General features: G+C 37.7%; 3 protein-coding genes across 4 annotated transcripts; 1 reads left to right on the top strand and 2 right to left on the bottom strand.

The window, feature by feature from the left end:
• Positions 1-23,052: 23,052 nt before the first annotated feature.
• Positions 23,053-44,064, top strand: ptgs1 (prostaglandin-endoperoxide synthase 1). 2 transcript variants are annotated; one of them, XM_053654110.1, is made up of 11 exons: positions 23,053-23,396; positions 23,474-23,566; positions 25,460-25,576; positions 32,475-32,615; positions 34,381-34,524; positions 34,668-34,849; positions 35,022-35,105; positions 37,204-37,450; positions 38,447-38,733; positions 42,031-42,178; positions 42,904-44,064. In XM_053654110.1, the coding sequence occupies exons 1-11, from the start codon at positions 23,390-23,392 to the stop codon at positions 43,254-43,256; spliced, it is 1,803 nt and encodes a 600-aa protein (XP_053510085.1). In that variant the 5' UTR covers positions 23,053-23,389; the 3' UTR covers positions 43,257-44,064. The 2 variants fall into 2 exon arrangements, with proteins under 2 accessions (XP_053510085.1, XP_053510084.1); XM_053654109.1 differs by having other exon boundaries at positions 23,471-23,566.
• A 3,454-nt stretch (positions 44,065-47,518) lies between these two features.
• Positions 47,519-49,310, bottom strand: LOC128599298 (uncharacterized). Its single transcript, XM_053610811.1, has 5 exons — positions 48,805-49,310; positions 48,543-48,703; positions 48,336-48,405; positions 48,037-48,235; positions 47,519-47,923 (listed from the first exon to the last, which is right to left on the bottom strand). Exons 1-5 carry the CDS (start codon positions 49,308-49,310, stop codon positions 47,519-47,521), a joined length of 1,341 nt encoding a protein of 446 aa, XP_053466786.1.
• An 8-nt stretch (positions 49,311-49,318) lies between these two features.
• LOC128625625 (hemicentin-1-like) lies at positions 49,319-79,417 on the bottom strand. Its single transcript, XM_053654107.1, has 15 exons — positions 79,047-79,417; positions 74,508-74,689; positions 61,167-61,430; positions 60,714-60,865; positions 60,170-60,323; positions 59,835-60,024; positions 59,516-59,610; positions 53,358-53,544; positions 53,173-53,270; positions 51,187-51,340; positions 50,956-51,074; positions 50,687-50,848; positions 49,900-50,016; positions 49,509-49,575; positions 49,319-49,396 (listed from the first exon to the last, which is right to left on the bottom strand). Exons 2-14 carry the CDS (start codon positions 74,605-74,607, stop codon positions 49,529-49,531), a joined length of 1,839 nt encoding a protein of 612 aa, XP_053510082.1. The 5' UTR covers positions 74,608-74,689; positions 79,047-79,417; the 3' UTR covers positions 49,319-49,396; positions 49,509-49,528.
• Positions 79,418-120,662: the final 41,245 nt, after the last annotated feature.

Genomic DNA, 120,662 nt, shown 5'->3' with positions numbered 1-120,662 from the left:
TTATCCCTTCTCAATTCCCCAATTGAGTCAAATGCAATGACAGAATTTCCAAGAACAAATAAGAAGTTTAATAACAAGAACTGCAAGCTTGTTTTATTTGAGGAAACTCACTAAATGAGTAGAACTCATGAATGCATGAATGAAAAAATGAATGAAATTAACTGCACTGGAAAGGAGCAACTGATGCAGAATCTTGAAAATACAGGAACATTTGTGTTCTACCACTAAGAACTAAGAAGGAATCACAAACAAAAACTGATCATTTAATTTTCTCTGAAATTTGAAAAGCCACAATGCTAAATAGTGAAAAAAAAACCCCACATATGTCATGGATATTCTTTCGTTGTGATGCTGAAAATTTTGCTCAAAGGCACCAAACATCTGAAACTAAAGATCTCTGCTCTGTCATCACTACAGAGTTTACATACACTAAATGTCTGGTCAGTATCGTATGTACTAAAATTACAGAAACTCCATTTATTTTGATTGCATAATCTGTTTAACACACTGTAAGTTTCGTCTTAGTTCTCCTAGGTGAAATACTCCAGTTATAGACAAAGTGACACCACTGTGAGAGGGTACTTGAACCTGAAACCACAGAACTATGTCCCATAATGGGTCTGGCCCCAACAAAGACAAAGCCTGAACAATAGGCATGCCCCGAGGGCAGAAAGGCAAAACTCCTGAGAAAATGGCCACCTAACATATTGATATCTGGATAACTGAATCCATCCTCTATTATACTGCATATGGCTCTGTAACACTCCTCTTTAGACACAGACAGGAGAGTACATATAAGTAGGCTAAAGCTGAATGAATGATATCAAATAGAGATATTAAATATCAAATAGAGCGAAACACCTGAAACTGATTTTATTTTGTAAATATTTTTGTATTGTGTATTGTGAACTAAAGAAGAAGAAGATAGAAGCTCCTGAGAATAGCTTGTTTTCCTTTCTTGTATTCCGCAGTGTAATCAGCAGATTTGCAGCACATTGTGTTAGTACCATCATGTGGGTGAGAAGAAGAATTGCACAGTCAATACTGCTAACATTCATTAGTAATGATTACATAAATTTAATGCCAGAATTATTGGTACATATCAAGAGAATGGAGCAAACTAATTGTATAAAATAAACATTACACACAATGATTGTTTTCCTTGATAGAATGCTCTCTGAAATTTGTCCAGGTTATTGACACCCCTAAAAATAAAATTAAATAAAAATTGCTCATTATTGTGTTCCTTCATTCTCAGATATTCTCAGAGGGCCAGAGCTGTTCTGGCAGCGCAAGGAGGACCTACACAAGATTAGGCAGGTGGTTTTAATGTTATGGCTGATGTGTGTATATACACTAACCATCGACTTTAATAGGAACACCTGTACACCTGATCATTTATGCCTGCTGTGGTCTTCTGCTTTTGTAGCCCATCCACTTCAAGATTTGATGTGTTGTACATTCTGAGCTGCTTTTCTGTTCACCATGGTTGTAAAGAGTGATTATTTGAGTTACAATAGACTTTCTGTCACCTCAGACCAGTCTGGTCATTCTCCTCTGATCTCTCTTATCAGCAAGGTGCTTCAGCCTGCAGACTCTCAACATACAGGATGTGTTTTTGTTTTTTGCACCATTCTGTGTAAACTTTAGAGACTGTTGTGCGTGAAAATCCCAAGAGATCAACAGTTTCTGAAATACTCAAACAAGCCCAACTGACACCAATATCCATGCCACGGCTAAAGTCACGGAGATCACATTTTCCCCATTCTGATGTTTGATGTGAACATTAACTGAAGCTCTTGCCTATACCTGCATGATTTTATGCATTGTGCTGCTGCCAAATGATGGACTGATTGGATAACTGCATAAATGAGAAGGTGTACAAGTGTTCCTATTAAAGTGGATGGTGAGTATGCCATCCCTACTGGGAAAAAAAAACCCAATAGATACTATCACAGAAATTCTAATAGTTTCCACTACAAATACCATTACAAACCATCAGCTAACCATTAAAACCGTTACCATTACCATTGGTTCTTAATGGTATCCAGTAGACATAACATGCCACCAATAGAAGGCAACAAATTACCAGTGGAGACTCAGAAGTCCATTACAGTTTCCAATAAAACCAATACAATTCTCATTATAACCATTAAACCCATTACAAATTTTCTGAGGGTTTCTATTGTTTTTTTCACCGGGAATGGGGGAAAAAAAAATCAAAAGAATTTGCCTGGAGAAGGTCTCATGAGAATACAATTGGAATTGTGCCAGATAACAAATTTTAACAAACTCAGACTTTTTGGCAGTGTACACTGTTTGCTCTGCATACATGGAAAAGCACATGATACCCACTGTGAAAATATATCAGTAGATTAATAATGCTTCACAACCAGCTTAAAGCCCGGTTGCCTCTACTCAGAGGTTAAGAGTAATAGATTAGGAAATTGATCTTTCAAGAAGATTATTCCAACAGACATGATTCCAAAACCAAGATACATTAGTCACCTTTACAGATTTTAACCCTACCGAAAACCTGTGGTTTGAATTGAAGAGGCAAGTCAACTTGTACAAACCTTAGTCAATAAAGGGGCTTGAAATATAGTGCACAGTGATGGAGGTTCATGTAATGTGTTGGGAACAAACATTGCAAATAGATAAACAGATAAGTAAAAGAGAGTAATCTATTTTACTTATTGGGGCAGCTGGTATACATGTGATAGCAGGGCTTTCAAATTTAAAATGACATCAATATAAGGTTTCCACATCAGATTATTGGCTGTTGTCAAATATTTTAAGGTGGATTGTTTTGGACTTTTGTGGAACCAAGTGCAAAAGCACCCCCAATGGTTATAGGAAAATTACACAGAATGGAATGAAGAAATGACACTAGGGTTGTTTCTTTCTCCAGAGAGTAGATTTACTCAGACTGTAGCCTATCAATGACAGTCATGTAAGGCAATGGAACATCCCCTGGATTTCATGTGCATTGGGGGTTTTTTTTTTCTTTTTTTTTTTTTTAGCTTGCTTCCCTGACATATCCATAAAACATCATAAACAGTGATTGAGATGGTGCATGTGAAATGCACTGCATGCACAATTATTAGGCAGTATTATGATCTGATTTTTATTTCTATGCATATTATCCACCTCTTAACCATATAAACCTGAATGCTAACAGGGTATAATTATTTTCAGGTGAAGTTTAATTGTTTAATGAGGGACGGTGGCTTAAAGTGATTAACACCCTATATAATGTGTGCACAATGATTGGGCAGCTTCTCTACCTCAGGAAAATGAGCAAAAAATAAACTGAAATTAACCGAGACTGGAAAGTAAAAAAAATTCAAATTGTAAAAAAAAACAAAACAAACAACAACAAAAAAAAAAACAACCAAACAAACAACAACAACAAAAAAACCCCGACAAAACAACAACCTAGAATTTACAAATACAGCTGCATATCGGCCTTTGATGTTGCCCAAGTCATTCTTATTATGCCATCCATGAGATCTCATGATACAATGCATTGCTCAACCCTACAGGTTTTATTGTTGAGCTGTTGATAGATTTTAAGCCTCACACCTGAAAATGATGCACCCCAAAAAAAGCTGAGCAAGTTAGGGTGAGAATTATGCCCCATGGTTTATGGTATTATGATACTGTATCTAAAGCAAAAATAATGAGGAATTAAATGCTGGTTGAAAGTGAGGAAAAATCCAATATTTGTGCTTTGGCATCTTTAAATAGGGGAACAACAGTCCAAATGATTTGAGAGATTTGATATAACATACCATTCTAATAATATAAATAATATGACACACCATACATTTAAAAATCTACAAACTATAACATTAAATCATAAATTTGTTCCTCAAAAAGTTACAATGCATACATTTCACTGCAGGTTCAATTGGTAATTGTCTGAGTCTGAGTATATAGAGATAGGTAGATAGAGAGCACTTTATTGATCCCAAAGGGGAGATTTGGTGTCACAACAGCCACAACACAAGAGCGACTGGGAAAACTAAGACTTAACAGTTCACAAGACTTTAACAATGCACAATAATCTCACAATATACACCACAAATAAGAGGGAATAAAAATATAAATAGATCTAAATCGATATAAAATACATATAAATAGTTCTCCAAGTTATTTACAGACTAAATTCCTGTACAGATTAAGTGAAGGAAATAAATTTCAGGTTGGGATGTTTAAAAGTGTACATTATACATTTGTGATGAGCAGTTTTGTTAATGTATGTATAAAAATGTACAGTAGGAATAAGTAAAGTCATGGGTAACACACAGTGTGTGTGTGTGTGTGTGTGTGTGTGTGTGTGTGTGTGTGTGTGTGTGTGTGTGTGTAAGAATGTGCAGTGACAATGTTACAAAATGAGACTAGAAGCAGAAGCAAACGCAGATCAAAGTCTTTATTCTTAAACTGAAGTCACTAAACATGAAACGCGGTCTAGATTGGAATAGATAATCGAGGTTTAAACATGAAACTGGATGCGAGGCAGGGAACAGAAACTGGACACGAAAACACGACCGCTTAGTATACTTAAATGTCTTCACCTTTACATTCACTTATTCAGTTAATACTGCGCAAAGTGCACAGCAACACAAGGGCTTTAAATAACAAACATAATTACGCTTGAACATAGACAGCTGGGACCAATAATGACACACCCTCAAACATCAACCAATGCCTGAACATGAAGAGAACAGAATCAAAACAAAGGCACGTGTCCATAGTAAATATTTCTCATTCCGTGATCTCGTGCACACGTGCACTCTGCAGCCATCCGTGCACGTCAATGCCGCAGCGCCATCTGCCGGCGAGATCGTGACAGACAATATGTAAAAATTGTTGTGCAATATGCAGTGTAGTAGCTGGGTATGCAAACTCAGTAGACATGTACATCGTCTCCAATGTCCACATAGCTCCCCAGACTTGTTGTTGACTCATTGTATAGTCAGATATCAATGAATGACTTTTGTACCTTTCTTTATTTCTGTTTGGTCTTAAGAACACAGTGAGGTTCAATTAGACATGCTGAATGCTTGTTATTGTCTCCATTAACCTTGTGTATAAATCAGCCAAAGGATGAGCTGTGAGACAAAGAGAATAAATACAACAATTTAAAATATAACGCTTAGGGATAGTGTGGCACGTTTTTGCATTGCATCTTTTTAAAATAATATTAAACTTTCTGGGCGCATGGTGGCTTAGTGGTTAGCATGTTTGCCTCACACCTACAGGGTCCGGGGTTCGAGTATATAATATTATATTTATTACAACTCTTTAAAACTACAATTTAATCTATTTTATGTATATTTTAAATAAACTTTTATATTTAAATTGTATTATGTTTAAATATTTTTATTCTTTAAATTATTATAATGAACAAATTGTATAGCACTTTGAATTTCCTTCTGTATTAAATGTGTTATATAAATGTATAAAGCCAATTACAGTATGAGAAAATGAGAAAACTCAGTATTTTGTACCAGATAGCAAGTATTGATTGAAGGGTGATTAGAACATATTTCTACTCATGCAGCATATGGAAGATTTACTCTGCACCAGGAGTGAATGAATAAATCAGTCTGAAAGAATAAATGTAATTAGTTGTGTGTTTCCATGTTACTTTGCTGTCTTGGACACACAGTGTTTCACTTACTTACATCATTAACTAAAGACTGATAGTATAATACCAATTATATTATTTGATGGATAAATAAAAACCTTTCAGTCAGCCAGAAGCACCTAGATACCACAAGGAGTAAACACACTCATTTTCATTTATATATAACTAATTGGAACAAGTAACTGTTTTACAAATGTTTACAACACAATGATTCATTGGTTTTACAGGCATGTAGAATTGTTTACAACATTGTAACACATTGACCATAGAGACAACACAGATAACACTGTGTAGATGTGCTGAGACCTGCCTCATGGTCCAATAAGGGGTTATGAATTACTTATGCATCCTAACATAAGTTTGTCTAAAACAGTGTATTTTTTAAAATTCAGATTAATTAAATGTAAAATAAAATAAAATAAAATAAAATAAAAAAGCCTGTAGGCTGCAAAGACTTTAAGAGGTAAGAAGCACAATGCTTTTATGTGTAATAATTGTATTTATACCACAGCTCTGTTGAATTCTCGATTCTGATTGGCTGACAAACGTTCTGAGGTGTGCAATTATTTTTCAGTAAATGCACAGCTAAAGTAGTTCCAGTCAGTCTTGACCGCATTACAGTTCCATATCACTTTGCCGAGTCAACTGAACTAACGGAAGAGGTAGCCTACTCTCCATCACAGCACACACATTTAACAACAAACATGACAGAAAATTAAAATTTTCCAAAAATAGTAAGTAATAACTGACAATGGGATGTTGAATTTTTAGAAATAAATAATGCATACCTGAGGTGGTAATGCGGTCACGAGGCGAAGCAGAGGCTTGAGCCATTGATATGCAGTTACTGGAGAGAAAGACAGAGAGAGCAAGAAAAAAAGAGAGAGAAAGCGCAAGAGCATGTGTGATAGGTGAACAAGTATCAATATTTATTTATTTATTACTTGTATTTTCTGTCACTAATAAAAAATGAAAAATCCTATGTTCAAGTAGGCTTCTTGATATTTATTTATTTGTTCTATTTTTATATTAACAGCATGAAAAAAAATCTGTGATCTCTCTCTCTCTCTCTCTCTCTCTCTCTCTCTGTCTCTCTCCAATAACTGCATATCAATGGCTCAAGCCTTCGTTACTAGCTCTAAAATGACATTTTGGAATTGGCAACAGAGGCTTGAGATGGGATGCGTAATAAATTAGTTCCACACACAAGAGCGTTTTAAGGACAAAAACCTGACAAATGTTTTGAAATAAAACATCTGAGCAATATCTTGAGGTGTGGTAACTGTAGTATAAGTGGAATAATCGACTCTGGTCTGTTGAATTATTAGAAAATAATGCACACCCGAGGTATAATGGCCGCATTACCACCTCCGGGTGTGCATTATTTTCTAATAATTCAATGGAGCGGAGTCAATTGTTCCTTATGTAATTTCAAGAATCTAATGGTAACAGAAGTCAGTATATAAAAAAAAATATTTAATGTCTTGTTTATTTTGATCTTTAAAAGAGGAATATATATATAACCTCATTATATAAAACAATCTAATTCATAAATGGTCACATGGTGGCGCAGTGTGGTGCAGCATTATGCCCGACAACTCCTGAGTCCCTGGTTTGATCCTGGGCTAGGTGTATTGTCTCTGGGGAGTTTCACATTCTTTCCATGTCTGTGTTGACATACCAGAAGATGGATTGGCTACTCTAAATTACACATAGGTGTGATTGTGTGTGCATGGTGCCCTGCAGTGAACTGGCATCCCAAATTAGATGTATTCCCACTTTGCACCCAGTGTTCCTAAGATATGCTCCAGATTCACCACAACCATAAGCAGAATAAGTGGTTATTGAAGCTGAATGAATAATAATGCAAAATTAGTACTTTTATTTCTCCTTAGTAATCAGAAAGAAAAATACAGGCAACATGACTACATGAGAAATTTAAAAGAAAATTGTGTTTGAGATAAATTGTATTATAACAACATAATTGTGCAATGTATTTCATTATTATAATTGTGTAATTATCACCACTTAACTCTTACATTAGTGATAATAATTGTTGAATGATATACGAATGATGCTATGTTCACACATACAGCGATTTTACAGAGTCTCCAGCTGCTGTATTATACTACTGGTTGCCATAGTAACATGGGTGGGGCAACTAGCATTCCACTTTTGACAACAAATCAGTTTTTTTGCTGCTAATATTAAACATTCTGGAGGGAGAGCATTTGTATATAAAATTCACGAGTGTATACAGTATATATATATATCGCTATATAGCTATATAGGTTGCTGTTGCTCATGTCACTAGCAGTTGCCAGCTCTCATTGAAAATGAATGGTCTCCCGTTGCTGTATGTGGGAACATAGTTGTCATATGAAATGTCATTTTTTTTGTATTGGTCTTAAACTGCCTTCTAAGATAACTACTGTTTTGTCTACTTTTGTGTCTCTTGTTTCACTGTAGCAGGCCAGGCATGGTTTAGCATGGGTCGACACTGGTGTTATGCAAAGAACTAGAGGGTAATGACTGACATGGCATACCTGAGACTTGTTTTCTCGTGTATATTTATGTAATTCCTTTTTCTCTCTTCCTGAGCATTGAGCAGAGCATATGTGAGTGTGGCCATGAGCAGAGCAAAACCAATGCGAAGCAAAAAGTAGAAAGCTTACTAGAAAGCTGCAATGTCATTTGTTTGGTAAAAATTTTGCGCTATAGTCTGACTACCACAGGGCAATGCAAGCAATTTACCTATTGGTTTTGAAGATAATGTCATTCAAATTGACCCAATGGCTCCTTGATTTCCGCTTGCCCTGGCTGACGGCAATATATAAATATATAAATATATGTATAAATATATAAATATATGATTTTTATGTTTGTATATAATGATAGTCAGAGTTAGGTTAAATGGTTAGAAACCCTATTATGGCTGTAATTAAAGAACTGCTTTTATTTCTTCTTATATTTCTTTTACTTCTTTAATTTTCTTACTTCTTTTTTTAAATTTATTTAAATTACACTGGGTCACATCTTGGGAGAATTTGCTCCAGGCCCAGGAAAAGCAATAGCAACTCTATAATAAGTGCCCCAACTGAGACAATTTACACTGGGAAATAAAGTCCTTTCAATAGTCCCTAACTCTAGCTCAAAATAATTTGCCAACTGACAAAGACCCTTTCAGGTCACACAGCAGGTTGGGGAGGTTGATTATAAGGTAATGTGAGCAGCCAGGGGAATTTGCACAAACAGCACAAAATCATATGGATGGTACAATGTTGCATGAAGACTGAGAATGGACCTAAGTTTTATAGGGTCTTTAACTGGCTGAAAAGGAGGCACGTCTTTGTATTAGCTTGGTGATTACTGCTGAGGGATGAGCTGTTGGCGTGGCATGCTGGGATATGGAGTTTGTTACAATTTATAACAGTTTACCTATTGTCATGATAGCGCCAAAGAGACACTGAACTACATTTCCCATCAGCTCCAGCATGTCACATGTCCTAACCCTCAAACTTTTTCAGTGTGAGGCCCCCCTTGTGTAGGGTGCATCCCTTTGTGTCCCCCTAGAATAGTCAAATTTACGCATTTTTCGTTTTTTTCATGCTAGGCTTTACTGTATTAACTTTCTCAGCTAAAAGACTACATCCTCTATCTAAAAACTTATCCATTGTGAATAGTCCTAGGTTTTATCAGCATGTGGCTAACATTACACTAGTATATCAGTGGATGCCTCTGTTTGGTGTGTCTTAGTGTGCTGTGAATAATTTATTTAATTTATTTAATTTATTAATATTTCTTATTTTTATGAACTTCATAGTCAAAGGTTGACAATGCTGACTTAAATACAGCCCCCAGTTTGAGAACCACTGTCCTAACCACTATCACTTGTGCCTTTTTTTCACCCTGATTAGCACCTCTATATAAGTTCTAGTTTGTCAAGCTTTCATTGTGGTCATGTTCATTTGTTCCTGTTTGTACCATAGTCTCACTCATAGTCTGCATGTTTTGCCTTGTATCTCTTGTTCAGGTTTTCGGTTCTTGTCTTCACTGTTTTTGTTGTTTGTTTGCACTTTATACAATAAAAATCTACACTTGCATCTGCCGCTTCTACAAATCCCTGACAGAAAGCTTGACAGAACATGGATGCAGCAGATTTTTTCACAGTCCAGGAAGCCGTCTTGGAGCAGAACCACCTGCTGTGGGAACAACAGGGGAAGGGAAGATGGGTCAGATCCACTCTGCAGTGGCTCGATGCCAAGTGCCCCCTCAAAAAAGTTTTGAGGAGGGGGCTACTGACCTAACTAAAACCATCTCCCACCCTTCCTGCCCCACTCCAGACACTTCTGTCTGCCTTGTTGCTTCGCTGAGGATGTTGCTCTAAAAATCCGCATTTGCATATGCCAGTCAATCCCTGACACCTATTATATGCAGCAATCAAGTTTTACCTTCCGGATACAGTAAGGTATCAAGGCATTTGTGGAAGTCATCTGTGAATTAGATAATAATGGGTACTATAGGCTTTTTTATGCTAACATACATTATTCACTACAAAATTCACACACAAAAAAACCCTCTTCATACATCTCTCTGCACATTCATTTACATATGCATATAAAATACAAAACCAGAAAGGTCAGACAAATATTTATATATATATATATATATATATATATATATATATATATATATATATATATATATATACAGACAAATATATCTATCTATCTATCTATCTATCTATCTATCTATCTATATATATATATATATATATATATATATATATATATATATATATATATAGTATTAAAAGCTGCACTAAGGTCAAGAAACACCCCCACCTGATCAATGGACAGTGGTAGATCATTTACCACTTTGATCAGTGCTGTGTGCTGTGAATAGACCTAAAACCTGACTGAAAGATTTCAACCATGTGATTCCATTGCAAGTAGGAACTGCTGTGTTACAACCTTTTCTATGATAATTGATATAATTTTAATAATTAAACTGTGTTTTAATAAACTCTACACATGGATCCTGTTCTACCAAGTCTGGTCTGTTACAGCATGCTTGCTTAATAGGTTTGGCCTATTAAAGTGTTATACATTAACCAGATTTTTTTTTGGCATTCATAATGGCTAAAGACAAAATTGAAGAACAGCAATTTAACATTACTTCATCAGACATTTGAAGTCTTACCTTAATTGGCCCATTTACATGTGCATACATGTTATGATTAAGATGGTGTTAATTTATCTCTATGTATATAGGCCAGTGCAGTCATATCTGCCAGTTTCTGCAGAGCCTGGGCATCAGGGATGTAGTCTTAGGTGGACTGTATCTGTATCAGTATAAAATAAGATAGTATTTAATTAGGGGAAAATGACCCAATAGAGCCAATATCAGCAACTTCATATTTTTAATATTCCTGCAAAACATCTGATTATGAGCAAAGGAGGTGTGTGCTTTTGGGATGGTTTCAGTAATCTTACAAAAGAAACAATTCAATGTACAATGTAGCAGTAAGGGATGTAACCAAATATGAACAGTCAGATTAAACAGATATAAATGAATTATAAATGTGTTATAAATAAATACAATGAATACAGATATGAAAAGCTGCAGTTTTTTTTTTTTTTAAAGCTGCAGTATGGAACCTTTTTTCTTAAAAATTAACAAAAATCAATTATTCAGCAAGTACATTTAAAAAATCTGTGTTCAAAATGGTCTCATTATCTTACTCCAATTCACAACGTTAAGCTTATATTAATGATTTCTAATTTGAGCTGTCAGGTCGGATTTTGTGGGAAATGGCAATTGACGTAATTCCTGACATCATTCATCTTTATCTGGTTAGGTCACATCCGTAAACAGAAAGAAGAAGAGCCGGCTACTGTATTGCATGTGTTGGAGCTGCGGATGGTGGTGTGTTTGTAGCTTGCTTTTACAACAGTTGCTTACAATTTAAACTTGTCATCTAGATGGCTGCTTTAATCTGGATCATTCTAAACTGCAATCATCACTGACATCTGGGGAATCCAAGAAGCCTTGAACTGCAGAGAGCCTGCAGTCAAAAATGGAAAATAACAGAGCCCATGCTAAAACGAGAATAAATATGGCTTTTGAGAGGTGGCAAAAACCTTGAGATCTGAAGGGATTGAAGACTGACGAAGAAATGTTTTTTTTTTCTGCTGAACATTAAAGACATTTCAGTGGCTCAGTAGGTAGCCAGCTAACATTAGCGCACTTGTTCACTTGATTCAGCTAGGTATCGAGTTTCCTATGTTGTTTTTTGTTTGTTTTGATGTAGTCAGTGTGGTTCCACTAGCTATGAGCGAGAGCACCTGACTTCTTCTCCAAGAAAACCCTATCCACCACCACCTCCGTTGTCAAATATTGGAGCTAATATACAATGCATATGAATACCTCAGTGTTGCCAAGGCTCGAGAGACAAATGAGCAACAGCAGCTTCAAATACAAGCACAATAGACTCTTACAGCCCTAATGTAAACAGACTCAATAAAACCAGAATTTTTCAAATAAAAAATTATCAAACAGCAACAAATCTGATAGGGAGGACATAAACTACCCACTCATCTCAGATCACCTGGGAGCAGAATATGATTGGAGAGATTGGAAAAGGAGATTACATAAGAACCATAACTACCATTAATACATATGAGTATGTTATGCTTGTTTTTTTGTTATAATCTGTAATAATTGTGGGAGGGCGAAATACACTACAGCACTGATATTATTGTGAGGCTGTGAGCACACAGTGTCAATGCATTGGGGAAAATAGCTACCATAAATGTAAAATAAACGAAGTCGCTTGTCAGATGTTTCTAACAAGCAACAATAACGCCCAAAAAATGCAACCCATGATTTTTTCAAGCGCAAAGTTACGTATTATAAGCGGACTTGTCAACTCTGATAAGTATACCTCAAAGCATAAGATTCACCTGCGCAGAGGTGACGAAGCACAACCCATGGAAAAAAAACACATTCTGCAAATAACTTGCAATTTTATGTTTCAGACAGAGATGGTGATAGAGAGGCAAAAGTTCAGTACTACTGCTTTAAAGTTTGCCACAAAGCTTCATGTTAAGATTAGCCCTGTGCATTGGGAATTGGATCCTGCAGGATGAAACAAAAAAAAAGCTTGAGCATGAGGTTTTTTACCTTAATACAGAGCTTTAAAGGCACTGAGTTTGAAGCTTAAGGGCCGGCTACATCTCAAAACCCACACAAAAAGATCTTGCGGTATCCCCAAAAGTTCAAGGGAGCCAAAGGAGAAGCATTTTTAAAAAATCTGCCTTTGCATAGGAGATACGTTCACCGATGATTTGAGAAATATGTTGTTTTGAAATATAGTTAGCTTGCTTACTATGTCACACGGGACAGAATATAGGAAGCTTACCAAAAAGGTCCACAGAGCATCAGGTTCATGAGTTGAATATTTTCTGCAAATTGCTGTTTGTTGTTATAATTTGAGAATGGAAAATGGCTTGTTTTTCTGAACAGCCTTGTGTTATTTTCAGTGTTTTCCATTGATTTCCAAGTCAGAGTGGCAGAGTCAGCATAGAAACAAACAAACAAGAAAAACCCACTTCCTGTTTGAATCCCCTACATGGATGCATTACACACCAAGTAGCAGTGTACAATACAAGAAACAGGTAAGGCATCACTTTTACTCGCTCACTCATTTTCAGTAACCACTTTATCTTGCGCAGGGTTGCGGTGTATCTGGAGCCTATTCCGGGAATACTGCAAACAACAGGGCACAGGTATACACATTCACACACACCTTGAAGCAATTCAACTTGGCCAATCCACCTACAGGCAGGTTTTTATGGAGGTGGAAGGTAACCGGAGAAGAAACCCAAGTGGACATGGTGCAAAGAAAATTCCATACAGACAGTAACCTGGCGCAAGTTATGGGTTAGGTAAGTGTTCACGGAAGAGATGGATATTTATCCATTTTTTGAAGATAGTGACAGATTCTGCCGTCTGGATTGAGGTTGGAAGTTCATTCCACCACTGAGGGACTGTCAGTTTGAAGGTTCTGGAAAGGCACCTTGTGCTCCGCTGAGTAGGCACTACCGGGCGTCAGTCGTTAACCAATCACAGATTGCGTGAGGGAACATAAACCTCAAGGAGAGTGTTGAGGTAGGGGGGTGCTGTTCCAAACAAGCTCTTGTATGTGAGCATCAAGGCCTTGAATTTGATGCGGGCAGCTACAGGAAGCCAGTGGAGGGAGATGCAGAGGGGTGTGACATGGGTTCCTTTGGGCTGGTTAAAAACAAGGTGGACTTCTGCATTCTGAATCATCTGAAAGGTTTTGATGGAGCAGGCTGGGAGGCCCGAGAGTAGTGCCTTGCAATAGTCCAGTTTTAATACAACAAGAGCCTGGACTAGTAGCTGCGTAGCCTGTTCAGTGATATAGGGTCCAATTTTCTTGATGTTGTACAGAATGAACCCACAGGATCGGGCAGTTGTTGAAATGTGGTCTGTTAAAGTGAAACTGTCACTGAAAGTCACCCCAAAGTTTTCTGTCTGTCCTGGTTGGCTTGAGTGTGGTTGACCGAGCTGCGGTTGCGGTTGATTGAGGGGCAGGCAGGGATGATGAGAGGCTCAGTTTTTGCCAAGTTGAGCTTAAGATGGTGTTCCCTCATACAGATTGAGATGTTAGACAGGCAGGCGAAGATGCATGCTGAGATGGATGGATCATCAGGCTGGGAGAACAAATAGAGCTGGGTTTTATCAGCATAGCAGTGATATGAGGAGCCATGAGACTCAATCACAGGCCCCAGGGATGTAATATAAATAGAAAACAGTGGACCAGTGGATCAGAGCTGACCCCTAGGGAACCCCAGTTGTGAGTTCAGAGCCGTTCGGTGATGCCTAGGCTGAAGAGAGCTTACAGGAGGATCTGATGATTGGCAGTGTCAAAGGCACTTGCTAGTCGTAAGGCTTCAGTGACGGAAAGCAGAGCAGTCTCCATGGAGTGACTGCTTTTGAAGCCAGACTGCTTGGTGTCCAGGAGGTTGTTCTGTGTGAGAAAAGCAGAGTTGTTTAAAACCAGCTCTTTCAAGGGTTTTGGTCAGAAAAGGGAGGATTGAGAGGTCTGTTTTTTGTCTACAGGTCTGTAGTTGTCAACTGCAGCAGGGTTAAGTGTTGTTTTTTTAAGCAGTGGGGTAACCCGGGCCTGCTTAAAAGAGGTAGGGAATGTGCTGGTGGAGAGGGATGTGTTAAAGATGTGAGTGCAGGTAGTAGCGTGGGAGAGATGGACTGAAGAATGTGAAAAGGGATAGGGTCTCGAGGACAAGTTGTTGGACAGTTAGGGAGGAGGAGTTTTGAGACATCAGTGTCTGAGAGAGGGGAGAAGGAGGTCAGTTGAGAGTTACATGCAGGAGGAGTTTGTCAATGGTGTCTGAGGTAGATAACTGGTTCCTGATTGATGTAACCATGTTGGAAAAGAAGGTGGCGAAGTCGTCTGTGGTGTGAGAGGTAGGGGAAGGGGGAGGAGGGTGACAGAGAAGAGAAGAAAATGTTGTGAAGAGAATACGGGTGTTGGGAGAACTGTCAATCTTCTCATGGCTTTGGCAGAAGAAATCCTATTATGAGCTACTTGCAGGAGAACATTTCATAATGTGGGCTGTGTGATATAAGCAAAGTACATTCAATATGAATTCAGGGCTGCTTACTGTGCTAAACTGAGTTATGTACAATAAATGGGACCAGCTGTATGTGGTTTGGGACGCACCCCAAACCAGAAGATACACTTGTATATCTATTTGTTGTACACATTAATGTAATTGTTACCAGGTGAAAGAGCTAAACCTCTCTCCTTTAACAAGAGCTTGTTACTCACAAATGTTAGCATGTTAACTAGCTATCGGTGCCCAACAGAGACTAATTCCACAGTCTATGTTTGTTTTGTGAAATCAGAATACAAAAGAAAGCCAATAGCAGCACAATAGCTAGATAATGCTTGCACACAAGTTAAACTGCTTATGCTGCTTAGTGCCGCTCTGCACATGCAGGTCTGCAGCTGTCCACAGACCTCTGTGTGTGTCTGAGTCCAATTAATGTGAGCTATATGGCAAATCAATTAAAACCATGTTATGATGCCTGCAGCTCTCTTTTAAGTTGTACTGGAAATTTGGGGACTGGCCTTTGGCTGAACCTCTTTCAGGAATAATGATGTAGAATGTACACTATGTGGGCAAAAGTTTGTGGACACCTGACCAGCACATTATCCAGTGCTTTAATCTAGCCAAATCTCATCCTAAAGGTGTTCAGTGTGGTTGAGGTCAGGGCTCTGTGCAGGACACTCAAGTTCTTCCACTGCAAGAATGAGTTCTTCCATTTCATGGAGCTCGCTTTGTATACAGCAGCATTGTCATGCTGGTATCCCTTAGTTTCAGTGGCAGGAAATTGTAATCCTAGAGAATGCAAATAAATTCTGTACAATTGTGTCCTTCCAACTTTGTGGCAACAGTTTGGGGAAAGCCAACATATGGATATGATGGTCAGTTGTCCACAAACTTTTGGCCATATAAAGTATATGAGCTGGAATATCATGTTTACATTCAAAATTCCTTGCCAATTCATACCCAACGGCTTTGTGAATTACTTTCACATAACAATATATCCTCAGATATACAGGGTGATGCACTGCAGATCAGGATCATCATGTTTTCAGCAATGGATCCAGCAATGAGTTTGCATAAATGTTTTGTTTGTATGTTTTCTTTGTTTGTCTGTTTTCTAAAAAAAATAAAATAAATAAAAATCCTGTTTACTGTATCTTTAAATGAAACGACTTCATTAATTTGATTAAAAAAAATAAATACAAAGTCTGTTTTTTTTAATCTTCTATATCTTTCCATGTTCTTGTTTTTAATCCTATAAAGAACAGTTTGAAACAATTTTCTTTACTGATTGTTAGGCTGTTCTTTATTTTCCAGCATTTTTTGTGCTTGTATTGGAAAATTTAAACAAATCCCATATGTGTACTCTCATTTTCTGATGTAGCAGATGTCGTTGTAATGCAAAGATGTTTCACAGACCAAAGATTTGGAGAAAGGTTTATAAATGAAAAAAGTAGTACTAGTTCTTGTACTCATTACAGCATAATATTGATGCAGCAGTATTACTAAAAGCACCACTGTTAAGTGACAAGTAATGCAAAAAGATTTTGTTTGTTTCTTTTTATGATAGTAATTATCTCACATTATCTTAGATTTATGTATTTTGTTTACTGTTATTAAGAGGCAAGAATACTAAGGTTTCCATTTGTTCATGTCATATTTACTTCATTCACTTCACATATTAGCCCAGCACATGCTATCGTCCTGTCAATCCTAGCGTTTGACTCTGTTCTGGGCCTTGTATTTTACAGCATGTCATTGCTATGTACAGACCTTTGCTGTACACTCCTTCAGCACATGGAGGCAAGCCTTTGTCCTGAAACTGTCAGGAGTGGATGGATTAGCCAGTGATGATCTTGCTGGACCTGAGTAAAGATTGTCTTTCAGTCCCTGGTCCCCTGAAAACAATTCTTTTTATACATAATAAACTAAATGCAAAAACAAGTAATGCTACTTTTTTTTGGATTGCTTTTACATGTTTAATGAAATGAGATCTTTAGAGATAAAACCCATTTAGTTGGTTGTTTTCAAATATGTTCTACAAATACAACGCTATTAAGGCTTTGAGCTGAGTTTTAATGAGCTGCACCCCAGAGAAATAATGCAATTGTAATTAGAATAGATCACTGTTCAGTCTAATTGTAGCAAAATTAAACCACTTTTTAACTTCTTTCTGACAGAACAAGATGAAATGTATCCAATATAAGCACAATATTTGCATGCAGAATAGACTTGGCCCCTACTGTGTCTCTGCTGTCTAGACCTCCTGCTATAATCACCAGGCCACTAATACTGAGATCTCAGCCATTCCTCATTAACAGCCCTAATTATGGCAGAACTGTAATCAACTGTCTCACGCTCTTAACCTGCAGACCTCAAAAGAAATTACTTTATACACCAGCCAAACCAAAGCACAACAAAATCCTATGTAATTAGCTGAGAATTTTAAAGTCAAAGTGGGTGCTGTCATATTGGCTGTCAGTCAAAGGTGTCAAAGGTTCCCTGATCATTTCCCAGGAAAACTGAGCACAAAGGCAAGAATACACCTTGGACAAGATGCCAGTCCATCACAGGGAACTGACACACTCATTTACACCTAGGACAATTAAGATGCATCTTTTTCTGAAGTAGAAGGGAAACAGAATTCCCAGAGGAAACCAACATAGACAAGGCAATAACATATAAAACTCCATGCAGACAGTAAACGGTGCTCAGGATAGAACCCTGGACCCTGGAGCAGTGACCCACCAACATTACCTACTGCACCACTAACTTGTCCTGATAGAAAACTACCTGGATTCAAATGAAAATTGTAAGAGTTTGTTCAGCACTGTGGGTATTATCAAGTAAGTCTTTATTGAGTAGAGAGTCAGCAATGGATATGGTTATTATCTCAGTGTCCCTAAAGACTGTACTGAATGCTGTTAATTTGACAAATTCTGAATTGAAGTATACAAAATGACTTCAATTAAGTGTTTATTTTTTGGTCTAAAGGTTTATTTTGCAATTTAGCTGTACGTTCAGGGTCCAGCCTGTAACATGAGCAGCTGCTGAAACTTCTGAATGTTAGTTGTTTTGTTAGGTGATGTTCAAAAAGAATTTTCCATAAAAGCACCTCATGAACCTGTCTTGTAATTCACTCGCTCACTCATTCAAACAGTATCTAATGTTGAACAGGCTGAAGATTATTTACAAGGGAGAAACTAATACACAAGTAGCTTCTGAGTGCATCATTGCTGAAAGGAAGCAAATCATCATGAAACAAACCATCTGTGCCAGCAGAATTTGGTGAATGCATGTATCTTACAAATTGCTTTTTAATTAAGTAAAAGGCTCAAAACAGCCTGCATGAACACAGGCACCATTTAATTTGGCAACCATTACAATGCAACATCAGTAAAAAAAATAATTTTGTACTGATAAGAGCAATACTCACTTGGTCAATGTTTTATACACTATATCTCCAAGATTTTGTGGACACCGGACCATAACACCCATATATTTGCTTTTTGGACATCCCATTTTAGATTTAGTCCACCTTTGCTGTCATAATAACCTCCACTCTTCTGGGAAGGCTTTTCACTAGATTTTGGAGCATGGCTGTGTGGATTTAGAGTCTGACACAAGAGCATTAGTCAGGCACTGATGTCCGGTGAGGAGGCCTAGGGTGCAGGTGGCATTCCAGTTCATCCCAAAGGTGTTCAGTGGGGTTGAGGTCAGGGGTCTGTGCAGGCCACGTGAGTTCTTCCACTCCAACCTTGGCAAACCATGTCTTCATTGACCTCACTTTGTGCACATTGCCATGCTGGAACAGGTTTGGGCCCCTTAGTTCCAGTGAAAAGAAATCTTAATGCTACAACATATAAAGGCATCCTGTATAATTGTGTACTTCAATCTTTGTGGCAACAATTTGGGGAAAGAACACATATGGATGGGTTGGTCAAGTGTCCACAATCTTTTGGCTATGCAGTGTACAACTGTTAGATACCACTTTCATAGCATCAAAATAAGGCCTTCCAGGGAAAAACAAAAATCTGCACCTGAACTTCAGTTTTACAACCACAATTGGAATCAGCTTTTGTGGTCAGATGAAACCAACATTGAACCTTTTACCCATAAACACCAGTGGTATGTCTGAAAAAATGACTAAGGAAAAGGACCTATACCTTATGAACAAAGCCTAATAATTATCAGTCCCTCCAGGATTCAGCCATTTTGTGCTCGCAGAAGTTAACGCAAAATCAAGCAAACTCTGCAATATTCTAAGGAGCTCATTCATTTTTCAAAATTATTGCAGATTTTCTGCAGATTTGGGCTATTTGGGTCATGTGATGTCATCACAATGCGCATTCAGCCAAAGCCCTCTTCGACTGACATGTGTCAAACATGAGTACAGCTAAAAGGTCTCATTTACCAACAAACATCACTGTGCAAGACAGTATAAAACAATTTTACGCAATTGACTTTGCCAATTCAAGTTCCACAAACTTGCATCACAATTTGCAATTTTGAAATAAGCCACAACAAAACCAAGCATTTTTGGCAGCAACAATCAGAAAAATAAGGGAAAAAATCCTGTACGGACTGGTTAATGAAGATAATATATATATAGTAGATCCTACTTCTTTATTTTCTAACACCTACTTTATCTGATTCTTTAGCACGTTAACTTTTAGTATGTGATGAAGATGTATAAAGCTTAAGATAACAAACTGAGAAACCAAGCATCAGAGTTTGGTTTACCCTTCCTGTTGTGTTAAGTCGACTAACTTGCTATCTTCCACTATCATAAATCTCTCTTTCTCTTTTGACAGGTATAAAGGAGTGTAAAAACCAGCAGAATGTGCAAGAAATGCAGCAAACACATTTGAAAGGCAGTTTAGGGTTTTTTTTTCTCTCGCTCTGTTCATTTTGCGTCATAAAGTGATTGAATCTGTGTAGTATGTAAAGTAAGAAAGGTTTTGTTTTTTAGGTCACTGTTTGGGACAGTCCACCAATAGAGTACCTTTTCTAACCCATCATAAATTTTCAAAGAATACACACACAGAATATATATATACAGTATCTCACAAAAGTGAGTACACCCCTCAGATTTTTGTAAATATTTGATTATATCTTTTCATGTGACAACACTGAAGAAATGACACTTTGCTACAATGTAAAGTAGTGAGTGTACAGCTTGTGTAACAGTGTAAATTTGCTGTCCCCTCAAAATAACTCAACACACAGCCATTAATGTCTAAACCGCTGGCAACAAAAGTAAGTACACCCCTAAGTGAAAATGTCCAAATTGGACCCAATTAGCCATTTTCCCTCCCCAGTGTCATGTGACTTGTTAGTGTTACAAGGTCTCAGGTGTGAATGGGGAGCAGGTGTGTTAAATTTGGTGTCATTGCTCTCACACTCCCTTATACTGGTCACTGGAAGTTCAACATGGCACCTCATGGCAAAGAACTCTCAGAGGATGTGAAAAAAAGAATTGTTGCTCTACATAAAGATGGCCTAGGCTATAAGAAGATTGCCAAGACCCTGACACTGAGCTGCAGCACGGTGGCCAAGCCCATACAGCGGTTTAACAGGACAGGTTCCACTCAGAACAGGCCTCGCCATGGTCGACCAAAGAAGTTGAGTGCACGTGCTCAGCGTCATATCCCGAGGTTGTGTTTGGGAAATAGACGTATGAGTGCTACCAGCATTGCTGCAGACGTTGAAGGGGTGGGGGGTCAGCCTGTCAGTGCTCAGACCATACGCCGCACACTGCATCAAATTGGTCTGCATGGCTGTCGTCCCAGAAGGAAGCCTCTTCTAAAGATGATGCACAAGAAAGCCCGCAAACAGTTTGCTGAAGACAAGCAGACTAAGGACATGGATTACTGGAACCATGTCCTGTGGTCTGATGAGACCAAGATAAACTTATTTGGTTCAGATGGTGTCAAACGTGTGTGGCGGCAACCACGTGAGGAGTACAAAGACAAGTGTGTCTTGCCTACAGTCAAGCATGGTGGTGGGAGTGTCATGGTCTGGGGCTGCATGAGTGCTGCCGGCACTGGGGAGGTACAGTTCATTGAGCGAACCATGAATGCCAACATGTACTGTGACATACTGAAGCAGAGCATGATCCCCTCCCTTCGGAGACTGGGCCGCAGGGCAGTATTCCAGCATGATAACGACCACTGCCTTGCTAAAGAAGCTGAGGGTGAAGGTGATGGACTGGCCAAGCATGTCTCCAGACCTAAACCCTATTGAGCATCTGTGGGGCATCCTCAAACGGAAGGTGGAGGAGCACAAGGTCTCTAGCATCCACCAGCTCTGTGATGTCATCATGGAGGAATGGAAGAGGACTCCAGTGGCAACCTGTGAAGCTCCGGTGAACTCCATGCCTAAGAGGGTTGAGGCAGTGCTGGAAAATAATAGTGGCCACACAAAATATTGACACTTTGGGCCCAATTTGTACATTTTCACTTAGGGGTGTACTCACCTTTGTTGCCAGCGGTTTAGACATTAATGGCTGTGTGTTGAGTTATTTTGAGGGGACAGCAAATTTACACTGTTACACAAGCTGTACACTCACTACTTTACATGAAAAGTTATAATCAAATATTTACAAAAATCTGAGGGGTGTACTCACTTTTGTGAGATACTGTATATATATATATATATATATATATATATATATATATATATATATATATATATATATATAAATCAGTGTTCTATTACAAAATCCAAAAAACTGGTTTTAATATTAAGCAATACCTGAAATAAAGCAATAACCTTACTGCTCAAACAGGCTGTTTTCTCTTGTCTCACCTTGTTGAACATCATTTTGCATGCCAAGTATAATATTAAAAGTGAAGTATTTTGTAAAAACAATTTGTATGGTCAAAGTGTTATATGTGTAATTTAATGTGTATTATTAACTCATATTAAATAATAATTATCCATTAAAGCTATTTCTCACAATGTATGTGTAACCCTGTTACTGAAACATTTACTCAGCTAAAGGATGAGTAAAACCAATAAGTCACACGACAAACAACAAATTTCATCATCAAGACCCTTTCTAACAGCATGGCCAAAAGAAAAGTATGTCTCTTCAACTATTTGCCATATTTTTCAAATATTGTCCGAATTCCTTGCCTTCGTCCAGCTCCAGAACTCAACTCTGTTACTACGATTACAGCAACAAAGAATATTAATTTAAAGACTTTGTTTATTTATCATAAAGATGTGTTTGCCATGATGCAGAAAGCAGCTGTACTAATCTACAATTTCCACCATAGATTTCTGTGCTGTTGTGTTCTTGCTACTGCTGTGTTCAGACGAAAATCATGTCTGGTTCTCTTAGACTCAAGATCAGTCATGGATGTAACTTACAGTAGCCTAGATAAATACAGTTTTCCAGTTAAAAACAGGTCAATTTTAAAATATGTTGTTTTTTTCTGACTTTATATGAATGGAAGGATGCAAATTGTCCAGTTTTCTCAGTAAAAATAGACACATTCCAAAATATGTCCTGGTCACACACACACACACACACACACACACACACACACAAGCTTGAGGGCATTAATATCCATTTTCTATACTTTTGAGGCATAACAATTAGACAATAACATCTACCCAGGAACAAAAATTGTGTTAGGCTACATAGTGCAACTACATAGGGCAAAACATGGGCAGGAAATGGCAAAGATCCGGCACGTGGTGGCGCTAAAAACGCCCTCCCCTGTAATCTGACACTCGTCTCTCGCGCTTTAATAGTAGGATCCCGTCTATGCGTGCAGTTGAAGTGTGAACGTGCTGTATGCGTACTGCGGTTCTCACCTTGGGGGGGAAGTTCCGTTTATCTTTGCCTTTGGCATTTGACAGCTGGTTTACAAATTGCTGAGCATCTCACTGTGAGCAAACGTGCAGTGAAAAGAAAGCGCACAGCTGAGAACAAACGCATGCATGTTTACGCACTAAGTACTGCGCTTGGATTTCAAAGTGGACTTGGACTGAGAGAAGTTTCGGGTGTCGGATATATATATATATATATATATTTAAATCCTCTTCGTCCTGTTACTCTACAATGAAAGGTAAGCGCTGAGAATCTGGCCCAGTTTTGAGTGTATTGTTTTTATATAATAACCCCCATGAGCTTCGTCCGCAGCAGTGAACAGTCTTCTCCTCCTGTGGTCGTGTACTCTGGTGCAGGAATGGACTTTATGCATCGGTGAGGAAGAAAACCCGTCACCGATGAAAAGTGGTAAGCATCGCAAGTGCAAGATACTTCCACATCTTCTGTATAGGCTGTAGAGAACAAGTTTGCATCAGTGGTCTAATCTTTCAAACAGCTGTTTCACGTTGGACACAATGAAGAAACAAATAAACAAACACATAATGTAAACAGAAAAATCCCCAGCAATGGGACAACTTTATTACTAGTTATTTATTAAAGCACTGCAGGCATTAATTCAATCAAGGAAATGTTATTGTGTGCGTATAAAAGCTGACTCTCACATGTGCAGTCGCACAGGAAAAGACAGCTAATTTATCTTGTGTCTTTAACCCTCTGTTGGTATGCATGACATAAACAGCATGTCTGGTCTTGAGTGAGCCGGTTCAGATGATAAGTATCTGTCTAGTATCCGTACTTTCTTACTGCTATATCAAATCACCCATCAAACCCCCTATAGAGTTGAATGAACGCCTATACACTTTAAAAAGGTTCTTGAAGGGGTTCTTTGTATAGTTAAGGGTTCTTCGCTTCCTACAAGTGTTCTAGTTTGGAAACTGTTCTGCTTGAATCTTTAAGTTCTAATAATGTAACGGTGGTTTTCAACCTTTCTATCAATTGGTGTGAGGCACCCATAAGTCTTGTGGCTCGGCAGGTCCAGTCTTACATTCCACACTTTCCTACTTGCAAGTAATTTGTAGTTATTAATGTGTAATATGCTTTAAAGCTGCAGGATGTAAGATTTGAGATTTTTTTAAAAAATTTGCCCACTCTGGTAGAAAAATGCTATAGCAAGCTACTTGTAGAAAAACATGTGGTAACGCTCTCTCTATCGCGCTCTGCATCTTACTCCTTTGTGCGCATCAATCACATGGCCAGAAACATTCCAGTAGGTGGACTTGCTATGCTAAAATGGCTCCTGGGTGTGAATGTGTATGTGAATGTGTGTGCATGGTACCTGGCATCCCATCCACTACTATTCCTTCATCATGCCCAGTGTTCCTTGGATAGGATCTAGATCCACAGCACCCATACAGGATGGAATATTTACTAATTTATGAATGAATGAAAAATGTTGGGATTCCTGAGAGGGAGAAACAAAAAAGTTCACTGAACACCTACTATAGCACTATAGTAGTCCCATCTTGATCACTGAACACCTACTGAACACTGTATAACTTTAGCATTGGAAATGACCCTCTTCTTTATTGCAGTGTTCTCTCAGACCCTCTAAGTTTGACCAGTAGATAACAATACACACAAGCTAAGACAGAATCAGTTTAAGGTTGGGAAGAGTCAACAAACGTGTTGTAGATTTGTTATAATGCATGCTTATTATGCATGCTTTATGCAGGCATATATTATGCATGCTTTTTTCCAATACATGTGAAATTTGCAACTGTGTCTTCTTAATTCATTCACAAGACTAGCTGCTAGACTTAGACTTAGAAGGGCAATAATTAGCAACACTTATCACCAAGAACATGTCTAGAGCAGAGTTCCTGTGAAAAGTTTCGCAAGAGGAGATCATGGGAATGGGTGAGAGGAACTACTTAGACAAACTGAAGGAGAGTCTGGTTATCTCCTATGTAACGCATATAACCACATTTCATTTAGGGGTTATGCTATTTTCGGGTTATGCCAATCATTACAGCAGAGAGAGGAAGTCATAAAACAGTGACGAGAGTGATCCATGTGAGGCATAAAACTTTATTAGGTTCAGTTAAGCCTATATTACCATTTTCTAGATGTTAAAGTGGTAATGCCGGGACAGTAGTTTATGTTTTTTATACACTGAATTAATGAAACTTGCCATTATATACATTTTTTATATTTTAAATCCTGATTTAAAATGTTACTCCTAGGACACTGGTTGTAGTTGGAAATTGCTTAAAAAAAAGTCATATTATCTTTTGTTCGCAGTGAATCCTTGTTGCTACTACCCTTGTCAGAACCGGGGCATTTGTATGAGATACGGACTAGACCGATACCAGTGTGACTGCACCAGAACTGGGTACTATGGAGAAAACTGCACTATCCGTAAGTAAACCTTTGATTTCCTGTGTGCTCTGTTCCTCTTTTGGCCTTTTTTAGATCCTGTTTTGGTGGATTAACTTATAGAATATCTATCTACATGTGTTCAGAAACAAAATATTCAACAAAAATGATGAAATTAACAGAACAGATATTAGGCCCAGAACATGTAGTGTCTGTAGCAAACTAAATCAGCATGTGAACATCTGCATGTAAAATCGCTATAAATTACACTTAGACGACCTCTCAGGGTAAAACATTGACTCGTTTCACAAAAGAATAGTTAATGGAGTTAATCATGAATGGTTACCTTGTTTTAGAATGCTAAACCTACCAGCAGTTATTGTCTAGCAGTTGATATGTCTGTAATGTTTTTTAAAAAAATGCAAAATATTTGCTCTGAAAGAGATTGCCAAGGCAGTGGTGTAAAGTATCTTCTAACTACGTAATGGGTTCTTAAGCATTTTTGGTATGAGTTGTAATTCCTGTGAGATCAAGTTGGAGAGTGTGCACAGAGATTTATAGTGAGATTTTCAGATTAGCTGTGTTAGAGATAGAATCTAGATAATAGCAGCTGTGCCTATGTAGGTCAATAAGTGAACTTGGTAATAGTATCTGTTTGGGCCCATAGAAATTCCTGAACATATTGGGAATATTCTGTTGTCCCAGAGGTATTCTAAGCACAGTAAAACCTGATAATGTTTTTTTAGGTTGTTCCCCTGGATTTTTATGTAACAGCTGGAACTGTTGGTTATCCATTATCAAAGGATGGGGATGACTTTCATTCTTGTATTTTATATTCTAAGAGTCTGCTCAGACAGTCATGATTTTACTTACACTGGAGGATGGTTGTGATTTTTTGGGTTGAGAGTAGAGATGCACCGATGTATCTCTATATCTGTATGTAAAGGCTATTTTTCCGACTATCGGTTTTCGCCAATAGTTTAAAAACATCTGAAGATCAGGGCCGATTATATCCTGTCAATCAAAAGTGGGCAGGAAAACACATAGATTTCGTGCTGTGTGCAAAGATGATGTCTCTTGTGTGGAATGATGACAAAACTGCAGTTTGTAATATCTGTAATCTCTGCACTGCTAAAATTTTACACCGGACGCTGCAGCAGTGAAGCCGCGTGGAGTCTAATTTCCCCCTAACTCGCCCTCGCCCCCACCCACCACCCTCCGCACTGTTCGCGCTACCCGCTCGCCCTCGCCGCTGAATTAAAGGGCCAGTGCACCGTTGAAAGATTTAAGAGAAGATGAGTTGACAAAAAAGTAGTATATATTGCACATATTTGTAGAGTAGTATGTTTCATATGCATTTAATGTTAATATGCGTTAATATCATCAAAAAAGGTTTATATTAGGCCTATATATTACCAGTTTGATGTCAGGGATGAAGTAGAAATGTTTTTGTTTGTGGTGAGTGAATGTGAGACTAACAGGAAGTTTTTTAGAATTCAGTCAATGTTAATATGAATTAATAACATTCAATAAGTTAATAATCTTACTTTAATCTTCAGAATTTAGTTCATATGTTAATGCTAATTAGAGTAATGTGTTTTCTGTTTATGAGACCAGTTACTGTGAAACAACTTGTTGAAATGGAGAGAAGAAAGTTTTTATTTGCATTTCTTTCAGAATTGTGGAATTAATTATTAGTAATTTAAAAGAAAGTATAAAAGTCAGAACTATCGGTATCGGTGGCCGATATCACTCTGAATAATTGCTTATCGGTATTGGCTGAGAAACTTAGTTTAGTTTAGTTAGCATCTCTAGTTGAGAGCAAATCATTTGGTTCAATTCAAAAATGAGTTTTTTAAATTACTAATAATTTGATTAAATTTAATATACAACCAGTGAATCGATTCAATGATTCAAGTTTCCTAAGAAATAGAATTCTATGACATTGGCTTTGCTACTTTGAAAATAATTTTCACCTTGTACCTTGCATTTGTTGAACTACGGTGCCAACGTGAGTGCACTGGCAATACACAGAAATGTTAAAACTTAGGAGGTTTTTCAATCAAAAATGTACATGTCCAATGCAGTATACCTAAAGCAGAGAGCCATTCTATGGCAGCAGCTTTTATTTTTTGTATAGAATTATCAAATACACAAAAATGTTGTTCGATAGCATCCATGATAATGGCATAAAGACATTAAGAACATTCTAAAGATTTACTCACAATTTAATTTTTAAATTAAATATGTACTTTTAATCTACAGTTTCTGTAAGAGCTCTCAAAGTGATCTCATCAGTCAACACTGCAATATTATTTAAAATATAGGGGTGAAAAAAGAATGAGAAAACTTACTTTCTTCTTCCTGTGATCTTCAGGAGGTTCAGATGATGCAAATTCCTGTTGAAGATTTCATATGGGTGAATGTGTTCATTCAGAATAAAGCATTTTAATGATTATCTTTCAAGGTAAAGTGTAGTTATAATGGGCTGGGACAAAATATATGTTTGCTAAAAGTTATTTGTCTTAAACATGCATTATTACATTATTATTACCTGAGGTATCATACCAGGCTTGGAGACTGGGACTTGGGTTAGTGTTAAGTCAGGACGTATTGCTTCCAAATATAAAATTCTATCAGATAACACTGGAAGCCAGTTCTTTTATATGTAGACTAATTTATATCACACACACACACACACACATTTCCAATGAGGCTATTCACATGAAATTTTCACCGAACATCAGTATTAACTCAAGAACGCCGGAAATATAAAGAATTCACAACAATAAAGTGGAATGACACAGGAAATTTATTTAATAGTTAGAGGAGAAGCCTTTGTTTGTGATGACAGCTTCAAGACGCTTCCTGTATGAAGAAATTAATTGGTATTCAGGTGTGATTTTGGCCCATTCTTCTAAACATATTGTCTTTAAATCTTGTTCAATTGGATTCAATTCAGGTGATTAACTGGGCCATTCTAACACCTTGATTTTTTTTCTCTGAAACCAATTGAGAGTTTCCTTTGCTGTATGTTTTGGATCGTTGTCCTGCTGGAAGGTCCACCACATCTCATCTTCATCATCCTGGTGGATGGCAGCAGATTCTTCTCAAGAATCTCCTGGTAAAGGGCTCCATTCATCATTCCTTCAATTATATGAAGTCTGCCAGTACCATGCGATGAAAAACAGTCCATGATGCTTCCACCTCCAAACTTCACTGTTGGTGTAGTGTTTTTAGGATGATGTGCAGTGCCATTTCTTCTCCAAACATGGTGTGTAATCTGACAGCCAAAAAGTTCAATTTTGTTCTCGTCTGACCAGACTACACTCTATTTCAGTATTTCATAGGCTTGTCCAAAGGAGTTCTAGCAAACTTTAAACGAGCTTCGACATGCCTTTTCTTTAGTAATTGAGTCTTGCAGGGTGAGCGTGAGCAGTGGAGTGCATTGCCTATTGTTTTCTCTGTGACGATGGTACCTGCTGCCTGCAGGTGTTCCTGGAGCTCTTTTTCCGAGTGGTCCTTGGCTCTTGGGCTACTCTTCTGACTATTCTTCTGACTACCTGGTCACAAATCTAGCGAGGAGCTCCTGTGCGTCGCCGGTTGATGACAGAGTGGTGTTGCTTCCACTTGTGGATAATGGCCCCAGTGGTGCTTACTGGAAGATTCAGAAGTTTTTAAATACGTCTGTATCTGATTCCATCAATATGTTTTGCAACAATAAGGTTGCGAAGGTCTTGGGCTCTTTTCTTTTACCCATCATGAGATGTTTCTTGTGTGACACCTTGGTAATGAAAAGCCTTTTTATAGACCATCAATTTACTAACCCAGCTGATATTAATTTGCACAGATAGGGGGTATAATTACTTACGGATTTCAGCTGGTTCCTTGCCTTACCTCTCCTTTGAAAACTGCTTTTCTTATCGTGTTCAGTACTTTTTTCCTCTGTGTCATTCCACTTTATTACACACAACTTTATTTATGGACTTTAATGTTGTGAATTCTTTATATTTCTAGATTTCTTCAGTTAATACTGATGTCTGGTGAAAATTTCATGTGAACAGCCTCATTGGAAATATATTTACAGAATTGAAAAAAAAAGTACTTTTATGTTAATACCAATGCTTATTTCCCCCACTGTATTACACCAATACACTCAGGGGCTGGGGCAAGGGTTAGGGTTATTGAAACCAAAGCAGGTGCAGATTGCAGACTCATAATTCTAGCATATATCAAACGCCAATATCTTTGTAAGCCAATCCTTTTTCATGTAGAGTACTATAATGATTCTTACTAATATTTGAATTGCAGTTCGACCGATCGGTTTTGCTGATTAATCAGCGAACTATCAGTTATCTGCAAAAATCCACACCGATAGTTTTTCCCGGTTGCGGAGCGGCTGATAAGGGCTCCACTGTCTTTATACAGAACGAGAGTGGCCTCTAGAGGTGAAATAAAAACTAATGCTGAAAATTTTGTTGTGTTATTTGAAGTGTTTTTTGATAGATTTAGGGTGTCTCTATTTTTATATTATTTGGAGTGTTACTTTTTGGTTCAGTGTGGATGTATATCTTGTCTTTACTTTAATATTTATTAATAATATAGATAAATATTTATATATTTATTTCATTTAGAAAAGTACAGTACATTTTCATGGTACAGTCAGTAGTGTTTATTTTTGTAATAAATTTCAGCAGTATTTTACTCTGAGTGTTATGTTTTCAATCAGTCTAAAATTTATTAGTTGATTAATCAGTTATTGGCAGGTACTGGCCAACTTAGTTATCCGTATCGGTAAAATCCACTATTGGTCTATCCTACACTTGTAGGCTTGCAGGGCTGGTATTTTAAACTTTATGTTTAAAATGTTTTTTTTTACCTTACTTTATATGAGAGCTGCACAATTAATCGAACATTGATCTCGATTACGCTTTTGACTGCCCGTGATTACATGAACATAATCGACTGCGATATTGGCGTTTAAAGTTCGTCCTCCTCTCATAGAAAACTCCGCTGAATATCAAAACAAGCGCTTCCAAACTTACAGCCAGTCACCATAGAGAGGTGCACGGATGACGTCATTTTGTAATGCCAAAACCCAGAAACTAGTTAGCATTTTCTCCCTTCGGTTCCATCGTCCCAAATCAATGGGTTTTTTTTAATGGTATTTTGGTTAAAAGCCTGGAATAATGTCTGTGGTGAACACAAGCTTGTTTATGACATAAAATACACCAGTAATACCCCACTCATGGTTTTTTAAAAAGCTTTTACGTGTATTGGAAAAGATGGTTGCTAACTGTCATGTAATGAGGGTTTAAGACGGATGCAAGTGCAGATAAGATCTTTATTGAAGAGAGGTAGACAAATCCAAAACGTGAGACAATAGCGTGGTCAAAAACAGGCAAAAGGTCAGGCGATTGGCAAACGGGTATAAACAAGGCTAAACAAGAATCAAACAATGAGGTCGAGAATAAGATCAAAACTATGAACAAAAGCTTGGTACACGGAAAACTCATACAGTACTTTGCGTCGAACAAAGAGACACGAGGGGTATAAATGACAAACGTAATTAAGTGTGAACACAAAACAGCTGAGAGTTATGATGACACTTAAGGGAACAACCAATGACAATACAGGGGCGGAGACAGGACAGAAATCATAACATATGCACATGTAGAAAGTCGCTAAAAAACCCGGAAGTGCGCTGTGAGCTCCAGCGCTTACATGAGGGTAAATCGTGACACTAACATGTTGCTAAATGGGACTACAGACGTTGTCGGAGACGTTAAACGTCATCATGCTGAACAGGAAAAAACTTTGCAGATAAACTGTTTCAGGTATGCTGTGCACAATTCCCAAAATCCACAGAGTAAATCTGTATTATGGAAAATGTTTTTTAAATCAAGTTTGGAAATGTTGGAAGCTTGGTGATGGTGACGTTGAAGTCGCGCGACCGTGGTGTAGTTCGTTTATAGCATATGGTTAGCTGTTTATTTCTGCCGATTGTATTTAGTCTTTTATTAACATAAAAGCAGATGAAGCACTTGATTAGTTGCATCAGGTGAGCTTGAGACAACACCTGTTTTGCATATTTGTGCTGTTATTAGGGATTCTTTTCAGGGGGTTGAATAATTTTGAGACTGGAGAAGTCATTATAAGTTGCATTGTCAGTTGAATTTGGGGAAACCACTTGAAGCATTCGTTGTGTTGAACTATTTCACTTGCTTTTGTTTGATTTGTTCATTGCAAACAACTGAAAGTCTGTAAATTTTGACAATAAACCTGATTTGCAATGGGGGCTGAATCATTTTGAATGAAACTGTGTACATACTTAAGAAGTGATGCGACATCAATGTATAAATAATGTAAAATGCATCTTTTTATATTATATGAATGTGTGAGTAAACTTTATAGCCTAGCCATAACTAAATAATTTATTAAACATTAAGAAAAGTAACAAAACTTGTCAAAGTACTATAATTTTGAATTAAAACAAATTTGTAATTCTACCTCTAAATGGGCTGCCTAATATGAATAAAGACATTATTATTTTACAATAGTTATTAAGTGATTTAGTAAATAATTTGATTAAATTAAGAGCAACCAGCACAGACTGGGTGTATTTGTAATATAATTCTTCTGGTATTTAACTTTAAATTGCTGTTTTGTTTGTTATTATTACAGGATTATTATTAATACAGCATGCAGTAGTCTGTCTTTTCACCATAGACATGACTTGCAACACCAGCTTCTGTTTACATGTTCCTGTTGTTTAAGAGCTTGACTCAGACCTCAGGCCGTCACATGAAAGTTCAGTCAATTTGAAGCAAATTGCAGTAAATACAACTACTTATGTACAGTATTAGATTAATTACCACACTACAGGCCTGTGTATATCTTAACAGATATATATATATATTTTTTCTTGTCATCCTTATAGCTGAGTTCTGGTCCAGAGTCTATGAGCTCATGAAGCCAAGTCCTGATGTCGTCCACTACATCCTGACCCATTTTTACTGGTTATGGAGCCTTATAAACAATACCTTCCTGAGGGAGTGGATCATGTATAAGGTCCTTACAGGTCAGTTGTCCAAAACATAAAACTATTGACCTCCTTCTCTTTCCTTCTGTACGAAATAACCAGTATACCCTTTTAGATGGATTACACCTCCTGGTGTACAAGGATATTCTGATGTCATTAAAGGCAGAATATTTAAACACATTAAATGTTTAAAGTGTTTTTGATGAAGACTATTTAGCCATTTTCCAGTTGACTATATACAGTATAACCTATGAGAAAAATCTTCATTATAGGCTGTTTGAGTTACAGTGGACAGATGTTTCACAGATAATGGACACCAGTCCAGCTTTCAGTGAAGTGCCTAAGATAAATATTTGCAAACGTCAGAGCTTAGTCATGTCCTTCGTCAGTGATCATTTGTGTAGCCCAGAATCTGGTTTACCCCATTTATTTATGTGGTTAAATCAAGATCAGGGCCACATACATAGAAACATATCAGTAATTCTGCAACTGTTTTATATTATGAATTTGCAAGTTCTTCTGATATCAAGGATGTGCAGTTCATCCTATTTAAGGGTGATTTAGCTTCTAATAACAAAGCAGCGTACCATGAGAAGAGGAGGAGCTGAGATAACTGAAGTGTAAAAGAGCTGAGAACTGAAGGGTGTTGGCTTCCCATGTGTGCAGCTGCTTACAGTTGTGTTCAAAATCTAACACAATCTAAACATGAAACATAACACTAATACCGAGAAATGCAGATTCAGCTTTTTCTGATAATCTGTTTGTGCATTATGCAGCATTTATTGCTCCTGTGTGCTCTGACACTGTAAGTTAAAATTTTGGGGGCTTAAAAAGGGAGAACTGGCCAGATGTTAGAAGTACCACGTTAGAAGTTAGTAGAAGTAGAAGACCACACAACTGCACTTAGGACATCAACAATGAAGGGGCCTATGTATACACAGGAAGCAAATATGCATGAAATGAATTTAGGTAGTAGACTAATCATTTTTTGTTCTGTGCTACACATCTGTTGAGAAAATCTCAACACACAGAACATCCTGCTAATATTTACTCAGCCTCTGTCTGAGAATAAATCTTGCTTTATCACGTCCTGTAAAAATTCCCTCCAATAGTTGCCCCATTCCTCTGTTCACATGCACTTTAGTGTGAGAATTATTATTTTCAAAGACTCTCATACTAATACATGGCAATTTGTATTGGAATTAACCTTAAGATATGCAATATTTCACTTGATGTTTTAATGCTCTAATGTAGTTCAGTGTTTTTCAAGCCCCTGCTGCTATGATAACTCATGTTGTCCGTAGAAAGTCTTCAAATTCCTCAATCTCTCTGCTGCTGCCAAGGGTTTTTGGCACGTAAGCCTTTATGCATTCACCCTCCACTACCCTTTCAGAACTGTATACATATATTATGTCAAGTCAGCCCAGTGAAAAAGGCATTACAGTGAGTGAGTGAAATTTTCATTAGTTCACTTGCACATCTGTATACATCTGTCATGAGTCTGGTCACAAAATCACACACACACACACACATACACACATCCACACACACAAAAGAAAAATTGAAAACTTACACCATTTACAATGTCTGACCTTATTGCATGACAATAGCAAGATCCAAAATACGCTGCAAACACAGTCTTCAACCCTCCAATGTCTATTGAAACAAGAGAACAATGGCAGCATACAGCAGAAACAAAGAGGGAGGTTTGCAAAGAAAATTCAGAGAAATCAGAGAATTGTTAGACATGTGTGATTTTTTTTAGACAGTATTCTCATTGTTATAACCCTGTCTCCTTTCACAGTGCGATCAGACCTTATTCCCAGCCCTCCTACCTATAACTCCAAGTATGGCTACCTGAACTGGGAATCATATTCCAATATCACTTATTACACCCGACTTCTGCCTCCAGTGCCACTGGACTGCCCAACACCGATGGGTGCCAAAGGTTACATCAATTTAAATACTTTAAAATAAAAAAAAAAGTAACTTTAAAACTGAGGGTTTTTTTTTTTTTTTTTTTTTATATCTTTGCTGTCCCAGCTTAATTCTTTCCCCAGCTGTTATGGCTAATGTTTCATCCCTCTGCAGGAAAAATTGAGCTTCCAGATCCCAAACTGTTGGTGGAAAAGTTTTTATTGAGGCGGGAATTCAGGCCAGACCCCCAGGGTACAAATTTAATGTTTGGCTTTTTCGCTCAGCACTTCACTCACCAGTTCTTCAAAACACACAACCGGATGGGGCTTGGCTTTACCAAAGGTCTAGGCCACGGGGTGAGTTCTTACAGAAGATCTGGGGAGAATATTAGATTGGCTAAGAAAACATTCACAATTAGTTATTTGGAAACCATTTTGGGAAAACACTGTCTTCTAGTCTAAAATCTGCCCACATAATTATACTGAAAATGAGTATAAAACTGACTCTGACGTTTGGTTTTATACATAGGTGGATGCTGGACATATTTATGGAGATAACCTTGAACGCCAGCTGAGTCTTAGACTTCTCAAAGATGGGAAGCTGAAGTACCAGGTACCGCTATTGTTGTGAAATGTCTGACAGGTTCTTAAATCTGCTTAATATTTATTTTGTTGTTGCTGTTAAATCTCCTTATTAGCTTATCATCTAAACTTAGTTGATATAGGCACATCTTGCAGAGATTATCATCAAGAGAGTGTTTTTTTTTTCTAATAGCCATGCCCCACTTTCTGTGAAATGTGAGGGCATGGTTACACTTCCTTCTGAGGTCTAGAGATTAAAAGTGCATAACCTCACAGATATAAATCAAAAGTTAAGAAGGCTGAAAGAAGGTTTCTACACAAGTCTAATGCTTTCCGTTTCCCTCCTCTAGTTAGAAATGGCTCATTTACAGGTTTAGTAGGTTGGTAGAGTACCGTGTAGACGTTTTAGGCACATGCAAAGAAATGCTGTAGAGCAAAGATGCCTTCAAAATAATGAAATTAAATGTTTCTACATAAAAAAATACCATAAAGAGTAGTAAATGAAACAAAGTATATATTTGGTGTGACAAAAAAATATATATATAGTAGTCTCGGGTACAATTTGTTCAAGTGGCTTTATTGTCATTTCAACCATATACGGCTGGTACAGTACACCATAAAACGAAACAGCATTCCTCCAGGACCATGGTGCTACATAAAACAAGACACTAACCACATGAGATGACACAGAACTAAATAAGAACTAAACATTTTTTAATAAAATGCACGTGCAAACGTGTGCTAACAACACAAGACAGTACAGTACTACTAAAACAGGACAATAGGCACAGTAAGTGACAGTGTTGCACCGAACAGTACACAGTTCTAGTGTGGAAGTGTCCGATATAACCGGTAGTGCAAAAGATAGGTGCCAAAGAGTAACAATATAATTTAAAAATGGTATAAATGTAAACATGCTATGACATAGTATTCAGCAGATTAGCTTATACCAAATATGGACATAGCAGTTATTGCAGTAGCAGCCAGGTAAAGTGTATAAGGGGACAATAAATTAAATGCTATATTTTTATAAGTCCAGTAGCAACAAAAATGCAATAGAGTCAATGCAGGAATGTGCAAACATTGCAATGGAAGTGGGATGGTGTTCAGTTCAGAGAGTGTGTATGTGCGTGTGTGTGTGTGTGTCAGTCCAGTCTCTGAGTATTGAGGAGTCTGATGGTTTGGGGGAAGAAACAGTTACACAGTCTGGCCGTGAGGGCCCGAATGCTTCTTTACCTTTTTCCAGATGGCAGGAGAGTGAAGAGTATATGTGAGGGGTGTGTGGGGTCCTCCACAATGTTGGTGGCTTTGCGGATGCAGCGTGTGGTGTAAATGTCTATGATGGAGGGAAGAAAGACCCCAATGATCATCTCAGCTGTTCTCACTATCTGCTGAAGCGTCTTGCGATCTGATAAGGTGCAGTTTCCGAACCAGACAGTGACGCAGCTGCTCAGGATGCTCTCAATGGTTCCACTGTAGAACATGAGGAGGAGGGGTGGGAGATGGGCTTTCTTCATCCTTCACAAAAAGTAGAGACGTTGCTGGGCTTTTTTGGCTATGGAGCTGGTGTTGAGGGACCAGGTGAGGTTCTCCGCCAGGTGAACACCAAGGAATTTGGTACTCTTGACAATCTCCACGGAGGAGCCGTCAATGTTCAGAGTGGTCGCTCCGTAATCTCCTGAAGTCAACAACCATCTCTTTCGTTTTGTTCACATTAAGAGACAGATTGTTATCTCTGCACCAGTCCATTAGCTGCTGCACCTCCTCTTTCTGTATGCTGACTTGTTGTTTTTGCTGATGAGACCCACCACAGTCGTGTCATCAGCGAAAATGATGATGTGATTGGAGCTGTGCATTGCTGCACAGCCGTAATTTTTTTAAAAATTAAGAAAACTTAATTTTTGTACTGACTTGATAATGTAGGAGTCATAAAATAAAAAATCTATAATAAAGTTTGTACTAAAAAAATAGGGTGCTTAAAACTTCTGCACAGTACTGTATATATCTAGGAGAGGAACATGGATGTTACAGTCATTATGTGTAAGGGGAAGAAAAGGAAAATCGGCTGTTATAATTTCACTGGTGCATTTCCATGGCTGTTTCACTGTTGATGTCCTGTGTGTTTACAGATCGTCAATGGGGAGATGTACCCACCTACAGTGGCAGAGACCAACGTGAACATGAACTACCCTCCATCAGTTCCACCAGAAAAGCAAATGGCTATTGGGCAGGAGGTGTTTGGCCTGTTGCCAGGCTTAAGCATGTACGCCACCCTGTGGCTGCGTGAACACAACCGTGTGTGTGACATCCTAAAGAAAGAGCATCCCACCTGGGGAGATGAGCAACTCTTTCAGACCACCAGACTTATTATTATAGGTTAAGTTTCACCACATTTTTTCTGTTTTTCTGTTAATCTGGAAACAAACACGAACCAGAAATGGATTCTATGAAAAGTAAAAAAGTATAGTGCTTTCAAAGTATCGAATAGTAATATTTTGTGAAAATAGCAATCACAAAGTTAGCGCCATAGTCAGAGATGAGTTAAGCACATATAGTTCATTTAATAAAAATAAATGTATTTAAATTTCTATTTTATCTATAACTATATTTATAGTTATTTTTATATATTATTTTAACTATATTTTTTAACAGTATCCCATGATATACCATGTACTGTATATCAGCTGTTCAACAAATGTTAATCCTCATGAAGTCCACATTCACAGCTTGATAAATTTTAAATTCCATTAAATTATTAATACATTTTTTTGAGTGACAACCAATTTAAAAAATGTTGCTATGTGAGAGATATAAGCCACTGTTCATTTGATTTGCTTGCTTTTCTCGATTTTGCTCAGTAGAGGGTATGCATGTGACGTCACGTTAGCCGGAAGTCGCCTTGGTCACGCCCACTTAGTGGCAAAAAGACTGAGCGGCAGCATTAGTGCACAGCGTGACTTCTTTGAAAACACAGAAAAAATGCATCTAAAATGGGGAAAAGCTGTTGTCAGATGAACTGTGCTAACAGATTCAACAAGAATTCTGAGCTATAATTTTACATAGTGCCAAAAATCAACGATGAATAATTTGCTACAGATTTCTTTTTAAACGCTGTCTATTTCCACTGATGAATAATGGGGCTCATTCATTCTCCGACTGTTTTACCTTCACAAATATATAACGTTAGTAAGTGGAAGCAGTGTTAACTACAAACAAACTAGGGAGACATACAAAATGTGCAGTGCTGGTCAGGACAGGTTTGAGAACCCCTGGTCTAAACACTATTGAGAAACCTGATGCGAGAGCTACACAAGAACATACCAGATAACCTTTATTTGGTCCATTAAATTTGCTCAATTGCTTTCTTTCCAGGTGAGACTATCCGAATAGTGATTGAGGATTATGTACAGCACCTAAGTGGCTACCATCTAAAGCTGAAATTTGATCCATCCCTGCTCTTCAGCTCCAAATTCCAGTACCAGAACCGAATTTCCGTGGAGTTTAATCAGCTTTATCACTGGCATCCACTCATGCCCAACAGCTTCTTCATTGATGGAACTGAGATTTCCTATGATGGGTTCATGTTCAACACCTCCATTCTGACTCACTATGGAGTAGAGAAACTGGTGCAGGCTTTCTCAACTCAGCCAGCAGGACAGGTGATATTTGCATCTCTTTTGACCTTGAGGAAACAACTCTTTGATCAATATTTTTCATTTTAAGAAGGTTGACTGAGCTTTTTTGATTGAGTCAGGTTTTGTAGCGTTAGTTTAACCAACAAACAGCGCACTCTAAATTATGTTGAGCATTGTGCATGGTTTCAGTGTGACTGGTGTAATGTTGATTAGTCTAGAACAGGAAGGCTGTCTTTTGCTTATTTGAAAAGTGTTATTATTTATGAAATAGACCGTGTGAACCCAAAGTGCTACATGCTTAATATATTTCCCTGACCTGACCACAATGCCTTCCTGTTCAGTGATCATGGGCAATGGGGTGCTATAGTCAATTTCACATAGTGCTAGACACTATAGCAAACCTACTTATGGAAGTTTCAACTGCTCTTAACATTGTAGAATTATTGAATATTGAATTGTGCAGTAATGGAAAGTATTTCAGGGCATCTATATAGTAATAATATAAACTCATTTGTAAGTACAGTTGCAGACAAAATGATTCAACCCCCATTGCAAATCAGGTTTATTGTCAAAATGTACAGACTTTCAGCTGTTTGCAATGAACAGATCAAACAAACGCAATTGAAATACTTCAACACAATGAATGTTTCAAGTGGTTTCCCCAAATTCAGCTGAAAATGCAACTTATAACGATTTCTCCACTTTCAAAATTATTCAACCCCCTGAATAGAATCCCTCACAACAGCACAAATATGCAAACCAAGTGTTGTCTCAACACACCTGATGAAACTAATCAAGGGCTTCATTAGTTGCACCAGATGTGCTTGAGCTGGAACACATGAAATACCTGAACTGGCTAGGGGCAGAAAATTCATTAAATACCTGGACAGGGCAGAAAAAGGATGCTAAATTTACAGCTGAAATTCTGTAAATTTTGACAATAAACCTGATTTGCAGCGGGGCTTGAATAATTTTGAATGAAACCGTATATTAAATTCATTATTTATATTTCACATAGAAACAAATGTAAAGTGCATGGTTATATACAGTCCACTCCAAAAGTATTGGACGGCAAGGCCAACTCTTTTGTTTTTGCTATACATTGAAGTCATTTGGGGTTGAGATCAAAATATAAATATTAATGAAAAAAATATATAATATAATGAAAATTCTGATCTATCGTCTCATAGTCATCTTTTGACCTCAGCCCTATATGTCTTTAGTGTATAGCGAAAGACATACACTTTCCCACATCTATTACAGTAATAGCTATGAGAATGTACACACAGTTTTGTATAAGTATTCTTCAAAACTGGATTACAACACCTTTACTATAGGACTAACAGTGATAAGCAACTTAAAGTGGCCATGTAACATAATATATGATAATAATTCAAATCGTCAAATAAACAGGTAGAAGGTTTTTCAGCAAAACCGACTATGCAGTTAAAAGTAATCATAGTTCATTATGCTGTTACTAATTATCAAGAGAGAACACTGAGGATATACAACCTTATATATTCAGGGTTTTTTTTCTCCCCAGTTTAGTCACCTGCTAATTCTCATCCAACCAGCTCTCCCATATCATATAAAAACTACCAACTAGGGAGGGTGAAGACTAACACATCTACCCTCTTCTGCATACGTGGGCTCACAGATGCTCACAATTAGCTACTGTCACTGTGAATGACAGGAGAGAGAGGACATGCCATCCCTCCAACCCAGAAAGCATGGCCAATTTTGCTCCTTTGGCTTCCAGCCAAGGATGGCTATGGCATCTTCGGAATTCAAACGTACAATTTCCTGACAAGAGGGAGAACACAATATTGTCCCAAGAGAGTAGTGATATTAATGCCAGTACCAATATCTGACAATAATCACAATATTATATCTCCACTTTGGGGAGTAAAGAAATGTGGTACAGGTTTTCTCAATTCAGCAGTGAGCCTGACCTGGAGGCAACATAATTTTAATCATTATTGTTTATTTTAGTTGACTAAAATTTGAGTTTCAGTTATACAGTCATGTGAAAAAATAAGTACACCCCATGGAAATTGTTGGCTTTTTGGACATATTTGGACAAGCAAGTATTTGATCCTCTTTGAAACAGTGCCTGTTAATGACATTGATATACTTGAACAAAACCACAAGGAAAATTAGCTTTTTCAATCATTTATTCAACAGAAATATCAATAGTGATATTCTTCTGTGGAAAAAGAAGTACACCCTTGGCCTTCGAAGCTAGTATTGCCCCCTTTAACTTCTTATAGTCATTTTGCATAATTGTCCACCAGACTTGCTGGAGATTTTGACCACACTTCCATTCACTATTCTTTCAGTTGCAAGGGTTTGAGTTTTTTTTTTTATTTGTCATTTGATAGTGTAACACCTTCATTAATAGGCACTGTTTCAAAGAGGATCAAATGTTTGCTTGTCCAAACATGTCCAAAAAAAACCCCAAAAACAATTCCCATGGGACATATTTTATTTTTTTCACATGACTGTATCTACAACTTTGTACAAGTATGTCTGCAGTGGATGAGTTGGTCTGTAGTTCATACATCTTGACGCACTTTTTTACAAAGACAAACAGAGCATTTAACAATTTGACTTTTTCAAGGTAGATTCCCAAACCAAGACACTAAAGGAAAAAGATCAAATCGATTCAATAAAAGCACAAAAGAATAATGTCATCACAGGGACAGCAATGGGACAGTTTCCTTAAACAAAACAAACGCTGGTGCCACTTTTTACACACAGCTCCACAATTGATACAAAGTTTTGAGTCAATAATTGTCCCAAGATATTTATATGATTTCACACATTCTATTCTCTGACCCTTAATAAGTGTGACTTCATGTGTATAAACATGTTTTCTAAAATCAATTATCATGTCTTTTGTCTAAGATAAGTTTTTAGATTATCATCAGCATTGTGGTTGGATTCAGTATGCTAGTGTCTTTTGTCTTTTTGAAAGGTCTATTTGTATATGAAATAGACTGTGTGAACCCAAAATGCTTCTTGCTTGTCATCGTCCCCTTTAACTGTAGCTTCAACTAATGAAAGACTATTGAATCTTTTTTTAGCTAAACAGGTTGTGTAGTCAAAAGTAATTGTAGTTTAATGTTCTATTACTAATTTACAAGAGACAACATTGAGGAAATACAATCTTATATATTCAAAGCTTTGCCTGCTGAAGAGAGATTTGTTTACCAAAGTGAAAGAGTTGTTGACTTATCAGTTATTGACATGCAGTTTCTGACATTGCGATGGAGACACTCCTTACTGACAAGCGCTGTGTGTGTGTGTTTGTGTTTTCAGATTGGAGGTGGCCGTAATATTCCACATATAGTGGCCAGAGTAGCTGAAGGAGTCATTAAAGAATCTAGGCAACTTCGGCTACAGCCATTTAATGAGTACCGCAAAAGATTTAACCTGAAACCATACAAATCATTCTATGAATTTGCAGGTATTTGCATATATACCTATGTGCTTGTAATTTATATCAAAAGAGTAACATTTAACATGTAATATAACTCATATTATGACATGGTTTCACTTAATATGTATCTGCTGTGAAAAATATCATTTGTTCTATTCCCCTGTTATGGTGTCCCAGCTAGCACAACTCTAAATTTTAAAAACTCTTTAAATTTTAAAGGTGGATGATATGACTTCCCTTTAATACTTTTTAATCTATTAAATTAGAATTTTACCCTAATTTTTATCCAAAGTCTGTTGCATTTTTTTTTTTTTACAAGAAATTGTTTTGTTGCATGCTACATGAAAACATAAATTTCCATGGTAAAATTGAGTTATACTGTTTTTAGTCTCATAATACACAGCCAAATAGTAGTGACATAAATAACTACTGAACATGACATTTCAGGAAATGAGTGATCAAAGCCTTCAGCTTGCTACTCAGCAACTTCAGCATATTTTGGTCTTAAGGAGAATAATATTTACAATTAAAGCTTATGTATTAAAATTAAGCATTTGAGCAGCAGCAACTTTAAGCTCCAGCTTTTTATATGTTGTATCATTTGACCTCATAAGTATTACATCCCCCCCCCCTGTAAAAAAAAAAAAAAAACATTGAATTGCAGATAAATATCAAGTGCACATATTTTTACACTCTTACACTGCTTTTCTTACCTTGTGGTGGCAAGTCATTTTATCTTTTTTCTTTTTTAGCTGACAAGGAGATCGCCCGTGAGTTGGAAGAGCTCTATGGAGAGATCGACGCTATGGAATTTTATCCTGCTTTATTGCTAGAGAAGACACGACCTGATGCCATATTCGGACAGAGCATGGTAGAAATGGGGGCGCCATTTTCCCTAAAAGGTCTTATGGGAAACCCCATATGTTCACCTGAATACTGGAAGCCCAGCACTTTTGGAGGTCAGATTGGCTTTGATATTGTCAACTCTGCTACTCTGCAAAGACTGGTTTGTCTCAATACTAAGTGGTGTCCTTATGTATCCTTCCATGTTCCCCCGCCAGGTTATCAGCAGAAAAAATCAGGTGACACTCATGCTGAATTGTAGCCAAAAATAGAGATGAGAGAGAGTTTTTAGACGCTCCAACCAGGTTGTCTGGGATGCTGCAGCAGATATTTGTTTACACAGTTGGCTGACTTACGTTATTACATTAACAACATACAGTTGTGAAAATAAGTATTGAACATGGCAACATTTTTTTTTCAGGAAATATATTTCCAATGAGGCAATTCACATGAAATTTTCATCAGACATCACTATTAACTTAAGAAATCCAAACATTAAAGTCCATAAATGAAGTTATGTGTAATAAAGAGGAATAACACGAAAAAAAGCATTGAAAACGCTAACTGCAATTTATTTAATACTTAGTGGATAAGACTTTGTTTGTAATGACAGCTTTAGGACACTTCCTGTAGGAAGAAATTAATGGGCCTCAGTATTCAGGTGTGATTTTGGCCCATTCTTCTAAACATATTGTTTTTAAATCTTGTCTAATTGGATTCAAGTCAGGTCTAAGTCAGGTCATTCTAACACCTTGATTTTTTTCTCTGAAACCAAGTGAGAGTTTCCTTTGCTGTATGCTTTGGATCGTTGTCCTGCTGGAAGGTGAACGCATGTCTCATCTTCATCATCCTGGTGAACGGCAGATAAATCTCGAGAATCTCCTGGTTAAGGGCTCTGTTCATCGTTCCTTCAATTATATGAAATCTACCAGTACCATGTGATGAAAAACAGCCCCACACCATGATGCTTCCACCTCCAAACTTCACTGTTGGTATAGTGTTTTAAGGGTGATGTGCAGTGCCATTTCTTCTCCAAACATGGTGTGTAATCTGACAGCCAAAAAGTAAAATTTTGCTCTTGTCTGACCAGACTACACTCTCCCAGTATTTCATAGGCTTGTCCAAATGAGTTGTAGCAAACTTTAAACGAGCTTCGACATGCCTTTTCTTTAGTAATTGAGTCTTGCAGGGTGAGCGTGAGCAGTGGAGTGCATTGCCTATTGTTTTCTCTGTGACGATGTTACCTGCTGCCTCCAAGTGTTTCTGGAGCTCTTTCTAAGTGGTCCTTGGCTCTTGGGCTACTCTTCTGACTATTCTTCTGACTCCCTGGTCACAAATCTAGCGAGGAGCTCCTGTGCATGGCCGGTTGATGACGGAGTAATGTTGCTTCCACTTGCGGATAATGGCCCCAGTGGTGCTTACTGGAAGATTCAGAAGTTTTAAAATACGTCTGTATCCAATTCCATCAACATGTTTTGCAACAATAAGGTTGCAAAGGTCTTGGGAGATCTCTTTGCTTTTACCCATCTTGAGATGTTTCTTGTGTGACACTTGGTAACGAAAAGCCTTTTTATTGACCATCAATTTACTAACCCAGCTGATATTAATTTGCACAGATAGGGGGAATAATTACTTACGGATTTCAGCTGGTTCCTTGCCTCAACTCTCCTTGGAAAACTGCTTTTTCTTAGCGTGTTCAATACTTTTTTCCTCTGTGTCATTCCACTTTATTACACACAACTTTATTTATGGACTTTAATGTTGTGAATTCTTTATATTGCCAGATTTCTTCAGTTAATACTGATGTCTGGTGAAAATTTCATGTGAATAGCATAATTGGAAATATATTTACTGAAAAAAATGTTGACATGTTCAATACTTTTTCCCACACTATAATTATATTTAACTACTGTATTGATACCAGCTATAACTAGTACACTGGGCTGAATGTCATTATATAAATTAAGCGCATGTCTCTACTTGCAGCAGGCTCATTGAATAAGCCCCAGGGAACTTCAAAGTGCCTTTTAATTAGGTTAATGTTGGTAAAAAGGGCACAAATAAGTAAAATATTTGTAACATCTACATATGTGTAAAAATATGTAGTTTTATTTTCACCAATTACAAGGTCCTCTGACAAAACTACATATTTACAGAGTCTGAGCAACCTAGTGAGTGATAGACATCTTTTCAGCAAAAGGTAAAATGTTAAAATACCTTTCTCTGTACTCCCTGTGACATTAATGAATTTCTCACAGCAAAACTATGCAACGGAAAACAGAACAGTGATAAATGTTTACATATCAGACACTATGTAATGTATTGTAATGACACTTGGGCATAAAAGAACATGATCTTAGGACAAGCATCCCTAATGCTCTAGCACAGTACAATCTTTGTAAGGTGCTAATATCACCCTGAAGCAGCAGCGTAACATCTATATTCCTTTGTAGTGGTAGTCCATTGTGTCATACACTCACAGATCACTTTAACAGGTTTACCCCTGCACATACATGCAGTTATCCAATCGTGTAGCAGCAATGCATAAAATAGTATGGGCAGGTTACAACAGCAGAAAACCATACTGGGTTTCATGCCTGTCAGGCAAGAACAGGAACCTGAGCCTACAGTGTGCGCAACAAAACTAGACAGTAGTTTCAGTTGCTTCAGATTCCTATTTGTGGCTGAAGAGTGGAACTTAGTGTGGTCTTCTGCCTCAATGTTTGACTTGTGCGCATTGAGATGCTTTTCTATTCACCACAGTTGTAAAGAATAGTTATTTGAATTGCTACTCAAAACAAGTCTGACCATTCTCTACTGACCTGTCTGGTACCAACAACTACCCCAATGGTCAGAATGAAGCTCTTGACCTGTATCTATATGATTTTATGGATTGTAGTGCTGCCACATGATTGGCTGATTGGATAAATACATGAATAAGCAGGTGCATATTTATTAAATTGGCCAATGTGTGTATATGCCCTTTGAATAACAAGGCTTATGATGGTTTTTGTTTGTTTGTTTGTTTGTTTTTATTTTGTAAGTAAAATCCAGACTTTACTCGGTAAAAGGCTTGAGAGTGTTTGGGTTTGAGAAAAGTATATATAAAAAAAAACAAGCAGTGCTGTCTTGGACAGCTTTCAAAGAGACATTAATCAATGATGTTGACAAGGGGAATTTTCAATCCATGCGCAGTATTGGCAAATAACAAGTTAAATGTAATGTCATTAATATGAAATTTGTTTCAATGATTCCAGTAACCTGCAATCAGTGTTCTGCCCAGTCATGCACTAAAGCACCTTGTCAATGTGTAAAGGTGTTGGAAATTGAAAGGTGTTTTTTGATGTGTGATAACTGATACTGAGACTGAGGCTTGTTTGTTACAATAACTGTTGATTTTCTGAAGCACTGGTTTAAGATTAATTAATCAGAGGTAATAATTTGTGGAAACTCCTTGTTTTTAACTGCTGCAATTATGAATAAAGAATGAGAATCTACTTATGATTATTCTTCTGAAAAATAGAATATGATTTGAAAATTAACAATTTATGACATCATATGATTATTATTATGCCTTGTTTCTGGATTTGTTTGTTGTTTTCGTTTGCTACTCTAATTTTTCAATTACTCAGTTGTGAGTTTTTAGAACAAAAGGCTTTTCCTGAAATGGATAGACTGATGGGTAATTTCATTAATAAAAAATGGTCTTTCCTGAATAACTAACAGACTTCTTTGTGAAAATTATTTCTTTTGTGAAATTATCCCCCCCCCCCCTTTGAAATTTCATTCAGAAGCCTGTTTCTAATTGGTAAGCAAAAGATGAACAAATACACCATCAACGTAGAGTTTTATTAAATGTTATATTAACTATTCAAAATGAAAACACAATGTGTTTTGAATGTACATCATATTTTGATTGTTATACTGATATTAACATAAATCTGATTTGTTCAGTGGAAAGGTAGCACAACCTTTGGTTATGTAAATGTAACAGTCATGTTGATTTGCACTAGAAAAATCTCGATGCTAAATCATTCATTCATGCACCTTTCCTTTATAACAATATAACTGCAAACCAATGCAGCTAGTAAGAAATACAAGAAATATCTGTTACTATAATAATATGAAGTAAATGTGCTGCAATTAAATTTGATGAAACATTATTGTTAATTCACATAATTTGTTGTCATTTCTAAATTACGTATACATATACACAGCCTTTATTTTTATTTTTTTTATTTTTATTAAGTAATAACATAATTTTGGCATTTGATAGACATAATTTGTTTTATGTTTGATTTTTAAAAGAATTAATTATGTACTCGTACTGTAACCAGGAAAGTAGAATAGGAGAATTATAAAAGCAGAAACAATAAGCAAACCATCAGCACCTTATAAATCAGACAAAAAGAAAGCTTAATAACATCAATCCCTCTGACACTGTGTGGGACATGTCTTTGTTTATCTTCAATGAACATTCAAGTAAGCATAAGCCCAGGCAGAAGTCATTTTTCTTTCCATGATTCATTTGCCATGGTGGGTAGACAGAGCATTTTGATCATGCTCATGCCGGGAATTGCTTTGAGGTCTCAGAGGCCCATACTGCGTAGGGTTGGAGGGGTAGAAGTGCACATCAACAGCCACGGAGGTCATGCCCAAGGTGACACAATGGGACAGCATGAGAGGACAGGAGGCATGGGAGAAGCTGATGCTGTGGTGTACTGGAGTGGAGGAGGAATCGCTGGTCTGCAAGGTCAGAGAAGAGCGGAGAACCTCTTCCTGAGTGCCCAAAGGGTTGGAATGGGGTGGTGAAGGGGCATCCCTTTGGCACTGTCCCAAATCCTGGCTCCTCCAGTCCTCCATACACTGAAGCTGGATGTCAGGTGGGAGAGAGGGTGTGACTTTGCCTTCCTCAAACGATGTCTCTAACTGAAGTAAAGAAGTTATAACATTACTCATCTGATACACAACATTTGTTGAATGCTGACCATCATCTGTAATAAAAATCTATGCTGTGATTTTGGCTGAGAATGACCACTGGCCTGCTCCTCCTCAGAGGGCTCTGGGTGTGTTTCCACTATCACCGGCATGTCTTGGCTTGGCTGGACTTCCTCTTGTGCGTCATCATAACATGGTTCCATTAGCAATGTGGATGGACTGGAAGGCGGAGGATGGGCTCTCATCTCAGAAGTGTTTGGGCTTTGCTCAATAACAGCAACCATGTTGTCATCCTCAAAAGCTCTGCAGCAGACACCAGTGTAGAAAATACTATTTAAACATCATTTCAGATAAGTGGGTTGGGATGAATTGAGACTGGTGTTATAATATTAACCAAACTCACTTATTATCATATGTTCTTTCAATTGCAAGACGTTCACCGTGCCTGCAAGGCCCGCCAAGGCCTCTGAGAGCTTCAGTAAAAGAGTGTCATTATTTGGTTTGTACTATTTTAAAGGTTATTGGCATAACACTGATTTTAGATTAGAAAGAACATTTAGCATGCCTGTTCAAGTATTAAGAGTATTTTACAAATTTGAAGGTGTCTTACCTGCTCGCCCTTTAGTTATGGCTGCAGGGTCATTTTTCCGAAACAAAGAATAGAAAGCCATGGTGATGAAAATAAATGCCAAGGAAACTCCCACCCCTACCACAATTGGAATGTCATGTTTTTCAAGCATAGGCAGCCAACTCTGCAACTTCCTCTTCTCCCTGATAACAGATTGTGGAAAATCTTCAACACAGTGGAAAATTTTCAACACAGAGAGCACAAAAAAAACAAAAAAACCCTCAAATACCACATAATATGCTACCTGGCATTGTTGTCTATAGTCCTCATGGGGGCCTTTGAGGTGTTTTTATTAAACATTTCAACTAATTCAGTATTATTTGCCTGTGATGCCTTGGTGGCTGTAAGTTGCTCAGCAGGCTGACTCCAGTACTGGTGGACCTCTACAGGAGTTGTACTGCTAATACTGTTCATATTATACAATGTGAACCCAGAGGTCTGGGTTAGTTCAAGGGCCTGAACCACTGAGCTGGGAGAGGAGGGGTCTTGCTGTGAGCTTGTGTGCTGGTCAGAAAGTCCTTGAAGAGAAATTTGCTTGAAGGTTTGGTTGTGTGCAGACAAGGACTCAGGTTCTATGTGGCTTGGGTGCAACAGTGGCTGATCTGGATGCTGAGTGATTAGATTAGTTGGAGTAACATGTGCATGTCGTTTTTGTGTACGTGTTTCTACTGGTTTGGAGTAAGGGAAGATAGGCTGTGGCCCTTGGGTTCTTAGGAGGTCTTTGTAATTCTGTTTTTCTCCTGTGTTCATGCTGTCATGATCAGTGAAGGAAGTATAGGAGTCAAATGGGGTAGGAACACTGATAGAATGTGTTGGTGAGTTCTTCAGGTAAGTATCTATAGATGTGAGAGAGGAAGAAAAAAATAAACACACAACTCATGTTTTAAGAAAGTCATTGGACACATAGTACTTGTTGTGGTTATAGATTGCTGAATGGATTCATTTTACCTTTAGGAGATTTTAAATTCTTATAGCCGGTAGGATTTGTAGGTTCTTCTGGCTTGATTTCTTTGATCTAAAATATTTGTCAATAAAACAAACCTAGAGTATTCACTCAAAAGAAATACATTTCACCCTTCAGCATTGTAGAGTACATAGAACCAATGAAACATTCAAATGATGGTGTGGGATGCTTTTTACAGTATTTGAACAGGACAAACAAAGAGGTTACAATGGGATGGGATCACAACACTGACTTCCGTATGCTACTTACTATAGATAATAAATCATCTTCAGGATCAGCTTCAAGTTAGAAGATTAAATCAGTTAGAGCACGATAACAAAGTTATTTACCTATTTATGTGCAAAATTTTTTGTTTCAGTAACAGAATTCATTTACCAGAGAAAACCGTTATGGTGGTCTTTCTTCTATCCTGACCTATGTTGTTTTCAGCAGTGCAGTAATACTCTCCTGCATCTGACTGGTGGGCATTAGAGATGTGCAGTGTCTCATTATCTGCAGGGCAAAAAGCTCTTCAAAGTGCAAAGCATTCTTGATGTATGAAAACACATTCAATAGAAGATAGTTAACCCGCTACTGCATGAATTATTACATTTACATCAAACAAATGTTGTTTTTTAAAAGGATTTAATGGAATTAGTTCAAGTAATTTAAAAAAAAATATCGAAAAATAAAAAAATTAGGGCAGGGTAGTTGGTAAATTGTTGCAACAGTGTGGAAAGTATCATATAGTCAAAAATATAATTCCAATTAATGCATTTTCCAGACTATAAGTTGCAGCATGTTTTTTGCCACCTAGTAAGCATGTAAAAAAATAATAAAAATAAATAAATAAATAAAACGAAAAACATTATATCTTCTAGAAAGGAATAACAGTTGTAAAACGTATGTTTTAAGTAATGCTTTAAGTAGTTTTCCCTAAATATTGAAACAGTAATCAAGTTTTGAGAGCCTTCGCGGATAATTTTCAGCATTCCACCAAACAGCACTTCCTGGTCATCTGACATGGCATATTTTTATTATGTCAAAGTAAAAGCGCCCCATTCCAGTTACATTGGAAAATAGTAGTTTTGTATATAAAAAAATGGATATAAATGAATTATTGCCATATGGCAATACCATGCAGTAAAGGGTTAATACAAAAAAGATTTCCAGAATCTCTTGCCATCAACGCGTATGCGTGGTGAAAATGATAGAGGTGTCTGAAGAGCACTCCTGCGCCAACTGTACTTCAGTGGTGGGTTTCCAACAGCTCGGCATGGGAGAATGATGGTGGCTCCCTTGGACACATTCACTGATCCCGCAAATAACACAATGATCGGCTTTGCTGAAAAGCATTTTAAGGTACATACAGCACAATCAAGAAACAAATTCTCAACACACTAAATTACCTTACATGGCCCTACATGAATAATTTTACTAGGTATAATTTACCAGCTATACGTAGGCTAATCGTTTTCTCATCCTGTCCCACAGAATTGGAGGCTGCACACGTGTAAAAACCTTCATCATAGTTTCTCAATGAGGAGATATAAAGAGTTGCATTTCTCACCCTGTGAATAAAGCACTGTGATCAAAGTGATTTGTAACACTTTATATGTATATATGAAACTACCTGATCGTAACCAAAAACCACACATTTACATGGAATATCCAAATGTATACCCCTTGGTAATTTTGCCTCCTGTTCTTACAGACTGGCCATGTTTTGACCACTCAATAGAGGGAACAGGGTGTCCTGACACCTGGCACTGAATCACCACCTCCGCTCCCACTGTGGAAATCACCGCCAGGGGCCAGATAGTAACGGATGGAGGAGCTAACAATTAAAGGACCACAAGAACCACAAACAATGGTCTCAAAGATAAATAAATTAGAAAAATTAATCATGCTTGAAAACAAATGGTAAAATGACTTGCATTGAAATAAAAAAAATAATTACATGCTGCTAAATGGCTTACAGTTAATACAGTAAAGTGGAAAGTTTGCAGCCCCCATAGTTTTTGGGTGAAAAAAGCTAAACGTACTTCTGTTTGACAATATCTCTACGTATATGTAATGTAGAGATATGTAATGTAAATACAAACAGAATGCAATTTTCATTTGCAAATCTCATAAACCCATATGTTATTCACAATAGAACATATCAAATGTTTAAATATATCAGAAAACATATCAAATGTTTAAACTGAGTAAATGTACCATTTTAGAAAAAAAATAATGTCATTTTGAATTTGATGGCCGCAACACATCTCAAAAAAGTTGGGACGGGGCAACAAAAGGCTGGAAAAATAAGTGTTACTAAAAAGAAACAACTGGAGGTTAATTGGCAACAGGTCAGTAATATGATTGGGTATAAAAAGAGTATCTTAGAGAAGCAGAGTCTTTCAGAAGTAAAGATGGGCAGAGATTCACCAATATGTGAAAATCTGCTTCTACAATTTGTGGAACAATTTCAGAATAATGTTCCTCAACGTAAAATTGCGAAGACTATGAATATCTCATCATCTACAGTATATAATATCATCAAAAGATTCTGAGAATCTGGAAAAATCTCTGTGCACAAGGGACAAGGGTGAAAATCAATATTGCGTGTCCGTGATCTTCGGGCCCTCAGGCAGCACTGCATTAAAAACAAGCATGATTCTGTAATGGAAATCACTGAATGGGCTCAGAAACACCTCCAGAACTCATTGTCTGTGAACACAGTTCACCGTGACATCCACAAATGCTGGTTAAAGGTCCATCGTGCAAAGAAGAAGCTATATGTGAACATGATTCAGAAATCCTGCTGTCTTCCCTGAGCCAAAGCTCGTTTAAAATGGACTGAGGCAAAGTGGAAAACTGTTCTGTGGTCGGACGAATCAAAATGTGAAATTCTTTTTGGAAAGCGTGGACACCGCGTCCTCTAAACTAAAGAGGACTAAACAGGAGAGGGACCATCCGTTTTTTTTTTTAGCAGCGCTCAGTTCAAAAGCTTGCATCTCTGATGGTATGGGGGTGCATTAGTGCCTATGGAATGGGCAGCTTTCACATCGGTAAAGGCACCATAAATGCTGGAAGGTACATACTGTACAGGTTTTATAGCAACATATGCTTCCATCCAGATTCCATCCCATCTTTACTTCTGAAAGACTCTACCTCTCTATGATACTCTTTTTATACCCAATCATGCAACTGACCTGTTGCTAATTAACATAAATAGTCGCAAAATGTTCCACCAGCTGTTTCTTTTTAGTAACACTTACTTTTTCAGCCTTTTGCTGTTTCTTAAAATGGTACATTTACTCAATTTAAACATTTGATGTTTTCTAAGTTGTGAATAAGTTGTGTATTTATGAGATTTGCAAATCATTGCATTCTGTTTTTATTTACATTTTACACAGCGTCCCAACTTTTTTGCAACTGGGGTTGTACAAAAAAATGTAGCTGTAGTAATGTAGTAAATGTAGGTGTAGTCAAAAATGTGAGTTAATAAGTTAACATGGTAAATACAGTATTTTGATTTTATAAATAAAACTTGTATTCTTCATCGCATCTTAAGGAAATGCAAACGTTTGCACTCAACTGTATGCAACCTTTTATGTACTGTATTATAATGCAACAATATATAATAAATACATTTATCACAAACTATTTAATATACCATACCTAGAACTTCCAGGAAGATCTTTCTGGAGGTTATAGCCCTTTGTAGGAAGGAATTAGAAGCCCGACAAAAATAAAATCCCCTGTCTGTCTCTTGTACACTAAAGAGAAATGGTTTACAACATACATTATTAAAGTGACAAATGTAACATATGCATACTCTGAGCCTAAAGAAAGTTCACAAGCACCTGTGAAAGAGCAGGTCTCCAGTGGGTTGGGTGGAGATGTGTGACCTGGACCGGAGGAGCCGGTTGTTTCTAAACCAAGACACTTGTGCAGGGGGTCTACTGTGTGGAGGTCTGCAGTACAGAGTCACTGAGTCACCCTTCCTCACTGTTTTATTGACAGGCTGGAGAACAAAGGTCCAGTCCATGACTATGCAGTAAAAAAATATAACAAAAATCATTAGGACATGTACTTAAGTGAGACAAAGTCTCACCTGACAACACCACATCAAATTACTTGAAAACTGATTCACTTACTGGTTGGTTGAATACTTTATTTGTATTGCTTCCCTGTTTTTTTTTTCTTGGGCTGTTTACTGGTTTTCCATGTTTTACTATGCCCTTTGGTTTTTGTCTTCCATTTCTGCTCATTTGTTTTTTCTTTTTCTTTCTTTTTTTTTTTTTTCAAATCTCTGCCTTGCCTTTTAATACTGTTTTTTTTTTTGTTTTGTTTTTTTAATAAACTCCTGCTTGTTACAGATTTCACTTTGATTGTCAGAAGAAGAACAACAAATACATGTCAGAGAGAAAATATGCTTGTATTGCTTGTCCTGGCATCCGCCTCCTGTGCTTGATGACACTCTCTGGATTACTTCTAATATCACCCTTTTATCTCCTGATCTGAGGACCCCTTTCCTGTTTCAGCCCAGATTGACTCTGGTGGAGGAAATGTCATGAGCCAGAACTTATAAACAAACTGCCAATTCCAACAGATGATCAAGGACAATATTATTCTGTGGCTGCTGACAAATGATCCAATTACTGTACATCATGTAAAAAGGGACGAACACTGTAATGGAGCTGTTTGCAAAGAGACTAAGGAGGTGGACTAAAGCCCTATCTAGACTTCAGTGGCCTTATGGTATTCTTATTCATTATCCCTGCTGCTATTTCCATTTAAGGGGAACAATTAAGGGGAGCTAAGATATTCACCAAACTTGGATTCGGTAGTGCATATAAACCGGTCATAATCAGAGAGTGGAAAATGGCTTTAGTGACTACTTGGCTCCAATACTAGGTCATGCCACATGGGCTAGCTTTGCACCGTCTGCCTACATTAATAAGGTTTTAAAAGTCATTAAAATACATAAATCAAAAGGTGCAGACTATTTGGTGATACCTCGAATAGTGAAGGGGGTAGAACTTTTTCTTACAAATCCCCCCCGCCATTATCATGTGTTCACCCGGGTTTGTTGATGGTGGAGTGGCTGACTGCATTATGTCCCAGTGCACCTTCATGTCTGTGTTACCTTCTGGGTCTCCCTTTTAGCTATAATGTCATAGCTAGTCTTGCCAGAGTCCCTGCTTGCACTCACGCAAAGTACATTGTCCTTAACCCTTACGGGACAATAAGCATACCTAATAATCTCTCTCTCTCTCTCTCTCTCTCTCTCTCTCTCTCTCTGTCAAGATACCAGTGATCCTGACCCCTTCTGCTCTCTGGACCTGCCCGATCTATCTTGATACCCTACGTTTGGTTGGAATTCTCATCAATTGGAACTCACATGATGCTGCTGAGGATGGCCCCACATGGCGCAGCCTAAAGATCATTGAGATTACTGACGATTGTTCCACTTAAAAACCATAAAGGTGGCTTTGGACCTCAATTCATATGAAGAGTTGTCGGGAAAAAATAGCTTTTCCTTTTGTTAGATTGAGCTCAAAACGGGGGAAATGACAAACTTAATATTTCAACAGCTGATAAACTATTCGTCCACTGATGAATTGAACTTAATGTATTTTATTAAGTCCAGCTAGGATATTAATCACGTGGCCACCGGTAATAATATCCTGATGTTAAACACGAATTATAAGCACAGTAACAAGATCGGACAACTTAGGAAAATAAATCATAAATATAGACAAGAGACACTTGCTCTTAAAATCAGACGAGACTTTATTAAACTATTCTAATACACAGAAAGTAAACTAATACATAAACACACACACACACAAACAAAGGGGGTGAAAGTAGCTTTGACAGAGAATAAATGGCTCCCTAGTTGTAACGCCGCATGCTTTTCTTAGACCTCAACCTGAATGAACCATAAACAATTGAGTAAATTTTCGCTCCATTTTAGAAGGACTCTATTAAATATACTAGCTTCGACTGAGACCTGGAGGTGCTTACAGTACTTGTGTTGCAGTTGCTCTAGACAGGGAATTCCCTCAGTACTATGTAGAAGGGATTCCACTTAGTGGGGATTCGTCAGAGGTCCGGTCACTTTTGAGCAGCATCTAGGAAGACCACTTGGAATGGTGAATGGAGTGGAGTCTCGTAAGCAGCCTGTCTGTGAAGCTTGGCAGTGGTCCTTCTGGTTCTTTCCCTACTAAAGTTAGGAAGCTTGGCAGGAACTGGGTCATGCAGACGTTGATTGCAGAGTACTCTTGCAGATGTTAGTTGAAAAGAGAACATGTTGATGAAGATGTTGATTGCAGAAATTCTGCAGATGTTGGTTAAAGAGGACTGTTGCAGCTGTTGTTAGTTGATGAGGACTCCCCAAAGATTGGGGAGAATTATCTGAAAGTTTTGGTTTAAGAGAACTCATTGTTTCCATGGTGTCCAAGGGTTTTAACTCTTCCTAACTGGGCAGAACGCAAAAGGTTTTGCACCAATCAGCATGAAGTTGGGATGGGGGCATAGCTACATTCTCCACCCATGACTTTACTCAATCTGTTGTTTTGTGGTCACATAATTTCATGTCTTTTCTTTTTTTTTTTTTTTTACAGAGTCTGGATCAAACTTTTACTCCCAACTGTTGGTACCTATACCTAACAACATTCTATTCAATTTTCCTTATTTTCATCTTTCAGAAAGTCACTCAAGGAACACACACATACCAAATAACACATATGTTGGTCGCTGTTAACACAATATTAATAATTAATCACACACCTACAGTTACAATCAAAATTATTCAACCCCCATTACAAATTAGGTTTACTGTCAAAATTGACAAACTTTCAGGTGTTTGCAATGAACAAATCCAACAAAAGCAATTGAAATCGTCGTTCAACACAATGAATGCTTCAAGTGGTTTCCCCAAATTCAACTGAAAATGCAAGTTGTAATGATTTCTCCAGTCTCAAAATTATTCAATCCCTTCATAGCAAGCATCTTTAGTAGTTAGTAGAGCACCCTTTTGCTGTTATGACCTACTGCAAACAAGATGCATAGCTAGACACCAGCTTCTGGCAGCGTTCCTGAGGAATCTCAGCCCATTCCTCATGAGCAATCGCCTCCAGTTGAATAATATTCTTGGATTTGCGTGCTGCAACCGCCTTCTTCAAATCCCACCAGAGATTTTCTATGGGGTTCAAGTCAGGTGACTGTGATGGCCCTGTAGAAACTTCCAGGACGTCTTCTGCAACCAAGTCTTGGTGGAATTTAAGGTATGCTTGGGATCATTGTCCTGTTGGAAGGCCCAGTGGTCCATGTTTCAGCTTCCTCATAGATGGCATGACATTTTCTCCTAGGATTTCCTGATACTTCAATGAATCATTCTTGCTTTGCACATGCTGCAGGTTTCCAGTGCCAGAGGATGCAAAGCAGCCCCAGAGCATCACAGACGCACCACCATGCTTGACTGTGGACAGAGTGTTTTTTCTTCACTCTTCTTCCTCCAGACATACCACTGATCCATCATGCCGAAAAGTTCCAATTTTGTTTCATCGCTCCACAGAACAAATCCCAAAACTTCTGTGGCTTATTTATATGATTTTGAGCTGAGTTTTCTTGTGCTTTTGGGTCAGTAGTGGTGTATGTCTTGGAGTTTTGGCATGGAAACCTTCTGCTTTTAGTATATGCCATACTGTGCTCACTGAAACCTCAGTGTCTGTTGCCACCAAGTCTTGCTGCAGGTCTTTTGTAGTCACTTGAGGGTTTTTCACAACCTGCCTTCTCAGAAATGTGGTTGCAGCTGTTGATAGCTTCCTTTTTCTGCCCCGTCCAGGCATTTAATTTATTTTCTGCCCCTAGCCAGTTCAGGTATTATGTGTTCCAGCTCAAGCACACCTGGTGTAACTAATGAAGCCCTTAATTAGTTGCATCAGGTGTGCTTCAGACAACAGCTGTTTTGCATATTTGTGCTGTTGTAAGGGATTCTATTCAAGGAATTTTGAGATTGGAGTAGTCATTATAAGTTGCATTTTCAGTTGAATTTGGGGAAACCAATTGAAGCATTCATTGTGTTGAAAGTATTTAAATTTTGACAAAAAAACCACCTGATTTGCAATGGGGGTTGAATAACTATATATCCATAATCAATCGTATTCATGCATGTTAAACAATCAAGTGTCTAAATGCACCTTTGTGGTGACAAGCACGATAATTACAGGGTAACACACAGAAGAAATTAGGCAACTTCAATTGTTATTGTATTATTCTTTCAGTCCTTGGTCTTTCAGAATATATGAGGAGTCCTGATGCGGTTGGTGTGACCAGCATGATAAAGACTGTCATAAAGAAAGTGAACCAGGTAAGAGAACAAAAGGGCCCCACCTGTGTTGATTGTCCTTGGGGCCTGTTTGGGTGAGTAACCCCCTTTTTCCCAAAGTTATCAACTGAGGGAGAGGGCTTTCATCTTGCAGGCCAGCCACCATGTCTCAGCCAGTGGCCTAGATCATTGAGTTTTACGAGAGGTTTGCTAATCTGTGAGGGATCATCCATTGTTCACAGGACAGTGATAACCCAGCAATCAGCCATTATCTGTAATTGGCTTGGTGCTCCAATGTCTGCACCCATGGGCTCATGATTTAAGGCTTATGTGATGGGTGATCTTACGCTTATGCTTATCTTATGCTTATGATCTTATGCTTATGATCTTGTGCGCTGAGGTCCTACACAGTTATGTTATGATGGCTTAGGACTACAACTGCTATGAGAGCTTTAGGACTGCAATTGCCACAGTTTTGCCCTCAATTCTCCATCAGTGAACAGTGGATAAGTTCAACAAAACAGACTTCATGTAAAAATTTGTAAAAATGAATTTCTTGGTTACCCAATTGCACTATTTGACCATGCAATACACAGTTTTAGTAGGGATTTATTTATAATTGCACTATTCAGTGTCACCTAGATGAGCATCCTCTCAAGGTTTCTTCCTTGCCTCCGTCACCTCTGGCTTGCTCATTAGGGGTAAATCCATACATATAAAATCTACATCCTGAATTGATATTTCTGTAAAGCTCCTTTGGGACAATGTCCATTGTTAAAAGCGCTATACAAATAAAGCTGAATTGAATTAAATAAATAGGTGACTGCTTACATTTGACATTTTAAGCAATTTTAGAACAATCTATTATAATATTTAATATATTATAATGTATATCATATTTAATAATTTCAAATACAGGGTGTCCCAAAAATCTCCTTTGACAAAAGATGAATGTATTGAAATCATTCTCATGGCAGGATCGGGAAGCTGTCGCAAGGTTGTGATGGACTTTAACAGGAACCATGGCAAGCACATTACACACAACACTACTGCCAAAGTTATTAACAAATTCAAAAAGAATGGACGTGTTGCAGACCAACCAAAAAGTGGGCCTCGACAACATCCACTGACGAAGGCACAACCAATGTGATGTTGGCAGATTTAGTTCCCTAAGTATGGAGAATTTTGGGACACCCTGTACATGGAACATATTTGTCATGTGCAAACCTGACTGAAAGAAAATCAGTTGTATTTACAGCAGAGAAATGTGTTTCATGTCCATCTCCATCATTTTTTTAAATGGATGAGACCAAGATTAAAGTGGAGTGACCCCAGTCCAAAATTTCCAAGATTTCTATGATTTGCCAACTTCTATTGATGGTTCATTTGTGGTTTTATTTTCTTACTCACTTCTGTAAGAATAAGCCTAGAAAGCTCCTCTAGTATGAAACCACCTCAAGGGCATTGAAAATCTTAATTTTACCTGCACCTGTTGTCCCACTGGTCAACAGGGACATCACAGATAATATTCAAATGTCCAGTTCACTAGAACCTGCCCCAACAGTTACCTCCTGTTAAGGTTTATGTACTGCATCTATTCACCCTTGAGTACTACAGTAGGTATTTACTTCATGTGTACATGATTTGTATACATGCATATATTCTTACAAGAACACATGGAGGTACCTGCAGGAAGGAGGTATGCTGGCTGTGATCTGAGTCTCTCATTGTCATTGTCAGCCTCACAGTAATAGAAGCCTTCATCTTCTGGCAAAACTCTCCTGTGGGACATATGGAACTGTATTTTTCCATTCGTTACTTTCATAGAAGCATGTCACAGTCAATTGTTTCTCAATGAAAACACTTTTGAAGTTACATTCTAGCTTACTGAACAAACTGATATATGTAAGTGTTAATTTGTGGGGAAATACCTGGCAAAGTAATAAACTACACTATGATCTAAACTGATGTATAAGTTTAATGAATAAGGACGTGATGATCTCACTCAAAGACAAGAAGTTGTCCATCATCATGCAGGTCCCATCTCGATGTATTGGGTAACATTTGGTTATCTTTGAACCACTGAATTTTGGGAGTAGGGAAACCATGGACTACACAGTGCAGGGCTGTCTCCGTTTCCACAGCAACTGTGATATTCTCAGGACCCTGCATGATCTCAAGACTCATGCTAAGCCCTGCAAGTAAAAAAAGAAAAAAAAAAGAAAAAGAAAAATACAAAGGCAGCATGCTTAAGCAACAATCTCACAATAGACCAATGTTACAAAAAAAGGGAAGCAATGGTCTTGTCCAGTTTACTGCAAGGAACAAATGACCACATACCACCAACTATTACGGTGGCTGTGTCACTCTCTTTGCTTATGTTCAGTAGACGATTATGGGTAACACAGACATAACGTCCTTGGTCTGCCTTGGTGACGTTGGTCAGGTGCAGCGTACCTGAGGTCTTTCTCTGACTCCCCCCTCCATATTCACCCTGTAAAATAAATCATGCAGACAGACAAGACTTTACAGCCCATCTTTAAAGCCCATCTCAAGATTACCTCTTGAGGAAATAACAGAGGTTGGAGAATGTGCATAATCTAAATTCCCTTAAAAGAAATTCCTACTTTTAAGGCCTACTCACCACTTTTATTTCACCCGCAGCCAGTACACATATGTATCCAACTATAACATTAGAAAGTGATCCAAGTATCTTAAGCATAGTTACTCTAATTTCAATGGTATTCTTGTGACCAAGTAATAAAATCTTATAGTGACACCTAATGGATCAGGAATGAATTGCAATTCTGGACATGCTGAAAATTGAAAACCTGCAAATGGCAATAATTCGTGCTCCCTGTGTGTTCACAGAAATTTGCTCTACCTGGATCTGAGTTCCTCTGGTAAAAACTCTGCTATTCTTCAGCCATGATATGTGGGCAGTTGGAGAGCTGTCCCCTGACACACACTGGAAAAACAAGTCCTGACCCTTAATTACACTCTGAGACTGAGGACTGAAAAACACATTTTCCAGATCTGCAAGGGGACATAGAACCAAAACTCAGTTGGAGGCCAAACATTTCATAGAGACAGCATAATTGTATAGACTGACATTTATTACACAGCATATTCTATAGATGGAGATTATAGTTGCTCCTTATATATGAAAAACATAATTTAAGTGACTGACAAATCTGCCAGGTAAAACTTTTCAGACTTTTTACAGACCCAATTTACTGTACCAAACTCTAAATACATTATTATTTTCTAAAGCCCTATAGTCCCAATAACATGACATTAACCCAGTCAGGCTGCACTGCTAGTTGATGGTACATACATGCTTTGTTGACTGTGACAACACTTTTGATCTGTTTGCTTCCACTCCTAGCACTGCAAACATATCCCCCTAGGTCTTCCTCTTTAAGTGAAGAAAAGAATAGAGAGCCATTGGCCATCTGATGAACTCCAGCTGCCAATCTTCCATTCTCTTTCTCCCACTTCACCGGTAGTGCCGTCTGTGGGCTTGTGTCATATACTGCACAATGCAGCATCAGCGGCCTGTTCAGAATCCCAATGCCATCCTTTGGCTGGATTGAGAATACTAAAAGAAAGGGAACAATTAATCAAATATTTGAAAAGGTAGAAAATTATTTAATTAATTGGTTTGTTAACAGAGTTACCATGTACATAATGGTAATAGATATTAATGACAGTTTTTAGATAGTTTCATTAATATGATTGAATTATTATGATCAAATTCTGACATTTTCTATTATATACAGTACTGTGGAAAAAATAGGTACACCCCATGGAAATTGTTGGCTTTTTGACATATTAGGATAACCAAACATTTGATCCTCTTTGAAACAGTGCCTATAAATAAAGTTGATACACTCTATGAAATGACATGTTGACATTTTGTAGTAATTTTCACAATTTTAATTAACAACAACAACAAAAAAAAACAGATCAGTCACATGGAAAAAGTAAGTACACCCCTACATTTATCACACCTTCAAATCCATAAAATTAGAATCAGGTGTTGAAGATTGGGTGCCAGTGATTAGAACCTGCTTAGGTGGTGCAGGTGGAACCTGTCTTATTTAAACCTCTGCCAATTTGTCCCAGCAAATTCAGCCCAAGAGCAGAAAGTAATTCACTATTGTTACAAACCTCTGTTACAAATTACCCCAACTTAATTAAATGTGTGGTTGCAAGATAAACATTGTAATTTATTGATTTAATAAATATTTTAAGTTGCGAACATTATTTTGATGAGTTGTGTTGGCATAACAATGTTGATAATTACATCAACTTAATAGTGTGTATAATTTAAACTGAAATTTCTGCATTAATTGATTTAAAACAAAATTGAAGTTGTAGTAACTTAATGAAATTAACTTGATAACTTAATTTTTCTCCACCTTGCGTTCAGGATTTCAATGCCCCTCCTCTACCCGTTTAACATGCCTCGGCAAATTGAGACAGTTAAGACTGTGTTAGAGGACCTGTAGACTGAACAGTATGATACAAAGGACAGTTCAAGGTGAGTATCATTTCATTTCCAAATAAATTCTACTAAAGCAATCAATTTGGGCTTATTCTCAATTGTGATATGACCAAAAGTGGACTCTTGTAAAGTTTAGGTTAAATGTGCTAAGACAGTTGATGGACTATGTTGTACGTAGCTAACGCTAGTCATATTTAGCAGCGTAATTTCAATATCTACCCTTTAGTTTACCATAAGTGGATAAGAATGATAAAGTTTCATTTGACAAATCTGTTCATCTAGGGAGGGTTTTTCATTCGTGCCATAGGAAGGAAAAACATCATTATTTATCTGCTTGTTCATTTACCCATCAACTACACTGTGTAATCTAATTTCATGCACTGACACATTTTTAAAAAATCTTTTGCCATTCACATAGATAGCCTTCTAGTTCCATTGTAGTCAATTGCTCTTTGAGCAAAATTAGCAGCCTTTGGACTGTGGATAGTTCTGTGAGAGGGATAAAAGTAGTAGAGGCAGAGTATTTCTTTTTTGTCGGTACTGCTCATTTCAGCCAGTGCTTTTATGTCTCTAAAACCCAGAGAAAGAGATGTTGGGTATGATGTTTGTACTGTAAATGACACTGGATTTTGGTTACTATTGTTATACAACTTTTATACAATCTAAAAGTTTGTAATTTTTCCTGGTTTAAAAGACTGCATTACATTTTTCTGAAGATGTCAAGATGCTTAAATTATCATTAATGTGATTCTGGCAGCATCACCCAGACCTACGTGTATCTACTAGATCCTTGAAGGAATCTTGTAACAATCCTAAAAATATAGGTGTGTTTCTAGGCTGTAATGCAATGCCACTATCTGTATCTGTTTAGAGCTCCAAATATTTGTATTTGTGTATAAAATATAATTTGGGCCACTATATAGTGCCACTAACTCTGCAAACACTGAAAACAAAACAGGACAGCTGGAGAATGAAGCCATTTTTCATTCACAAAAAACAAATAGCAGTTTCCATTCAACCAAGCACCTTGTGGAACTTTCTGGAATCTATCAGTCTATCAATCTATCAATCAATCTATCAATCTATCTATCTATCTATCTATCTATATATATACAGTATCTCATAAAAGTGAGTACACCCCTCACATTTTTGTAAATATTTGATAATATCTTTTCATGTGACAACACTGAAGAAATGACACTTTGCTACAATGTAAAGTAGTGAGTGTACAGCTTATGTAACAGTGTAAATTTGCTGTCCCCTCTAAATAACTCAACACACAGCCATTAATGTCTAAACCGCTGGCAACAAAAGTGTGTACACCCCTAAGTGAAAATGTCCAAATTGGGCACAATTAGCCAATTGCCAATTGAATTGTTAGTGTTACAAGGTCTCAGGTGTAAATGGGGAGCAGGTGTGTTAAATTTGGTGTCATCGCTCTCACACTCCCTCATACTGGTCACTGGAAGTTCAACATGGCACCTCATGGCAAAGAACTCTCTGAGGATCTGAAAAAAAGATTGTTGCTCTACATAAAGATGGCCTAGGCTAAAAGAAAATTACCAAGACCCTGACACTGAGCTGCAGCACGGTGGCCAAGACCATACAGCGGTTTAACAGGACAGGTTCCACTCAGAACAGGCCTCGCCACGGTCGACCAAAGAAGTTGAGTGCACGTGCTCAGTGTCATATCCAGAGGCTGTCTTTGGGAAATAGACGTATGAGTGCTGCCAGCATTACTGCAGAGGTTGAAGGGGTGGGGGGTCAGCCTGTCAGTGCTCAGACCATACGCTGCACACTGCATCAAATTGGTCTGCATGGCTGTCGTCCCAGAAGGAAGCCTCTTCTAAAGATGATGCACAAGAAAGCCCGCAAACAGTTTGCTGAAGACAAGCAGACTAAGGACATGGATTACTGGAACCATGTCCTGTGGTCTGATGAGACCAAGATAAACTTATTTGGTTCAGGTGGTGTCAAGCGTGTGTGGCGGCAACCACGTGAGGAGTACAAAGACAAGTGTTTCTTGCCTACATTCAAGCATGGTGGTGGGAGTGTCCTGGTCTGGGGCTGCATGAGTGCTTCCGGCACTGGGGAGTTACAGTTCATTGAGGGAACCATGGCTGCCAACATGTATTGTGACATACTGAAGCAGAGTATGATTCGGAGACTGGGCCGCAGGCTAGTATTCCAGCATGATAATGACCCCAAACACACTAAAGAAGCTGAGGGTGAAGGTGATGGACTGGCCAAGCATGTCTCCAGACCTAAACCCCATTGAGCATCTGTGGGGCATCCTCAAACAGAAGGTGGAGGAGCACAAGGTCTCTAACATACACCAGCTCTGTGATGTTGTCATGGAGGAGTGGAAGAGGACTCCAGTGGCAACCTGTGAAGCTCTGGTGAACTCCATGCCTAAGAGGGTTAAGGCAGTGCTGGAAAATAATAGTGGCCACACAAAATATTGACACTTTGGGCCCAATTTGGACATTTTCACTTAGGGGTGTACTCACTTTTGTTCCCAGCGGTTTAGACATTAATCGCTGTGTGTTGAGTTATTTTGAGGGGACAGCAAATTTACACTGTTACACAAGCTGTACACTCACCTCTTTACATCGTAGCAAAGTGTCATTTCTTCAGTGTTGTCACATGAAAAGATATAATCAAATATTTACAAAAATGTGAGGGGTGTACTCACTTTTGTGAGATACTGTATATAAATAAATAAATAAATAAATAAATAAATAAATAAATAATAATAATAATAATAACAAACATTCACCCTGTCCAGGGTGTGCCCCTCCAGGTTCCCCGCAACCCTGTAGGATAAGCGGTACAGAAAATGGATGCATGGATGGAAAAAAAAAAAACATTCTGCACTTACCCAGGCCCTTATACCTCTATTCTGAGCACTTTGCTTCTCTAGAACTCAGTTAAAAATCTTGTATGGTAGCATTAGTTGTATTGTTACTTGATATATTTCTTTGCTTGTATTTCATCATTTGTAAGTCGCTTTGGATAAAGCGACTTGCTAAATGAATAAATGTAAATGTAAACATCGGTCTGGGAAGGGTTACAAAGCTATCTATCTATCTATCTATCTATCTATCTATATATATATATATATATATATATATATAGAGAGAGATTGATAGATAGATAGATTGATAGATATGTAGGTTCCACAAGGTGTCTGGTTGAATGGAATAAAGTTATGAATAGATATACAGTGCCCTCCACTAATATTGTCACCCTAAATATGAGCAAAGAAGGCTGCTATTGTCTTCATTGTTTAACCTTTTGATGTTTTGTCAAAAAAAAAAATCACAAAAATACTCTGCTCTCATGGATATCAAACAATTGCAAACAAAACACAGGTTTATCCAAAAAATATATTTGTTAAATATCGGTGTGCAACAATTATTGGCACCCTTTTGGTCAATACTTTGTGCTACCTTTCTTTTCGGATTAAAGTTTTGGAGGCTTTCTGACCCCAAGACGCAACTAACTTCTGCAATTCTCCAGCTGTGATCCTTGGGCATTTTTTTCCTCTTATATACAATATAGATGCATGTCCTCTTCCAGGTTGATTCATAACAGTTCCAATTGACTGGAACTTCTTAATTATTGCCCTGATGGTGTAAATGTGTATTTTAGATCCTTTTGCTATTTTCTTATAGCCATTTCCCATTTTGTGAAGCTCAACAACTTTTTGCCACACCTCATAATTATATACCTTGGTTTTACCCATTGTTATGAATGACTAAGGGAATTTGGCTGATGTGCTACCTCATATTTATACCCCAGTGAAACGGGAAGTCATGGTCGAACACCTTTTTCTTTCTTTTTTTTTTTTTTTTTTCTTTCTTTTTTTTAAATGTTTTTTTACAAAAAGTAAAAGGAATCTATCAAAAGGAATATACTTAAGATATATTTTTCTCACAAATTCATAGGGGTGCCAGTAATTGTTGCACACCTATATTTAACAAAGAAATATTTTTTGGATAAACCAGTGTTGTGTTTGCAATTATTTGATAACAATAGACAAAGTGGACATTCACCTGATGTTTGGGTGATTTATTGCAGTTTTGATATCTCAGTATGTTGATGATATTAAAACTCCAGAACTTAACTTAAAACTACTGCTTCTTAACAACAATGTTTCATTCACATTGTAACTCGCTACTACTGCATTGTAATAAAAACACATCAAACTTTCCATTTAACCTGAACTAGGATTTCAAAACAATCGCTTCTCTGTGAATGATATCAAACAGAAAACTTTAACATTATAATCAGAAACAAATGAAACACAAAACTAAAAATACACAAATTCTAAAAATGCAGGTCGGCATGAATGTAAACAAACATGAGATTCAAACAAAAAAAATGCCATCTTTAAAATAAAAGAGGGATCAGAATCTCGGACTTATAACAATCCTAAAAAGGTGGCTTCTGTGTTTACAGCTTAGATCCACATAACCTGAAATGGGTTTGTTTGTTTGTACAAAATTTACTTTTACAAACCAGTCCTCAGTCCTCACAAACTCAACACCACAAAGCTGACAAGAAACAACGCACATCTTACTGACACCAACATTTAAAAAATACTGCCAAACAGCTTAAGACTAGTTTCTCTATATCCACCTGACAACAGCAACAACAACAACAAATCATAACACACCAAAAATATTTTTTTAAAGAGATGATGATGATGATGAGGAGGAGGAGGAGGAGGAGGTTTTACTGCATCTAATTAAAGCAATTATCAATCAGGACAAAATGTTGTGCGTCACACATTTTTTTTTTTTTTTTTAGAATTTAAGGATTTATTTCCAGAAAGAAGAAAAAAGCATAATCGAATAATAGAATAATGTTAATAGAATAAGAAAATCTAAAGCTTAAAATGTGGAAATATTATATTTGATTTATAACAATCTCTTAAGGTTTAATAATAAGAAATATTTTCTTATATTTATAATATTTGACCATATTCAAGATATTTTCACTTGCTAAGATAGTTAACATAGAACCTACAACACATGGTCCCCTTTCCTAATGCAAAAAGAAGTCTCCAAGAGCCCCAAATTTTCATCACAGGATCTGATAGTAAGTCTCGCAGCTGTTGGTGTCAAAGTCCATGCTTCTACAATCAGAAAGAGATTAATTGTAGAAGGAGCCAACCCTGCTGAAAAAACTCCAGGACTGTAGCTATTGTGCAGTCTACTAGGTCTAACTGACATTCCATACACCACGAGACAAAAACTCGCCATATGAGCACATACAGTTTTCTCATGAATGGTGCTCTAGCATTCAACATGGTCTCTACAACCTTGGTTGAGAGACCAGAATCTATGAGCTGGTGCCCCTCAGGGGCCAGACCCACAGTTTCCATAGTTCCGGCTGAGGGTGATAAATCAACCCTCTGGCTTGAGATAGCAGATCCCTGTTAATAAGAATCTCCTAGGGAGTGCCGTCTAGCAGGGATATTATGTCCGAGAACCATATTTGAGATGACCAATGAGGTGCTATTAGCAGCAGACAGTCGTGGTTTCGCTAGAACCTTTGGGCGCGATCGGGGGAAAGGCATACAGACATGACCTCGGCCACGTGTGAAATGTGTTTGAAATGTGTATTTCAGATTATGTGGATCTAAACTGTACACACAGAAACCACCTTTTTGGGATTACTGCGTGTGAGGCATGCCAGGAAAAAGCCTTTGCTGTCTAAAAAGAACATTAAAGCAACACTACAGTTTGCCAGTGAGCATATAGGCAAAGACCAGGCTTTTTGGAATAATGTGCTCTTAACAGACTAATCAAAGATAGAGTTGTTTGGCCACAGTAACAGCTTGGCACAGACCAAAGACAGCTTTTCAGGAGAATCACCTCATATCAACTGTGAAGCACGGTGGTGGAAATGTTATGGTTTGTGGTTACTTTGCTGCTTCAGGGACTGGACAGCTTGCATTCATTAATTCAACTATGAATTCTGCATCATATCAAAGAGTGCTTGAAGATAATCTGAGGCCATCTGTCCAAAAGTTGAAGATGAACTGAAAGTGGACCTTTCAACAGGATAATGATCCTAAGCACACTAGCAAATCCACCAAGGAATGGTGAGATATATATCCTACTGAATATATATATCCCTAACCTGTTTGTGAGTATGAGTCAGAGTTCATGAACTGTGTTACTCCGTGCTCCTGTTTTATTTCGGTGATGGATGGACACACTTTGTGTGTGAAGTGTGTGGGGCTGACTGTGCGCATTGTGAACACTAAAAAAATAAAATTATAAAGAAGTCAATTAGGCAGCTCCACTCTCGGCTCGCTCTGTTGTTGGCCGAAGGGAGTTGGATTTCGGAGCTGGGGATCCCATATGGATCTGGAGGAGGAACTGGAGATGAGTGCTGCTCTACCTCTTACTGCGTCCTCCGTATCCGACTCTCCGGGTTTTGGAGCTCACGTCGTGACTCCTCCTTCTGGTATGCAGAGTCAACCCACTCTCTCTGACTCCAAGGAGCCAGAGGGGGGGAGCCAGTGCACCACAAACAGAGAGCAGCTTTTAGTCATATAAAGAGTTGCTTGAACTGATCACTAAAGCTGTAGAAAAGTTGAATTTAGACTGGCCCAGGGAAGAGGAAGTAGCTCATAGCAGGCTGGATGAGCACTTTCTCCCAAGTGAAATTAAAAACTCACTCACACCACAGAAAACTCCCTTTTTTCCAGAAGTGCACAATGAAATATCGCGCTTCTGGGGAAAACAATATACCAGCCATATTTATAACCCTGCAGCGTACACTTATTTGGCCATTGTGGGGAATGAATAGTACAAGTATTTGGCTATGCCAAAGGTGGAGTAGGCGCTTGCCAGTTACCTCTCTCCATTGACGGCATGGCATTTAGAGGGGCCAGCTTTGCCATCCAAGCCATGTAAGGCCACATCGGCATTGGATGGCAAAGCCTATGCGGCAGCGGGTCTTGCATACAATTGCAGTGTTACAGGCCTACCAAGCAGACCTGCTGAATGAGCTCGACAGTTTGAGGGAATGGGCCTGAGGCAACTTGCCGTGCCACAGATTTATCTCTTCGGGCGACCAAGCAAATGGTCCATCATTTCAGCCGTAGTGGATTGGCACCTGTGGCTCAACCTCTCAGGAATATGGGATAAGTATAAGGTCTCCCTGCTGGCACCCCTGTTGAACCTTCCAGCCTGTTTGGTGGTGTGGTTAATGCCATTGCTGACAGGTTTTGCAAGATGAAACAGCAAACAACGGCGTTCAGCCAGTTCCTTCCCCGTCATGTCGAGTTTGCATCCACAAGTGGAGCCCAGGCCAGCACTAGTGCGAGGGAGGCACAGAAGGCAAGTGTGGTGGCCCGCCTCCCCTCGCTGAAAGCCAGGAGGACCGGGCGGACACAATCACAGCCTGCTAGTAGGCCCGATCTAAGAATGATCATTAATACCAAGCAGACAAAGGAGCTGTCCTGATGGGCCATGGAGGGAGGTATAAGGGGACATGAGGTCATTAGGGCAGTTAGCCCCCAGTATTACTGTAGGGCCCCCTAGCCAATATCATCCCAAGTTTTCAGTCTCCTCTGGTCAGTGAGCTGTCACAGGGCAATGGAAATCTGATGCTTTCCCTCTGACTGAATGTGGAAAAGTTAACGTCACTAAAAGACCATTTGGCAGTGTGGAAACTACTGCCAAATGTGTTTTCATGGGTTCTGTCCACCATAGAAAAAGGTTACTGGGTCCAGTACAGAGTTCCAGTACATTTTTGATCTGTCTCACCTGAACTGTACTCTTCGGACATACAAGCTCAAGATGTTGACGTTCAAACTTATGGTTCCATGGATTCAGTTTGAGGACTGGTTTTTTATAATAGATCTACAAGATGCATATTTCCACACAGAAATATTGCCCAGTAATCAGAGGTTCCTGAGGTTCATGTTTGGAGGCAGCATATACCAATATTAGGTTCTTCACTTTGGTCTAGCTTTATCCACTCGCACCATCACGAAGTGCATTGATGCCGCTCTGGCTCCCTTGCGACTCCAGGGCATCTATGTACTAAATGACCTGGATTAATGGTTATTTCTGATGCGATCCAGGGAGTTGGCGATTCAACATTGAGATGTTCTCGCCCATATGAGGAGTTTGGTACTCAGGTTGAACCCCAAAAAAGCATGCTTTCTCCAGAGCAGAGGATGCCTTTTCTAGAGGTTATATGGGATTCCACTACAATGAGGGCGTATCTATCCCCAACACGTGCAAGGTCAATCCTATCAACATTGAGCAAGGTAAAACTGGGTCTGGGCATCCCCTCCAGTCTCTACTAGAGACTGTTGGGGCTTATGGCAGCAGCACATGAGATCATTTCAGTGGTGGCTGAAAAGTCGGGAGTTTCATTTGAGGATGAAACCCCTAAGAATAATCAGAGTCACATGGCGATGCCTACGTGCTCTGAGAATTTGTAGGTGTCCCCGGTTTCTAGTATCAGGTCACAGTCTAGGGGCATTATTGCCTTATTGCAAGAGAGTAATGACAGACGCCTCCCTCACAGGCTGGGCCATGGTTTTAGATGGTTGTCCAGCTCATGGTCTCTGGAGCGGCCCTCATCTAGAGTGGCATAAAAGTAGAGATGCATCGATATATAGGCAATTTTCATGCTATCAGCCATCGACCGATGTTTAAAAACATACGATGATCAGGGCCGATTATATCCTGTCAATCAAAGGAATGCAGGAGAACACATCAATTCCATCCTGTGTGTAATGATGTTTCATGTGTGGAATGACAAAAAAAAACTGCAGTTTGTAAGCTCTGCACTGATAAAATTTTACACCAGACACTGCAGCAGTGAAGCAGGCATTTTGGTATCGAGTCAAAAAAGAATTTCCCGTGCTGCTCGTGTTGAAATAAAGCACCAATACACTGTTGAAAGATTTAAATCAAAATTTGACAAAAAACTATATATTGCACAAAAAAATTTATTTGTAGAGTAGTAAATTTCATACCCAGTTAATGTTAATAAATAAGAAAGTTTATATTATATATTACCAGTTTGATGTTCAAGGATGAAGTAGAAATGCTTTGTTTGTGGCGAGTGAATGTGAGCCTAACAGGAGGTTTTTTTTTAGACTTCAGTCAATTAATTCTGTTAATATGAATTAATAACATTCAGTAAGTTAAGAAATCTTAATTTATTCTTCAGAATTTAGTTAATGTGTTAATGTTAATGTGAGTAATGTGTTTTCTGTTTATGAGACCAGTTACTGTGAAACAACTTGTGGAAAAGGAGAGAATAAAGTTTTTATTTGCATTTCTTTCATAATTATGGAATTAATTATTGTTAACTTAAAAGAAGGCATAAAAGGCAGAACCACCAAACTATAGGTTATGATAGAGGTTCAGCCAGGTGGAAGTGGATGTGTTCGCCTCTGAGGAGACAACACACTACCTGCAGTGGTTCTCCCTCTCTCCTCCAGCAACATTGGGGCTGGATGCCATTGTACACACGTGCCCGAGGTCATGTCTGTATGCCTTTCCCCTGATCGCGCCCACAAATTCTAGCGAGACCACGACCGTCTACGTTTGCTGCTAATAGCACCTTATTGGTCAGCTCGAATATGGTTCTCGGACATAATATCCCCGCTAGATGGCACTCCCTAGGAGATTCCTGTTCACAAGGATCTACTATCTCAAGCCAGAGGGTTGATTTATCACCCTCAGCCAGAACTATGGAAACTGTGGGTCTGGCCCCTGAGGGGCACCAGCTCATAGATTCTGGTCTCTCAACCAAGGTCATAGAGACCATGTTGAATGCTAGAGCACCATCCACGAGAAAACTGTATGTGCTAGTAGACTGCACAATAGTCCAGGAGTTTTTTCAGCAGGGTTTGCTCCTTCTACAATTAGGGTCTATGTGGCTGCCATTTCAGCCAGCCATGCCTCTATTGATGGAGCCTCTGTGGGACAACATCCACTAACATCGAGGTTTATGTGTGTTGTCAGGCGGCTGAGGCAGACCATTCATACCTTCCTGTAACTTTTCTGTGTTCCTGGAAGGTCTGTCAGACACCCCATTTGAGTGAGTAAGAGATCTACAAGCTCGCTCTTTTGCCCCTTCCTGCCTTGACTTTGCCCCGGGATTAGCCAAGGCCTTCCTATATCCTAGGCTGGATTATATTTCTAAAGTGCCTACATCTGCTGCCCAGCCAGTAGTGTTGCAGGCTTTTTGCCCTCCTCTGTTCCTCACACCGGAACAAGAGAAATTGCACCTACTGTGTCCAGTAAGGGCTCTCTGTATTTATGTCTACCGTTCTGGACAGTGGCGTAAGTCGGAGCAGTTGCTGGTCTGCTTTGGAGGCAACAGCAGAGGTGATGCTGTGTCAGAACAGCGCATCTCCAATTGGATAGTGGAGACAATCTCTATTGCTTATGCGTGTGTGGTATTGCTACGCCTCTGGGCATAAGGGCTCATTCCACTAGGGGGGTGGGGGGGGTTCTCCTCCTCGAAGGCTTCATCCAAAGGGTTACACTTACAGATGTGTGTTCTGTGGTGGGGTGGTCTACGCCACACACATTTGTTTGATAGTACAGTTTGGACATGGATTCCACCCCTTGCTTGAATGTCTTGCAGTGAACCTCAAGCTCAATAGCTCATGCAGCGTTGAGTTCCCTTTGAAAGGGAATGTCTGTGTTACGCATGTAACCCTGTTCCCTGAGAATGGAACAAGACGTTGCATAGCTTTTTCATACTGGGGCATGCCTGTGAATCATCTCTTTGCTTCAGATAATTGAGGGTGATGACATGGTTTACAGGTTTTATAATCACACGACGCGTGAAATGCCATATCACCTGACCATGGCAGGCCTATAAATTGGCATGATTTCACACAGACTTCAGATACCAGTCACGTACGAGGGCACTTCCCACAGCATGAAGCTCACACAACATTTCGTTCCCTTCTCAGGGAACAGGGTTACATGCGTAACCCAGACGTTTTTATAGCCCAAAATATACAGTACATTTCTGTGTGACATATTATGGTTGTATCAAACTGCCAGCCAGTGGGGCTGAAGTCATTTAAGTCCAGAGTTATGTTTTAGGTCTGAATACCGATGTGCACAATTTTGGTATTAAATCCTCACTGTGCACACTTAAATTCTGAATATGGCCCTGTGTGAGTTAATCAACCTTCGCATAATATAGACACATTTAGACAGACTAACTGTTTTAACTGCTGCATTTGTCCAACTGCCTCCTTATTCCTGCTGGCAGTCAAAAAATGTTATAAAGAAAACTTATAACCACTGTGATGAAAACTTAAACCCTAACCCTGTACCCTAAACGTTTTCTCTATAAGCATAATATGTTTATCTTCAAAAAAAAAAAACAAACAAACAAAAAAAAACCCTGATTTTAAAGTACTCGTTAGGATTTGAGATTTAGTTTTCCTTATTTAAGTGCTATTCGGTATACTTTTGTTTCTTCTGTGACAATAATCATGATCAATCTGTAATACAACATAAGAAACCCCAAGTGTTCAAAAATTATGTACCAGTACAAACATAAATACATACTGGCTCATAGAAAGGGTTTAAAAAAATTTTATTCTGCAATTGCTTAGAAATTATCTAAAAAGTCAATATAAATATTTAATATAATTCTTAAAGGGAAAGCTCCCAGTGAACACATCGCACTCTGAGGAAACAGGTAGTTTGAAGTCTGCTGTTGCTAGGTTACAGTCTGAGCAACACCATGTTTTGGCAAACAAATGCGAAATTAGCATATGACACATTCTGCTATCAGGGCTTTATCATTACAAATGAAATCAAACTCTCAGAAAATACAATGACAGATGTGCAAATGTGTCCACTGCTTAATAAAATGCAGAATCTATAGTTCTAGATTCTATCAATCTGAAATGTTGTGCCTCTCTTTTTCACAATAAAATTTATAAAATTACATCATCCAGACACAGGTGCGAAGAGGAAGAGAAGTATTGAGCATCAGTTAAAAATCGAACACACTGAATTTGATTACTAGATACCTTACATATCAGAACTGTATTGTAAAACTGAGCAGGCCACCATATTTAGTTGGACAAGATAAGTTTGTTAGTATATTTACTATAGTGTATATAGCTTTTTTCACCATACAAACCTAGTTCAGATTGAGACGGGGTGATGCTGATAGAATAGGAGAACAGGAGCAGCCAGACTGGGCAGATCATCTGGGCTGAGGTATGGAGATGAGACACCATGCTAGCCCTCTCCCTCTGTACCTTTCACTTGTACACACTTATCCATAGCATAGCTCATCATCTGGATGGTGGAATCTGTGCTCTGAAATGCAACAACAACAAAAATCCAGAACAAAACAAATAAACACACAAAACAGCCACATTTAATTTACCTTTATGAAAATATTGCATGTCTCTCTTATTACTTATTTATTTACCACTCTTATTAGCAGTTATTTACGATTTGTACTTCACATATAATGAAATTATATTATTTCCCTTATGGTATCCGTTAAATTCGATTACTATGGATGTGTACTGTGTGTGTGTGTGTGTGTGTGTGTGTGTGTGTGTGTGTGTGTGTGTCTCTGTCTGTCTATCTATCTATCTATCCCACAATTATGTGACAGAGATATTAAGCCTTAAAGTTTTGATCTTTAATACGATACAATTATTTTTTAGCTTCATAGTTTTTTTCTTAACATTTTAGCAATATTTTGTTAACATATATTTACCTATACAGATTTAATGGGTAACCAGATGTAATCATATGTGCTTCTATCTTTTCTTGGATCATGGAGCTTTAGCATGATTCCAATCTTATTGGCCAATAAGTACCTCCACAGAACAACATAGTCCCAGCAGCTGGCCTCTCCTCTCTGGCTCACTGAATATTCCCTATTTTGGTTGTGTGTTACAGGCACCATTATCACAACCCATGCTTTGTACACTACATGCCTCTTTAGTGCCTTCAATGGACTGGCCACTTTAGGCCGCGCAGCCGCAGCCCCTCCACTTGCCGATTGTGACATGAAAAGAACAGGCCTGCTTTGTACTCAGAGGATCAGTTAGCGAGCCTGTTAAGAAACGCTTGTTGTCTGATCGTGTGGGCTTTCATAACTGTGTGTCCATGTAAGGTGCTCACAGACTTAATGATTACCTAATTTGACCAGTGCTAGAGCAGAGGCGTCCATCATACTTTGAAAAAACACACAAAAAAATCACTGAAATGACCAAATATGAGATGAAGATTTTGTACTTGTAATTAATATATAATAATCCTCACAATCCTTCTTGTGTCAGTTTGAGTAATTTGATTGGCAAAATCATTATAACATTTACACCTATAATGCATTAGTCCATCCAGTCACACAGCCATCTCTCCGTACATTCATCAATCAAGGCCTTTTTCTTTGAAACATCATTCAGCATGTTTATATACGTGTTAGATAAAAACAGTGTACAAGTATAGTGGTTAAAACATTTGTATAGCTTCACATATCCCAGACACAACTAATCAGTTAAAGTACAGTAAAGCTAGATGTTAATTTCTGCATGACTATATGATAAAAAAACAAAAAGCAAAAAAACAACAATGGACATCATCAAAAATACATTAGGGTAAGCTACATTTTAGCTGCAATTGACCTCGAATGAGTTTTTTTGTTCTGTTATTTGCATTTGCAATTTTTTAAAAAATTATTATTTAAGACGAACAACCCCATCATACACAAATGTCTGATATGTCAATGAAGCAATCCCATCGTATGTGTAGCTAATGACCAAGAATTTAAAGTCTGAGGTGTGTTGTGGACATTATTACTATACTACATTATTACTACTTTACTAGACACAATCATTACTAAATTATGGGAAACTCATTATTGTCTTGCAGTCACTCAGTATGTGCTGAGTGCTTAGCTCTGTAATGGTTGACTGCAGTGTCATGAATGAGTACTTGAGAACCATGACTCATCTGGCGTGAAGCAGAGACAGCGGGTGGGTGAGCTAATGGGACTTAATGCCAAAAGCTGGGGGTGTGTGTTTGTTTTGGCTTCACAACACCCCATTAAATGAAAGCTATCATCAAGTTCATTAATGTTATAATTAAATTCTCTCTTCACAAATATTTAGCATTCAGGAAAATGATAACTATCCCCAAAAGGTACAATTTCAGCCTATTTAGTAGGGTGTGATTACTTTGACAATTGAATTTAGTAGTTAGAATTGTAAAGAGTATTACACCAGAAGAGGCTTTTGTATACTACTACCACATCAACTAAAGAAACTGTTCTCTATTAATAAACTCATCCTGGAGTGTATGTGCATGGGATACTGAAAGATCTTTCCAGTTAAGGGGTAATGATTAAAGATATCTGGGCATAGAATTTTGTCTGGTAAGACCATCAGTGGTGCGAGGCAGGTAGCGACGTTAGGCATGTGACTCAGACCAACTTAACCATGCACTCTTAGTCTTACTAGCTTAAGCATGTAAAACTGAGTTTGGACATGCTTGAATTAAAGCTTTCAACAAAGTCTTTGCACCGTGGCATAGTGAATTCCATTGCAAATTGCCTAAACTGCGTTTGAGTCACTGAACAAGAGTCCAAATCTGTCAGTTGGGCATGCTGAGTCAGCACAGGCATGCAGTGAGTGAAGTAGATGTACGAGCTGAACACTGCCTCTTGGAGATGGTCAATTCCGAGGCAGCAAGCACATAGTTTGAACCTGTTTTCAGCTTTCACGATGTTCAGACACTGACTGCACAATTATAACTGTTGCAGGATTACAGAGTTGTATGTTAGAAGTATGTAGCCACAGGTTGGTTGGCCAGACAGCAGGAGATATGGAGAACAATGTATGGTGAAAATGCAGAGGAAGAAACTGACTGACAGGGAGAATGAGGGGTGAATGAAAGGAAACCGACTCCCACCTCTGTCATTGGGTTAGCAGTTATTCTGTAGCCAACAGTGCATGGTACAGTCAGGGAAACCATTAGACCACATTAGCACCCTTAACCCTTAGCAAGAAATGTAAAAAAAAAAAAAAAAAAAAAAGAAAAAAAAAGAGCTGATAATGCGGAGTGAGGACCTGACCTGAGGAGAAAAAGGATGGAACTCTCCTCCAGCCCAAGTATGCACAGCCCTGCTAGTCAGGTGGGGGACGTGAATGCATAGAGGAGATGATGCCAAAGGATTAACGACACCAACTGATAAATGAATGCAATAATCACGAAGCAGTAGTCATTAAGGTAAACCAACTTAATACTGGTGGGTGCCACAGAGTTCCTCAGCATTCTTCAGAAACAGTATAATAAGAAAAAGTGTACTCATCAAGTTATGAAGTGTGACAAGCTATAGAGGACAGATTTCTCATCATTGTCACAAGCCATTATACAGATAGCTCCATATGATGGAAAATTTGCCAAACTGCTGTTTAGTGTGTTGAATTTTGTTTGATTTGAGGAAATGAATGTGTGTTTGTGTGATGTATATGTTATGACCAGGGTTGTTTAGAACTGTGTTAGAAGAGCGCCTAGTTTCCCTGAAACTAGTTGGTTCTTTTACCAAACTCTTAAAATAGTCTCCCACTATTATACATTTTGTGATAAAATATATCTATGGCAAGTAAACATGCATAAAAACCCAACTCACATGGTTTTTTAAAAGCATCCCAATTTTGAGGGTAAACCAGACACCTACAGTAGCAACCCGGCACACACAGCTCAGACCAAAAAAATCTTGTTTTGAGAGTCTGACTGTCACTAATGTCTACAGTGCTTTAATTGTGTTTAGGCTTCAAAACTGTGTTTATGCTCATATGGCTGCCGTATATATAACAAGCAAACTTTTTTGATGCAGAAAGGGATTAATTATGCCTGAAAACAGGCACAAACAATTTACCTCTGGCCAAAAGTATCTCTGCAAAATGCATTTGCAAATGCTATATTGTGGCTTTATAAAAAAGAGCAATACGTGCTTAATATAAGTACTATTACTATGACTACCAGAACTTTACATTAAGCTAATATTACTGAAAGCAGATCAGATTCATGGCCACCATCTGTAGGCTCCTGTTTATAGTATCTGGATAATTGTAGATGGTAATATTAGCATTTGCTTTGTAGTAGAGTGGTGCAGGGTATGTGCATAATTACAAATAGCCAGATGCACACTGTTCTGCAGGGAATCTGTACACTGTGATGTAAAGCTATATAATATCGAACCATTACCTAATCTTTTCTAATTTTAACACTTAATTTCTTCAAAATTGCTATGAAATCTAAGTTTACTTTTACAAACTTCCTTCAAGTGTTGCAGCAAGAAACAAACGTAGTCTCTTAATGGCACTAAGCCAGCTCTTAGTAAAATTCATTCATTCTGAGCTGTGGGGTGATATAACTAGATATAAATAAACACAATGATTAATACAGGAAATCCCTGACACATGGGATGTGTGTAAAACAGACATTTTTCATAATGTGTTACAATTATAGCTTTTTCTAACGATTCTGGGTATTTAGACAAGCAATTAAAAAACAAGTAATACATTGCAAAAGTCAGTAAAATGCTCTGCAGAGATTGTTATTTCACAACTGAGGAAAACAAATGCAAATTTACATATAGAATTAGATCAAGAGAATATAGATATTCTTAGATAATTAGAGAAAGAGCACTTACTTGTAAATGAGATAGTGTTCAGCTTCAGTGCAGCATCACTGCAAGCAAGCTTGTTCTGCATTCAGTCTCCTCTTCACGAGTGCGTAGGGTTAGATCTCATCAGGCGGGTGCACACACAGACACACACTCACACACAACCACACGCACACAACACAAGGGAGATGTGTTCATCTCACAGCCTGGAGACGCTCAAAAGGCTTGGAATAATATGAGAGCACTAAAGCAGCACTCATGCATGTATTCAAGCCTGATTTCCACACTGCACAAAATGACAAGTCCACAAATGAAACACTCATTTACTCCTCTTACAAGTAACACAGCATGAATGCAAGTGGTACAATTCATAGCAGTATTCAGTCAAGTTAGATTACAAAAACACACCACTTTTACAATAATGAGGAAGGAATATTTCAATTACTATGTCAAAATAAATGTGCAAATCAGCAAAAAAAAAAAAAAATGTAGTACATATTTCAGAACTAAGATGTATTAGTCACTAAGCTATTTAGTTCTATAGATGTAGCATTGGCAGACTAGATACTGATTATTGTGATTGTGTAGGCTGAGGTAAGAACACAGTGGGAGTGGTAAAATTTGGATAATTAAAGGCACAGATTTTTTTCCAAAAGTTGCGCATATTCTGCTCATCAGCCTAAAGCCTATAGCCATGCTAGTCACATCTGACTGTGTCTTTCACAGTGAAAACCAAACCATGTAGCCTTTAATGCAAAATCAGTTTCTCTGCATTGATTTCACAGAAATGTCGTTGTAACTTGATCAAAACATGGCGACATCTGATTTAACATATATTAAAGCATATACAGGTTAATACACACACACACACACACACACACACACACATAGTCACACAAACATTATTCAGGCCCTTCATAGATATGACACATTTAAATTTTGTTCACTTTCTTTAAACATATGTAATTAGGAGCAATACATATGTACAGTATATTTAACCAGTCTAACATAAAATGTATAAATAGTGTCATCTATGAGATTTATTTCAATTTGATTAACACATTAGTAACACAAATTAGTTAATTTGGGGAGTGCCATTTGCGCATGTGCGAGACAAGCTCAGATGCCACGCTCACAGTGTGTGACCGCCATTTTTTTATGCTGTCTCTGCAAGGACTGATGCGGCTGATGCTCTTGCTGTTGGATATTCGAGATTGGTAAGTATCTGTTTTTTTGAGTTAAGAATTGACCTTGCTGTCAAAGAATGTGTATATCATAATGTTGAGTGAAATATGAAATAACATTGAAATAGTTAAGCGAGGTGAATTGTTCCAAGCGTCCTTTTGCTTAAATTCACTCACACAATGTGCAAATTAACACTGTCAGTGAGTATTTAGTTCAACTTCAGAAGTTTGCTAGCCCAGGGAACAAATTTTAGCAATACAAATTTCTGGCCAGCAAGATGTCAGAGTCTAAGGAAGTATGCCTCATGTTTTGTCCCAGTACCTTTTTCCGACTTGCAAAACTAGCTAGCTAGACCGTCACTTGGCTCATCAACTTCAGCGCTGCACACTTTAGCTTAGCCAGTTCTGTGGCATTCTCGCCATTTTATAATATGTAATATTATGTTGTGCTGTTTCCTAAATGCATGCATTGTAATGCACAAAAACATACTGGTGCTAAACGTTAGTATTATATCTGCAGTGTTTGTTTCCAGTGTGGTACCTTTTACTGTATAGTACACCAGTTAACATACACTTGAGTCAAAGAAGGCGGCTGAAATTCTACAAAATAACATGGTAAACCAGATCTAAATATAGGGTTTTTTTTGTTTTGTTTGTTTGAATGACAAGCACAATAAAGTAGTTAATCTCTTTAAAAAAAACAACAACAACTAATAATAATAATATTGTATTAATAAAAATATTAATAAAATGTTTTATTAATAAAAAAAACATAATAAAGGTATTGAAAAACAGTTGGACAGAACGTAAAATATATTAAAAACAGATAAATACACATTAAAGGCTAAAAAAAATTATGTTTTAAGTGTTTTCTCCCTATTCCAATGCCCTGTTAATATTGATTAGACAATGGTACTAGTGTGTCCTATTAAGTGAATATAGAGTTGGGGAAAATTTAGAACCATGTAAATAAAAGCATCTGTTTTCATGAGTATTCAAATGCACTTTATAGGAGGTCTATGAACTTTCAATTACTTGTTCCCACTCCTAATCTAAATCTTCTCTTTCACAGTTTGATGAACATCACCAAGTGAACGTGGCAACCCTCTACTGAGAGTAAGTCCTATTTGCTCAAATAATCTGATTTACTTTTGTCATTTGTTAAATATGGTATCCTAATAATACTTTTCTATTCTTCTTTTTAGGATTGTGAATGTGCTAGCATTCACTAGCTAGCAGGTATCTGTATTATTTGTTTTAGGCAGTGTGTTTTAGGGGGAGTTATCGCTATCCATGGCCATACACAGATAGCCCATGCACATTTAATACACGGAGTAAACTGCTAAATCTAGTCTTTTTCGAGTTAGACAAAGCCATACACATACAGTGGTACTTGAAAGTGAATCCTTTAGAACTTTCTATATTTCTACATAAATTTACCAAAAACATCATCAGATTTTCAGAAGTCCTAAAAGTAGATAAAGAGAACCCAATTAAACAATTGAGACAAAAATATTATACTTGGTCATTTATTTATTGAGGAAAATGATCCAATATTGTGTATCAGTGAGTGGCAAAAGTATGTGAACCTTTGCTTTCTGGTGTGACCCTCTTGTGAAGCAAAAACAGCAAATAAAGGTTTAAAGGCAAAAAAATAAAATAAAAATAAAAAATGGTTTATAAAGGTGTGCTTTCATTGTCACAATTACTAGCTGGTTTGGTTAAATACTTTTTCAAAGTTTTACATACAGTAAGTCACCAACAAACAGCAAATGTTTATTTAGCATATTGACTTTTTTTCTTCTCCTTTTTCTAAAATTATGGTTGTTTGATGTAAATAACTGTATTGCACATGTGTTTTATATGTTTTAAATAAAAACATCTGAACCAAGTTTTGTCTCTCTTGTCTCTATATAAGGGGAATAAAATTAGAAGGATTTCTACCTAATAATTTATTTTCCAATGAAATGTTTTAGTGTATGTTCGACAAGCATTAAAAAAACACTTTATAAATGTATCCATTTCATTTAAACTGTATTGGATGTAATTAAGTTGGACCAACTCAATTACATCTCATTGCATGAATCAGTTTTTTTTTTTCAAAAAGCAAGAACATGATCAGCCACCATGCTTGTTTTTTTTTTGTCCATTCTGCCTGTAGAAGTCTTTGCAAATGTAAATTGACTTCTTTTGCCCTACCAATTCAGCACAATCAAATGTAAATTAAATAGCCCGATTTCTAATCTATGCAAGACTGCAATTTTAATTAACTGAACAAAGACCAATTCTGCCAGCTAATGTGATGTTTGCAGTGTGGAACATCAAACACACAAACTCACCAAAAGAGAAATTATTCAGAGCCATTTTATGTTGCTGTAATAATGATTTGTTAGATGCTTGCACCACTTCACATGTGGATACAGGATGAAGAGAGAACACAGAAATCACACAAATGACACTATTTATTCACAAATCAGAAAACATACAAATGCTAAACTGATTACCATGTTTGTGGTTGAAAGCAGTAAAATAGTTCTGGAGACATTTAAGAACTTTAAAATAAGTACATTCACACACACACACACACACACACACACACACACACACACACACACACACACACACACACACACACAACCTAATGTCTTTATTCATGAGGTCTAACTCTAAATTAATGGTGAAATGCTGAAGAGTGGCAACTTACAGTAGCCACATTTTTATTCTGTTTCATTCACATGTTTATTCTCCTTCATTTCCAAGACAGTATGTGCAAACAAAAATGCTGATTCAACATACTCAAGACTCTTGAATCTTGCTAAGATGCTTATGTATTATAGAAGCACTACACAAATTACATGGGTGATCTCACAGTTATGGTTCAATTTGTGTCCCATTGATTATAATATTTACATGTGTGTAAATGTAAACATTATTTTAAATATACTGTAGATTAAGTGGCCCTCTCCACCACCTACACTTTAGCTTGAAAAATAATCTTTAAAATACTTCAAAAATCATATTATATTAGCAAGCATTCTTTTCCATAATCATACATGAATGGTTATTAAATAAAGGATATTGAATATTTTAGTGTGCCACATGTACTCAACCCTATTACCTCAATAACCCCTATGAAATAATTGGAATGTTCCAGTATAGGAGAGTGCATCATCCTAATTTCCTAAAGTTCATGGGAAGAGGAAAAGTAAGTTCTCTCATTCTTTAAATGTTTAAAAAAAAAAAAACTGGCATTATGATAATAATTTACAAGATCACTTCGCAAACAACCCTGTCACCCAAATTCTAAATTGAAAGTAAACATTTTTATTTAAATCAACAGAATGTTCTTAATGCTGTCATTACACTAGCATGGATACTAGCTAACCATTTTTTTTATGTGTTTACATTTACTTTAAAAAAGAAATCTTTTTTTAAAAGCAAAATGGAGCCATTGTCAGCAAAGAAGCCTTGGAGATCGCTGACAAAGATGAAACAACATTTTTTTTTTTTTGAAAGATTGCACATTTTAAATGCATATTTTTCTTAAATTCAATGTTAAAAATGATTATAATAAAGGTTAATTAATTTAAACAGGGTTAAACGGTGCCATAAGCATGGAATCACCTGTATATTACATCACATGAACATTTTCATTTTTGCTGAACTTTGACAAATGTAGTCTGTTCAATGCAGCATTTATACACTAATATGCCAGTGGCCTGCAGTCATCTCACATAGCTAGAACACAAATAAATTACACATGATGGTACAGGACATAAGAATGAGAATGTGTGCTGGAAGTAATGCGCTTGCCAAATCATGATCTGACAAACAGAATGCTTGCTCAATCAGGTGATGTGTCTCAGCACTTATACCTGTAAAAACAGCATGCAACATTTTATTAGAGGGTTAGTGAGATAATTGTGAAAGATATGCACAAAAATGCAATGCAAAATGTGTTTTGGCTTTTTTTAAGTTTTTTTTTTTTACCATTATGAATCCACTCATTCCAGGCATGCAACTGGTCACTGTCATGAGCTACACTGGTTTCTGAAAATTCACGATCTGAAATTAACAGCAACAGAACGACACCATCACATTTTCTCTTATACGTATCATTTTGTTAGTCACCCAGACAACCATAGAATAAACTTCATAGTGATATTTTCATTTCTATGCCTAAGAGTTCAATAATATTAAAAGTACAATGATGGCTGCATGAAATTCTTTTAACGACAACTGGTGCTCACCTCTTGAGTGATCCAGTAGTCTTTTCAGCTCGTGCAGTGCTTGGGTGAGGGTTTCCAGTCGATGTTGCAGGTATGCATTTTCACTTCTAAGCTTCTTAATTGTATCCTGAAGATCATATGTGAAGGTTGTTTGTGCTAAAAATGAAATAGTCAGCAGTGTGACAACTAATTGCACAAAGAACATTTTACACTGCAATTAGTGTTAATGCACTCTTAGATTAAAATGGCCTAGAGTAACTTCTTTGTTAAAATGAGCTAGAGTAACTCTTTAGTTAAAATGAAACTGTTTTTTTTTTTTTTTAAACTGGCTAGATTAACTCTTCACAAACATGCTAGGTTCAACACTGACCAGAATTCTGTTGATGCCTATTTATTAAGCACTTCTTCTAGAGCAGGTCAATTTTTATTCCCTAGGGTGGTAGGTCTTTTTGGACTGGGACATGCATTTATAAATCAATTCACATTTCATGCACCATTAATTAAGCTTAACAGTATATAACAATTACAATTAGTCAAATGCTGGTAAACTGAACTCACTCTAAAAAATAATAAATTTTAGCAGGTGAAAATATCTTAATATATCTGAATATAGTTCAGTTTATCTTTTATTTCCTATAAAATTACATTAAACCAAATATAAGATTATTAAACCTATTTCTAGAATTTGTCAAACTAATTTCAAGCTTTAATTCTGCCAACAGAAGAGGATAACAGGAATAAGATATTATAAGATAACAGGAAAGATAACAGGAAATAGATCAATCTGATTATATTCAAGATGTTTCACCTGCTAAGATGTCATTTTTTTGCAGTTTTCTGACAAATTAGCTATGCAATATTCTAACTGTCTGTGGTGAGGTCTGTTGCTTAACCTTGCCACAGACAGTTACAGATGCAGAGTTTTAACTTTATAGCAAAGACATAAAGTGACATATAATGTAGTATTTGTAGTAACTAAGGAATCTTAGGGTTAGGGTTTTCTTCAGAATTCTTGTCTGGTCAGCACTAGTTGTGAATGATAAGGAGCCCTGGAAGATATCTGACTTCACCCAACCAGTTACATACTTTAGTTAGGTAGAATTCTGTTTCAGGGGGTGGTGAGGATCACCTGGATAAGGGATGCCACAATGTTATGCGAAACTGATACCTATTAGGACCAACTGGATATATGTTTGGAGATAACTGCCACAGTCACGCTTTGGGAGGAGTTGTGTTAACCATGGAGAAACAGCACAGACTTCCTAGGATGGCATAGCTTTAAGAACTGCCCATGAGGAAGATACACTCCTTGTAGAGTGGCATGTTATGGTAGGGCCTGTCTATAGACAGGCTGATGACATCTACCACCCAGTGGACCAGCCTGTGCTTACAAGGGACCCTCTTGTCCATTTCCTCTGTGACAGAGGCTGCAATCCCATCTAGATGGTACTGTTGGGTGCATACTGGTAACAACAAGGAACACTCTGCAGGCTCACATTCATGGAACACTGCATGGTGATTCGATTCATTTGAAATACATGACCTTGGACAGAAATCCTGAGTTAAACCACAATGTTACCACAGAGTCATTTGGCTGCAAGGCAAGCTTATCACCATAGCATGAAGTTCTTGCACACTTTTTGCTGAAGCAATTGCTAACAAATGTTTTTACAGGCACCCCGTTCAGATTTGCATCTTGTCTAGGAAGGACTCCAGCACAAGGTGGAGAACCCACATCTTGTTCACGGGGAATTATAGAGGATAGAATGCCTTGCTACATTCAGTAAGTAGTACTGTACTCCCACAGCAGAGCTCCTGTAGCACAAATTGCTGAAAAAGTTTGTGCTGGCTATGAAAGAAAGGTGTCAGAACATACAGTGCATTGCAGCTTGTTGCATATGGGGCTGTGCAGCAGCAGAATGGACAGAGTGCCCATGCTGACCACTGAAAGCACCTACAACAAGCATCAGAACTGGACCATGGAGCAATGGAAGAAGGTAGAGTGGTCTGATGAATCATGTTTTCTTCTACATCATGTGGACGGCTGGGTGCGTGTGCGTAGCTTACCTGGGGAAAAGATGACATCAGGATGCACTACAGGAAGCAGACAGGCTGGCGGAGGAAGTGTGTTGCAGACCAAGTACAACCCTTCATGGCAGTGACATTGCCTAATGGCAGTGGCTTCTTTCAGCAGGATACTGTGCCCTGCCACGTTGCAAAAAAATGTTCAGGAATGGTTTAAGGAACATGACAAAGCGTTCAAGGTGTTGACTTGTTAGGACTTTTGACTTTATTTATTTATTTTTTTACTATGTTATTAATAATAATAATAAACTTTATTTTATATAGCGCCTTTAAAGCAGCTTCTCGAGGCACTTTCCACAATAAGAAAAAACACAGATAAAAACACAAAACATACAAAAACAAAAAACAGACTTGAATACAAAATGGTTAAAGCCATTAAGAAAAAGCTAACCTAAAAAAAAAATGTTTTTAGGTTATATTTAAAAATTCTCAAATTCTGTGCATCTCTAATATGAGCAGGAAGTGCATTCCAGAGTACTCCAGAGGAGTATAGGACGAGAAAGCCCTGTCCACTACAGATCGCAACCTTGTCTGTGGGATGGCCAGTAATCAGCTTGAAAGGAGCGTAAATGAAAGCTTGAAAGGAGCGTTAAGAACGCAGGCAAATACTGAGGGGCCAGATCATGCTGTGCCTTATATGTGAGCATAAGGATTTTAAAATCAATGCAAAACCTGACCGGGAGCCAGTGCAAGGACTTCAGTATTGGAGCGATGTGTTCATTTTTCTTCACACCAGCCCGGATCCTATCAGAAGAGTTTTGCACACACTGCAATTTATTTAGTGTGGCTTTAGGAACCCCAGCACGAAGTGCATTGCAGTAAGCAATACGAGAGAATACAAAAGTGTTGATAAGCCTTTCAGTCACAGGAGAAGATAGCATAGGGCGAAGTCTAGTGATATTTCTAAGATGAAAAAAGGAATTCTTGACAGTAGATTGTACATGTGGGTCAAAAGACAAACTTAAATCAAATATGACTCCTAAATTTTTTTATTTAGTTTGGAACTCCAAAGCAGAGCCGTCTACCTTCAACATTAGTGAACCAGCTTTACGAAGCAGATGAGAAGATCCAATAAAGCAAAACCTCAGTCTTATCACTATTAAGACAAAAAGTTTTGGGTCATCCATGTTTTTATCTCAGGAATACAATGTGAGAGAAAAGAAACATCCACATTTTGACCAGGCTTAGAATGAATATAAATCTCAGTATCGTCTGCATAGAAGTAATAATTGAGCCTGAGCGATTTTAAGAGCAATCCAAGAGGAAATATATAAATACTAAAAAGTAAGGGGCCTAAAATTGATCCCTGAGGGACACCAGTAGGAACAGAGCCAATCTCAGACCTGAAACCACTCATAAAAACAAACTGGCAGTGATCAGAGAGATAAGATCTAAACCAGGTTATAACAGTCTCCGAAACACCAAAGACATTTTCAAGTCAGTTGAGTAAGAGGTTGTGATTGACAGTGTCAAAAGCAGCGCTAAGATCAAGAAGGATAAGGATGGAATGAGAACCAGAATCTGAGGCTATTAACAGATCATTCATGACCTTTACCAAAGCTGTCTCTGTACTGTGAAGTTTACGAAAACCAGACTGAAGGGACTTGAAAAGATTATTAACAGAAAGGTGATTGTGAAGTTGCAAAATGACAACACATTCTAAAATTTTTGCCAAAAAGGGAAGGTTTGATATAGGACGATAATTATTTAAATTGTCCAAATCAACATAATGCTTTTTTTGGAACTGGGGTTACAGCAGCAGTTTTCAATGCTGCTGGTACAACACCAATGCACAGAGAGTCATTAATAATGCTGGGAACAGCTGGGCACAAAGAGTTAAAATAAGATTTAAATAAGCTCGTAGGGAGGGGATCAAGCATGCAAGTGGACGTGATACCTCCCTAGTAAGCAAACCTGAGTCAATTTGAGAAAAATTTGTGAAAGATGTGCTGGAGAATTTAGGCAAGCAGAGTTTTGAAGAGGAAACAGGTGTAGCATGAAATAAGTTATAAACATTGTCAATTTTAGAACTGAAAAAATGAAGAAACTTATTACATAACTGATTTGAAACAGGCAAAGAGGTGCCAACAACAACATTGAGGAGTTTATTTATAGTATGGAAGAGATGCCTGGGATTGCTTTGATTATTCTCAATAATCTGAGAAAAATAGGCAGAGTTTGTAGACTCAGTTGCAGTTCTATATTCCCCCAAACTGTCTTTCCATGCTTGAAAAAATACATTTAAGCCAGAGTCACACCACTTGTGCTCCGTTTTACAACAAGCTGCCTTCATAGATCACAGGTTGTCATTATACCAAGGAGCAGAACGAGCAACATCCACATTGCATGACTTCAAGGGAGCAAAGGAGTCCAGATTATAGGCAAGAACATTATGCAGCTGTACAATCTTATCTTCAAGAGGAGCTGATGAGAATCCATGAAGAGAGGAAACGACAGAGTCTGCAAAATCTGTTGGATTAAGTGATTTCCATTTATGAAAATTAACAGTGCATGGAGATGATGTACAAAAAAGAGGCAGTCCCAGATTACAAAAGATTGCCAAATGGTCGGAAAGACCAATATCATCGGAAGATAGCTGAGACACAAATTAATCATTTACAATAACAAGGTCTAGACTCTAGACCTTTGCTGTGTGTTGGGCCACTAATAAACTATGTAAGATTTCAACAATCCAATAAAAATAAAAAGTCCTTTGTCATCACACAGTCATTTTGGTCAATGTGTATATTAAAATCCCCCAAAATAAGTATTCTCTTGAATTTAAAAAACAACATTGACAACAAATCAGCAAACTCAGGCAAAAAAGCTTCATTTGGCTTTGGTGGTCAATAGACGGTAGCAATGGCAGTTGCTTTGGTGGCAGAGAGACTCAACACAAGGCATTCAAATGATGTAAACTGTGGTACACACACAGTGCTGATGTCAAGTTGCAGTTTGTGTACTACAATGATTCCACCACCTCTGCCAGTGAGTCGCAGGAGATCAAACAACCCATAGCCCTCTGGAGTAATCTTGCTAAAGAGAAGTCCATCATTTTGTTTGTGCCATGTTTCAGTTAAGAACAGTAAATCCAGTTTTCTGTCTGCGATGATGTCCGATAAAATCAAAGCCTCGTTGTTTACTGAACAAGCATTAAATAACGCAGCAAGTACTGGGCTCTGGGACACTGCAGAAGGCAACTCCGATTGGACAAGTGAAGATAAATTACTGAGGACCGCACCAGTTTGAGACACTCTTTTAGTCTGTCACCAACTCATAAGACCACTGATGATGGAAGAAGAAGAAGAAAGGCTGTAAGTGTATCCAAGACTCTGATGGATATACCGCCAGAATTTTGACAGTGTTCATAAGTGTCATTTTGCAAACAATAGTTCTGTTTTAAGTTCAAGAGCTGGTATGCGCTGTACCATAAAGCCATGTTCCATGAGTCTAGGACCACAGCAGTCCCAAGGCAGCATATGTTCTCAGTAATGCCACAGGGTAAACTCCTCTGATTAAGCTCCAGAGTCCTCCAGATAACACAAACAGAAAAAAGCAAGAATCCAAGGTGTGTGTAATAATCCTGCCACATTACAAGTGTAGAGGATGACTTAAAAATGAAATCAGCAGGATTACAGAACCCACGTTAACATAAAAACAAACAAACAAACAAACAGACGGTGCGAGGAGCGGCAGCCAAAACGCGCCAGTGTGCCCAATCAACCGGAAAGACAGGTGATTGCTATACTTATATTATGTTAGGAGCCGTTTATTTGACATTTATGGAAGGACTGTCAGAGCACTATCAGCAATTGAAGGTTCTGATGGTGATTGTATTGCACTCTTGTAGCTTGACATCTCTTGTGCTACTGGAATAACTAAGCCATTTTACAGTAAAAATTGGTGTAAAATGGACAAAGCTTCTATTATTGCTTCTAATATATAATTGCTTCCTTGTTTGAAATACCCAGAGGTGCTGTGTTTACTTTTTTGGCGCACATCTGACATTTTTCCACACTTCCATTATTTTGAAAAGTAATACAGCTTAATGCAAGGTGTTTCTATCTTACCTTCTGTAACTTTTGAGAATCACTTTGCATCTCATTGACCTCTCTCTCCAATGACCTCCACTCTGTCACTCAGTGTTTGTACATCAGAGCCTCCTGAGCTACTTCAACCAGAGAGACCTGGAAGTTAACAAGCAAGTTAATGTTATTTACATTTACACTCACATTTAAAAAAAGATTCTAAGAAATGATTCATCATTTAGGACTCCCAAATAACAAATGAGTGATGGGCCAGAAGCTATCTAATAATATTGATTTTTTTTTTTTGTTTTACTTTAGTTGTTGAGTTTGTTACATTCCAAACCAGAAGCATTTGCTGGACATGCTACCAGAAACTATTATAAACCTGTGAGTCATCAAACTGTTTTGGATTCTTTAAGCTGCATTTTATTATACACTCACCCTCCACTTTATTAGGAACACTTGCTTATTTATGCAGTTATCCAATTAGTCAATCACGTGGCAGCTGCACAATGCACAAAATCATGCAGATACAGGTCAAAAGCTTCAGTTAATGCCCACATCAAACATCAGTATGGGGGAAAAAAATGTGATCTCTGTGGGATAGAGCATTGACAGCACTTGGCCCAAATGAGTGTGCCAAATTTAACAATTTTTTTACCAGACAGTTCTATGGGCTGCCATAGACACCCTAGCCAGAAGAAGAAGGAGAAGAAGAAGAAGAAGAAGAAGAAGAAGAAGAAGAAAAAGGCAGAATAACAGGGTACTTATGCACCTTTGTTGCTTGCCCCCTAATAATAATAATAATACAAAGTAGAAAACATACAATCACTATAGGGTTCCTATGCATCTCTGGTGCTTGGCATCCTAAATACAATGCACACTTCTCCACAGGTCATATGGATTTGTAACTTACAGTGCCCTCCACTAATATTGGCACCCTTGGTAAATATGAGCAAAAAAATTGTCTTTATTGTTTAACCTTTTGATCTTTTGTTAAAAAAATCACAAAAATACTCTGCTCTCATGGATATCAAACAATTGCAAACAAAACACAGGTTTATCAAAAAATATCTTTGTTAAATATTTGTGTTCAACAATTATTGGCACCCTTTTAGTCAATACTTTGTGCTACCTCCCTTTGCCAAGATAACTTGCAGAGACTTTCAGAACAAAGCAATGTGTACTATCAAGGTTTCTTTACTGCACAGGATGTGTTTGGTGTTTTTCCTGAGAATGCCATCCTATCCGAATTTGATTGAGATTTAGTTGCTTGAGGCTTGGGGTTAGCTTGGAAATGTCTACGCAAAGTAATAGTTCAGTAAGCATAGATGATTTGAGTTTTATATTTTAAAAAAAGCACTCTTCTATGAGTAAAGCTAACTTTCTTCTTCTTCTCCACTTATCTGCTGTGCAGCTGCACCATCTCAACATCCTGGATGTGTTCTATGAGCTCATCATGTTTGTCTATCTTATAAATGGTTCATCTCCTGAGGCTGTAAGTGTCTCATAATTATTTGTAAAAAGAAAACTATTTTTTAGAATCTTGCTTCCAAACAAACTTAGGTTTACTGTAGTTGATTCATTGCGTTCAGTGCTGAAGGTGATTAATTTAAAGGTCATGAATATTTTCCAACATTGGATGGGGGATTCTTGTGGTGCCTGTTCATACTGATCAACCTATGGGACACTGACATCTGGGAGAGCAGTTATTTTTAGTGCTTGTTGTAAGTGTAGAACATTTTCTGATCCCATGATATATGATTATATGATACACAGGTCTGCTTTGAATCTCATGTCTGTGATGTGATGGAAATGTGTGGGAAATGTTTGGGAAATGTGTATGTATGCACATATATCACCAATTCATCTTATAATGCTCCTTGTCGTCCTATTCTCATAGCCTCTGGAGCTTCACAGCAACTCAGCATGATGAACACCCATGGTATGTCAGGAAGGAATGCATACTGTAGATGATGGAGGCCAAGGAGAGAATCTCAGCAATGGTCTGTCTTGTCATCCTTTATCCCACGTATCTTATATTGCGATCAGGACATTTTAGGAAAAGGATATCTATTGTTTAATATTCATGGTAGTTCTAACTGTTCGCATTTTCTTTTTTGGAATATTTTTATAATGGCCATTAGTTATCCTGACTGTAGTCTTCATTTTTTTTCACGATAGATTATTAATTAACTTTATATCTCAAATATCAATTTGTTGCCTGTTCTAACCAACAAATGTCCTGAATTTGAACATTTAATTTACCCTCACTATCTCAGCACCATATTTATTGGCACCCCAAGTAAATAATGTGCAGTGCATAATATTTTGAACTTAAACTTATTTCTTTCAATAAAGACTAACAAGGATGGAAAGGATAGTCCAGTCCTCCATGCAGAACATTTCAAGTGCCTTTATATTCATAGCTTTGTGTATGTGGACCACAGGTTTTCAATCTTGTTCAAATCTGCAGAACACGTTGTCAACTTCTAAATACTAATATGGTATTTCTGCATCTACTCTTCTTGTTTAGAAATTTGAATCATAAAACATTACATACTATTGTATACACTAATATTTGGTCATTTTTAATGAACTACTATTTTCACACAGAAGCTACATTAAATCACACTGGATGCATGGTAGAAGTGTATAGTGACCATCCATCCAATCTGCATTGCTCATGTTCCATCCATGTGGCACAACAGCAAGTTTTTTTTTTTTTTTTTTTTTTTTTTTTTTTTTTTTTTTTTTATAGAGTAATGCCTGACAATGTACATCACCATAAAAAATTAGGGATCGGGACTAACATTGTGCAAGCTGTATGAAAAAGTCAGTTTACTTAAAAATCAGACACAAAACAGCTGGATGGTGAATTAAGCACATATTTGTGTTTATTCTGATTACCCATAAGTGTCATTGTGAAACAGTTTGTATACTAATAGACTTAAGCATGAGCATAAAAGAAACACAACAGGGTGTGTGGGCTTGTGGTTTTGTGAGCTCTTGGGGATTGAACTGCTTGTTAAAATAGATGCGTATCTGCTAAAACACATCAGAAACGCATCTGGTTTTGGTCGTGCATGGGCTTGCAATTAAGCCATTGTGGGCCATGTAGAAACTGAATCTGACACCCCTGAACAATGGATATTATCATCTCTGTAAAAGTCATTGTCATAATTATCATTATGTCAATCTCCAAGTTAAGTTTTTATACACATGTAAGTGTTTGTTATATAATTTGTATTGTAGTGAATTCCTATTAAAAAAATTATTTTATCACATTTAAGATTGCATTTGCAAAACTTTGCAGATCAAATGCAATTACGTTGAAAATGTATATATTTTTAACTTATTGACTATTAAGATACTATTTTAATTATGCATAGAAGCTGCATTGTCTGTCTCATCTCTCCACCATTAAAAGAACAATGTATCATTTTGAGTAGTTGCCCCTTATTGCCCTGCTTGCTTAAGTACACAAAATGATCCAACAAGATGTAAGATTTTGGTGTTTCATACTCTCAGGTAGAAAAAAAAACAAAAACATTTTGTAACATGAATTGTGCTGTACTGCACAGATTGATCTCAATACCAGGAGAGCCAAATCAATAAACAGGGCTGCATCCCAAACATCATGATGTATACTCAGTAGTATGCTTAAATAGTGGTGACACCAATGGCGTACTGAAAAACTATATAGAATGGTAATATGAAGTTTGGGATACAGCCGATTTATTTGTCTCTGTGAGAATATAATCGGCCACTACTGTTTCGTAGGCATTTTTTCCTGAAGCTACAAGTATCTCCTACATTGATAGACACAAGCTAGCCCTCTACCTGACTAGGTATCTTAAATACAGTATAGAGAACAGAACTCACATCTGATTGCACAACACATCAAACCTTGAGGTGTTTGGGCTACAACAGCATAAGAGAACATCAGATTCCACTCCTGTCATTCAAGAATAAGAAGCTGAGGCTAACATGGGAACAGACTCACCCAATCTGGTCAGTTGAATACTGGAAAAAGATCAGGTGATTCCCCCCCCCTAAATTTCAACTGTCCAGTTTTGATGAGCCTGTGCCCATGATTAACTGAAGATCTTGACCTGTATCTGCATGATTTTTTTTTGCATTGCGCTGCTGCCAAATGATTAGATAACTGTGTGAATGTGCAGGTATACAAGTGTTCCTAATAAAGCTGTCAGAGTGTGTAAATATATTACACTTAAATAATTAAACATAAATTAGCAAATAAAAACAAATGACAAACCCATCCCTTACCCATTTAGCAAGAAATATGTCCCGAAAATTTTTTCCTTATAGTATAATATTGAACTCATTCTTCTGATTGGGTGCCGGCTCACTGTGCAGTCAGACCTCCTTTATGCCAAAATTTAGAGTGTGTTAGCTGACATATAACATATGAGTCCAAATTACCCACCAGTTCTGACCTGAAATCCTACACTCAAAAATCTGACGATTTAATCAAAATTGGTACATTTAAATAATATTGATTGGAAACAAACTTGGCAGTCTTAACAGTGAGCTTGAGGGTGTCAGTTCAACGAGCTTGTGTTTTAATTCTGTTATTTAAAATGCGATATTTAGCCTTGTTTTATATTTAGCAGATTATAGTTTAATACAACGTTGTTGTTTGGTAAACAAGATCTAACGTCTGATAATAGCTAGATAACATTAGACACCAAACTCAAGTAAATTCAAGTAACACTGTTAGCTAAAAATAAAATATGAAATCAATGCTCATTGCTTTAATGAGTCAGAAAACAATTAACATGCCTAGCTAAAGAGTGCTATTAGAAAATTAAAAAGAGACTAATTGACTAATGTTAGCTAGCTGATGATACATTATTTTCATTGCACATATTAGTTTTCCATATATGGACCCACTCATGCCACACATGAAATAAATTTTAATTTGTGCACATACTGTCTGACCGCATGTAGGTCTTGAAGCTATCCTGTGCAGCTTATGAGTATAGTCAGAACAACAGTTTTTATGTCCTCTAAAGCTGTTTTTTTTCTATCTCTCCACACCACATCCATTTCATTATCTGTAGGAGCATTCAGTTTGTGACTGACTAGCTTAGTTTCTCTTATTGCTAGCTTAGCTTTTTAGCTTGCACTCTGTGATGTCCAAGATATCTAGTGTGTTGTTCTTCAGCAACTTGCTCTGAATCACAGGATAGCTTGTCCCTCTGTCTCTCTCTCTCTCATTCTCTGGAGCTATAATTATTAAACAGGTCCAGAGCATGCATGTCCCTCTTTTGTGCTGCCTACCGCACCCCAGCCAAATTGCTTACTCTTTGACAGCAAATTTTCACAGCCTCCTGCTGGCTAGTGGGCCTGTAATTAGCTGGTGTTGTCAGTATTCACAGTGTCAGAGCATATGCGTGCCTCTGTTCACTCTTACCCTGCCAAATTCTTATCTTAGCAACTCTGAAAAAGCTCATGCTCTGCCCTTGGCTCTGCGGCTAACTATTCCAGTGGACCATGTTGTGTTCAGCCCAACCTGTCATGGAATTGAACTGATGCAGCCACTGTTTGAATCTCAAGGACCAGCTGTGTGCCTACTGCCCAGGATTAATCAACAAAGACGTATCCTCATCTCAGCAAAAGAGGACCTGCTTGGACCAGGGTGTAGGGACCTGCAATGCGAGGTCAAAACATATTAACTTGCTAAAATTGAGGGTGGCCTCGCTGACCCTCAGGCTCTTCCTAATTGTTCTGAGACACTGTCACATCCTGATCCATTTGGACAGTGATCATTTGGAGTGATGGTCAGTTACATCAATCACTAGGACAGCACAAGTTGAAAAATTGCTCTCTTCCTTACACTAAAACTCTCCAAGTGTGCTCACAAATGGTTAGCCTCAGATCTAGCCATCACAGTGAGGCAGCGGATGCACTGTCAAGGCAGCACATATGCCCAGTAGGTGATGCTATGTGGTAACCCTGGCCAAACTATCTGTGCCTGTTGGCCCCTTAAATCAGTTGGCAGCTTGATGACTGTCTCGTGTTAGTCCAGGAAACTATCATAAATGCTAGAGTTCCTTAAGACCTCCTGGGACCAAACCATACAGGATGCTGATCTAAAATAGTATCATTGAAGACAGCCTTTTTGGTGGGGATCTTCTCAACAAGGGTAGGAGAAGTGATGATGTGTGAAAGTATTGATAGGCATTGTCACTGTCACTTTGTGACAGATACTGTTGAATACAGTATAGGGTTACGTTTGTTAAATAAGTTAATCCAGGAGTTTTTCAAAAGTATCACAATGTGTTTAGTGTGTTCTCATGTTACTTCCTGGTCTTTATTTGAGCATGGTTGATATTCTTTTCTGTTTTCTATCTATAATTTCACTGTGTTTAATTTTTTAGCAAAGTAAGTACAGAGGCTTGTGTTGTCCTTGCCTCATCAGTACCAGTGCAAGAGTGTCAGTTGAAGTTGGTTTATGGTAATCATGTGCTCAATATAATTTCAAATGATAAACAGAAGTACTTTCTAAACAGTGAAAAACTGGGAATGTATGGCTGTTTTCAGTGGACTTTTAAAAAAGTTCATTATAGGAGATAAGCTGCTGGTGTTTTAGGACTGGATGCTGGGACAGTGTCTCCATCTTGTGGCTACATATAGCTAGTTATGTATGTAATTGGGGCTCTATGAAAACAAGATAATTACATAGATACCTTCTTGTTTGCATGCACATGCATGCTGAGACCTTCCAACAAAGTCACTAAGTGACCATATGATGTACAGTGGTGCTTGAAAGTTTGTGAACCCTTTAGAATTGTCTATATTTCTGCATAAATATGATCTAAAACATCACCAGATTTTCACACAAGTTCTAAAAGTAGATTAAGAAAACCCAATTAAACAAATGAGACAAAAATATTATACTTGGTTAGTTATTTATTGAGGAAAATAACCCAATATTGCATATCTGTGAGTGGCAAATGTAAGGGAACCTTTGCTTTCAGTATTTGGTTTGACCCCCTTGTGCAGCAATAACTGAAACTAAACATTTCCAGTAACTGTTGATCAGTCCTGTACATCGGCTTGGAGGAATTTTAGCCCGTTCCTCAGTACAGAACAGTTTTAACTCTGGGATGTTGGTGAATTTGTGGAATTTGTGTCATCACATGAAGGTCCTTCCCCAACATTTCTATTGGATTATGGTCAGGACTTTATTTTGGCCATTCCAAAACACTTTATTCTTCTTTAACCGTTCTTTGGTAGAACGACTTGTGTGTTTAGGGTCATTGTTTTGCTGCATGACCCACTTTCTCTTGAGATTCAGTTCATGGACAGATGTCCTGATATTTTCCATTAGAATTTGCTGGTATAATTAAGAATTCATTGTTCCATGAATGATGGCAAATTGTCCTGGCCCAGATGGAGAAAAACAGGCCCAAACCATGATCCTACCACCATCATGTTTCACAAATGGTATAAGGTTCTTGTGCTAGAATGCAGTGTTTTCTTTCTCCAAACATAATTCTCATTAAAAACCAAATATTCTATTTTGGTCTCATCCAACCACAAAAAAAAAGCATTTTTGGACATTGGCGTGTCCATGTGATCGTTAGCAAACTGCAGATGGACAGCAATGTTCTTTTTGGAGTGCAGTGGCTTTCTGCTTGCAACCCTGCCATGCACACCATTGTTGTTCAGTGTTCTCCTGAAGGTAGATTCATGAACATTAACATTAGCCAATGTGAGAGAGGCCTTTAGTTGCTTAGAAGTTACCCTGGATTCCTTTGTGACCTTGAAGACTATTACATATCTTGCTCTTATAGTGATCTTTGTTGGTTGACCACTCCTGGGGAGGGGAACATCCATCCATCCATCCATCCATTTTCTATACCACTTATCCTACAGGAGAACCTGGACCCTATCCCAGGGAGCATCGGGCACAAGGCGGGGTACACCCTAGACGGTGTGGCAATCCACTGCAGGGCACAATCACATACATATTCACACACCCATTCATACACAATGGACACTTTGGACATGCCAATCAGCCTACCATGCTAACGGTGAGTGTGCTAACCACTAAGCCACTGTGCGCCTGGGAGGGGAACAATGGTCTTGAATTTCATCCATTTGTACACAATCTGCCTAACCGTGGAATGGTGGAGACGAAACTCTTTAGAGATGGGTTTCTAACCTTTTCCAGCCTGATGAGCATAAACAAGTTTTTTTTTTTTGAGCTCCTCAGAAATCCCCTTTGTTTATGCCATGATACACTTCCACGTACAAGATCAGACTTTGATAGATCCCTGTTCTTTAAATAAAACAGGGCGCTCACTCACACATAATTTTCATCCCACTGATTTAAAACAGCTGACTCTAATTTCACATTCAAATTAACTGCTAATCCTAGAGGTTCATATACTTTTGCCACCCACAGATATGTAGTATTGGATTATTTTCATCAATAAATTCATCACCAAGTATAATATTTTTGTCTCATTTGTTTAATTTGGTTCTCTTTATCTACTTTTAGATCTTGTGTGAAAATCTAATGTTTTAGATTATACTTTTGTAGAAATATAGACAATTCTAAAGGGTTTTGCAAACTTTCAAGCACCACTGTAATATTTGATGTACACCGATCAGCCAAGTCCTTCATTGGACCACTTTTCATACCCCTGCATACCAGGAACACCCCACAAGACATGCTGTTTTTATATTATGCAAGTATTAATGTTATGGCTGTACATACTATTATCATATAGCCATCACTTCCCTTCTCACAGTGTGTCCACCAAATTGGTGCTGGTTATGAATGTCGTAGGACATGATGTTCATACTAACATAGTTATGTATGTAATTAGCATCATATTTCACCCATCCTAACCACCAGGGGAAGTCAGAATCACCTCGATAATACACAAATGTCATACACCAGTGTCGTAAGGAATCAACACATCTTAGGACTGAATGGAAAGGTGTAAGGAAATGACCTTAATACTCACGCCACTGGGAGGCTTGATGTTAACCCTGAAGCACCCCTCCCATTAAGACACATCTTAAACCCTTGATTAATGTTCTTTGGTCTGTCCTTTCTTTTGAAGTTTCCACACATAAAACTGTGCAAGCTGAGAATGACTGCTTGTTATGGGGCTTGGAAGCTGACAAAAGTATTTGAAAGTGAATTTCAGACAATTTAATTATATACATTTCCAATTTGTAAAAAAATATTTCTATTACTGTGGTGAATTTAATAAGTTTATGTTTTTACCAATGTTTTCTGTAAATTATAGGTTATAGGTTACTTTAAATGTAATTAATTGTAATTCAAAAATTCAAAAATATAGACTTTATGTAAATTAGACTAAAGGTGAAGCATCTAGGATTACCAAGGAAAAGTAGATGCTTTCAGAACGGTTGAACTCAGTAGTTGTCTGTCACAATTCATGAAGTGAAATGAAGTGAACTGATGTGAACTAAGGTGAAGTGACTTAATTTTGAGTCAAAATAGAAAATATGAACTGTAATGAGGTAAGTGCATCTAAAGTTTTTCTGTTCCATTGAAATGGATAAATTCCTATTCCTATTTTGGCTGTTAACTGCTGGTTGCCATCAAGTTTGTTAGCATAGCCTAACTATTGTAAATGGTGCCGGTTAGCATAGCCTAACTAGTGTAAATAATTATGATGGGCATATACTACAATTTGAATATTTAACATAACTGTAGAAAACTAGCAATTTCAAATGACAAGATTTCTCATCATAAAGTGTACGTGTGGCTTTTGTGTTGAATTTGGGTGGCCAATTTAGAACTACTTGATCTACTGTAACCATCAAACTGAGTCTTTGTGTGTGCTTAAAATCCTTAAGATGTGACAATAATCATATGTGCTTTCGCCAAATGCTAAAGTAAAAAATAACCAATGTGATAAAGTCACTGCATAATATTAATTCATTTCCCCAAAATTATTAAAGACAAATTTACAGTAGTGTCTCTATAGACAAGTGTTAAATCTTTTGGAACCATATTGATAAAACGCATATTGATAAAACATGTTTGTTCTTACATCTTTGTTAAAGAGAGAAAGAGAGATAGACCCAGCTGTTGTCAGTAGCAGGCTTTATGAAGATTAATGAACAATTTGATGTTTTTAGGCCTCTGCATGAGATCAATGAATGTAATCCTCACAGGGGTCAATGGGGAACATCTCCCACACATACAGACAATGCACATACACACACACTGGCCAGGGGGTGCATGTTAAATGTCCAGGTGGTAATCAATGCAGAGAAATTAGCTATTGATTGTGTATAGTTCTGTAATAGGTAACCTATGGGTTTGCTCTTTTAGAAAATTCCAATACTCTCTCCATGGGGATAAAAGCATAATAACACTATCCAACCACAAATGAAGCTGTGAATACAAAGACCAGTGGGGCAAAGACGTACTGTGAACTTTTCATGTAATACAGAGTTCATTAAGCACTTTATGAGAATCTGGACTTTGTATTGGGTTTTCCATAAGTTTGATCTACATTTGATTCGTGTTAATACACGGATATTTTTCATGTTTCATGTTTGTAGTTTATCATCACAGAACACAGAATTTTTCTATTTATGAAAATACTTACATTCAGGGTTGACCATCTGCATTGTAAACAATGATTTATGATGGTCTCCTAATTCATTCGCCATTTTGAAGGGAAATATGTATATTTTATATATTTTACTGTTGAACTGAAAAAAATATACACATTTCCCTTCACTAATATGTTGGTACTACTTTCCTAGCTGATATTTAATTCTACATTTAAACAGTTAAGGTCTTCATTTTTATTTGCATGTAAGATTTTTATTTATATTCAATATTTACATTTATATTTAACATTTAATATTTTTATTTTTATTTAAGGTTTACATTTAAGAATTATACTTAGATTAAAAAAAAAGATTTATACAAGCTGAATTCCAAAAAAGTTGGGACAGTATGGAAAAATGCAAAAAAGCCAAAAATAAAGAGTCATTTGAAAATTCAATTCAGCCTGTACTATATTGAAAGCACATTATTTGATGTTTTACTTTGTGAATTAAATTTAATTTTGAAAATAAGAACTCATTTAAAATCTGATGACTGCAACACACTCCAAAAAAGTTGGGACAGTTGACTGTTTACCACTGTGTAACATCACCTTTTCTTTTAATAACACTTATTAAGTGTTTGGGCGCTGAATGAAGACACCAGCTGGTTAAGTTTCCAAGCGGAATTTCCCCCCATTCACCCATTATGCATTTCTTCAGCTGTGCAACTGTACAACAGTTTGCTGAAGACAAGCAGACTAAGGACATAGATTACTGGAACCATGTCCTGTGGTCTGACGAGACCAAGATAAACTTATTTGGTTCAGATGGTGTCAAGCGTGTGTGGCGGCAACCAGGTGAGGAGTACAAAGACAAGTGTTTCTTGCCTACAGTCAAGCATGGTGGTGGGAGTGTCGTGGTCTGGGGCTGCATGAGTGCTGCCGGCACTGGGGAGCTACAGTTCATTGAGGGAACCATGAATGTCAACATGTACTGTGACATACTGAAGCAGAGCATGATCAGTATGCAGTATTCCAGCATGATAACGACCCCAAACACACCTCCAAGATGACCACTGCCTTGCTAAAGAAGCTGAGGGTGAAGGTGATGGACTGGCCAAGCATGTCTCCAGATCTAAACCCTATTGAACATCTGTGGGGCATCCTCAAACGGAAGGTGGAGGAGCACAAGGTCTCTAACATCCACCAGCTCCATGATGTCGTCATGGAGGAGTGGAAGAGGACTCCAGTTGCAACCTGTGAAGCTCTGGTGAACTCCATGCCCAAGAGGGTTAAGGCAGTGCTGGAAAATAATGTTGGCCACACAAAACATTGACACTTTGGGCCCAATTTGGACATTTTCACTTAGGGGTGTACTCACTTTTGTTGCCAGCGGTTTAGACATTAATGGCTGTGTGTTGAGTTATTTTGAGGGGACAGCAAATTTACACTGTTATACAAGCTGTACACTCACTACTTTACATTGTAGCAAAGTGTCATTTCTTCAGTGTTGTCACATGAAAAGATATAATCAAATATTTACAAAAATGTGAGGGGTGTTCTCACTTTTGTGAGATACTGTATATAAATAAATAATAATAATAATAAAAACATTCACCCTGTCCAGGGTGTGCCCCTCCAGGTTCCCTGCAACCCTGTAGGATAAGCGGTACAGAAAATGGATGGATGGATGGAAAAAAAAAACATTCTGCACTTACCCAGGCCCTTATACCTCTATTCTGAGCACTTTGCTTCTCTAGAACTCAATTAAAAATCTTGTATGGTAGCATTAGTTGTATTGTTACTTGATATATTGCTTTGCTTGTATTTCATCATTTGTAAGTCGCTTTGGATAAAGTGACTGCTAAATGAATAAATGTAAATGTAAACATCGGTCTGGGAAGGGTTACAAAGCTATTTCAAAGGCTCTGGGACTCCAAAGAACCACAGTGAGATCCATTATCTTCAAATGGAAAAACTCAGCGCAGTAGTGAACCTTCCCAGAAGTGGCCGATCTTCCAAAATTCCTCCAAGAGCACAGCGACGACTCAACCAGGACGTCACAAAAGAGCCAAGGACAACATCAAAGGACCTACTTGCACCAATAAAGTTCACTGTTCATGACTCCACTATCAGACAGATACTGGGCAAAAATGGCATCCATGGAAGAGTGGCGAGGTGAAAACCACTGCTAACCCAGAAGAACATTAAGGCTTGTCTGAATTTTGCCAAAACACACCTTGATGATCCTCAAATCTTTTGGGAGAATGTTCTGTGGATTAATGAGTCAAAAGTGGAACCGTTTAGAAGACATGATCCCCATTACATCTGGTGTAAACCAAACACAGAATTCCACAAAAAGAACATCATACCTACGGTCAAGCATGGTGGTGGAAGTGTGATGGTGTGGGGATGCTGGGCTGCTTCAGGGCCTGGGCAACTTGCAATAGTTGAGGAAAACATGAATTCTGCTGTCTAGCAGAAAATCCTAAAGGAGAATGTCCGGTCTTCAGTCCATAAATTGAAACTGCTAGTCCTGGATGTAAGAGAAAGTGTGATCTCCAGTTATCAGAAGCGTTTGGTTTCAGTTATTGCTGCTAAAGATTGCACACCCAGATTTTAAGTTTAAGTGGGCAATTAGTTTTTCACATGGTTGATAGGTGTTGGATACCTTTTTTTGCTTCAATAAAACAAATAAATAAATAAAAGCTGTATTGCGTTTTTACTCAGATTGCCTTTTTTATGTCGTATTTTCATGTGAAGATTTTAAATATTTATTATGAGATACACAAAGAACAGAAGAAATCAGGATGGGGCAAATACTTTTTCACAGCACTGTAAATATAAATGTAGAATTTAAATGTTTCATTCATATGCTAATTTTACCCATCCTCTCGGAGTGTGTGTCACTGATAAAACATGGAGGAGGTAGCAAGACACATACAGTGCTAGATTAGGAACAACATGGCCGATGTAGAGAACAAGTCCGCGGGTAGTGGCGTTATTTGTTTGACTTCAGGTCATTCATTTGGGGTCAGCAGTACAAATGTTAAATCCATAAATTAGTCTCTGCTATGAGATTACAGACGTACTGTACAGAAGTGGAGGGAATAGGTAGACAGTGCATTAGAAGTAGCTAAACTGGCTACTTGACTAGCTAGCCTCGTAGTCAAGCCTCATAGCTCAAGGATCTCCAGTCCGGTCCTCAGCTCTATGTTCTCTTTCATTCCTGGTCTCTATCGAATCCTTTTGGATGTACAAAAACGAACTGTGTAAACACAACTCAGTTAATTCCTGTAGAACCAATTTACACACTTGAATCAAGTAAATGCAATGATTTTTCTTATTGTTTTGGTGTAATTTCATAGTGGAGATGCAGTTCAGAATTTACCGGTTGTAGCAATGACAATGCAGTCCCAAAGGAGCATCCTGAATCAGCCCTTTCGATATATACCTGAACATAGAAATTATCATCTGTTCAGGATCACTATAGTATCCACGAAAGTATAGTTGCAGATTTCTGAGTCGCCTCCTCAAGTGATGGGCACTTACAGTATATGTCAATTGTAAAGCACTGACAAACAAACAGCTAGATAGCTAGCTAGATAGATAGATGTACTTTATTGAGCCGCAAGAGGAAATTTGGGAAAAAATAAAACAAAACTCCAGTCGGTCACCCGAGCACAGGTTTGAACCCATGATTTTGGTGTTCAAAAGTGAAAGTAGAAGCTCTACCACTGTCCTACTGTACCTTTTTCCTCCTGCAGCATTCGCTGATTAAAATAAAAACGGGACACATTGATCCATCCTGCATATATGCCTATGTACAGTATATATGCCTAATTGTGTGTTTTGACATCATGAGAAAAAAAAAAGTTTTGTTCTCGAGAAAACAACTTATGTTATCTTAGGATCACAAGAAAAAAAAAAAAAAACTCATGACCTTTCTGTAATTCTGTAGAAAACAGAAATGGTTCTGCACATTGTCGATACGTCTACATTGCCTATATTTGTTTTCCCTTTGCCAAAGCAAATTTTCCCTTAGCCATTAGTGAGCATGTGGTCATAATCAATAATTGTTCATAAAGAGCAAGATCTTGGTGGCCATATACTGTTTTTCAACAGCCCCAAAATGGCACACAACCATGTTACATCACAGTATGGTGTAAACCTGGCAACCCTACTGGCGTTGTGTTTTCCCATGATGCACATTCCGAGAGGGCGGGTTCAATTAGCATATGAACAAAACAGGTAATGTCTACATTTATATTTACATTATATATATATATATATATATATATATATATATATATATATATATATATATATATAATATTATATATATAATATATAATAAATATATATTATATTAATATTTATTATTTATATAAATATTTATTAATATTTAATATTTATATGTAACATTTACTTTTAATATTTACACTGAAACTTACAACTATTTGACACAAGTCTAAATGTATCAGCATGGCCTCAAATTTTCCAAAACAAAATCAGAGAGGAAAAAATATTCAACTTTTTTTACATTTGCAGCCCCAGTTACAGCTCTATGATTGAACAAGGTGTTCAACAATAAAATATCTTCCTTTGTTTCTTGCACATAAATGTACTGAGATAATGTTGTTGGATATGCATGTATTGTTAAACGTGTGACCAAAAATGGCCATGTTTGTTGTCTCTCTAAAGACTGTGGAAATAAAGCTATAGGCTTTGAAGACTTAAAAGTATACAAGACATGAAGCAGAATTGGCCATACATATGGTGGAGCTCAGGGTAAATTTTAGTCTATTGGCTGTGCCCCAGATACTGTTTTAGTTGCAATAATTATGATAGAAGCTTCAGTCTACTGCTATCACTTTTGTAGTGCAAAACAAAATACAACAAGCACGAAAATACATTCAACTCAGAAAAAAAGCAAAGACAAAACAAAACTGAATAGTAAGTAAAAGCTACATTTAATAGAGATTTTATGTAATAATAATAATAATAATAATAATAATAATAATAATAATAATAATAATAATAAAAGCATGAGTATGTGCTTACTGTGTCTGCCACTGAAGTGATTTTCAGTAAGGTTTTATGTAAGCCTATAGGTTTGGTGATTAATCACACAAGGAGAAAAGTGTCCCCTCCCCCTCTGGCCTGAAGGACTTCCTGCATTACTTATTAGCCAGTGTGATAGAGTTGCTGTTTCTAGGTAGAAGATGGAACCCCGGCTACATTTGGGGAGCACCACCATAAATCAAGTTGCAGATAAGCCTTTCTTCATCCACTTAACACTGGTTCCCTCTGCCTTAAGATCATTACAGTAAAAAAGTGACACGTTTGATTGATTAAAATGGCGCCTGGCGACGTGGGGTAAATCACGCTAAGTGATGTGACACCACAGATTCTCATATCATATTTCTGTCAGGACAATGATGGTAAAAAGGGTTGTCACTGCGTGATATCTGACAACTCAAGCCATCCAGTGCAATACAAATCCAAATTTACTGCTGAGTTATAGAGAACTGCTAAGGAAGCTGTTGTTGTGCATTGTCACTTTTCAACCGGCCATAAATGTCATTAAAGAGGACTCTTAGATCTCTAACAAACTGTCAGCCATGAAGGTATTTACCATTCCAGCATGTCTTCCAAAACTCTTCAACACTTGACTTGAGTCGTTTAAAATGCAGTGTAGTACCTTGGCCTAGTGTTAATTCTTTTTATAGGAGGGAGCATTGAAATCATTTACTTTTCATTACCACCAGAGGGAGGAAGATTTACAATGTCTCTGTAAAGGATGAGTGCCAGGTGTTATGTCTTTATCAAGTGTGTGTTTTGAGGAAAATTCACTTTATATAGTATATTTCCTAAATTGTCCATAATTGGCTTTCTCCACTAGACCAGATCAAGAGTATATGAGCAAAACATGTAATGCTTGAAACCTCATAATATTGTTCCTACACTGTCCAACTCTTGCTTAGATGCAGACATGCAAATGTCTCTGTGGAGAATGGACTGATGAATGATTAAGGGGTGGGAAATAGGTGTGGGTCGGTTTCATCTGAATGTGCAAATGAAATCTGGCCAGCTCAGCAGGAGTTAACATGGCCCTGATCTCCACATTAATCAGGAAGTGTCTTTCTTCAGGAGAATGTTAATGTAGGACTGAATGAGAGTGTTTGAGCTGATACCCAGTGCAGAACAGCAATTTTGTGTTGTTTTTTGGCACCGTAATGTTCACAGTTCTGTTGACTTGCATAGGACTCCTAACCTCATATCAAATAAAGTCACCATAATTGAACAGACTAAAAAGTAATGCTTCATATTAAGACTAACATTATTTACAGCATTAGTTAACATTACCACATGATAAATGTCAGCTTCAATAAATCATAGTAACAAGAGTAAGTTAACCCATGTATTATTTGACATTTGTTTAGCCTAAATGTTAACTAAATTACATTACAACATGTTCCTATATGTTTCTCACTCACTGAACTTTAATCTTCGGGTGTAAATATTAAAACTTGCTATTCAGCTTAACTTTTGAATGTGGCTACTTAACAACAGAAAGCCATTAAGATGCATATGTATAACTGTGCGCTTGATTTTACTCTACTGCTGGAATTATAGTTTATGAAGGCACTGATTTAGCTTATTTCCTTTATTTAAAAAAAGATAACTAATTAATTAATGCAAGTATCACTGACTTTTGTTGATGGTGTATTAATGCTAAAGTATATGGTTCATTCATGTCAACTAATGTGTTAGAATGTGCCAGAACCTTAGTGTAATATGATACACATTAAAACTAATTTTATAATCAGAGAACAACGTTGTAAGTGCTGTAAATATTCAAACATTGTTCGTGCAAGTAAATAGAACGGTTTCTATCCTGACTGGAGGTTAAGAACATAAATAAGAAAACTGAAAATTAAAAGCATGTGCAAGAGTGCCATTAGTCTAGTTTCCAAGACTAAGGGGAAAAAAACTGCACGTGTGCCTTTTTTCAGTCATTCCACATATAATAATTAATAATAATTCTCATCTTCAAATTTTGCCTGAGGTCTTTGTCACACCATTTTCATCCTTGACTCATGAGCCAAGCTGACTTTTTTGTGTCTTATGTACTGTTTCGTGGTAATGTTTAAGTGCCAAAAATGTTCACATGTGCCATTAAATACTGTGCTTTACAGACATATACAAATATTTTCCTACCATTGTGTGTAAATGGCTAAACAATATTCTCAACAAAAAAAGTCGTTCTGTATCTAAAACTATGAGAAATGAAATAACTGCAGAATGTAGAGTACTCCAACATACAGCTATGTGATGCCTTTTCAGTTCCTGAGAATTGTCTACACTAGATGGCACTGTTTGCTCAGCAATATTGAGGTAAAGCCTTAACTCCACATAGAACAGGGTGTGCAATACTTTTCTAACAGAGCGAAAGCCGCCATTGCTGTTATCTTTTAATAGATTTGTACATGGGAGGAAAGCAGGTGCCTCTTGTTAATGTGTCCAATTGGCCGAGTTGCGTATGGAATGTGGCGCATCCATCACTGTCTGGTGCAGTGACACCCTGTCATCCGCCCTGAGCAGCCGCCGAACAGATGAGGCTCCTCATTGAGCGCCTTGCACACTCGACACAGTGTGCACACACTCTGAATACACACACATGCACACAACTTTCATATACACGCTCATTTCTTTCTTGGCGAAATTATGTTCCTGTAGTGGTGGTGGTGGTGGTAGTACATGGAATCTGAAATAATCATCTTGGTTCGATATTGTTGCTAAAATACATGCATGTCTATGAGAAGTGTCAGCAGTATTAGTAAGGCCTGCTATCCAGATACAGATAATAGTTACTCACTAATTGTGAAACGGTATTTGGAAAATCTGCAGGTCTGAGCACATGATATGAGGAGTTAAAAAAATAAAGTGCTGGTATATTATCGACAGTGGTTCATGTTAAGTTCTCTTTCCTTGATACACCACAAAAATCTCCTGAGCATCCTCCTATCAGCAGTGCATAAAATTCCATTATAATCCATCACAAGTTTAGTTTTTATGTTTGCACTTGGTGTGTGTAGACTGGTCTTTTAGTGCAGAAGGGCAGAAGACCTCTCTTCTATAGTGCACCACACTATATGTACTAACACTTCCTGTGAGGAAAGCTTTTACTGTGTTAATACCTTGTTAGGGCCGTTTCACTCAGAGAGGTCAATGTCAATACCACTTAAGAACAAGGACTTGATTTTGTGAGCTACAACTGTGGATTTGTGCAACCTCTACCTTACCTTCTCATATCTCTCTGAGGCCCATCTGACCCACATTTCTACTGTTCTATGCCTCTAGAAGTATCAAAAGTTATTCTTGGTCACAGTACTTGAATATGGGAAACACATTTTGATAAGGCAAAATGTGAGGCACTGACACAGTGGTCCTTGGCCTGTGTCTTCACTTTATTTTTTAATTTTTCATTTAGTTTTTTTCTTCAGGCTGAGGCTGCTGAGTTCAGGTTCAGTTCTTGTTTTAGGTGTTCGAAAGCAATGAAATGTGCTGATGTCAGTGTTCCTCCTAAGTCTCCGAATGTAATGCGGTACTTTTTGCTCAAGAGCATGTAGGTAATTGTAACCGTCAAATCTCTTTGAGGATCTTTGTGTTGAAAATAACACATGCACTGTGCTGTCACTGTGGTCTGAACAAGTCTTTGTGGGGTTTCCCTTCCTTTATGTATGCTTAAGTGCATGTATGCAGGTAAAGTCAACATTCACAGTGAATGGCCGGGAGTTTCTCAATGGAAGTGGTAGTAATATAACACCACCACTTAGTTGCTGTGGGTATCGATTTAGTTGAAATGTAAAAACCATCAGAAAAGACAATATGGCTTGGTTACCAGGCTTTGGTGCTGATGTTAAATGACGATCTAAAGTATGAAATCAGATACAAATAAGTGACTGTGCCTTCATGTTAGTTGAAAAAGATACTTGTAAAAATGTAGCTGGTGAAATATCTTAAGAAGATATTATATAGCTGAAAGAAAACCCCAAATCAACTGTAGTGCAATAAAAACATTACTTTGTTGATTTTCAGTTGTTGGCTTAAATGTAGTTATTTTTTGTCTTTGGTGCAAAAAAACAATAGAAGTTTCAACAGTTTCTTTTCATATTGCAGATTAAAAGCTCACAAGGGCTTACTGAATGGTTTGTTGAATATGAACACAATGTAAATGATATGCTATGGCTTTCACAGTCACCAGACCTCAACCCAGTCAAACACCTCAGGGAGATTGTCAATGGACATGTTAGACAGCGCTCTCCACCTCCATCATCGAAACACCAATTAAGGGAATATCTTTAGAAAGAATGACGTTCATCTCTCCAGTAAATTTGCAGAGACTTGTAGAATAGATGCCAAGATACACTGAAGCAGTTCTGGTGGTTTGTGGTAGCCCAAATCCTTAATATAACATGTTGCTTGATTTTTCCCCCCTATAATTTATCTATTGTCTATAGATATGAGTTGTAATCAGGCTAAAATGCTATGCCAAACTATTAGCTGGCCATTAATGCCCTCTGTCTAACTCAGGGAACTTATAGTACTGGTCCACTATTTAGACATGTTTTTTTCTCTAGTATTAGACATTGAGAGAAGCCATGAAAGAGCAGCATGGGGAGAGATCTTTGCATCTCCAAACTAATTTGGTTGTGCAGGTTGAGTGCTCAATTTTGCACTCAGTTGCTTTGCGAGGTTAATCGTAGGACAGCAGTGTTTATGTTACAGTAATATGGAATCGACTCCCCTGCTGCATCTAGCCAGCTCTGAAATATGTGCTTGAAACCCCCCAAACTCCCTTGCTTCCCAAAGGGAGGGGGGAGGCCAAAGAAGAAAGACAGACAAACGGAACGTGGAACAAAAGACAGAGGCAAGTCGTGCCAATTAGTTGCTAATGAGACAAGCTCATGAGGATTTCCAAGCCCACAACGTGTTAACGTTTACCTCGGCTGTCTCTCTGTAGCTCTGCTACGGAAACACACTAAAAGAATGTCTTTGCTGTGATTGCTTACATATGGCTGCGGGGCTTTCGCTCTCGAGAGGTGAACAGGAAGGAACGCCTTACTTATGGTCAATGTAAAACCGGCAAACCGACATGCGGAGACCGCTTCTTTCTGTTTTTCTATCTTTCTCCAGAGCTCCCCCCCCTTTTCACCTCGCTCTCTCAAAAGTGCCCTCAATGGAATGAGGGAAAAGGAAACACAGTTGCACAGCATACGCTCTCAATTTTCTCAGAGTGGTGAGCCAGGAGAATATATAATAACTGAAAAATAATATGTCAAGAGAATAAGCAGCACTCCTTGCTGCCTAGGCCTTTGTGAAGCATTTATCAGAAAAGTGTGACTAAGACCTGGAAATGAAATAAGATTTTTTTTTAAATGCGTCTCTGAGGCCGGGCATGGACTACATAACGCGCGCTTCAGTATTCTAGTTTCAAGAATATCGGTTGATTTATATGCTTTTGTCTCTGCTACCTTAAGACCAATGTTTATCACAGACTTAAACACAGGTGACCCTACTGATATATAGCACACAGAACACTAGTTTATCCCTGCAGCAATAATGACTGAATTGAATTGGACACATTAATTGTATTTTGTGTTGGGGAGCTGTGTATATTGTGCACATTAAATAACTTTGCCATTGGACCTATCACTGATAAAATTGGAATGCCAGTGGTTCTCCCTGGGATTGCTTTTATTAAGCCTACTTCTGTCTGAACAAATTCATAAATAATTAAATAAACAGTGAAAATATTATTACTTTTGGCAGCGAGCTTGTTTCACATTTCCTGTTGGCCCATGTAAGGTTCTATCTAATTAGCTTTCTAAGGAGTCGTCCTGCTTTCTGCGAATTGAGTTTCCTGAGTTAGGGAGGTTCTTTGAGAGCTGTTTTTCTTATTGATTGAACAAACACAGAAGTAAGGACTACACACTGGAACACTTCCAAAAAAAAAAAAAAAAAAAAAGTTGTACATTTTGACCTGTTTATTTTTATTTCATCTTTATGGTGACTAATGCCAGGATTTAGTTAATCATGCTATTTCATCAAAGTCATAAATCTTTCTTTGGCTGAAACTTTCTCATCTACCATATAGTTAGTAAAACCTGTGACTTATACCTTTGACCTCACTCACACATGCTTAACACCCCCACCTTAGGGTCCCACCCACTCCACCTTCTACCTTTCAAAGGCAGTTGTTAAAACCTTGTGGCGCATTAACGGAGGCTGAGGGCACTAGGTAACCCCTACGTTTTATTTGTCTCTTTAAGAAGACTGTAAACCTTGAGCTCCAGGAACAACCTCTGGCACCCGGAGCTCCCTTCGTGCTCCTTCTCCTCATTAGAGCTTCTGCAAAAAAAAGGCCTTGTTCAAATGGCTTCTTCCTCTGCGATGCGTTTACTGTTAATTAGTTTGCTTTGTAAGGTTAGACGTGCGGACGAAACAACTTTGAAAGTGTTTGGCGGCCATCTGTGTGAGTGCGGCACTAACTACGTACAGATGGGCTGCACTCAAGACAGGTTGCTTCTAAGGGGAAAAAAAGCAGCGAGACGGTTTTGGTTATTTTAGCAAGATTTATGGCCTGACTCGCAGGTAACCATTTCAGCCATAATGATGATTGTTAGTCATCTGTCAGGGAAGCTGTGATCGAAGCCAAACAGGGACTGAGCAAAAATGTCTTTTTCATGCATAAAGCATTTCAGAGATATATTCCTTAAACGGAAAGGTGTATTTAATGTGTTATTTTTTTTTAACACAGGTTGTTCTTTTTACAGAGTGAAACTGGTGGTATTTTGTGCTGTGGCACATATTGAATCAATTGTTTGGGAGTAACTTGGAGTGAAAATGCTTCATTTGCCCAAGTTAAAATGCCATTACTTACTCAGTGAACCAGGTAACTGAAGAAAAAGGTAAGATTGCTGAGTACTTGTTTGACAAGGTCACAAAATTAGCAAACATAATCAAATAAGACCACTGACATTGTAATTTATGCCCTTTCTCCATGGTCGGACTAGGCATGCTGTTTTCTGGCTGTAAAAATTCCCATGGGTGTGGGAATAAAACGTTGGTTTTGTGAAGTAATACAGTATGTTGGAATTGTTAATTTTAAATAAATAAATAAATAAAAACCTTACTAACACTGCTACTACAACTCTTTATTTATATATCACCTTTTATGCAAAAAGCAGCTGAAAGTGCTTTACTAAACGGCCATTATATAGAACAGTAAAATGATCAATGGCAAAGGATATACTGTAGGATTTAATACAAGACAAGCTTATATAGAACATTAGAACATTAAATGCTATATTAAGATGGATACATTTCTAATTAAAAACTACATTTAAAGAAAAAATATGAGAACACAGAAGGGGAGAGGGAGGGGTGACGCCTTACAGGCTGAAATTCAAAACAATACAACACACAAAATACTGGATAAAAGCTGAATAAGATTATTTCATGGAAGGGTTTTTATTTATTTATTTATTTATTTGACTAATTTAAGCGATTTTAGTTTGAGTTTTTCCCTTTATTCTGTAATGTTTATCTGCTGAAAGCATGTCTCATTTTGTATCAGTGTTAAAACCGTTCTCTGCAACAATTTAGAAAACAAGTGCTAGCTGAATTGCTGTTGGCTCATGACCGCATATGTTTTGAGACTTTAGTGCTACTTGTCAGGATTTAACTGCAGATTTATTCAATTTAAATAACCTTTAAAAAAAATAGCTGTATATTCTAATTTGGCAAAAAAAAAAAAAAAAAGATTTCTTTTCTGTCTTAGTTTTCTGACATTGCATCTGGTTTTTCTTGTAGTAGACACCACTGACACATCCAACTTTGACATGTAAACAACCAAAACAGCCACCAAACAACTGAACCTGCTGACTTTTATTTATTTATTTATTTTATAACTGAATCAGGTTAGACCAGAGAGAGCTTTATTAACACACTGGATCAGTCAGACAGCTTTTCACAGAGGAGTCATGAGTGGCTATATTTGAGCGAAGGAGAAACTGTCAACTCAGCAAAAGTCTTCACTAAGGGGACGGATAGAGAATAGCATAGATAAGGAGCTAAAATAGAAGCTGCACACGTTCTGTAAACATTGACAAAAAGCTGTTTTTAATTTTTTAAGGACACATGAGAGAAATTTTAGATGTCCGGGATGCAGTGTTGGGTGAATATGAAATAATATTTTGAGTAGTCATGAGACTAACTTTTAATTTTAATGAGGTTGTAATTCATTTCTTGTATATTCTGCATATTTATTTATTTATTTTTGGTGATTTTTTTTAAACAATACCCATTCTAATTCAGACATTGAAAATGCATTATCTAACCAACATTTGTGTAACAGCAATTATAAGGCTTTTTTCTTTCTATGCTGGTCGTCTAGATTAGCCCGTAGTCAGTGCATTATAAAAGAATCCCGTCTGCCTCCTCTGTTCAGCTCTTTCCTGTCCTTTTCTATTTTTTTCCCTAAGGTTTTATTTGGAAATGGTTCCCAGGTGTTCGATAAGACTGTACTGGACATGACAGCAGTGCAATCAAGTGTATAAATTTAATTGCAGACTCATTTGGGGCCGTTTATTAGTCAGTTAGGGGCACCCCGCTCCACTTGAACCCTGTTATTGTGTGCCTGAACATCTGTTTGGCTCTTTTTAACTATTTGTTTCATTGCATAGTTTTACAAACGCGTGCCTTTAATGGCCATGCTGTATTATAGCTAAAGCGTGACGGGCTTTACTGTGATTGTTGCATTTTGTAGTGCATTTTATGTTATTTCAAGATATTTTCCTAGTCTACATGTTGGACCGCTTAAATTAAGTGCACGAGTACTCTTACGTTTAAGGGTTATGGTGTAAGGCGCAAACTGACTGCACTTCACATTATTGCTACTGATACTGAAATTTTTTTTTAAAAAAAGGATTTTTAAAAAATATTGTCCCACACTTCTGCTGTATGAAGGAAATTTAAATACAACCAACAAACGAGTCATCACTTCTGTACGAATGTCGATGTTCATTTAGTTTGTCAAATGTCACCCCCCCATAATCTTGGTAAAGCAATTGCAGATAGTCTATTTACTGTAATAATGATAACTGTGGGTCAGTCGCTATCCTGCATCCTCAATCCTACCTCATGGTACTGTATTCAGGTTTTGTCTCGGCTTTGTTGAAAACGCAGACTGGCTGCACCCCATTAATAAAAGCCACAGAGCACAGTGTTAATTGTTCCCATGCACAAGGCTCAGAAAATCCGATAAATCAACTGGCTAATTGCAACAAATTGTGTCCTGACATTAAGCTATGATTCCACACCAACAAATATTCATCAACAGTGCGAGCAGCCCATAAAAAAACAAGCTGGCCATTTCCCAATCCCCCATATATATTTCCCATCACAATCTTACCATTAGTCATCCATATTGTTTATCATAACTGATGGAATAGGATTGCCGCATGGACCGAGGCCAAGAGTGTGTTAAAAGTGTGCTAATGCTCTGCAAGAAACTAAACAAGTCTCAAATGATCAATTCAATTCTTAAAGACTGATTTCATTCTGAAGTTGCTATTAATTTATTATTCAAGGGCAACAGTTATGACTGGCTCGTCTGCGCTAATGCTCTCAACAGTGCTAGTTTAGAAATGTCAATAGCAATCCCTTTTGTTTGTTTTTTAGCGCAGGTTAAAAAAGCTGACTTTTTTTTCTCTCTCTCAAGTGTGCATCAAAGGCTAAATATGTCTTAGCAAAGGTCAAGACTCTGATTTGTTATGGGATTGTTTGCAAGGAATTTTGATTCCCTGCATTGATCAGTTTCCCACCGGCGACACGTGTGTAAATCGATGGCGTATCAAGAAGAGCCCTCCCACTCTACAGGAAGAGAGAGAGGATATGGCATGATAAATCCAATGCACACTGCCATTTTGAGCCCCCTCCACCTTTTGGATGTGAGCCAGCTGATAGATCACAGTACACTGCCCATGCTGTTTGGGTGCAGGAAGAAAAAAAAAATCCCTCCCACATGCTAGCACTCTTTAGCAATGATGGCTTATTACTGGGTACTGTGATTTGGCTGGATGTGTTCAAGGATCTCCTGTGCAGAGGAAAAGGTCAGCAGCTTTTAGCCGTGGCTCTGCTGGAATACTAATACTGTCCTTATTCAAATCATGCGCTACAGTGCTTATTAAATAGATGGGCTGCGGTGCTTTAATTTAATAGTGCCGACGAGAGGCCACAGCTGCAGTCAGCGCCAGATTAGGTGCTTCTAGACCTAGAGATCAAGCAGGAGAGGAGGAGTGATTCCGCTGAATAAAAATAGTGATGCACAAAAAGAACACACACAGTCCAAACCAAGGGGAATTCTCCAGGATCTCATCCTTTTCCATTTCCATTCCTCTTTTTTTTCCACAAACAGTAGGAATTGATCCACTGAGTGCTTGGCTGGGCTATTAATGCCGTTTAAAGCGTGCCTGTTAAAATCGAATGTTGTGGTTTCATCGCCTCGCATTTGCAGGACAGTCTCGTTCGTCTCCGTTTCAAGATGGTCCCCTGTCGCCGGTTTCATTTGATCAATAAGCTTGTCTGTGAAACAGGTCATGAATTCACATCAAAAGTGAAATGTATGAAATGTCCCTGATGTATTTTATTATTTTTATTTATTTATTAATTAATTAATTTATTTGTTTGTTTGTTTGTTTGTTTGTTTATTCATTTTTACTACAACTGCCGTGCATTCTGTGGCTATGTGATTCTGTAAAATAGTCCAGGATTATTACACAGTGATGTCATGGGGATTAATGAATTATGTCTTATTTTAACACTGTGCTGTGTTTGACCTGTAACAAAGATGAGTGTGTACAGTATGTAGGAGTGACTTCTTTTTTCTGATGGTGACAAGATGAAGATGATAAATACAACAAACCTGTATGCACAATTGCTTTCCTATTAGTTTGCCTAGTTCTCTAATACAGTGGGCTATAAATATGACACACACACATTTGTCTAAATATCCTTATGAGGACCTTTCTTTGACATAATTATTAATGCAGCTAATTAATGCACCTAAATCTAAACCTGACCCCTTTTTTTAAAAACAACAACAAAAAAAAGATGCAGATTTTGTTCCAAACACCCAAATATTTGGTCCCCACAATGATATAAAGGCACATTATGTGTATTAGTGTGTTAAGAGATCTGACTTTCCTGAAATAAATTCCTGAGAATCCTGCTAGTATTCATCAAGCACAGCCAGAAATGATGATCCTGTGTGTGTGTGTGTGTGTGTGTGTGTGTGTGGTTGGGGATTCCAGGGACCCTGGCGAGAATTGCTATTGATAAACGTGGCATACTGTACAGTGGGTTAAGAAAACAGACTCTCCCCTGAGTGAGCTGTGGAGTCAGGATCGATAAGGTGCTGGAATTCCTCCTGACGTTCAGAGAGAGTGATCATACAGCACCAACATCACGCTGCTTGTCATACTGCTTCACCTGCAGCGTGTCACAGAAAGAAAAAAAAGTGAGAAAACCAAATAAAAATCTGGCATTAAACTTTCAAATGTGATTCTCACAATTAAAGCTGTTCTTAAATATGTTTCAAGCGAATACGTTTATAACTGAGAGAAATGCTTTTGGCTAATAAATGTAGCTATGAGACAATTATTAAAACATTTTGTTATTGTACAAAATGTCAGAAACTCTAAGAAGAGTTCAGAAATATAACAAATGAAAGTAATATATTTAATGAGTAGGAAGTAATATTTATATATGATTGTACATATCGTTTAAATATTGATTGTTAGTTGTATTTTAAACTAACAGTAGAACCCTGATTTTGTCCCAGAACTGTAAAATGCGATGTATTAAGATAAAACTTGGGTAAGGAATGCCACGTCTACACTGTAGAGGAAACCTGATGGAAAAACAGGAGTCCTGTTAAGAAAAAAAAAAAAAAAAATCAGGGTTATTCATTGTCTTTTATTCCCACCCACTGATAATGGTGGGGTTATTTCCTGTGGCTATTAGAAACAATACCGTAAATTCCATTGTGCCGGTTATTCATTGTTTCACTTCTTGATGTGGGAGTGTGTGTTTGGAACGGCGAGGCAGTACATAATGGTTCAGTGATAAGAGTCCACATTAATTCCATTGTCTCAGCTTTCCTTTTTACACATCCTCCTTTCCTTCACAATTACTGCCTCGGTGTGTGTGTGTGTGTGTGTGTGTGTGTGTGTGTGTGTGTGCGTGCTTGATCCTGTGACCCAGTTGTATTTAGATATGATTACATGTTTGTAATGTTCACTTGTGACTGAGGGGAAAAAAGCATATTTCACTTGTTACTGTTCAAATACAAAAGTGTAATTATTAAAATATTACATTATTATAATTGTTATTATTAAAGCAGAATCAATTTTTTTTTGTGGAAAAAAAACATGTTATGATACATATAATATTTAATTAATTTTTTAAATATATCATATATATATATATATATATATATATATATATATATATATATATATATATATATATATATATACAAATCCACAGTACAGAAGGTATTAAATATCTAGGAACATTAAAATCATCTATATATACTCAAGCAAATAGTGAATCTGGGCCTCTTGTCTTCGTCTTGTGCTAGTGTTTTCTCCGCAACATTACCATAAGATAACAGTGTGGACTCCTTCCTGCCACCTTGCCGTCCTCTAGGCCATAAATCAGAGTGACTATGTCATCATGGTGAGACGCTGTGGAGCTCATGGTGGCGGCTGGCGTTGCTGGTGTGAAATCACTTGACCCTTCAGCATTAACCTGTCCTTCACCAGTCCTCACTCCTCCTCACGCCTGAGAACAAAAGAGGGACCCTATTGATTAAACAGCCCAGCGCACACTTGATATTACCCACAGGTTTTCCCGCTTAGTTTTCTAACTGTGTGTGTGTGTGTGTGTTTGTGTGTGTGTTAGGGAGAGAATAGGGTGACCACTGGGTCTCTAGTGGGAGCAGTGTTTTGTCATCTTGAGCGGTGTTTACTTTTTCTCCCCTCCCACACACACACACACACACACACACACACACACACACACACACACACACACACACACACACACACAACATGCACACTGCTCCCCATGGAGTGGATCGATAAGCGCAGTCGTGATGTGGTGTGAGGAGTGTGAGCTCTGTTGGAGTGTGTGTGTACAGAAAAGGTCTGGGGTTAGCATCCATTCTCATCACCTCTGCTCTGTGTGTGTCTGCAGGCTAATTCTCTCTTTACCCGTGCTGGCATGGCTCTGTAACCAAAACCGGCAATTATTTTATACTTTCCTGTTTAGTTTATATAAGTCATATCTAAGACAACTGTAATTAAAGTATGGTTTTATTTAGTGAAATACAGTAAGTAATTTGCAAGCAAGGGAATGTGCTTTTAAAAATTAAGTAATAAAAAAACACACAATTATTAAAATGCATAATCGATGAAGTAATTGCAATTATATTATTTTAGAATATCTGCTCAAAATCTTTTTTGTTAAAGAACAAGTTTTGTTAATTTGAAAAGTTAGAAGAAATTTGTTTATTTTACAATTCTTTCCTGTGCATAGCATTTAAGAGTATTGTAATTTTTAAATATAGTGACTATTTTGTGGAATGTATATAATAGTAATAAATTAACAATAATAATAATAATAATAATAATAATAATAATAATAATAATATTTACTATTTTTATTATTATTATTATTATTATTATTATTATTATTATTATTATTATAAAAAATCTATTTATATTTTAGACCTTTGTAAGTTTTTTCACCAGAGTTTTTACATTTTCGTATGTGTGTGTGTGTGAGAGAGAGAGAGCGAGAGAGAGAGAGAGAGATGGAGAAATAAGGAGGAATTGTGAGTTCTAAGCTTTTATTGTTTTCTTCTAATATGGAAAAGTCCTTGCTAGAACAGCCACGTCTCTGTCACGTCCCAGTGGCCGGAGAAATAGAGCGTGTGAGTGAGCCCCTGTCCCACATGGCCAAACACTCCTTTATTCTTGCCTCTCTCCTATGTCCATCCCCCCATATTTATCTCGCCACTCCGTCATGTTCCTCACCCCGGTAAAATAATTAATTACTCCGTCCTGAGATGATTTATAGTTTTACTGACATAATTAATGATACACATCAATTTTCCTGCTTAATTGAAGGGGCTCCAGAGCAAGACTTGCACAGTTAAAGGTCTGGGACATAAGAGAGCATAAAAGAGAGCTTTTAAAAAAACAAAATGAAAAGAAAAAAAAAAAAACCCAACCGTCCCTTTCTCTCATCGGTGCATGGCGAATTTGAATAGTTCAGGAAGATCTATAATCTTGTTCGATAAGCATTAGATAAACATAGACATGTGTTTTGTTTTGTGCATACACTTGCGTGCAGACGTACTGTACTGCACGCTGCATTTATGCGTGTGTCTATAGCTATG

This window comes from Ictalurus furcatus, chromosome 22 (genome assembly GCF_023375685.1).
Source record: "Ictalurus furcatus strain D&B chromosome 22, Billie_1.0, whole genome shotgun sequence".
NCBI classification, from domain to species: Eukaryota; Metazoa; Chordata; class Actinopteri; order Siluriformes; family Ictaluridae; genus Ictalurus; species Ictalurus furcatus.
This window is presented reverse-complemented; position numbering and strand designations above follow the sequence as displayed.

What these genes read in the sequence shown, in the direction of transcription:
- ptgs1 (XM_053654109.1), top strand. An exon ending in CACCAGACTTATTATTATAG is followed by an intron (nt 37,451 to 38,446) that starts GTTAAGTTTCAC and finishes CTTTCTTTCCAG; the next exon opens with GTGAGACTATCCGAATAGTG. An exon ending in CAACTCAGCCAGCAGGACAG is followed by an intron (nt 38,734 to 42,030) that starts GTGATATTTGCA and finishes TTGTGTTTTCAG; the next exon opens with ATTGGAGGTGGCCGTAATAT.
- LOC128599298 (XM_053610811.1), bottom strand. Translation starts at nt 49,310, where the DNA reads ATGAACACAGGAGAAAAACAGAATTACAAAGACCTCCTAAGAACCCAA. An exon ending in ACTATAGACAACAATGCCAG is followed by an intron (nt 48,704 to 48,804) that starts GTAGCATATTAT and finishes ATCTGTTATCAG; the next exon opens with GGAGAAGAGGAAGTTGCAGA. An exon ending in GAAAGAACATATGATAATAA is followed by an intron (nt 48,236 to 48,335) that starts GTGAGTTTGGTT and finishes TGTCTGCTGCAG; the next exon opens with AGCTTTTGAGGATGACAACA.
- LOC128625625 (XM_053654107.1), bottom strand. Translation starts at nt 74,607, where the DNA reads ATGGTGTCTCATCTCCATACCTCAGCCCAGATGATCTGCCCAGTCTGG. An exon ending in TGTCACAGTCAACAAAGCAT is followed by an intron (nt 60,866 to 61,166) that starts GTATGTACCATC and finishes GTCCCCTTGCAG; the next exon opens with ATCTGGAAAATGTGTTTTTC. An exon ending in GATTAGCCTACGTATAGCTG is followed by an intron (nt 50,849 to 50,955) that starts GTAAATTATACC and finishes AATGCTTTTCAG; the next exon opens with CAAAGCCGATCATTGTGTTA.